This window comes from Manis pentadactyla (assembly GCF_030020395.1).
Source record: "Manis pentadactyla isolate mManPen7 chromosome 15 unlocalized genomic scaffold, mManPen7.hap1 SUPER_15_unloc_1, whole genome shotgun sequence".
Classification (NCBI taxonomy): domain Eukaryota; kingdom Metazoa; phylum Chordata; class Mammalia; order Pholidota; family Manidae; genus Manis; species Manis pentadactyla.
In genome coordinates, this window is record NW_026644588.1 from 5,110,991 (window position 1) to 5,232,886 (window position 121,896).

The 121,896-nt window shown below is 43.6% G+C and overlaps 5 protein-coding genes, 1 long non-coding RNA gene and 1 pseudogene across 8 annotated transcripts; 2 read left to right on the plus strand and 5 right to left on the minus strand.

The window, feature by feature from the left end:
• Window positions 1-1,196: 1,196 nt before the first annotated feature.
• Window positions 1,197-22,431, minus strand: LOC130682300 (zinc finger protein 350-like; annotated as a pseudogene).
• A 528-nt stretch (window positions 22,432-22,959) lies between these two features.
• Window positions 22,960-48,115, minus strand: LOC118912637 (zinc finger protein 350). Its single transcript, XM_036885989.2, has 10 exons — window positions 47,692-48,115; window positions 43,334-43,518; window positions 42,831-42,957; window positions 41,565-41,660; window positions 37,062-38,386; window positions 28,037-28,094; window positions 27,910-27,929; window positions 27,406-27,532; window positions 27,029-27,124; window positions 22,960-24,388 (listed from the first exon to the last, which is right to left on the minus strand). The coding sequence occupies exons 2-10, from the start codon at window positions 43,346-43,348 to the stop codon at window positions 23,157-23,159; spliced, it is 3,096 nt and encodes a 1,031-aa protein (XP_036741884.2). The 5' UTR covers window positions 43,349-43,518; window positions 47,692-48,115; the 3' UTR covers window positions 22,960-23,156.
• A 136-nt stretch (window positions 48,116-48,251) lies between these two features.
• On the plus strand, window positions 48,252-52,074 carry LOC118912625 (TATA element modulatory factor-like). Its single transcript, XM_036885952.2, is given in 5 exon segments — window positions 48,252-48,832; window positions 48,834-49,662; window positions 49,665-50,256; window positions 50,259-50,448; window positions 50,450-52,074. Coding segments are annotated over 5 exon segments (3,267 nt in total). The 5' UTR covers window positions 48,252-48,704; the 3' UTR covers window positions 51,978-52,074.
• Window positions 52,075-59,312: 7,238 nt separating this feature from the next.
• LOC118912630 (zinc finger protein 615-like) lies at window positions 59,313-70,395 on the minus strand. The gene is given in 9 exon segments (XM_036885972.2): window positions 59,313-60,774; window positions 60,777-60,850; window positions 60,852-60,999; window positions 61,002-61,256; window positions 61,259-61,821; window positions 61,823-61,895; window positions 66,543-66,638; window positions 66,901-67,027; window positions 70,084-70,395. Coding segments are annotated over 9 exon segments (2,232 nt in total). The 5' UTR covers window positions 70,162-70,395; the 3' UTR covers window positions 59,313-59,956.
• A 714-nt stretch (window positions 70,396-71,109) lies between these two features.
• Window positions 71,110-87,986, minus strand: ZNF432 (zinc finger protein 432). The gene is made up of 5 exons (XM_036885973.2): window positions 87,852-87,986; window positions 86,526-86,724; window positions 81,204-81,330; window positions 80,012-80,107; window positions 71,110-77,018 (listed from the first exon to the last, which is right to left on the minus strand). Exons 2-5 carry the CDS (start codon window positions 86,538-86,540, stop codon window positions 75,298-75,300), a joined length of 1,959 nt encoding a protein of 652 aa, XP_036741868.1. The 5' UTR covers window positions 86,541-86,724; window positions 87,852-87,986; the 3' UTR covers window positions 71,110-75,297.
• Window positions 87,987-93,252: 5,266 nt separating this feature from the next.
• LOC130682256 (uncharacterized) lies at window positions 93,253-101,765 on the minus strand. 3 transcript variants are annotated; one of them, XR_008995483.1, is made up of 3 exons: window positions 101,500-101,765; window positions 95,845-95,935; window positions 93,253-93,592 (listed from the first exon to the last, which is right to left on the minus strand). It is a non-coding gene; the product is annotated as an uncharacterized LOC130682256 (long non-coding RNA). The 3 variants fall into 3 exon arrangements; XR_008995482.1 differs by having other exon boundaries at window positions 93,253-93,595; window positions 95,841-95,935; XR_008995481.1 differs by having other exon boundaries at window positions 93,253-93,598; window positions 95,841-95,935.
• Window positions 101,766-101,900: 135 nt separating this feature from the next.
• Window positions 101,901-114,679, plus strand: LOC130682301 (uncharacterized). Its single transcript, XM_057496686.1, has 6 exons — window positions 101,901-102,159; window positions 106,208-106,425; window positions 110,716-110,746; window positions 112,003-112,179; window positions 112,753-112,875; window positions 113,383-114,679. The coding sequence occupies exons 1-6, from the start codon at window positions 101,941-101,943 to the stop codon at window positions 113,413-113,415; spliced, it is 801 nt and encodes a 266-aa protein (XP_057352669.1). The 5' UTR covers window positions 101,901-101,940; the 3' UTR covers window positions 113,416-114,679.
• The last annotated feature ends 7,217 nt before the right edge of the window (window positions 114,680-121,896 follow it).

Here is a 121,896-nt window from a genome sequence, read left to right on the forward strand (position 1 = left end):
TGGGCTTTGGGCCATGCCATACAGTTCATGTTAACAATGTGAATTTTGGTGAGCATGTTATTTGCTTGAGGCTCTGGGCCATGCTCTATCAGTCTGATCTCTGGGAACTGGCATGTGAGAAGTTACAGTCAGTCATGTAGCTACTCCATGCCTATTTAGCCCCCCAAAAAAACCCTGGGCACTAAGACTCAGGTGAGTTTCTCAGGTTGGAAATATTCCATACATGCTGTCACATCATTGCTGGAAGAGTTAAGCAATGTCCATACAACTCCACTGAGAGAGGACAATTGATAGTATGTGCCTGGTTTCTTCTGGATTCTGCCATGTGCACCTTTGATATTTGCTTATTTTACGACCTTTAAAAGCTTCTTGACATCTCCATTTTTAATGAAAAATAATGAGACAACCAAAACCAACCAAAACCTAAAACCAATAGTGTGATCATTAACTGTTTTTTCTGATGACTTTTCACATTTGCTAATTTTAATCTCTTCATCTCTTCATTATAATACACTGTAACATATGTATAGCAGCTTTTGAGTTTTGAAGCATTTTATTTTATCTTTTTTTTTTTGAAAATTTATGAACTGATTTTAATTCCTTACATTAGGAATTGAGGAAGGTTGTAGAAAAGAGGATACAGTAACATTAGATTTAGTCTTTCCCATGTGGCTGTTCTTTTTTTTAATGAGTTTTTTTTTATTAAGGTATTATTGATAAACACTCTTATGAGGGTTTCACATGAAAAAAACAATGTGGTTACTACATTGACCCATTACCGCGCCCCCCCATTACCTCACTGCAGACACTGCCCAACAGTGTAGTAAAATGCCAGAGTCACTATTTGCCTTCTCTGTGCTACACTGTCTTCCCCATGATTCCCCCGCACCATGTGTGCCAATCATAATACCCCTGAATCCCCTTCTCCCTCCCTCCCCACCTGCCCTCCCCAGCCCCTCCCCTTTGGTAACCACTAGTCCCTTCTTGGGGTCTGTGAGTCACTTGCTGTTTTATTCCTTCAGTTTTGCTTCGTTGTTATGCTCCACAAATGAGGAAAATCATTTGGTACTTGTCCTTTGCTGCCTGGGTTATTTCACGGAGCATAATATCCTCCAGCTCCATCCATGTTGCTGCAAATTGTAGAATTTGTTTATTTATTATGGCTAAATAGTATTCCATTGTGTACATGTGCCACATCTTCTTTATTCATTCATCTACTGATGGATACTTAGGTTGCTTTCATATCTTAGCTATTGTAAATATTGCTGCAAAAAACATAGGGGAGCATATGTCTTTTTGAATCTGAGAAATTCTTAGGGTAAATTCCTAGGAGTGGAATTCCCAGGTCAAATGGTATTTCTATTTTTAGTTTTTTGAGGAACCTCCATATTGTTTTCCACAATGGTTGAATTAGCTTACATTCCCACCAGCAGTATAGGAGAGTTCCCTCTTCTCCACATCCTCGCCAACATTTGTTGTTCTTAGTCTTTTTGAAACTGGTGTGAGGTGATATCTCATTGTGGTTTTTATTTGCACTTCCCTGATAATTAGAGAGGTGGAGCATCTTTTCATGTGCCTGCTGGTCATCTGAATTTCTCCTTTGGAGAACTGTCTGTTCATATCCTCTGCCCATTTTTTAATAGGGTTATTTGCTTTTTGGGTGTTGAGGTGTGTGAGTTTTTTATGTATTTTGGATGTTAACCCCTTGTCAGATATGTCATTTACAAATATATTCTCCCATACTGTGGGATGCCTTTTTGTTCTCTTTGCTGTACAGAAGCTTTTAAGTTTGATGTAGTCCCATGTGTTCATTTTTGCTTTCTTTCCCTTGCTCGAGATGCATTCAGAAAAAAAAGTTGCTCATGTTTATATTCAAGAGATTTTTGCCTATGTTTTCTTCTAATAGTTTTATGGTTTCATGACTTACATTCAGATCTTTGATCCATTTTGAGTTTACTTTTGTGTATGGGGTTAGACAATAATCCAGTTTCATTCTCTTACATGTAGCTGTCCAGTTTTGCCAACACCAGTTGTTGAAGAGACTGTCATTTCTCCATTGTATGTTCATGGCTCCTTTATCATATATTAATTGACCATATATGCTTGGGTTTATATCAGGGCTCTCTAGTCTGTTTCATTGGTCTATGGTTCTGTTTTTGTGCCAGTACCAAATTGTCTTGATTACTGTGGCTTTGTAGTAGAGCTTGAAGTTGGGGAGCATAATCCCCTTGAATCATTTTAGAGAATAAATCAACTTAGAGAGTAGTCTTAGGGGCCTGAACCAATTGCCTTCCTAAAAGCATCTTCCTAAGCAAATATATTGATGATTTTTAAGTCAAGCTCACTACAATTCAACCTACTAAGAGCCACTGATATTTAATGAGGTATATCTTTCCATTATGACTTCATTCATAAGGGTCTCTAAAAAGTTTTCAACTATCAAACAAGCTAAAGCTCTGATCAAGGCTTTTCTACAGAGTGTATCAAATTATCCCTGTATGTTTCCTGTGACATAAAAGAAGACATAACTGATTTCTGAAGGAACTACCACATTTATTGCATTGATTAGGTCTCTCTCATGTGCAAATTCTCTGGTATCTCCTGAGAGTGCACATCTGGTAACACACTGTCCAACAAAGACTACATTCCTCTCAGCTAGGAACCCACTAATGTTTGATGATGGCTGGATTACAAGAGAAGGCATTTCCACAGTCACTCTTTTAATATAATTTTTCTCCTGTATAGTAACTGTGGTACATAATGAAATGTGATTCCCAAAAGAATGATTTTCCAACTTGATGGAATCTACACATCTCTCTTATATGAGTTCTCTCGTGTTTAATGAGGCATGACTTGTGGGAGAAGCCTTTCTCACAATTGCTGCATCCATAAGGTCTCTCTCTGGTATGGATTCTCTGATGTCTACTAAGTATTGACTTGGTGGAATAAACTTTCCCATATTCACTGCATTCATAGGGTTTCTCTCCTGTATGAGTTCTTTGATGTTTAATGAGACCTGACTTCTGAAAGCAGGATTTCCCACATGCATTGCATACATAGGGAGCATTTCCAGTGTGAAATCCCTGATGTGCAATGAGACATGACTTATGATTGAAGGCTTTACCATATTCATTGCATCCATACGACTGCTCTCCAGTGTGAGTTCAGTGATGTATAAGCAGATTGCCCTTCTGGATGAAGGCTTTTCCACATTTGCTGAATTTATAGGATTTCTCTCCTGTGTGAATTTTCTGATGTACAATGACCTGAGACTTCCTAGAGAAAGCTTTTTCACACTCACTGCATCCATGGGGTTTTATTCCCCTTTCAGTTAGCTGACATACAGTGAGCTCTGCTTTCCTTCAGAAGGCTTTACCACATTTGAGGCATTGATATGTTTTCTCTCCTGTATGAGTTCTCTTATGTGCGGTAAGCTAAAACTTCCTGGAGAAATTTTTCCCACATATACTGCATCCATGGGGCTTTTTTCTTATGTGAGTTCTCTAATGTTCAGTAAGCAGAGACTTTCTCATAAAGCCTTCCCCACACTGAGTACATTCATGGGATTTCTCTCCTGTATGAGTTCTCTGATTTCAGTGAGCAGAGACTTTCTGATGAAGGTTCTACCACATTCAATACATTCATATTTCTTTCCTTTGTCACTTTGATATATAACAAGATGTGAATTAGTGCTGATGGTGTTTCCATATTTACTGAATTTAATTCTAGTGTAGTATTTTTCATGTTTAGTATGAAAAAAAGATTTCTCATATCTAGTAAACTTATCAAGATTTTTCAATGCACAGTTTTTATTTTGGTTCACCAAATCTAGAGTTTAGTTCATATTTATCATGGCTTTGTCTTAAAGTAACAAAATTTCTGAGCAGATGAAAAATATTTGGAGATGAAATGTGTTTATGACATCTTTCCATATTTTTAAGCTTGTCTGAATTCCCAAGGGCCACTGCATATGATGACCTCCAATTTTAGGAAAAATATTAATTCTTTCACAATCATGTTATGGAATAAAATTTCTAAAACATTGTTTTGACAAGCTCTTTGCAATAATTTTGCTATTATATGGAAGAAACTTTAAGTGCGAATTTATGTCTTGGGCATGAGAGGAAACAATGAAATAAAGCCAGAACATATAAAACATCAGATGATACAGAATCGATGGTAGATATTTCCCAATTAGTAAAGTTTTGGCTGCCCTCCAAATAGATCCTTGAAAAATGGGGAAAGAGGATGAAGCAGAAATGATGAGATAATATCTCTTAGGGAGAGTTAAAAACAAGAAACATCATGGCTCAGGTTCAAGTCTTTATGTATTCCAATATTTAGGGTCTTAGGTGGAAATTCACAGAGAAGGAAGGCCCTTCCAGAAGGAACAGACAGTACCACATGCACAGGGAAATAATATTGCCAAAGATATTTTCTTTGAACAAATTCTGGTAAAGACAGTTCAAAAGGCGAAATTTCTTTTGCTGGTCATCCTGCTCCTGAATCAAGTCTCTTTTATTAATTCAATATACTTCTACCAAATTAATTTTCCTAAAATGCCCTTCTTTTATGTGGGGAAAATTCCTGTAGTCAATGTTCCAACTTCTTATTGAACTGAGATTATTTTCATAAATGAGAAATAAGATCATCCATGTGGATTTTAAAATTAGGGCCAAGAACCATCTAAGCCATCTGTAAGTCCAGGGAGAGGAAATCCCAGGGCAAAATACCTCTAAAACCAAAATCAGTCAAAGGGAGAAATAAAGTTTAAAACCCGTTTATTGCTTACAAACTGCAGTCCGGGGCTGTCTCTCTCTCCTGCTCTGGCAGAAGCAAAACCAGCACTCTCCCCTGACCTCTCAGGTTCAGATAGGCCCTTTGTTGCCCAGGTATTACCCACTGATATGGAGATGATCTTCTTTCCACCCCTGAGGAATGATGAAAATGCACTAAAGCCATACTTATTTCCAGCTCTGAACACCTATTGATATGCAGATGTACTGAAGCCAGGCGAGATATTCTGGAAATATTACAATTTTACCCACACCAGCACCTATGGACAGAGTGCTGCCGAACTGTCACTTTCTCCAACCAGATCCAAAATAATGGAACTACACAGACTATAATAGCTGGGGTTTTTTTCCTGTTTCATTGCCCAAATCCTCTTCTTTCCAATGATACTTTCCTGAGTTCTTTATTTATGTCTTGGCTGCCACATACCTGGCATCCATCAATTAAGGGGTCCTCATCCTGGATCAAGAAACCTGGGTTTAATCTTCCATTTATTTTAGAACCATTGATGATATCAACTAGAACCATCCAGGTGAAAGTGGACAGGGACTGTGAGTATAGTCAGAATAGGGTGAGGGCCTCTGGAAAAAGCAAGGCAAGATAATTAGAGAAGTGTAACTACATGCAAGGAAACTCCCTACCAAAACTCCATGTTAAACATTAAGCTCTAAAGTCATTCTTCAGTGAGATCAGTTAATATTTCCCAGATAAAGTAAAGTATCTCAGCATAGCCCATGTTTTTGTTACGCTAATCATTTATAATCATGTGTAAGATTCACTTTAGCATGCTAAAAGGGACTTAGTGTCTCATCAAGGACGAACATTCTAAGACCACTTTTAACAAGTCCACACCCCTAAGCCCTTTTTCACGTTCCCAAAAATCCTCAACTGCCTATAAATCCCCTAGACAATGCACCACCTCGGGCTCTCCTGTCCCCTCCTGGTGTGAGCCAGCAGCTCTGTCTTCTCATTTTACCTTTAAATAAAAGCCTCTCCCTGGCTTTCCTACCTTAAGTGTTTGCTAAGTTCATTCTTTGACTCCGCAAACAAGAACCCTGGCATCAAAAGCAGGGTTGCCTAGAATGAGAGAAAAACCAAGCAAAACCAGCTATCTCTATCATTCAGAGTAATAAGCCTGGCCAAATGTTGGTACTTCAAGATATGCCCAGTTTCCATTCTACCAGGTTCTCAATAAATAACATCAATAATGGCCTTTGATAGTTTACTGCTTTGGACCAATCTATCAAATATTCTACTTTAAACTGTATATTCCCAAATCCACACAAAGTCTCTTGGACTCCATCATCTACTTTATTCAAAACAAGATAGGTTTCTTATTTTGGGCTATTAAATGTGCACACACGCATGCATGCACACACACGCACGTGCGCATGAACGCACACACACAAACACACACAGTCTCTCTCTCGTCCATTTGCTCTTCTGCCATTCATCTACCCCAGGTCAGTAAATGGTAACTCCATTCCATAATCTGCTTAGGCCATAAAACGTCATCTTCACTCTTCTTTCTTCTCATTGACGATACCCTATCTATTTGCTAATTCTGTCACCTTAGTCTTTTACACTCATCACAAGTCTGCCTTTTTCTTGTGAACCCTACTGCTTCCACCTAAGACCAAACTAACATCATCCCTTAACTGGAGTACTGCAGTAGCGTCCTAGCCAGCCAGCCATCTGCACCCATGCCATTTACATCTCTCCTTCAGCTTGTGATTTATAATGAGTTATAAGAAATACATATTTTGTCACTAATATGACAAAATATCTATTTCCCAGGTATGTTTTGTCTTCATCTATAGTTCCTGAAAACACTGCAGGGCTTAAAAGTGAAATGGGTGTCTTGTCATGTAAATGAGACTGTTGGACCCCCACCCAAGAGCAGGCACTGGAGGTTGAATCAGCCAATGGCCAATAATTTAGTCAATCATGACAATTCAATGAAGCCCTCACAAAACACCCTGAGAAGAGCTTATCTCTCACTTGGATCCTGCTTCTCCGTCAGAGAGAGAGAATACTCGCTTGGAGAACCAGAACACCTCCACGTGCCACCGAGCCAGGCCCCAAGTTCCCTGAGGATAGAAGCTCCTTTATTTGGGACCTTGCCCTGTGTCTCTCTTCATCCGGCTGTTAACTTGTGTCCTTTATTAAAATAGTAAAGCTAAGTGTTTTGCTGAGTTCTGGGAGCCACTCTAAAAAATTAACTGAACCTAAGGGGGAGGTCGTGGGAGCCTCCAATCCATAGCCGGTAGAGGTTAGAAGCTCAGGTAACAGCTGGGGGCTTGCGACCGGCATCTGGAGTGAACAGTGGAGGCCGGTCTTGTCAGATGGAACCCCTGACCTGGGGAATTGGCTTTGTCTCCAGGCAGGAAGTATCAGAATTGAGTTCTTGGGCACCCTGCTGGTGTTTGAGAACTGCTTGGTAGTATGTGTGGCAGGAACTCCTCTCACACACACACACAGATTGGAATCAGGTCTGGGAACCTGAACGCGGTTAAACTACTTTACTGCTATGTATTATAATACTATTACTGTTGTGTATAATAGTATTGTTGTATATGAAAAACACATCACACAGTCTAAGGCTAAGCATCTTTTAAAAACCTAAGCCAGATCATGTACCTCCTTGCCCCAAACCCTTAATAGCTCTCATGTCATTATGAAAAAAGTCCCAAGTCCTTAAGATGGCCTGCAGCACCCTGCATGTCCTTTCCCTTCCCCTGTTTCTCTATCCACAGAGGCCTCCTGGATAGCCCTAAACATGCCCAGCACACCTCTCTCTCAGGAACTGCCTCTGCTAGCATGCTCTTTGCAGACCCACGTGGGGGCCATCCCTCACTTCAGCCACCTTAGCAGAGCAGAGAAGCATTTTCTGCCCACTGTGCAATCTAACATCAGGCCCTGCCTGACACTTATCATCCCCCTTTATTGTTCTTTATTGTTCTAGTTAACCACCAGAAATTTTCATATTTGTGTACCTCCCAATTAGAATACAACCTCTATGAGAATTAGAACTTAATCTCTTTTACTCTCTGCTATAGGTACAGTAATATAAAGTATACTGCATAGAAGCTCATAGTAGGCACTACAAATACCTGTTGAATCAATGAAACAATCACAGTTTGGAGGAGTCCTGACTGGTTTAAATAAAGCTGACTTCGAATTTAGAGAATGGAGAGAAGGTGCTTCATAAGCAAGGTATTTTATCTTTGAGTCTCTTGATCACAGCGGAATTTATTATATAGTCGGTAATAGGGTAATACATAGGATCATTTAGACTAGAGAAATTAAACCAAGATAACATCTAAGATAAGTTAAGAAAAATATCTGATTTAGGAAATATATGTAAAGTCAGCAAAGTATGAGTGAGTTTTATGGTTTGATTTCAGGTGGGACCTATGATTGTGAATTTTTTGTTTCGAGTGAATTCCTTTATTTCCACATAATTCATTCTGAAAATTATACTACTTACAACTCTTCCCTTACCATTTTAAGAATTTTCAGACATATGGATGACAGGGAATTACACAGTGAACAGCTATTTATCTACTCTTGGATTCTACAGTTAACATTTTGCTACATTTGCTTTATCTCATATTTACACATCCAGAATGAGGAAACAAATACATGCATGTGAAGAGACCAGGTTACCATGGGGACACAGCATCCAAGGGGGGAGCTGGATGTTAGGAAGAGACATCAGTATTACCCAATGGGGCAGGAAGGTTCACTAGTTCACAGAAAACTGATGGATTCAAAGTTCTCTTTGCAGAGAGGCAAGGGGGACTGGATTCCCAAGCAAAGGAAGAGGAGGGAACATGTGATGGTACTATGGCAGGCAGTGAAGAGAAAGACTTGAAAATTCTAAGAGAAAAAAAATCTTAGCAGAACCATCAAGATCCTAGATGATGTAAATCAGGATCAAATCTAGAGGTGAGAACACAGAGCGTCTTCCTCTAAATGATTAAGCAGTTAATATTAACATAGGAAAGTAATAACCAGGAGCTCTGTTTAGGTATCTGTAGAGACCATCAAAACTCTAGAAACTCCAAGATGAGTCACTTCAGCACTACTCCAAAGGTATGAGGCCTTCGTAAATCTAGATACTTACTTCCGTTCCCTTCTACCTAGATGCTCCTCACTGATTCACCTGGAAAACTGGCCATGGATTTTTTCCTTTCCTATCCATGGCTTTTCTCCTTACTCCAATTTGAAGATATCAATTGGTTGGGTACTTTGATACCCTATTCATGAAAAATAACAGAATATTTGGAAAAATATACTTAGGCATGAGGTCTGAACATTGTTAAATGATATCTTTTACAGATTGTACAACTTACTTTGGAAAAGAGCCTTCCCTTAGAGGAGTATGGAAATACACCCTTTGTCTGGGACCAGAAAGGAAAATAAATATTGATCACTTACAAAATTTAAGTCTTAGGTAGGAGTCAGCAAACAATGTTCCACGGCAGTAAGTAAGTATAGTTTTTGCATTTTAAGAGAGTTATGAAGATGTTGCAGAGACAGCAGGCAGCCTGTAGAGCCTACAGTATTTTCTGTCTGGCCCTTTGCAGAAAATGTTTGACAGTCTCTCACATTATTCAGCACTTCAGATACCCCCAAAATCATTCCACAGTTGAGATAGGAAAGAATACAGTTTGGGCCCCCTGAGCGAACCAGGGACGCAATCCTTACTCAGCGACAGTAGGGTGCTGCAGTTCTCCAACATCACATCCCGGTCGAGGTCGTTCTGAGCGGAGCCCAGCAGCCTCCACTCCTCCCAGGGGAATTCCACAGCTACACTGTCAAATAACAATGGTCCCTGTAGTAGTAAGTTCTTTCATCTGAGGGGATTATTATTTTGGTTTGGAAGTGATATATAGAAACCTACTCTTACCACTTCTGTTGTATAGATCTACCTATATATGTAACTCCACCACATTATGTATTGTGGTAGAAAGGGAAGTCTTACATAGACATCTTGCTACTATTCAGTCATCCATTCACTTGATAATTCAGAACATTTTCTAAAATGTAGTCATTAAAATCTCATCAACCTGAATAGATTTGCTGTCTGTGTCTATATGTGCACTGAAATACACACAGGTGGTATCAAAATGAACACTCATATTCCTGCCCTCAAGGAGCCTTCACTGTGTGCAAGTTGAACAGAAATAATAAAAGCAGAATTAAACAAAAAGACCTAAAGATGCTGAAATTGTAATAAGGTATGGTTAATATGTGGAAAGGTATAAGAGAGACTTTTAAAAAGATTAGTGGCTAATTTGAAGAAACAAAGATGAATTCTCAAAATAAAAAAGACATGCTAATTGGAATTAGGAATTCAACCTATAGAATGACAAGTTTGATGCAAATGAGAGACAATTCATGAACCAGACAACAGATATGAAGTACAAAAGACAATAGTGGAAAATACAAAAGTGTGGTTGAGAAATATGAAGAAGTGTGAGAATGCTGAATTTACTCTAACTCTTGAGAGTTTGTGGGAAGAATAGAAAAATTGAAATAAGGTAACAACCAATGTTATAAGGGCAGAGATTTTTTTTTAGAACTGATAAATGACAACAAACCTCAGAATGAGGAAACCAAAAAATTCTAAGCAGGATAAAGGAGAAGAAATCTACTCTTAGACAAGCAGAAGTAAATATGCAGAACACCAAACTCAAAGAGAAAATTTATTATAGGCTTATTTTATGGAAGGCATCTTTCAAAATTATCCAAGACAGATACCTGACAACAGAATAATAAATACAATTTATTGACAGTAGAGTTCAATAGCCACAATGGAAGCCAGAAAAAGAATGAAACAATATTTTCAAAGTGTCAAGTGAAATAACTTTTAAGAATTTTATACAAGTATTATCTTAATATTATACATGGATATTTTCCCCTATTGTTTCTAGTAAGGTTGTGGTGATTCTTCTATATTTTTCCATGTATTTAAGCAAATTATCTTTAAGTATGGAAAAATTTACCTCCTCTTTTCCAAATTTATTTCTCTTTTATCTCTTTTTTTGGTTAGTATTTCCAAACAATGTCGTGTCACTAGACATCTTGGTCTTGTTCCAGACTTTAGGTGACATACCAAAGGGGGATATGGAAATGTGTAAGGATGTTTCATATGGGGGCCTTATGGTATTATATATCTGTACTTATATATATATATATATATATATATATACACCAGTGGCTCCCAAACAGGGACACAAGGTATTATGTATCCTATAAAGCATATGACAATCCTGCAACAGGAAGAAATGTTAAGCTCAAAATGTCAATAGTACCCATAGCCTCCCTTCCATTGAAAAACACTGGCATGGTAAATTATATTGTATCCAAGAACAAAACTCAAAAATACTTAAAGGAATAAAAAAAAAATCCATCATCCAACAGTGAGAAATTTATAATTCCTCATACACAGATATGTGATATGACCAGATCATATGAAATATAACCAGATATGTGAAAAGAAAATATGACCCATTCCCACAACAAAGAATTCTTTGTCAAAAAAGTCAATAGTGTGGAGGTTGAAGAGAGAGAATCAACAGAAACCAGAATGATATACATAACAAAATTAGTAGACAAGGCCATTAAATAAAAAACTATACACACATATGTTTAAGAAGGTAGAGAAAGCATGAACATGATGATGAATAATATGGAAAATATAAAATAATCCCAATTCCAACTCCAGAAATGAAAAAAAAGAAGTCTGGGGTAAACATATACTCATTGGATGTGATTAACAGCAGATTAGACACTGCAGATGAAAAGACCAGTGAACTTGAAGATACAACAATAGAAACTATTCATTAGGAAAGAGAAAAAAGACCAAAGAGCAAAATTTTTAAAAAGCCAGAGAAAAGATTCACTGTATGCTCAACAAATTGGACAACTGTAGACTTCTGTAAACAATACAAGTCAGAAGATAATGGAAAAACATCTTTACACAGCTGAAAAAAGAAAACTTCCAACCTAGAATTCTACACCCAATAAAAATATCTTTCAAAAATGAAGGCAAAACTGTATTTAATGTAAGTAAAAAAGGCAGAAAAAAAATTGAAGGCAAAACAAAACCTCTTTCAGATGCGCAAAAGCTAAAGGAATTCATCAGCAGCAGACATGTGCTAGCAAAATGTTAAAGGACATCCTTCAGATGGAAATCTAGATCTACCTGAATGAATGAAGGGCTGCAGAAATGAAAAATAGGATAAATATAAAATGTTTTATTTTTTATATACCATTAGATGACAACTGATTATTTAAAACAACAAGAATAATGTACTGTGGGATTTCTAAAATACGAAGAAGTAAAATGAAAATAATATATGTTGATATATATCCATAAATATATATATGTCTATAAAATATAGACAGAGAAGAAATTGAAGCACACTTTTGTAAAGTTCTTATACTATGAATGAAGTGGCATATTACTTGTAGACCATGATAAGTTAACTATAAAATCAACCACACAAAAAAACTAACATGTATCGCCAGTAAGCCAACAATGAAGATAAAAGAAAATAAAAATATTAATTAATACAAAAGAAGGCAGAAAAAGAGAAAGCAGGAAACAAAGATAGCTTTGACAAGTAGAAAGCAAATAGCAAGTTAGCAGATCTGAATCCCTTTATATTTATTGAGATTGGTTTTATGGCTCAGAAATGTGGTCTATCTTGGTAAATATTTTGTGCCCAGAAAAAAGAAGAACATGCAGAAACGAACAGCTTACGAGCACACTAATAATAACCACCTAGAAAATGTCTTACAAAAAACAGATAAAGATTAATATCCCTGAAACCTATATATATTTTTTGAGACTGGAAAAAAACAAATCAGCACAAAGGATTTGATTATTCAGAAAATGCAAACTGTTAATAAATACATTAAAGTATGTTCAACATCACCAGTAATAATGCAACTGAAAATAACAGTGTAGGTAAAATTGTAGTATTTCCAGAATATCTTGCCTGGCTTTAGTGCAAATGCGTATCAGTGGGCATTCAGGGGTGGAGAGAGGTATGGCTTTAGTGCATTTGCATCATTCCTTGGGAGGCGGGTAGAGAGAAGTTCATCTCCATATCGGTGGGTAATTACCTGGGCAACGGAGGGCTTATCTGCACCTGAGAGGGGAGGGGGAGGGGCTGGTTTTGTTTCTGCCGAGCAAGAGAGAAGGGCCTGGACTGCAGTTTTCCTCTCTCTGTACCTACTAATTAAAAGTAGTAAAACTAATTCTGACAGCACTTATAAAGTGACAGACACTATATTCTAAGATATATTTTATATATGTCTGTACTAATATATACATACCAGGGCTCTCAAACAGAGATGGCTTGACATATGGCAATGTCTGCAAACCTTTTCGGTGTCACAGCTGGTGGGAGGTGCTCCTGATAACTAATGTGTGGCGACCACAGACACTGCTCAACACCCTATGCTGCACAGGATGCCCACAGTGTCCACCAAAAGGACAACAAAGAATTCTTTTGTCAAAAGAGTCAATAGTGCTGATGTTGAAAAACTCTGATATGTATTACTTTATCTAATCTTCACAATAATCCTCTCATGTAAATTCTCCTGTAATCCCCATTTTTCATATTAAGACAGGACCACAGCAGGATTGACTAGAAGATCGAGTAGGTAACCATGGGCCAAGACAAAATATGAGTGAGGAAATATGGCCATACAGCTCAAACACTAGGTTCTACAACCTTCAAAATTGATAGCTTTTATCTTTCATATTTGTAAGATTTAAAAGCTAATATATTAAATAATGGCAAGGATGTAGGAAAAACAGGGACTTTCTTAAATCGGATGGAGTGTTGAAGACTTTTAGAAAGGCAATTATGTAGTGACCACAGCAAATTTAAGTCCAGGTATCATTTGACTCAGATTTCACTTTTAGGAATCTAACCTAAAAACCTTCACACATATTCAGAAATATGTATTTTAAAGAAATATCATGGCTTCATTGTTCACAACAGAAACAGGAAACTTAAACCATTAGAATGTACTTTTCCATAAATTAAGGCATATCCATGCTAAGAAATATCACACAATCCCTAAATGCAATGAAGTAGATCCATGTACATTCAATGGAAAGTTCTATAGGGCAGGTTGCTATAGAATAAACCAAGCAGTGATTATGTTTATTATGATCTTAATGGAAAAATATTTTCAGAGTGTGTGTGTGTGTAATGTGTATGTATAAACATGTGCATATAAATGTTAATAAAACCAGAGTAAACCATTAACAATTACTTTCTCTCCTAGGAGATGAGTACAGTGTGAAAGGGCAAATTTCTTCTTTTTTGCTCTGTTTATTTCTATTCTGTTTCTCTGTATTTCACAAATGGCTTGTATATTATTCATTTATAGGTTCAATAAATGGTTTATCTTGGCCTGTGTGGTAGTCATACAGGTATACAAATGTATAAAAATTCACTTTATATATGTTACACTCCAGTATGAAAGTATTAATGTGTGTGCAACACACACACACACATGAGCAGGAAAAAGAGAAACAGCCACAGGAAATTTCTTACATACACCAGAAAGCTGCTCTTAGGGCCACTGTCCACTGTAGGAAGGGCCATCAAGAATTTATTACAACTTCAGTGTCAGGAAATATTTACTTATCTGAGGAAATGATCTACTCTCTCTGTAAAAATAATGCAAATCATGAAACATTTTGTGTCTCTCTTGTTGGAACTGGCTGCCAAAAATATTGGATATAATCTGGTAGCTCAACCTGTCGGCCTCTTCCCTGTCTCCGACCCGCAGACAAAGGAGGCGACATGATGACATATCGAAGACCTGAGTGGGCCAGCCAGGGTACTCGAGGCACACCTGCTCAAGAGGGGTGCTGGAAAGGCACCTCTCATATTTATTGATCAGCCATCACGTTCCTGAGTGGGTTAACAAGTTTCTAGACACAATGATTAACATGCTTTACTCCAGGAACGTAATTGCCCCCAGGTCACTGGGGCAAGTCGTCCCTGGCACCAGGCAATGAGGGGGTAGAGATAACAAGAAACAGATCTCACTTTAGATTTAGCGAGCTGCGGCATGCACCACAGATAACAAGGAAGGCAAACAATTCCCATAGAAACAGAATCATCTATGGATGGCAACCCACACAACCTAAATTAACCATTTTACTATTCTGATTTTTAAAATTCTGAGCAGATTCTATGACCTGCACTTATTTCCAAATTTGCCTTGATTGTGACATTATGGTTATTTACTTTTCTTCAGATTCAGGCTTTTATCAATGTATATTTTTCCCAATGATCAAATAAATTTTTTAAGTCTCCACAAATACAGCAAGAAAAAAAGGGGGAAATAAATAAATATGTAAAGCTCACCTGGACCTTGTTGGTCATTTTCTTCTGTTCTTAGAAAATGGCCAGTTACTGGGATCATTCTTTTTACTCTTCTAGATTGTCACTCCAATTCTGGTCAAAGATCTCACATGTCAAATTAATAGTATCCCCACAAATGATGCTCTCCTGGTCCTGGAACTTCCTTCCCATGACCCTAAGGACTCGAAAACAAATTCACTTTAAATGATATATTCCTTTGGGCCACACACCTTGTCAATGTTGCTATAGGTGCTGGGATAGGCAGAATCATCCCCCTCCAACCCCCGCCGGTTGCCCCAAAGATACCTATATTCTAATCTCCAGAAAACGGAATAAATTACTCCCCTTGAGTGTGGATGGGATCTGTGCCTCACTTCTAGCTAGCAGAACACACCAGAGGTGAAGTGATCTCACTCCTGTAAGTATGCTGCATTATCTAAGATGATGTCTTAAGACCGCACTGTGATTCGCTCTTGCTGGACTTGGGGAAACAAACACCCATGATGGGAAGTTTATGGAGAAAGCAACACAGTCCTCCCACACACACTCCAACCAATTCTCGAACACCAGCAGGGCAGCCGAGAATTCAACTCAATTCTAACACTACCTGCCTGGAGACAGGCCCAGATTCCCCAGGTGAAGGTCTCAGTCTTACAAGACTGCCCTCCAACCTGCATTCCAGAAGCTGGTGGCAAGCCCCAGGCTGTTACCTGTGCCTCTGACCTACCGGCTACAGATTGGAGGTTCCCATGACCTCCCCCTTAGGTTTGATTAATTTGATACAGCGGCTCACAGAACTCAGGAAAACACATTTACCAGTTTAAGAAAGGATACATGTTAACAGCCAGATGAAGAGATACATAAGGCAAGATCCCAAATAAAGGTGCCTCTATCTTCGTGGAGCTTAGGGCCTGGCTCTGTGGCACGCAGAAACACTCTGGTTGCCAAAGCAGAGAAGGTCTCTCTGGCAGAGAAGCAGGATCCAAGAGAGCAATAACCTCTTCTCAGGGGGTTTTGTAAGGCTTCATTGCATAGTCATGATTGACTAAATTATTGGCTATTGGCTGATTCAACCTCAAGTCCCAGCCCTTGGGTGTCTCTTATTGACATGACAAAACACCTATTTCACCTTTAAGACTGCAGTGTTTCAGGAACTGTGGATGAAGACCAATATACCTGGGAAATGTATATATTTGGTCATATGATCAGATACATATTTCTTATGCCTCATTATACTGCAGTCCACCCCCTGGTCTTCAAGCACAGATTCCTTACAGCAAAATGATCATGCCCGCCACAACACTTACGTCTGGTATAGCATCTATACAACAGATAGAACAATAGTACCAAGGCAAATAGGCCTAACATTTGGAGAAGCCAGTAGGGGGTGGGGACAGATTTAAACACACAACTCATTTGTCCTATAAAGTCATCACAAACATTTTTTTTTTTTACAAACATTTTTATACTGGCCCAGTTTGTCAACATATCGTATGACCAGAGTTTCTCCCAGAGCGATGTAACTCCAGTTTGCAGGCTGTCATTCAACCTTGTCAGGTTCCAGAAGCAGAGGTGGTCTTGGCAAACATAGAGCTTCACCCTTCAGGGCATCTGGCATGCTTATGCTAAGGGATATTATTCTCTTGCTCTGAGCCTCCCTTGAGGTATTAATAAATGTTGGATTTATTTCATTGCATGATCCATTTATTCATCCGTTTACCCTCAACTATAATTTCTCCTTCCCTCCATGTGTCATTTATCTCTACCCAGACTTTTCCACTTGTGGAAGGGATATTAGGTTCAGCTACTTTGCTGGTCCAGATTGCTGGCAGCAATACTAGTCTAGCAAATGCCTCCCCCTCATATATACTTTTACATACATTAGTTAATTTCACGAACTCCTTTGGAAAGACTAGTTCAAGGTGTGCAGCGTTAGCTTTAGAGAAAGGGGTTCTCCGGCCGGGGCAAGTTTTCTATGCATTCGTGGAAACCGAATATAAAGGCAAGAAGTTGGCGAGAAAGGAGGTTACCACGTCTATTCTCACGGTGGTCACAGGCAGCTCAGTACACGCAGCCAGCTCAAATGCGCTCCCCAGGCCAGCTACGGGTTCTGCTCCCCAGCACGAGCGTCATCCTCTATGCAGCAGGTCTCAGTCTCTCCTTGCTCTCTGCTCCCACGTTCAGGCTTAATTCTCCAGGGGCATCGGGACTCCATGGCAGTCTCCTCACTCCCCCAGATCCCCCAATTCCCTGCTCCCATGCTCCGGGATCAACTCTGTGGGCGGGTCTCTGGTGACTGGGGGACACCAAGAACACACGCACAGCAGAGAATAGGTGTTTCCTCACTAACCCTCCCCTGGGCAGGTACTCCCATGACCAGCAGCTCTGTTGTGGTTAAACATCCCATAAATGTGCCATCAGCCTTATTATATACACAATGGGCACTATTAAGACCAGGCAGGAATCCTGGTCAGAAAGTTTCATTTCCTCCACAGCAACTAAGGGAAAAACGACTATTAAAAGGACAGGCTTGTTCATAACACTGGAATTATTTGTGATTAATAAAACTGGTCAACTAGAAAATGTAAAGGAATCCATTGAGACTTTGACTTTCAATAATACTAAGCAATCAAATTACTTTTCTGCAGTACAAAACTGAGAAGGTAATTTAAAAAAATACATATAATTGCAAAGAAGTATAAACTACCTAGGGATAAGAATAATCAGAAATGTCTGAGATGCATGAAAAAAGGCACAATAAATGTTGGAGGTGGCTGGAGACTGTGGAAAAGCAGAGAATTATAATGTTTCAGAAAAGTATAAATATATAAATCAAGCCTATCCAAATCAATGCATACATTCAATGCGACTCTAGTAACATTGCCACCGGTTCACCCGCTTGATGTAATGCTATGAAGAAAGTCCGTAATCATGTTAGACTGGGAAAATGTTTATAATTAGAAGTTGTGATAAAATCAAATGATATTGGTGTTATACAGAGCATTTTAAATGTGAACGTAGCACAAAATTAAACACAGACACAGGTTTAGGGCAATGGTGTTTTTACTTGTGTACAATGATCCCGAAAGGAAAGATCCAAGAACACCGTAAACTTGGAGGCAAGAAGAAAAAAACACATCTTTTATGACACATCACTAGATCACATGTAACTACTCTTAGATAATGACAAGAGTGTTTAGGTGGCAAGACAAGAGTTTTAAATTAGATTTTCAGGAAAGTAAGGAGTTGGAGGAAGGAACTGGATTTGGATCAGCTGCTGCAAATGTATCAAGTCCGCTCCCAGGAGTCAACTTAAAACAGCCTCTCCCTGCCTCCTCTGCAGCGACCCGTCTCCAAGGCCCCAGCCTCCGGCCTCTCCACAGACATGTACTGGCCTCCCTTCCCACCAAACAACAAACAAAACTGACCCCAGCATTAGCCTGAATTCAGAAGCAGAAGCCCTCGTTGGCCGACACGGCCCGCCCCAGGCGTCCTCACGTCCAGGCCCCACAGGGACCGCGAACCTGGACAAGACACGGCGCTCTGACGTCCACCCACCACCGCAGTTCTTATCGCTGGGCCACGCGCCCACTCACACCGACAGACCCTGACGGTCGGGCTGTCAGCCGTTAGTCTCTCCGTACGCTTGTAACGACACTGGCGGCCAAAGGGCCGATCACTGAAGACAAGACTCCGCGGTGACCGAACCGAAAGAAACCCCCAGAGCGGCGCCTCGCGGGCCTCACGGGCCCCGCTGACGCTGAGCTTCAAGGACCGCTGGGGCTGCCAGAGGCCGTACTCACTTCCAAAGCGACGCCCGGTCCGGGGCTCCCTGGCGGTCGCGAGGGACGCTCCGGGTGTGACCGGGAGCCCGCCTTACGCGCGCGGCGGGCCTGGCCGGGCTGTGACGCAACGTGGCCACGCCCCCTGGGCGACCCAGGCCTCGGCGGCCCGGATGGGGGCTGCGGCTCAGCTCGCGGAAGGGAAACCAGTCGCTCTCGCGCCCGTCCTTCCTTGCCCGCCAACGCCTCCTCGCCCTCGGCCAGCAGCGCTGTGCGGGACGCTCGGAGGCCCGAGCCTATCCGAGGCCTACGTGTTCGCGAGCCGTATTCGGCCTTCTGGGCAAGACGGGAAGATGGCAGCGCCCGCGGGCCTGTAGGGGGCGCACCCTGGGGGGCGGCCATCCTCCCGGGGGTACAGCGCGGGGAGACAGAGAGGTCCTCAGGGCGAAAGCCAGCAGGAGCCTCTGGATGGCCCAGGAAGTTCGTGCCGTCAGGCCCGGACACAACACGGGAGACCGCGTCCTGGAGAGATGTGGAGACGCGGAGGGCGGCTGGGAATGAGTAAGGCCGGTCGGCCTGCGGTTGGACACAGGCCTGTTAAAAGGACGGAGCTCTGTGAATCCGACGCCCAGGGGGGCCTGGAAGGTGGCTTCCTCCAGTCAGAAGGGGAGAGGAGTGAGGCTGCGAATGTATGAAGGTTTGCTGCCCAAAACAAAGGCCATTTCAGAGTGGTGAAATGAAGTATTTTATTATCTTGTCTGGCATCATTCCTAAATTAACACAAGAAATATTAGCTATTATTTTAGGCTAAGAAGGTGCGCTAGTAGAGAATAATGTGTTTTTTTTGGTATCATTAATATACAATTACATGAGCAACACTGTGGTTAATAGATTCCCCCCTTATCAAGTCCCCACCAGGTACCCCATTAGTCACTGCCCATCAGCATACCAAGATGTTATAAAGTCACTACTTGTCTTCTCCGTTATACTGCCTTCCCCGTGCCCCCCTACATTGTGTGCTAATTGTAATGCCCCGTTTTCCCCCTTATCCCGCCCTTCCCACCCACCCTCCCCAGTCCCTTTCCAACTGTTAGCCCATTCTTGGGTTCGGTGAGTCTGCTGCTGTTTTGTTCCTTCAGTTTTTGCTTTGTTCTTATACTCCACAGAGGAGTGAAATCTTTTGATACTTGTCTTTCTCTGCCTGGCTTATTTCACTGAGCATTATACCCTCTAGCTCCATCCATGTTGTTGCAAATGGTAGGATTTGTTTTCTTCTTGTGGCTGAATAATATTGCATTGTGTATATGTACCATATCTTCTCTATCCATTCATCTACTGATTAGGTTGCTTTCATTTCTTGGCTATTGTAAATAGTGCTGCAATAAAATAGGGGTGCATATATCTTTTTGAAACTGGGCTCCTGCATTCTTAGGGTAAATTCCTAGAAGTGAAATTCCTGCATCAAATGGTATTTCTATTTTTAGTTTTTTGAGGAAACTCCATACTGCTTTCCACAATGGTTGAACTATCTTACTTTCCCACCAGCAGTGTAGGAGGGTTCCCCTCTGTACATCCTTTTTAGAAGACAACTTAGATTATACAACTTCAAGTTTGCATTTTAGTTGATCTAGAAATTCCAATGCTAAGAATTTTTTAACTTTTAAAAAAGTCAAAAAATTTTTTTCATATTAACCACAGAAATTTTAGTAACTTTTTAAAAAATTGTGAATAACCTGAGTGTACATCAGCAGGTGAACAGTTTGGTAAATTAAACACACCCCTTCAACAGACTAGTCTTATAGTCATTAAGAGGTTTTACTGGTATTTTTTAAAAAATGACTTAAAGGATGAAATATTTATCACCAGAACACTATTTACAATATGATTCTCTTATGGCTAAAATTCATGAACATAGACATTTTAAGATTGGGGATGGATTACATAAAACCTATAATTTGATTGTATTTGGGGTCTCTACTTCAGTGTTGGCTCAAATTCCATCTACCCAGAAAAGCCTTACCTTGGGAAGGGGGAAATTGCCCTCATTACTACATACACATTACTGTAAATTACTAGGGCTTATTTATTTTTCTTTGGATTTACCATTCCCTGGTATTTTATAGTCCATTTACTGTCTCCATTACTAGATTAGTCTCCATTGCTAGATTATAAAGTCTATAAATGCTGCTCCTTTGGCTGTTTTGCTCACTGGTGTATCCTCAGTATGTAATACAGTGCCTTGCACAGTGACGGTGTTTTAAAATATATCTGGAGGAGTTAATTACCCAGACACAAGATTTCAACCAAGTTCTGAGAGAGCCACAGCATGGCAAATTTCCATTTCTCTTCCTATAATTAGGACTCACTGTTGGTAACCTGGATATTATATCCTCATGGAATAACAGGAAAGAACTAAAGGAGATAAAGGAGAAGGTGAACACCCCACTCGCAGGACAGTAGGAAGGAATGAAGGACACAGCAAAAGTCACGTGTCTCAATTCAGCAGGTCACCAAGGACCCAGGATCTTTAAATGGCAGACTCATTTAGGTAATAAGCCTGTGGACAAATTTAAGGATTCATCTCCAAAACATCCCAAAAAGATCTCGCCTCCTCCCGCTTCCTATACGGTCCACCATCTAGACTGAGGTTCTCATCTTGGTTTTTCCTCTGCTTGTTCCAGGAATGATTTTCCTTTTTTGCTTTGTCCCTTTATAATAAGTTACTAAGTCTCTATGATCCTAAATGAAAACAGTTTGAAGTAACAACTGGCTCTTTAGAACCGTTTCCCTTCAATGACAAAATATACTTTGATTAGCCCACTAGCTCATTTACTCACTCTCCAAATCTATATATAATTAGGGTTTTCCCTATGTACTGAACTTTTATAAAATCATGGAAACCAGCACTCTCCAAAATAACTTTCTGGTATAATGGAAATGATAGATTTCTCATTGTCTCACCACTTTGCTCAGTGTCTGTGCTGTCCACTTGTATAGTCACTAGTCACATATGACTGTTCAGCACTTGAAATGTGGCTAGTGCAGGCTAAGGAACTGATTTTCATTGTATTGGTCTTCAGTTTTTTTTCTACATTAAAATTTAAGTAAAGGCACTAAAAATTGAAAAAAAAATGTACAATTTTGTGGAGATGAGATGTTTTAAAAATACCTTATGTTCTATGGTGCTTAATTACCATTAAGAAGAGTCCTTCCCCAGTCCCCCCAAATAATATACTCATTCAATAATAAATTGCCATATTCCCTTGAACCAATTACTTCAAGTCCATTTCACATAAAACAGATATTTACATCCTCTCACTTTTTTGGAACCCTGGTCAGTGATGACCTGTGACTCTCTGAGGAAGGATTCTTGACTGAATGAAGTTTCTGGTGTTTCTTGAGGACTGACTTCCCTTGAAATGATTTCCCACACTCACTGCATCCATAGGTACTCTCTCCCTTATGAGTTTTCTGATGTGTAACTAGCTGTGCTTTCCAAATAAAGCTGAAATGTAGAGTCACCACTTAAAAGATAACTGGACTAACTCAATGCACTCTCCACATCACAGGCTTTTCCTGTTTTGATAACCAGTATATCCTCAGCTCATGGAACAGAACCAAGTGCAAAGTATCTGACAAATACTGAACAAATGAGTTGACATAATCCAGTGCTATTTCATTAAGTCCCTCTGCATAATACAATCTTCTAAAAGTTTATGGTAGGCATCCCAGTTTCCAATTAATCTGTCACCTGGACCTGGGGAAACTGAAGTAATTTATACATATTCCATATGGTACCAATCAGGTATTAGCCCATTCCTGGTTTTTTGATCAGAGTAACACTCCAGATACAACATATTTTATATATTGTAAAAATTCACTTATTTCCTCCACTTAATTGAACTCCAGGTTCCTTAATTTGTATTATTGACACAATAAATTGATGTAACTGTTAAGAGTTAACAGATTATGCCTCTCTTTCAATGCATTTATTTAATGGAATGAGGATTTACATAATCTCTTAGTATATGCTTTTCGCCCATAATATGAGCTACACATTTTTGGTTTAATCCTTTTCCACACAGAATGTCTCTTGAATTTTTCCCTACCTCTTTGAGACATATAAGATGTAATTGATCATTGAAGGCACAACCACACTCACTGCCATTCATTAGGTGTCTGTCTTGGCCAGATCCTCCTGAGAGTGCTCATCTGGCATGATTACATTCCTACTTGCTGGAAGCCCACTCATGTTTAGTGCTGGCTGAGCAACAACAGAAGGTACTTGCAGAGTCACCACATTAACAAGATTTTTCTTTTTTGGAACACTGGTCAGTGATGACCTGTGACTCTCTGAGGAAGGATTCTTGACTGAATGAAGTTTCTGGTGTTTCTTGAGGACTGACTTCCCTTGAAATGATTTCCCACACTCACTGCATCCATAGGTTCTCTCTCCCTTATGAGTTTTCTGATGTGTAACTAGCTGTGCTTTCCAAATAAAGGCCTCCCCACATTCACTGCATTTAAAGGGTTTATGTCCTATGTGAATTCTTTGATGTTTAATGAGGCTTGATTTCCGGGAATAGGGTTTTCCACATTCACTGCACAAAAAGGGAGTCTTTCCTGTGTGAAATCTCTGATGTGCCATGAGGTATGCCTTCTGGTTGAAGCCTTTCCCACATTCATTGCATACAAAAGGTTTCTCACTTGTATGAATCCTCAGATGTACCATGAGATGTCCCTTCTGGATGAAGGTTTTTCCACATTCATTGCATAAAAAAGGTTTCTCACCTGTATGAATCCTCATATGTACCATGAGACTTCCCTTCTGGCTGAAGGCTTTTCCACATTCACTGCACACGTATGATTTCTCCCCTGTATGTATTTTCTGATGTACTCTGAGCTGTGAGTTCTTGATGAAGGCTTTTCCACATTCAGTGCATTCAAGAGGTTTCCCTCCTGTATGTGTTTTCAGGTGTTCAGCGAGCCAAGACTTCTTGATGAAGGGTTTCCGACATTCAGTGCATACATGAATCTTCACTATTTTTTGAGACTTCTTATGTTTGATGACTCCATACTGAGTGCTAGGTTTTTGGCTTTCAGGAAATTGAATTTCACTCTGAAATTGTTCATGCTTAACATGGAGAAAGGATTTCCCATCTCCAGTAAACTCAACAGGATTATTTATTTCATAGCTTCCGCTCTGGTTAAGTAAAGTTAAATCTGATTTTATACTTTTTCCATGGAAGTCAAACATACCACGACTTTGCCTTAACACAGAGTGACTTCTATCCTGATGAACAAAATCTTTAAAGGTGTTATGTTTGAGCCACTGTACAAGGCTATTCTCCGTACTTCCTTTTTGTAGGTGTTCTGGTAGATGATCATCAGCTTTCCACATATCTAGGAAAGAAAACAATGGATCCTCCCATCACTTTGATTTGGAATAAAGACATTTAAAAAAAAAACCTTGATGCCAGGTATCTTTTTAGTGATGACTCTGTGTGATACAATGAGTTATAAGAAACAAATATATTTTGTCATATGTATTTCCCAGGTATTTTGGTCTTCATCCAAGGTTCCTGAAAACACTACAGAGTCATAAAGGTAAAATGGGTGTTCTGTCATGTTAATGAGATTTTTGGACGCCCAAACAAGGGCGGGGGCTGGAGGCTGGATCAGCCAGTGGCCAATAGTTTATGCAATGAAGCCCTTATAAAAACCTCTGAGAAGAGCTTTGTCCCCTCTGCTGTGTTCTACGCTCTGCCTGCTCTGCTCGTTGGGTCCTGCTTCTCGGTTAGAGAGCTTTATGCCTGGGGAATCAGATAGCCTCCAAGTGCCACTGCGCCAGGCCCCACGCTCAACAAGGATAGAAGCTCCTTTATTTGACACCGTGCTCTATGTCTCTCTTCATGGGGCTGTTAACTTGTATCCTTTATTAAACTGGTAAATGTGTGTTTTCCTGAGCTCTGTAAGCCACTCAAGCAAATTAATCAAACTTAAGGGGAGGTGGTCATGGGAAACTCCAATCTGTAGCCAGCAGGTCATAAGCACAGGGAACTGCCTGGGGCTTGTGAGCAGCATCTGGAGTTGGGGGTGCAGGGCAGTCTTCTAGGACGGAGCCCTTAACCTGGGAATCTGGTGCCATCTCTAGGCAAATTGCATCAGAACTGAGTTGAGTTCTCAGACACCCTGTTGGTGTTCGAGAATTGCTTGGTCTAAGTATGTGTGGGAAGACCCCCTCCCACATATTTAAACACATTGAAAATTGGTTCAGGTACCAAATGAAACTGCACTACTGCTACTGTTACGTATGATATTGTTACTGTTATACATATACACAGGGAAGAAATACACATCTCATTTGGTGTCAGAGATAACTGCACTCTATCACGAGTGTAAACATCATGTTTCTTATACAGTGCAAAAAACAGCAATGAATAAACACACATTTGGCTATTTTCTAAACACTGGCTTTACAAAACAAGTAGCAACTGTCAAATACAAGCAATTTACTGTGAGCAGTGGGCCACAGGTGGGAGCGACCTCATCCAAAGTAGAGAGGGACAGACTCACTCATGCCACCAACCCTTACTGATGAGTACTGTGTTTCTAGAATGGGGCCATGTTGGAGATACACAAGCATACTCTTCATGCACTGCAGACTGGGGAAACCACTTAAAGGGCAGAGACAGTGACGAGGGAAACAGGCTGTAAAAATTAGTGGGAAGGTGCAATGGACATGGAGACAGGTAGAATCAGGTCACATTTTGGAAAAAGCCAGCCCTCACAGGTGGATTCATGGTGGTGGTCTGCACTGGGGGGAGCAACAATGACAAAACAGAGGGCTTCAAGCATATCTAACTTACAGTCTACCCCTCAGAAAGGAGTTCCCGTCCCTAAAAAGGAGCCAACACCCAGCACTTACTGTATCATTGTGCTGACTTCATTTTATCACTGCAATTTTTACCCTCCACATATTATTTCTTTTTCATTTTGATTTTTATATCACCTCTTAGAATGAAAGCCCTTGGTCGACTTCAATAGAGAGACTACTGATATGCTATCATTTCTGTTGCCCTCCAGCAGATACCAGGCTATCAAAAAATATAAAGGAATGAATCAAGAAGCAATCACATGCACAGAACACACTGGGGTTTAGAAAGAAAATGGAAATTTCTGTTAGTAGGATAAACTATGTGTCAGATATCACTGAAAGGAGAATTTTATGTCATATGACAAATAATGCGGTTAACTGGGACTTAATGTCATCAGAATATAATGGGACAAAAACGAAGATTTCAAGTACTGCCTGGATGGTCACGATGGAGATGCACGGGAGAAAGGAGACCCAAACTCACATGGGTGTTCTTGGAGGGAAGGTGATTCTAGGTCCTGGCCATTACTGGAAACTCAGAGACACCGTGGAGGTGAGTAAATGATACAGCGCTAAAGCCTGTGGATCGCATGAGGGAGACGCCGATTTGAGAGTCCTCACCGGTGACTAGATTAGCCTATTTGACTGAAGAAAGCTTTGAAGGGCTGGATCGCATGACAGAATGGAAAAGAGAACCTTTGGAGAACCCGAGAGTGGGGAGAAAGGCACAGTGGAGACCAGTCCACTTTGGGGGCCCAGCTTCCAAGATGGGGCGGATGTCAGGACAGGGAATCAACATTCCAATGGGCAGGAAGAGACCTGAAGACAGCAAGGAACTCAAAGTTTCCTCTTCGGAGAGAGGCCTTGGGCGGTGGAATTTCACAGTGAGGGAGGCGAAGGAGTAAGAGGAAGGGAAAGATTCGAGAACCTAGGAAGAGGCCAACTATGCAAACAAAAATCTAGATGTAGATAAAATGAAGATCAAACCCCAGAAAGAGAGAAAGGGATGTATTTTTCTTCAAACTCCTACAAAAAGAGTTCTCCCATGGGCGAGAGCTGCAGCAGGCAGTGCTCACCGAGCCTGACCCTCACACGGTCGTGACCCTTCGCCGGGCGATGAGCACGTGGGCCCGCAGCCTGCCCCTTGTGCGGGTCGCCTCACCCACCTGGATGGGCCCCACCTCGGATCCCGTCTTCCCCTGCCCTCGGCCGTTCCCCCGGCTCCAACCTGGAGAGGGCGTTCGGGCTCTTCGGTGGATAGCCTGCCGTGGGAGACGACACAAGACTCAGACCCACTGAATTAGGCGTGGGGTCTGTGAAGACCACAGAATGTGACATTCAAGGACAAAATGACTTCCACACCTAAAAGTAAAGGCTTTTCTCTCAGGAAGGGGATATGACACCCTCTACTCCAGGACCCGAGTGGGGCTGAGAATCAACCACTTCAGAGAACCTAGGACACACCAGAACGTTCAGAAGCTGAGAGAGGTGAGGTCACGGATGGGCAAGCACCCTCTGGGCGACACAGGGGCGCCGTCCTCACCCACTGACACCAGGTTCCTGTAGTTCTCCAACATCACATCCCGGTACAGGTCCTTCTGAGCGGGGGTCAGGAGCTGCCACTCCTCCCGGGTGAAGTCCACGGCCACATCGTCAAATGTCAGGGATTCCTGTCATAACACAGTGCTGTTTAATGAAGTCATGTTTTCAATGATATGGAAGAAATGTAAAAGTTTTTCTGCTTATATCTACTCTATAGGCTATAGCTAGATATCTAGTGGGGTTATTTTCATATGTTGTTGAAGCAAATGTCTAATAAAATATTCTGCAATTATGCATTCACTCATCAATCCACTTCCCTATTAGGACTTTCTATAATGTGTACAAGTTAGATTTTCTTGTTAACCTACAAACACCACACTCATGCGTGTGTGACAGACAGAAGACATATGTATGTGTACTTTTGAGATTAATGGGCCTGGTTTTCTATAGGCCTCTCCAAGTCCACTAGGAAACAAAGGCGGGGCTAAAAGGAGCCTGAAGTCACCTGGGCCTGGATCATCTCTCCTGCCTCTCAACAGCTGGCAAGGGGGCTCTTCGTGATCTGGATCTGCTCAGATCTCTGGTCAGCGATCTCAGGCTTCCGTCACGTGTATCAGCAGAAATGCTGGTACCAGATCCTGTCACTTCTTCCTCCTTCACAGGGTTCTCCTGCTCCTGGGGACTCAGGACCTGTGCGTCAAGGAGAAACTGAATTTGAGGGGTACAGTCCTCTGTGCCCAGGCGCTGTCACGGCTCCTGGGCACTCACCTGGACACAGTGGCGGCAGTACTGCCGAGTGTCCCTTTATTTGGTGTCCCCAGAGGACCTTACTCTTCTGGCCAAGAAAGCCTTAGCCTCTGAGTGTGGTGGAGGTGAAGTTAAAGTGGGGTGACTGTCAAAGGAGAAGGGGGAAGTGAGATCCATCCTGGCCCCCCGGCCCCCAGAGCAGAGGAACCGCAGGCAGATCACTTATACAGACAGACCCTGGGGAGGAGAGGGTCTGGGCACAGCTTTCCTTAAACCATGTGAGCTCAGGTACCTCTTCAAATGTCCCGTACACCCCAGGACGACTCACACTGCAGTGTGAACACCAATGTACTGGGAGGATCCAGAAGCACTCTTTTCAGCAATAATGAGAACACCTTAGGTGGTTTTAAATACATGAAGAATTAAAATACATGATAACAGTAAAGAATCAGAAGGTGGAAAACAAAGCCTAAGCTGCTTTTAATGTTGGAGAAGAATGTGAAGGAACTAATAAGCATAAGAATTTGAGAAAGAAAGGGTCCATGCTGTATGTCATCTCTAGTGTCATGAGGAAACCACTGATTTTCTTAAAGCACATAATTTGCAGTACTACCAGAAGAGGGAAATGTTAAAAAAAATAAAAAATTCATCCAAAAGAAGGTTTCTAATACGGAAGAGATGGCCAGGACAGGATGCGTGGGAAAGGGCGAGGAGTCTCCACACCCTCGGCAGGCGTGCACTCTCTCTCTGCATCTGCCTGTGCTCACCAGCCCGGAAGCCAATTCACTCTGAATTTTACATCCATCAAGTCCTCCGAAAATAAGGGCATATTGGAACCAGAAGACATGACAAGAATTTTCATAGCAGCATTATTCATGATAAACCAAAATGCAAACATTACTAATTGAATAAATAGTAGAAAAATGGCCATATACTCAAATGGATAGCTATGCAGACAGTACAGTATTTGCCCAACTTGAAAGCTAAGAATTCTTTTTATATTCTTCAAGGACTGTAAAACAAAAATGAGCATATATGAGAGACCTGTGGCGTGCAAATTCTGAAAAGGTTACTGTGTGGATATCTATATAATACAGTTGCCTGAGCATTCTTACAGAGCAAAAGGAAAAAAGAAAAAATTCACCTATGTGGAAAAACATGAATGATTCTCATAAATATTGAGCAAAAGAAGCCTGACATTTAAAAAATGCTTGACGTATGATGATGTATAATAAAATAAATAATGTTAGGAATGAGTACTTGTATTATAAAACTATAAAGAAAATACTGAAAGTGCTTGCTATACAGACAGATGGTAATGACCCCTGGGTGTGAGGATGTAATATAATTGGAAAGAGGCTCTCAGAACACCACTGGGGTGTTTGGCAATGTTGTGTTTCTTAATATGGGCAATGTCTTTTATATTGATTAACTTGCAAATCTTTTAAATTAGCAAAGAAATGGGAGTGTTCAGAAACACCAAAGGCTTGTTACCTGAAGAGAAAAACAACAATAAAATACATATCACAGTATGTATAGGGTCAAAAGACAAAATGCAAATAAAGAATATAAGGAATAAATGGGAGATATGACTCAGATACATTATGCATATATATTTTTGTCTAAAAGACTATTATGAATATCTTTACGTCATTAAATTTGAAATCCTAGATTAACCCTCCTGGAAACATGTTAACTCTGGAGATTATAGCAGATGAAGTTTGTGGGTAGGCAACACAATAATAAAATGTCCACTTTCTCACCACTTTTCAACTTCACATTGTGGAGCTGACCCAATGCATTGAGATAAGAATGTTATAAACATTAGAAGGCAGGACAGAAATTAAGGTTATCTTCATTATTATCAGCATTGAAAAAGAGATGCAAAAAAAGGCATTTAAAAAGGATCATGCTCCCCCAGAAACTCCCAGCAGATTTTCACATATATAGCCAGCTAGAACTGTATCATATACCTAAGAACATTTTGTAGTAATTCAATCATTAGCAGTAAGAACTGGAACCAGCACGATTGGCTAAGACCAACCAGGACTTACTAATCAACTGAGATATGGATCACCACCTTGTGTGTCTTTATTTCTACACAACAATAATATATAGCAGTAATAGTGTAACTCTTTTCAGGTTTCTGGACCCAATTCAAATGTGTGTGTTGCGGGAGGGAGTCTTCCCACACACAGTCAAGGAATTCTCAAACACCAGCAGGGTGTAGGAGAACACAACTCAATTCTCACATCTGCCTGAAAACAGCATCAGATTCTCCACGTTAAGGGCTCGGTCCTACAAGACTGCTCCCCTACCCCCAACTCCAGTCACAAATTGCAAGCAGTTCCCTGTGCTTCTGACCAACTGGCTACAGATTGGAGGTTCCTATGGCCTCCCACTTAGGTTCAATTTAATTTGCTAGATCGGCTCACAAAGCTCAGGAAGATACTTAGGTTTAACAGTTTAATAAAGGATACAGCTAAATGAAGAGATACATCTAGGGCAAAGTCCCAAATAAAGGAGCTTCTCTCCCCGTGGAGCTTGGGGCCTGGCTCAGTGGCACAGGCAAGCTTTCTGGTTCCCCAAGCATGGAAGCTCTCTCCACCAGAGAAGCAGGATCCCAGAAGTGATATGCTCCTCCAAATGATTTTTGTGAGGGTTTCACTGAATAGTCCTGATTGACCAAATCACTGGTCACTGGCTGATTCAACCTCCAGCCCCTTCCTGCCTTTGGGTCTCTCATTAACCTGACAAGGTACCCATTGCACCTTTAAGGTTCTGCAGTGTTTTCAGGAACTGTGGAAGAAGACTATATATATACCTGGGAAATAAATATTTGGTCACATTATTGACCAAATATGTATTTTTTGTGACTCATTACATTGCACTTGCCAGAGGGATGGGTACTTAATAGACTGCTAGAAAAAAAAATGTGTGACTGTATGTCAGGCAAATAAGCAACAGTGTCTACTGTTACCTATTAAGAGGCCAGTGCCGGCAGTTGGCAAACATTTTCTACAAAGACACAGAAATACATTTTCAACGTTAAGGGCCAAAATTATCTCTATCACAAGGACTCAAAATTCTTTGCAGGGCAATGACAGCCACAGATGATACATAACAAACGGGCGTTGCTGGGTTAGTCCCTCAGTCTACAGTTAGTCAAGACCTTAGTAAAAGGCTGAAAAACAAATGCTTTCCAATTGCTGCCCTGGGCCGCTCGCCTCTGTTCCAGCAGCCGAGGTTGGAACCTCAACCCAATCACCAGCCAGGGGTCCCACGGGTCTGTCCCAGACGGATCACACAGGCTATTAATCCGAAGGCCAGACCAGACACCCCGCGACGACGACTCCGCACCCCCAGCCCCACAACCGAGCTGCACATTAAATCCCCAGCCAGAACCAGACACTGCGATCGTCGCAAATACCACCTGCACCACCTGCAAGCGGAGGGACCTGACACCCCAAACACAGACGCGGCTGGTTCCCCTCAAGACACCTCAAACCAGTGCCCCTCCCGCTTCCCCATAAACACGCTCCATCTCCGCGCCGGCAGTGATTCCAAGGGTTCACACTGCACGTCCACACGTCACCCTGCGAGAAACGACACTCCTGCTGTGACGAGAAAACTTCCAAGGGGAAAAAACACACACTGACCTGGTTCTCCCCGGACCAGGAGAGCCTAAGTCTTACTTCCGGGAACTGCTCCCACCGCGCGACTCCCGGCTCCGCCTACGGCGGCCGCGGAGGCCCCGGAAGGGCGGGTGACCGCGCGTCTCCCGTGTTGCCCCGCGAAGCAGTACGTCTGGGCCCCGCTCGCCGCCCTGTTGAGGGGCGGACGTGCAGACGGCGGGGCAGGCCCGGCGGGGCCCAGAAGCCCCGGAATTGATCTCCTTTGACTCCTTCGGGAAATGAGGTTTTCAAAGACTGGAGCTTCCAGAGGCAAACATGGAGCAGGCTAAGTTGCTTTATGAAGTTGGGCAATGACAAACAATGACGAGTACTCTGATTCGTCCGCTGGCTCATTCACTCACGTTCAAAATCAATACAAAAACGTTCCAATACAACCTTCCGGAAATGACAGGTTTTTCTCAGTACGTGCTTCCCGCCACAGCTGAAAATTCTGCTCATAGTCTTACGCTGTCCAACAAGGAAGCCACTAGTCACATATAGCTACTGAGCAACTGAAATGTGCTGTAGTGCAACTGAGGGACCGTTTCATTTTGTTTTTAAAACTCTAAAATTTAAATGCAAAAAAAACTAGTGTTATTTTTAATCGACATGAGATAAAACATGGGCATTAAAAAAAAAACTTGCACCCTAAGGTGCTTAAAAACCATTAGGAGGAGTCCTTGCCCTCCCTCAAAATAATATACCCCTCTGACAAATTATCACAAATCCTTGAACCAATTACAGTAGTCCTGTTAGGCAGGAAAATAGATATGAACAGGGTGGAAAGAGAACAAGGTCAGTAAAGCCCCCTAAAAAGGACTCAGTTAAGCAGTTAAAACTATAAATCCAGAAAAGACTCACCTGCTTCTGACCCGCAGATAAGGGAGAAGACACGATGAGAAATCAAAGATCTGAGAGGACCAGCCAGAGTACTCGAGGCTTAACTGCGCAAGAGTAATGCCGAAAGGGCACTTCTCATATTTATTGAGCAAATGAACTTAAAATGTACTTTAAACATCATTATCTGGCCTTGAGTCTAGCCCAAGGTCGCGACGCTTCTCAAGTGTTAGGAAAGAGTATAAAACCTAAATGTGATTTATTCCCACTAGGATGTTTAAACATTTTAACAGTAAGGTATTAACAAAGGGCCACGTGGTGGCAGCTGCTCGGGCTGAGGGGGGGGGTTGGGGAATTGATAAGGGCCTGGCGATACCTGTTTGAGTTTTTTAAACCTACCAATAAGATCAAGACAAATGTAAAGGAACGATATAATTGACTTAGGCGACGGCCGGGGAAGAATGTGAACTCTGTAGTACTCAGCCAATGAGGAACCAGGGGAGGGACTCGCGCACTAGGAGATAAATTATTGGCGCCAAACTCCCCAGGTGTGCCCGCCCACCAGACACCCGATCTTGCAAGACGGTCATTAAAGCCTCCCTCAGCTGTTCTCTTTGCCTCCATATCCACTTACTGAATATGGACCAGTGAGTGTTTCTCACATCAAGGATACTGAAACCATGTGAAGGCGGCCCTGAGCAGTGGGAACTGTTTTGGTTCTCATTCTGTTTTTGATTACACATCAAGAGTTGTAGGAAAAACAAGTCATGTGTATTTGTACATTTGATTTCTATATTACTTGATTTATGTAATAATCCCATTAATCCCACACAGAGTTAATGAGTTAATCAAATAAAGCTCAAAGGTCAAGAGCAACTTGGCCTTAAATGTTTGAATATTCCCCAGCTAAAGAGAAGTACCTGAGCACAGCCCATGTCTTCATTGTGCCATTGTAAGCCTGCTAAAAGGCCCACGTATAAACAGCATAATAAAGACAGGGAGATCCCACCTTAAAGCCAAAATTGCATTTTGAAAAAAAACCCAGTTAGTTTAAGAAGATTCTTTACATACTCTTTAGCTTGACTGATATGCTCCGAAACCAGGAAGCTGCTATCCTGGGAGGGAACCAGAACAGTAAATTTCTTGCGTTAAGCTAATTTTGCAATTATCTAGAGGACTGATAAGAAACATTCAAGATACTTGACACCACTTAACAAGTCCACACCCCTAGCCCTTTGTCACATTCCTAAAAAAATCATTAAAAGGGGGAACCCTCAACCTGTCAGTACGCTCCTGAGGTCGCCCACACTTTCTAAGTGTGAAATCTCTTAATCTTAAACTCTCTCCAACCTTTCAGGGCACTCCTCTCTCTCTGAGGTCACCTGCATTTTCTAAGTAACTTTAAATAAAACTTTTACTTCGCTTCACTACTGTCTCTGCCCTTCAATTCTTGCGGTGGGGACAAGGACAGAGGAAATACACAGCGCCTCTCCCCCAACAGTTCCTCTTTACAGTAGTTTTGATAGGGAAAAACTTATAAGGGCAGCAGTATGTATGGCCCAGGTGGCTCCCTTCTGCTGCTCCTCTTCGCAAAGACAACAAACTCCCGTCACTTCCCCCGCCCTTCACTCCCCCTTGCCTGCTCGTTTGCTGTGCACATAGAAATGTTGCAGATACAAAAGCAGAAAGATATGTATTGCCCCCCTTTGCCTTTGTTCGGGGCTCAGACCTTGGGAGATAACTCCCCTCTGAGCCGCTGGTGTAAAATTAAAACCTCAACACTCCAAGACTTCCTAGGGCCGCTTGGTTCTTCGGCCAGTGATCCTGTCCAGGTTTTTCCAGTATTTTCCGTAACAGTTTCAGCTACTACAGTTGTAACACAGTATATATACACTAGTATAGCTTTGGGACAGGGACTGTGGGTGTAGTCAGAGTAGGGTGAGGGCCTCCGGAAAAAGCAAGGCAGTATATTTGCAGTCAGAGCAATGTACCTACATGTAAGGAAACCCCCTACCAAAACTCTGTGTTAAACATTCAGCTCTAGAGTCATTCTTCAGCGAGATCAGATCATATTTTAATGCTTATGCTAATCATTTGTAATCTTAAGATTCATTTTAGCATGCTAAAAGGCCCAGGCCTATGTGCTGTCTTTCCTCCTTAAGACCTGGTGAGGTGATTTGCAAACTGGGCAACTAATTTAGCACGCAAGCCCAGACATAAACAACATAGTACAAGGCAGGAAGGATCCCACCTTAAAGATAAGATTGCATTTTAATACCCAGGGAGTTGAGAAAATTCTTACTCTTTAGCAAACAATACCTCAGTCCACCTTGCAGTCTGGACAGGCGGCCTATTTTGATAAAGCTCCCAGACCAAGATGCTGGTATCTCAGGGAGAAATCATCAGAGCAGGAAGTTGCTTGTATTAGTTTTAAATATTCAGGGCCCACTTACTAAGTCCACACCCCTCAGCCTTTTTTAAAATTCCCCAAAATCCTCAACTGCCTATAAAACCCCCAGACAACGCACAACTATGGATCTCTTGTCCCCTCCTGGCCTGAGCCAGGAGCTCTGTCCTCTCACTGTCTCTCTCAATAAAAGCCTCTCCCTGGCTCTCCTACCTTGGGTGTTTGGGAAGCTCACTCTTCGGCTCTGTGAACAAGAACCCCGGCATCCGCTTCAGTTAGCACAGATCAACAGCAGGCTGGAAGCAGAGGATCCTTCTGACCTATCATCGAAGGTCAATAGTAGCCTGTAAGTCTGGGGAGAGGAAGTCCTGGGGCAAAATACCTCTAAAAGCCGATATCAGTCAAAGGGAGAAATATTTTTAAAAACTTAAAACCCGTTTATTGCTTACAAACTGCGGTCCAGGGCTGCCTTTCTCCTCAGCTCCAGAAGCCACTAAGCCAGCCAGACCCTCCCCTTAACCTCCCAGGTTCAGACACGCCCTGGGTCGCCCAGGTAATTACCCATGGATATGGAGATGGACTTCTCTCCACCCCTGAGGATATGCAAATGCACTGAAGCCAGGGGAGATACTCTGGAAATACTACACTTTTACCCACATAACCTAAGGCTACGTCACTGTGCCTACATCCTTCACTTCAATTCACCTCACCACAGGGACATTTTATCTTCTTACATCAACACAAAGATGAGTATGGTGCACTAAGATTTGGAGAGACCACATTCACATAACTTTTATTATAGCACATTGTTATAACTGTTTTATTACTACTTATTGTTAATCTCTTATTGTGCCTCATTTATAAACTTTTGTCATAGGTACGTATAGGACAAAAATTATACATAGGGTTTAATATCCGTAGTTTCAAGCATCCACTGGGAGTCTTGGAATGGATTGGAGGAACGACTGTACTCGATACCTGCTACGGACTGGATGTTTGTGTCCCCCCAAAATTCATACATTGATGCCTAATCCCACATTAGTGATAGTATTAAGTGGGGCCTCTGAGAGGTGATTAGGTCATGAGGGTGGAGCTGTCATAAATGGGATTAGTGCCCTTAGAAAGACATCCAAGAGAGCTCCATTCCCTTTCCCCTATGTGAGGACACAAATGACTATCTTCTGTGAACCATGAAGCAGGTGCTCAATAAACAGAGTCTGCCAGCACTCTGATCTTGGACTTTGAAGCCTGCAGAAATGTGAGAAATAAATTTCTCTAAAAGCCACCCAGGCTATGGTATTGTCTTGTAGCAACCAGAATGTAGTTAAGATGGCGTCTATTTCACCTAGAGAGTGACACCCCCTTACTCGGTGACCTGCAAAGGTACCACTAAAGACAGTCCAATTACCTCAGTGCCTCCTCTTAGAGACTACAGGCTTTTTCTGTTTTGATCACCAGTGTATCCTCAGCTCCTGAACAGGGACAGTACACAGGGAGTATTTGACAAACAGTAAATGAAACAAATAGGCTCAATCGTAGGTTGTTGTTTCATGACTCTATATAATATAAACTTCTAAAAGTTTATGGTAGACATCCCAGTTTTCAATTAATCCTTCACCTTGACCTGGACCTGGACCGACTGAACTGATTGTATACATTCCCATCTCTCACCAATCCAGTATTAGCCCTTCATTCATAACATCCAGATACAAATTACCTTGTTTTAAAACTTCACCTGCTCATTTCCACCACTTAGTTGAACTCAAGCTGCCTTCATTTGTTTAATTGACCCAACAGAGCAATTGATGTTGTATGTGTTTGAGTCACATCCGGTGATGCCCCTGTATCGATGCATATACATAATAGGAGGCTATCAGGCTTTCCCAGTCTCAGCATTTACAGTTTTTCTCAATATATACTCTTCAGCCATAGAATGAGCTGGAAACTTTAGCTCCAACCTTTTACACATGAAATACCTTGAGTTTTTTCCTACTGGTTCTCTGTGACATAAAATAAGACATAATTGACCACTGAAGGCGTAACCACATTCACTGCATTCATAAGGTGTCTCTCCTGGCAAAGTCCTCCTGAGGGTGCACACCTGGCAACAGGCTGCCCCACTATGACTACATTCCTATTTGTTAGGAGCCCACTCATGTTTAGCGATGTCTGAAGGGACACGGAAGGCACTTGCAGAGTCACTGTATTATCAGAGCCCTCCTCTTGCATGGCAGCACTAGTCTGTGACAAACTGAGATTCTCTTTGAGGGGACTTTCCACCTTGACTGAATCTCCGCGTTTCTCCCTTGTGTGTATTCTCTTATGTTTAACAAGGCAAGACATGTATGCAAAAGCTTTCCCACACTCACTGCAGACATAAGGTCTCTCTCCCGTGTGAGTTCTTTGATGGACAAGGAGTTTTTGCCTTGTGGTAAAGGCTTTCCCACATTCACTGCATTCAAAGGGCTTCTCTCCTGTGTGGATCCTTTGATGTTTAATGAGGCCTGATTTCTGGGAACACGATTTTCCACACTCACTGCACACAAAGGGGGTCTTTCCTGTGTGAAATCTCTGATGTGCTATGAGGCACGTCTTCTGGATGAAGCCTTTTCCACATTCATTGCATATATACGGTTTCTCACCTGTATGAATCCGCTGATGTACAATGAGATTTCCCTTCTGGATGAAGCCTTTTCCACAGTCACTGCATATATATGGTTTCTCTCCTGTATGTGTTTTCTGATGTATATTGAGCCGTGATTTCTTGAGGAAGGCTTTGCCACACTCAGTGCATTCGTAAGGTTTCTCTCCTGTATGAGTTCTCTGGTGCTCGGTGAGCATGAACTTTCTGGAGAAGGCTTTCCCACATAGACTACATCGATGGGGTTTCTCTCCTGTATGAATGATCTGATGATCACTAAGCCAAGACTTCTTGATGAAGGCTTTCCCACATTCACTGCACACATGCGGCTTCTCTATTTTTTTAGTTTTCTGATGCTTGATGACTTGGCACTTAGTGCTGAGTTTTTGGCTGTCAGGGAATTGAATTTCAGTCTGAAATCGTTCACTATTATAACAGAGAAAGGATTTCCCATCTCCAGTAAGCTCAGCAGCATTATTTATTTCAAAGCTTCTGCTCTGGTTAAGTAAAGTTAAATTTGATTTCATATTTTTTCCATGTAAGTCAAGCATATCATGATTTTTCCTTAATAGAAAATGAATTCCACTCTGATGAACAGTATTGTTAAATGTGCTAAATCTATGCCATTGTTCTAAGCTATTGTCCATGCTTTCATGATCATCGACTCTCCAGATTTCTAGGAAAGAAAAGAAAAATGAATTCATCCATCGGCTTGATTTGGAAGAAAACTAATTTAAAAAATACCTTAGTAAATTTTTAGTGAGGACCCTTTTAGTATAAATAAAACTCCATGTTTAATGTTCCTTATATATTTCAAAAAACAACAATGATAAATAAACACATTATCTGGCTTTCTAAATACTGGCCTTGCAGAAAAGCAGAAGCTGTCAAATACAAGCAATTTACTGTGAGCACTGTGCCACACATTAAAGCACCACCTCATTCAAATTGGAGAGACACAGACTCACTCGTATCACAAATCCTTACTGATGATTACTGTGTACTAGAATGGTGCTAGTGTTGGGGATACATAAACATATTCTTCATGTTCATGCTGTCTGCACTGCAAATTGGGGAAAACACTTAAGGGGCAAAAGACAGAGACAAGGAAAACAGGTTGTGAAAACTGGTGCGAAGGTGCAATGGTAATGGAGGGAGGCGCAATCAGGTTGTATTTTGGAAAAATCCAGCCCTCACTGGTGGACTCATGGTGGTGGTGCACACTGCAGGGAATAACAATGACACGGCAGAGGGCTTCACGCACATCTAACTTGCAGTCTCAAAAACAGAACTCCTTATTTCCCAAGCCAAATCCCTGCCTCCCTCCATCACAGTAAGTGGCAACTCCACTCTTCTCTTCAACAGTGACAATCTCACGGTCGCCCTTGATTTGTTCCTGTCACTCACACACAGCATCTATCTCAGTGATAGATAAAATATCTACAGAATGGACTAACGGCCACGCCACCTCCCCACGTCAGAGCCAAGCGCTGTCTTGGGTACTCCCGCAGCAACCTCCTGCCTGGCTTTCCCGTTGCTCCCCTTCCAGCTCCTGTCTGTTTTCTGAGCAAGAGACAGAGTGATCTTTTCAACACAAATCATATGATAACAGGCCACCTCTACTCAAACTCTCTGACATTTTCTCATATACTAAGGGATATACTTAAGGTCTTGAAATGTCCTTGACAGGCCCCGTGTGACCTACTGCCCCAGTCCCCAGACACTACCCCACTGACCTTACTGCTGTCTTGCACGCCATCCAAACAGGTCTCCTGATGTTCCTCAGACACACTCCTGCCTCCAGCCTTTGAACTTTCCAGTTTTGTTTCGGGACGCTTGATGCCCAGAGAGCCTACTCACATCCCTCTCACATCTCAAATGCACTTTAATAGACTTCCTGTTGCTAGAATCACAGAGCTGAGGTCAAGGTCCCCTTTATTCAGTTATGCCACTTTGATGTTCCTTACAACAGCTGTCACCTCAAGAACGTGACCATCAACTTTCATCCGCTTTCTGTCAGTGCCCTGACTGACTTGAAGGTCAGCTCCCACCTGCCCGCTATAACGAGCCCATGCTGAAGTCAACCACTCCCTCTCGTGTTCTGCAGTTGCCTTTCACATGACTTTCCTGCTTGCACCCCTGCTCGCTGTCTGCTTTCTACACAGCAGGCAAAGAAATTCTTTGAAAACATTAAGAATTTCATGTCATTGTGGCACTCAAGAACTCGTTTTCTCATCTTATTAGGATAAAATCATGATTCCTTGAAATGGACTACTTGACCAATCTTACTCACCCTCACCTCCCTCTGATACTGGCCCTTTGGCCACGCCTCCATCATGTGCCTGACAGCACAGACTGCTCTGTCCACGCAGACTCCGGAATATTTCTCAAATGCTTTCCTGTCTTGGGCTTTTATACTTTTGTACTTGCTGTCCTCTTCACACGGAACACTCCTAACCCAGGGCCTACAAATTTCCTTCATCTCTTGGCTCAAAGGCACCTCATCGAAGCAGCATTCCCTTCCTAGCCCCAGCCCCGACTCAATTTTTATCACAGTACTTTTCATCCCCTAGACATATTATTTACTTATTTTGGTTAACTCTTTGCCATCTGATCTTAGAATGAAAGAAAGCTCTGCTCTATCTCTATGTTTTTTTCTCATTGTTCTTACCCTCCACCATACTCTAGGCTGTCAAAAACTAATTTATACATGAATGAATCAAGAAAGTGATCATGTATGGAACACACTAGGGAGAGTTTTGAACAGAAGATAGAAATCTCTTTGTGATTAAGATGACATATCATGGAGATCATGCAAAGAAGATTAATGTCATATGATAGATAATGCAGGTAAGTGGGACAATGTCATCAGAACATAATGGGAAGAAAAATGAAAGTTTTGGGGAAATGAAATCAATGGTAACATCTACGATGAATGAGAAGAAAGTTAAAAATTAGAAAATATACAGAGGAATTAAATCAAAGTTAGCAAGTTATGATCTGGTTTAGGCTGTAACTGAATATGTAGGTTGTTAAAATATGTTTTCTAGTTAAAAATTCATCATGAATGGGAGACCACTGCAGGGAGGGGGCTCTGCAGGGAGGGAAGATTTCAAGTACTGCTTGGATGGCCACGACGGAGATGCACGGGAGAAAGGAGACCCAAACTCACACGGGTGTTCTTGGAGGGAAGGTGATTCTAGGTCCTGGCCATTACTGGAAACTCAGAGACACCGTGGAGGTGAGTAAATGATACAGAGCTAAAGCCTGTGGATCACATGAGGGAGACGCCGATTTGAGAGTCCTCACCGGTGACTAGATTAGCCTATTCGACTGAAGAAAGCTTTGAAGGGCTGGATCACATGACAGAATGGAAAAGAGAACCTTTGGAGAACCCGAGAGTGGGGAGAAAGGCACAGTGGAGACCAGTTCACTTTGGGGGCCCAGCTTCCAAGATGGGGCGGATGTCAGGACAGGAAATCAACATTCCCAATGGGCAGGAAGAGGCCTGAAGACAGCAAGGAACTCAACGTTTCCTCTTCGGAGAGAGGCCTTGGGCGGTGGAATTTCACAGTGAGGGAGGTGAAGGAGTAAGAGGAAGGGAAAGATTCGAGAACCTAGGAAGAGGCCAACTATGCAAACAAAAATCTGGATGTAGATAAAATGAAGATCAAACCCCAGAAGAGAGAAAGGGACGTATTTTTCTTCAAACTCCTACAAAAAGAGTTCTCCCATGGGCAAGAGCTGCAGCAGGCAGTGCTCACCGAGCCTGACCCTCACACGGTCGTGACCCTTCGCCGGGCGATGAGCACGTGGGCCCGCAGCCTGCCCCTTGTGCGGGTCGCCTCACCCACCTGGATGGGCCCCACCTCGGATCCCGTCTTCCCCTGCCCTCGGCCGTTCCCCCCGCTCCAACCTGGAGAGGGCGTTCGGGCTCTTCGGTGGATAGCCTGCCGTGGGAGACGACACAAGACTCAGACCCACTGAATTAGGCGTGGGGTCTGTGAAGACCACAGAATGTGACATTCAAGGACAAAATGACTTTCACATTATAAAGGAAAAACCCACTCCTCCGTGTCTCCTGCCAATACTCTAGTACACTACTTCACTCTGACACCAGATATGTGATTTGCCACCCATTAGGGATGGATGCTAATGGGTATCGCACAATTTAGCTCAGTTCTGACATTATCCTTCTGGCCAAAGTGTCAGGTGCCCCAGGTTAGGGGTTTGCTCAACAAGACTGCCCACCCACCTACCCTCCAATGCTGCCTGCAGGTCCAGGTTGTCTCCTGGGTTTCTGATCCCACGGATAAGAATGGAAGTTCCCATGACTCCCTTCTCAGGTAAAATTAATTTGCTAGAGTGACTCACAGAACTCAGGAAAACGGTTTACTTACTAGATGACCAGTTTATTATAAAAGGAGACAACTCAGGAACAGCCAGATGAAAACGATACACACGTATGTAAGGGCTGTGGGAAGGGACGCGGAGCTCCATGTCTTCTCCGAGTGCCCCACTTTCCCTGCACCTCCACCCGTTTACCCGTTCGAAAGCTCTCTGAACCCACCCTTTTGGGTTTTCATGGAGGCTTCATTAAGTACACGACTGATCCTTAACATCTGGGGACTGATTTAACCTCCAGCCCCTGGGTCCTCTCCAGAGGTGGGGTGGGGGTGGGACGGAAAGTTCTCATCTGCTAATCATGGTTGGTTCCCTTGGCTACCAGCCCCTGCGCTTAGATTATCTTGTAGCCTTTCAAATACCACTTCATTAACATAAACTTGGATGTGGTAAAAAGGGTCTTGCTATAAGAAAAACCAAAAGACATCCATTTTAAGTTCACCCTCTTATGCTTAAGAGATTCTAAGAGTTTTAGGAGCTCTGTGCCACAACTAGAGACAAAGGTGAAATATATACATTTCTTAATGTAAATCAAAATGTCACATGTATCTACAAGGCTTCTCTCTCTGGTGAACGCAGAATATGCCAATTTCTCTGGGGCCAGAGAATCTACCACTTCAGAGAACCTGGGACACACCAGAACGTTCAGAAGCTGAGAGAGGTGAGGTCACGGATGGGCAAGCACCCTCTGGGTGACACAGGGGCGCCGTCCTCACCCAGTGACACCAGGTTCCTGTAGTTCTCCAGCATCACGTCCCGGTACAGGTCCTTCTGAGCGGGGGTCAGGAGCTGCCACTCCTCCCGGGTGAAGTCCACAGCCACATCGTCAAATGTCAGGGATTCCTGTCATAACACAGTGCTGTTTAATGAAGTCATGTTTTCAATGATATGGAAGAAATGTAAAGTTTTTCTGCTTATATCTACTCTATAGGCTATAGCTAGATATCTAGTGGGGTTATTTTCATATGTTGTTGAAGCAAATGTCTAATAAAATATTCTGCAATTATGCATTCACTCATCAATCCACTTCCCTATTAGGACTTTCTATAATGTGTACAAGATAGATTTTCTTGTTAACCTACAAACACCACACTCATGCGTGTGTGACAGACAGAAGACATATGTATGTGTACTTTTGAGATTAATGGGCCTGGTTTTCTATAGGCCTCTCCAAGTCCACTAGGAAACAAAGGCGGGGCTAAAAGGAGCCTGAAGTCACCTGGGCCTGGATCATCTCTCCTGCCTCTCAACAGCTGGCAAGGGGGCTCTTCGTGATCTGGATCTGCTCAGATCTCTGGTCAGCGATCTCAGGCTTCCGTCACGTGTATCAGCAGAAATGCTGGTACCAGATCCTGTCACTTCTTCCTCCTTCACAGGGTTCTCCTGCTCCTGGGGACTCAGGACCTGTGCGTCAAGGAGAAACTGAATTTGAGGGGTACAGTCCTCTGTGCCCAGGCGCTGTCACGGCTCCTGGGCACTCACCTGGACACAGTGGCGGCAGTACTGCCGAGTGTCCCTTTATTTGGTGTCCCCAGAGGACCTTACTCTTCTGGCCAAGAAAGCCTTAGCCTCTGAGTGTGGTGGAGGTGAAGTTAAAGTAGGGCGATTGTCAAAGGAGAAGGGGGACGTGAGATCCATCCTGGCCCCCCAGTCCCCAGAGTAGGGGAACCACAGGCAGATCACTTATACAGACAGACCCTGGGGAGGAGAGGGTCTGGGCACAGCTTTCCTTAAACCATGTGAGCTCAGGTACCTCTTCAAACGTTCTGTACACCCCAGGAGGACTCACACTTCAGTGTGAACACCAATGTACTGGGAGAATCCAGAAGCACTCTTTTCAGCAATAATGAGAACACCTTAGGTGGTTTTAAATACATGAAGAATTAAAATACATACTGGTATAAAATTAGAAGGTGGAATAAACATAAGAATTTGGAAAAGGAAAGGGCCCACGCTGTAGGTCATCTCTAGTGTCATGATGAAACTGAGAACTGTCCTAAAGTATGTAATTTCCAAACTAACTGAAGGGGGAAATATAATAAGAAATTCATCGAAAACAAGGCAAAAAAAAAAAAAAGGTGGTGGGGGAGATAAGGAACAAAGAACAAGTAGGGAAAATGTACAATATACTTAGATAACTGTCTTAAAATAAAACATGGTAAGCATTATATTATCTATAAACAGAACAAGGATTCCAGTTAATTACATTAGATTCAAATATCTCAAATCTGTCAGACTGGATTAAACTTAACCCTCAGTAACGTGCTATTGTAGGTGACATGTCTGAAAATAATATTATGGAAATCTTGAGAACAAAAGATTAGAAAAGATAACGATGGAAAGAGTGACCATGGATAATCTAGCGTAAGTATATTCTCAGGCAAAATGGACCACAAAGCCCAAAATCTGCTACAGAGAAAGAAAAAAATGCTCACTGGCAAGAGTTTCAATTTACAGCATTATAAAATTTTTCAATTTCTCTCCACTTAACAATACAGCCTTAAATGTATACATCAAAAATAGCCCAAAAAACATGAAGAAACAAATCCCTACTAATTTGTAGAAGACTTCAAGAAACACACCTTTCCCAGTAACTGACAGAAAAAACAAGTCATTGGCAAAATAACATTTATAAACAATATCATCTGAATGCCATGAAAAATGTTTGATAAGTTAAAGGAAATATTGAGAGAAATTTTAACAGACTGAAATAAATTGAAATGGGTTATAAAGATGACTTAGGAAACTAAACATTTAAAATATATCATATCTCCCAAATATGTCTATAAATTCAAGGAAATCTGGTTGAAATCCTAAACTGACAGCTACAGACACTCTTAAAAAGAGCTGGGAGATTTTCTCGATCACTTTAAGTTACTTATAAAAACACAGTATTAGTACAATAACAGACAAATAGGATAAAGCAAGAAAATTAAATGCCTATAAAGACTCCTACATATACAGAGAACTAGGTAAGAAGGGTGGCACTGCACAGAAGTGGGAAGGATGTCTTTTAAAAAAAATGGTACTGGGACAATCAGATATCCGTGTTGGGGAGTAGCCAGGGAGAATATGGAACCCCACTTTATAACATACACACACAAAAAATAATTTTTTAACAGGGGCCAGCTGTCAATCGCAATGGGAGAGGAAAATTAGTAAAACTAAGAAGATAACATAGCAGAATCTCTCAATGATATCAGGGTATATGGAAAGATATTCTAAACAGGCCACATAAATCACACTATAAAGCAAATGATATTCTGTTGGGGGAACTGTAAATAGTACAACCACTTTGGAAGACATTTCAGCATCGTTTCTCTATTGAAGTTTTACACACCTTAACATACAGCAATTTCATTCTGAGGTGTACAGCTAAGGTCTATATTACACCCTCCAACCAGCCCCAAGTAGGGGTACATTGGAACCAGAAGACACTGACAAGAAGTCACATAGCAGCATTATTCAAAACAATCGGAATTGCAACCAATACAAGTTTAATTAACAGTAGGAAACTGCCCTATACTCAAACAATGGGAAGATAGGGAGGAACTATAATCTTTGTCTAGCTTGCAAACTAAAAATGGTTTCTACAGTTTTTTGTAAAGACTCTAAAAATACAAAAAGGCATATCTGAGAGACTGTTTGTGGCCTGCAACTCCTAAAATATTTACTGTGTACGTATTTATAGAATGTTTGCCTGAACTCTGTTGCACAGCAAAATAAATAAGAAAAATACACTTATGTGCAAAAATATGAATGATTCTTACAATTATTGGGCAAAAGAAGACTGGGATTTAAAAATGTGTGGTTTATGATTACACTGACCCACTGTTAAAAATAGGCACAAGTAACTCAAATTAATGGTTCATATGTAAAATAAAAATTTTTTTAATATGATAAAACTGTAAAGAAAAGTCTGAAAAAGCTTGCTATACAGATAGGATGGTAGTGACCTTTGGGTGTGAGGACGTAATATAATTGGGAAGAGGCTCACCACTGGGGTGCTGGCTGTGTTCTCCTTCTTGACCTAGGTACCAACTGTTTCATATATTTATATTCCTTTTATACTAATTACTTTATGGATATTTTAAATCAACAAATAAATGGAAAAGCTCAATAATACCCAATTTTTTTTTAAAGAGACCAATAAAACATTTGCAGTGGGAGGGATCAGAGAAAGAGAAGTGGTACAAATAAAGATCGTTAGGAATTAATAAAAGACAAAGCTTTAATAAAGTTTTTTTATTAATAAAGACATAACTCAGATTATACTGTAAACATTTTTTATGTCTTTCAATGGGAAATCCTGGATGAATTTATAATTCAATGATCCTACTCTCTTAGAAACATGTTAACTCCAGACCACGCAGTGGGTGAATTTTTTGGGTAGGCAACAGAACCAAGATGCCCACTACCATCCTACCTGCCTTCCTACTCGGCATCAGAGAACAGCCAAATGCACTGAGACAGGAATAGGTTACAAACATTAGAAACTGGACAGAAAATTATGGTTATATTCAGACAAAATCATCACTGACATGGAAAGATTCAAGGTATTACTTATTTAAAAAAGAAAATGCTCCCTGAGGCAGGTTTTCACATGTAAGGCTGCTTAGAGCTGCCCCATGTATCTAAGTTCATTTCACAGAAATTCAACACTAGCAACCGGAACTGGAGCCACCATAATTGACTAAGACCAACCAGGACTTACAATGGATTAATTACCTAAAAGGATGGATACTATAAACCAAATGGAGATCTGTCAGCAAAGAAAAGGTGTGACTGCATGTCAGGCAAATAAGCAACAGTGTCTGCTGCCACGAAACATTTTCTGCAAAGGCACAAAAACACATTTTCGACTTTGCGGGCCAAAATGTATGTCACAAGAACTCGATTCTGCCTTTGCAGGGCGACAGCAGCCACAGACATACATAAGAGATCAGCATTGCTGGCTTAGTCCCTCGGTCTGCAGTTAGTCAAGTCCTGAATAAAAGGCTGAAAAACATGGTTTCCAACTGCTGCTCTGGGCCGCTCGCCTCTGTCCCAGCAGACGAGGTTGGAATCTCAACCCAAACACCAGCCAAGGGTCCCATGCGTCCAAAGCGTCAGCCCTCATTGCTTCTCTGTACCGGGCTCTGCTCACACAGCCATGAATCAGAAAGCCGGAGCAGTCAGAGCCCCTCTGTGATGACCGCCCACCCCAGACCCCCATCACTGAGCCGCACATTAAATCCCCAACCTGAACCAGACTGCGGTCGTCGCAAATACCTGCACCACCTGCCAGCAGAAGGACCCTGAGGAACCCTCTACCCCGACGGCCGGGACACGCTCGAGGATCTCTGCAGATCCATAGTCGTTTTAAGTACCCCAGGTACCACGAGCGCACGCCGGCGCGTCAGACTCCCACCGGGTTCCGCCCACACACCTCCACCTCGGCGCGCCCTACTCGCCCGCCAACAGCCCCCCAGGTCCACCCGCTCCGCTTCCACTCCGTGGACGTCACGTCCTTCTGTGCGAGACAAACCTCCCACGGATTTGTCAAGAGAAAACCACAAGGGACAACAGCGCGCTGACCTGGTTTACCCAGACCACAACCGGAGTCCAAACGTCACACTTCCGCGAATTGCGGCTGCCTCCGGGAACGTCGCCCAGATTTTTCGTCGGCCTACGGCGGCCGAGGAGGCTCTGCGGCGGAAGAAGGCGGGCAGCGCGTTTCCGGGGCTGCCCGGGTAGGCAGCACGTCGGGAGCCGGCTCGCCGCGCCGGGGGGCCGTGTTGGGAGGGCGGGCGGAGCCGGGAGGCCCCGAGGTTACTTTCTTACGCCGCGGTTTCGGCGCCTGCGGAAAATGAGGTTTTTAGAGACTGAGCTTTGCGAGGCAAACATGGAGCGGGCGGGTTATGTTGCTTTCGGCAGGTTGGACAGAAAGGTAATGTCGCGGCATTTTACGCTTTGTAGAAAAAAAATTTAAAAAAAAAGGTTTCAATATGGACAAGGAATTCAGGTGTCCGTACAGCTGCAGAGAACTAACTTCTGAAAAGAGAAACAGCAATACATGATTTTACCGATGGGTAAATGAACAGCCACGGAGACTACTGGCGGAAAATTGCTTGCTGGAAGCGGTTTGTAAGAATGAAAAACGATTTCAAGAAGCTGGTACAGCGCAAGCCCCGACGTCACCTTCGAGGGGAAAAGAGCAGCGGGGACTCTGGAAAAGGCCACTAAAAACGAGGCTTGTAAAGGTCTGGAGTCAATTGGAAAGACACAATTGGAATTCAGAATCCACAAATATCAAGGGCAATAGCGTTTTGACCAAGGTTTCAAGTCAGTGGGGTTAGTCTTCTCAACAAACGATGCTGGGATAAAGATCTAGTGCAGAAAATAAGACGCTTAACTCTAGCCATATATAAAAATAAAAATAGGGGTCGGGGGAGACCGTTGGGGTCATGGCCACTCGCTGACGGGGCCCCCGCCGGCTGAAGATGGGGGTGAGGCTGTTCCGCTGCACCTCCCTGGGCCTGAGGCTGGTCGGCCCGGCCCCCGGCCTTCCCTCTTCGTGCTGCTGCGGCACTGCCGGCTGAGGTGGAGAGATGAGTTGGTTCAACGCCTCCCAGCTCTCCAGCTTCGCAAAGCAGGCCCTGTCCCAGGCCCAGAAGTCCATCGACAGGGTCCTGGACATCCAGGAAGAGGAGCCGAGTGCCTGGGCCGAGACCATTCCAAATAAGTCCTGTCAGCGGAGGATGGGATACATCAACCTGGGGGTTAAAGTCCATCACTGAACCTCAGAGTCAACCAATAGCCTCTCCAAAAGCAATTACGAAGCCAGTTGGGAGTACTGTGGTAGATGAATCTGAAAATTTCTTCGGTGCCTTTCTGTCTCCAGCAGATGTTCAGACCATTCAGAAGAGTCCAGTGGTATCAACACCACCAGCAAAATCACAACGGCCAGAAGAAGTGAAAAACACCTTACAGGAATCATTGCACACTGGGCAGTCAAGAACAAGCGAAACAACCGAGTCAAAAGTAAAAGACCCTTCTCCATGTGTGTCCGGGGAAGGTCTGGCATTAGAGAGTCTGTCACCTAAAACTGAAGGCAGGCATGAAGAAACTGTTAATAAAGAATCTGATATGCAGGTGTCAGTCATGCCTCTGAAAGTATCTGAAAGTGCAATTAATGTGAAAACAACCAGGAAAAACATATCTAATAATATGTCTACATCTAATATGTCTACACAGTCTCTCACAACAGAAACAAAGGACATGGCTTTGGAACCTAAGGAGCAAAAACATGAAGACAGACAGAGTAATACACCTCCTCCCCCTGTTAGCACCTTCTCATCAGGTACTTCTACTACCAGTGATACTGAAGTTTTAGATCATGAGAGTGTAGTAAGCGAGAGCTCAGCAAGTTCAAGACAAGAGATGACAGATTCAAAATCAAGTCTTCACTTGATGCAAACATCTTTTCAGCTTCTCTCAGCATCTGCTTGTCCTGAGTATAATCGTTTAGATGATTTCCAAAAACTCACTGAGAGCTGTTGCTCATCTTGAAAGATGCTTTTGAAAGAACAGACTCCTTTAGTGTACAGTCATTAGATAGCCGTAGTGTAAGTGAAATCAATTCAGATGATGAATTGTCAGGCAAAGGATATGCTTTAGTACCTATTGTAGTTAACCCTTCAACTCCAAAGACTAAAATAGTTGAATCTGTTGAAGGAAAATCTGAAGAAGCAGATGAAACATTAATTATACCCACTGAAGAAACAGAAATGGAAGAAAGTAGACAAAGTGCAACCCCTGTTAACTGTGAACAGCCTGATACCTTGGTTTCTTCACCAATAAATGAAGGACATACTGTCTTAGACAAGGAGACCAAGCAGTGTGAAGGTGCTGAAAGTCAGCCAGAGGCACTTTCTGAGAAGGAAGATGTTTGCAAGAAAGTTGAATTTCTGAATGAGAAACTGGTTAAAAGGGAGGCTCAGTTATGATCTCTTAGTAAAGAAAAAGCACTTCTAGAAGAAGCCTATGATAATCTGAAAGATGAAATGTTCAGAGTGAAAGAAGAAAGCATCAGCATTTCTTCCTTGAAAGATGAGTTTACTCAAAGGATTGCAGAAGCAGAAAAGAAAGTTCAGCTGGCCTGCAGAGAGACGCTCCTAAAAAGGAAATCAAAAGTATAAAAGAAGAACTTGCCACTAGATTAAACAGTAGTGAAACTGGAGACCTTTTGAAAGAGAAAGATGAACAGATCTGAGGATTGATGGAAGAAGGAGAAAAACTTTCAAAACAGCAACTGCATAATTCTAACATCATTAAGAAATTAAGAGCTAAAGACAGAGAATGAAAATATTATTATGAAGCTGAACAAAAAAGTAAAAGAGCTAGAAGAAGAATTGCAGCATTTAAAACAGGTCCTCGATGGCAAAGAAGAGGTTGAGAAACAACATAGAGAAAATATTAAAAAACTAAATTCTGTGGTTGAACGCCAAGAGAAGGATCTTGGCCGACTTCAAGCAGACATGGATGAACTTGAAGAAAAGAACCGAAGTATACAGGCTGCTCTTGATAGTGCATACAAAGAACTTACTGATCTCAACAAAGCCAATACCACAAAGGAGAGTGAGGCACAGGAGGCTGCCCGGAGTCGTGAAATGAAGGCTAAGGAAGAGCTGGCTGCCACCCTAGAGAAGGCCCAAGAGGCCGCCCGTCAGCAGCAAGAAATGTTAGCAATTCAAGTGGGGGACCTTCGGCTGGCACTACAACGTGCAGAACAAGCACCTGCCAGAAAAGAGGATTATTTACGCCATGAGATCAGCGAACTTCAGCAGAGACTCCAGGAAGCAGAGAATCGAAACCAAGAACTGAGTCAAAGTGTTTCGTCAACAACAAGACCATTGCTTCGACAGATAGAAAATTTGCAAGGAACTCTAGGGTCTCAGACATCGTCATGGGAGAAGTTAGAGAAGAATCTTTCTGAGAGGCTTGGTGAATCCCAGACCTTGCTGGCAGCAGCAGTTGAAAGAGAATGTGCAGCCACAGAACTCCTTGCCAACAAAATTCAGATGTCCTCCATGGAGTCACAGAATTCTCTCTTAAGACAGGAAAACAGTAGATTTCAGGCCCACCTAGAATCAGAGAAAAATAAGCTAAGAAAACTGGAGGATGAAAATAATAGGTACCAGGTTGAATTAGAAAACCTAAAAGATGAATATGTAAGAACACTTGAAGAGACAAAGAAAGAAAAGACACTATTGAACAGTCAGTCAGAAATGGAGAAAATGAAAGTTGAACAAGAAAGGAAGAAAGCAATCTTCACTCAAGAAGCAATGAAAGAGAAGGAACGGAAGCCATTTTCTCTCTCTAGCGCTCCCACAATTTCACGCTCAAGCTCCGTAAGTGGAGTTGACATGGCAGGAGTACAAACATCTTTTCTATCTCAGGGTGAGCCTCATGATCACTCATTTGGACCAATGTCTGTCTCAGCAAATGGAAGCAATCTTTATGATGCTGTAAGGATGGGAGCAGGGTCAAGCATTGTTGAAAATCTACAGTCTCAGCTAAAGCTAAGGGAAGGAGAAATTACTCATTTACAGGTAGAAATTGGCAGTCTAGAAAAAACATGTTCAATAATGGCTGAAGAGCTAGTTAAATTAACAAATCAAAATGATGACCTTGAAGAGAAAGTAAAGGAAGTACCCAAACTTAGAACTCAGCTAAGAGATTTGGATCAGAGGTACGACACCATTCTGCAGATGTATGGGGAAAAGGCAGAAGAAGCCGAAGAACTCCGATTAGATCTTGAAGATGTAAAAAATATGTATAAGACCCAAATAGACGAACTTCTACGACAAAGGCTCAGTTAACTTCTAAAAATTACATTCCCATCAATCTGAATGTAAACATTTCGTATTTACATGCAGACTTCCAATAAATTCTTTTATAGAAAAAAGTAAAAAATAATAAAAAAATAAATAAAAATAGATCAGACCTAAATATAAGAGGTGTAAGAATAAACTTAGAGAAGCAAATGGGATATAATTCTCATGAACCTAAATTAACCAGAGTTCTGAGACAAGACAGTACACGCTGAACCATTAAAGAAAAACTAATAAATTGAACTTAATTAAAAAACTTTTGTACTCACTCACAGCATTTGAGAAAGTGAAGAGTGGAGCCAGATATTGGGGGAAAATATTTCCATGTTAAAATTCAGCAATAACAAAACAACCATCCATTTACTTTTTGGGGTAATGAAAACTTCTAAAAATTGGATTGCAGTGATGGTGGCACAACTCTATAAACTTACTAAATGTCTTTGAATCGTACACTTACTACTGGTAAATGTGTTATGTAAATTAAGACCGTAAAGCTATTAAATGATTTGCTGTTCTATATTACAAAATTTATGTTACAAATTTTAAAAAACAAACTATAATTGCAAAATTATAAACTACCTAGGATTAAAGTTAATGGAGATATGTGAGACAAGAAAAAAGGTACAACAAATCTTCAAGTGACAATGTAAGAATCTGGGTAATGAGAGGGTTATAATATAAACAATTGAATATATTGTTTTTCGAGTATACCGCATGTCTTTCCAATGGGTTTCAGCCCCAGGCAAGTTCACTATGGATTCAGTGTGACCAAAGAAATGACAGTAGAACGTTTTTGGGGTGAAAGGGTTTATAACCAACTTTATTTCCATGGAGGCGGGTCAGTCACTAGAATCCTGTCCACTCAGAGCAAGTCTGCATGCAGCAAGCCGGTCTCTGCCTCTGGGCCTCTCTACCTGCGCAGCCATTTCAGTCTCTGTCCTTGGTGCTGCCACCACTCCAGTCTCATCTCTGCTCTCCTGCAGCCCTGCAGCTGTGCCACCATGTCGCCCAGAGCACTGGGCAGGGCTCTTTATTACAGAGTCAATAATGACATATTGCCCACATGTGTAGTGAGCTAGCCAACCAGGAACCTTCACTTTTTCCACATCACACTTTAATGCATACCTTTTATGTGACAAGCTATCATCCTGTTAGGCAGGAAAAAAGATACAAGGGGGGTGGAAAGAGAAGGCCAGTAAAGTGCACTAGAAGGGACTAAAAAAGTTAACCAGTTAAAAATAGAAAGCTCAGAAAGCCAGGAGCAACTTGACCTAGAATGTTTGAATAGTTAACAACCTTTTGCCTGGCATTCTTTAGCCTGGTCTTTACACAGAAGAGGAAATGGTTTCTTTCCCACATAGTATCTTTGTCATTAAAATCCCAACTAGGGTTTACAGAGGGAACAGCAATCTTACCAATGGCATAGTCAGTGTCTGACAAATGGAGGCTATCAGCAAATTTACGGGCCTCTTTAACAACTCTCTTCTGTTCAGCGTCAGACAGTCTGCCCCAGGATTATCTTAATGTCTTTTCAGGTGAGTTCATAAGCTACGCTGATATACTGGAATTAATCAATGTAGTTTTCTGGATTGGTTGTACAGTTACCGAAGTCAGCCTTAAGCTGTTTTAATTTAGTTAGTGAAAAAGACTTGTGGACTAGCACTGTGCCAAGTTCACCTCCAGCTGTATCCGCTCATGGGAGAATGTTAGGTGTTTTGGGGAGTGGTTCTGAGCACTTGGTTCTTTATGTTCCTGTGGGGTTCACTGCGGGGCTTTGTCTTCGGATAGCCCTGGGTACTGGGGCAGGGTAAGGCAGGGAGAAGAGTGGAGCGAGGGCCAGGTGGACTATCTAACTTACAAGTCTGGCAGAGATCCTCCCTGCTTTTAAGACAGAAGAAAGCCTGAACATAAGGGATCTCTGCCCATTTACCCAGCTGTTTACAGAAGAGATCAAGCTACATGAGTACTAGGGTTAAGAGTTACGTTAAGCAGCCACTGCTTCTGGTCCTCTAGCTGATATTGGGGCCAGGCTGTGTTGTAAAAGAATATTAGCCATCTCCTTTTAAGTGTCCCTGGCTCTATTTGGGACCAATGAGAAAGGATACAGCCCAATGGCATTGTAGTTGGGATGGACTCCTGGTTGCCCATCTAGGAAGAAACAAATGGGTTGGAGACCCTAGAGTCGCAGGGTCTATCCCAGAGGTCTCAGCATCCCAAGACCTGGAAATCTATTCCTGTTTTTGGATGTGTCCAAAACGAGAGTCCTGTTGCAGCTTCCTAGTTTAGGGCTTAGGGGGTGTGGATAAAGTGAAGGTTCCTGTGGCCAGGATCCTCACCTGGTCCTGGTTGGCTAGCTCACTACACATGTGTGGGCAATACATTATTACTGTCTCTATATAAAGAGCCCCGCCCAGCACTCTGGGCAACACCATGGCAAGGCTGCAAGGCTGCAGGGGAGCAGAGACGGAAGAGGTGGCAGCACCGAGAACAGAGACTAGACGGCTGTGCAGGCAGAGAGGCCCAGAGGCAGAGACTGACTTGCTGCGTGCAGACTTGCTCTTGAGTGGACAGGATTCTAGTGACTGACCTGCCACCAGGGAAATAAAGTTGGGCATAGCCGTTTCATCCCAAGAACGTTCTACTGTCATTTCTTTGGTCTCACTGAATCCATAGTGATCTTGTCTGGGGCTGAAACCCATTGGCAAGACGGGGCTTACGGTGATCTGAGTTGATCCCAAGAGATGGAGACAATGGAAATCAAGGCCGGCAGATCTTTTGTGGGAGCCAGAGGAAGGCTCAGCCAAATGGGAACACACACACATGCTGGAAAAGAAAGGCTGTCGGGCAGCCTGAAGGCTCGGCTAATTGAAAACTGGAAAACCAGAGGGCTGCTTGGCCTGTCGGATACTGAAAAGGAAAATGTGTTGGGCAGCAAAAAATTCTATTTGGGAGGTGGCTAGGGGTTGGACTTGGGTGTGATTTACTGTGTGCCTGGCTGTGCAAATGTCTTGTGGGTGGCAGGGACAAAACGTTATAAGTTGAGTAGTGAGAAGTTTGTTTAGAGCAAAAGGTGCACACTCAAAGGGGAGCGTGGGCTGCCTCAGGGAAGAGGCGCTGGAAGATTGGGAAAAGGCTACGCACTTGGAAAGTGCGGGCGACATCAGAAGTGCACCCTAAGGGGTTAGGGTCTGGGTTTTATAGGCAGTTGAGGATTTTCAGGAAAGCCACAAAGGGCTAGGGGTGTGGACTTGTTAAGGGGTCCCCAAATGTTCATCTTTGATAAGACATTAAGTTTCTTCTTTTAACACAAGACATTTTCTGCTGTGATTCCTTTCCAGGATAAAAGTTTCTGTCTGGAAGCAGATCAATCAAGACTGTCCGTCCTGCCTCCAAGGTGGGCTGTTATTGTCTGTCTGATTAAAATGGAATCTTAGCTGTAATATGGAATTCTTCCTGAATAAGCTGAGCCTTTGAGCAGGCTAAAGGAAATCTTACAATGGTATGTACTAATTGACACAATGAAAGCACAGGCTATGCTGGGATACTTTTCTTTATCTGGGGAGTATGCAAACATTCTAGGTCAAGTTGCTCCTGGCCTTCTGACCTTTCAATTTTTAACTGGTTAACCTTTTGAGTCCCTTCTAGTGGGATTTACTGGCCTTATTCTCTTCCCACCCTGCTTATATCTCTTTTCCTGCCTAACAATCCTACTAGTTCACCCATATTACTACAGCCCTGAATAGTAATTTTTATAGAGACATTTATAATATAAAAATGTTTATAATGATAAATTAAGTGATAAAATGAGATTACACCTACTCTAGTTTTGAGATATAATTGACATAGGCTATACCTACTTTTATAAAAATTTTAGAAAATTTTAGATTTTCACGAAACAAGGCACTTACAGAGGGTTCACATATACTGTCATTTGACTTCCCCTCATGTGAACATTTTATATAACGGTGGTACATTTGTCAAATTGAGAAATTAACAGTATAATATTCAACTAAACTACAGATTCTATTCAGATTTCAGGTTTTCCCACTACTGTCTTTTTTCTATGCCAGGATTCAGCTCAGAATACGGTATTGCATTTAGACATCATGCTTCTTTGACTTTCTCTGCTTTCTGACCACTCCTTAGTCTTTTCTCTTTTTCATGTCCTCAGTTATTTTGAGAAGTCCTGATCAGGCATTTTACACAGTCTCCGTCTTTTGGGTTGGTCTAAACTTTCCTCATTAAACAGGTCATTGTGGAAAAGACACCTCAGAATTCAAGTCCCTTTCTCATCACACCATATCTAAGGGTGCAAAATCTCAAAATGCCTTAATGTTGATCTCCTGGTAAAGGTAACATTTGCCAGGTTTCTCCACTGAAAACTGCAAAGATGATTCTGACCAAAAAGAACTGTCATTACAGGGCTCACATCAAAAGATTTAAAAAAGTATTGGTATTAATAGTATTGCTGAAAGGATACACATATAGACCAGTAGAACAGAAGAGGGAGTCCAGAAGACAACCCACACACGTCAAATATACTGTTTGACCAAGGTACAAAGTATACTCAATAGTATGACCACGGTACGAAGGCTGTCGAGTGGCGGAAGGATGGGCTTTTCAACAAATGATGCTGGAACACTTAGAGGTCCACAGGCCAAAAAAACCAAACAAACATACAAAGGATCCCACATTCATCACACAAGTCATATCATATAAAGGACTGGTACCCAGAACATAGAAATAACTCTAAAAGTCAACAGTAAGAAAATCCAGTTTTAAAAATGGGCAAAGACCTTGAATACACTCTTGAAGATAAACAGATGGCAAAGAAGCATGTGAAGAGATGGCCCACATCGTTTTTTGCTAGGAACTGCAAATTAAAATTGCAGTATACCACAAGTACCAGGCTATTAGGCGTGCTGAAATCCAAAAAACCCTGAAAATATGAAATGCTGGTGATAAGGTGGAATAACAGGAACTCTTATTTGCCAGAGACAATGCAAAAAATGATATCCATCTTGGAAGACAGGCAGATTCTTGAATGTATATTTTACGGTGATCCCAATTTTTAGAAAGGTAGTCTAAAAAAATTTTTTTATTAAAATGCTTCTCACTGACAAGAATTTAGGAAAATGGTTTTGTGTCAGACCTGAAAAGAAATATCCAAGTTTATTTTTGTGGGGACAATGAGAAGAGTGGATGTGGGAGACAACTTTTTAATAGGGGCCTTCAGAAGGAACTTTAACTTGAAAGAGGTAAGTTTTCCCAGTATCCAAAGGTTGGGCCTCAAAACACCGACTGGCCTCCCGCCTCTCAAACACAGACAAACCCTGCACTCCCAAAACAACACTGACCAAATTCAATCTGAAATTTACTGTAGAAACTCTTGCGCACTGAGGCTCCTCCCTCTACTGCAGGCTTGTGTCATGTGCCCTGTATTAAGTCACTGAGTGAGAGGCAGTGCTCATGGGACACAGTTCACCTCGTTTTCAAATACCCTTCTTTCAGTTCACAGACTCTAAGCCCTGACCACAGGCCCTTCAGCCCATAATCTCAGACTAAGCCTTAACCGAAGGCCCCACACTCACACCAGATTCCACGTGACTGACCCCAGATACACCCCTACATGGATGTTCACACACGTCCCCGCTTCCTGGGCACAGCAGGCCCCTCACTCGGACCCCACGACCAGAATCAGGTTTCCCGGACCCTGAGCCTCTGAAGACCCCATCTGGACCAGTGCCACTTCCAGTTCTGGTGCCCTCACCCCACAGTCCCTCCTCAGCTCTCGCTTAGGGCCACCGTGGGCTGGGTGGAGTGGGTTTTGTGAGAGTGCAAGGTTACTTCCGGAAGTCCAAGCTCTGGCCTGGCAAGGTTGCAAGAGTCAGTGCTGGGGCCCCCGGGGCTGCTCTGACCCCGACAAGCAGGGAGGAATGAAATGTCTATGGACACCCCCATGCAGTCCTCTTTGCAGGAGGCGCTCAATGCTGCAGAGCTATCTACTTGTTCTCAGAGGTGGGAATCTACCCAAGGCCAAGTGACACTCTTGCGATTCCCACTCTTCTGACACCAAAAGCTATGCTGTACTTTTTTCCCTACATTATGTGTAGCAGTAACATTATTATACACATCAGTAATAGTGTAACTTCATTCAGGTAACTGGACCCAACTCCATTTTGTGTAAATATGTGGGAGGGGGTCTCCCAAGACATACGAAGCAATTCTTGAACATCAGCAGGGTGTCTGAGAACTCAATTCTGACGCAATCTGCCCGGAGACAGCACCGGATTCCCAGGTTAAGGGCTCTGTCCTACAAGACTTCCCTCCATTCCCTGACTCCAGATGCCAGTCACAAGCCCCAGGCAATTAACTGTGCTCCTGACCTACTGGCTACAGACTGGAGGTTCCCATGAGCTCCCCGTTCTGTTCCATTAATTTGCTAGAGTAGCTCACAGAACCCAGTAAAACACTTAGACTCAGCAGTTTAATAAAGGATACTCTAAAGGATTAAGTTAACAGCCAGATGAAGAGAGACGCAGGGCAAGGTCCCAAATAAAGGAGCTTCTATCCTCTTAGAACTTGGGGCCTGGCACGGTGGCATGTGGAGGCGGTCTGGTTCCCCAAGCTTAGAAGCTCTCTCCAACCAAGAAGCAGGATCCAACTAAGCAGAGCAAGCAAAGCAGAAAGAGGGCAATAAGCTCTCCTCAAAGTTTTTTGTGAAGGATTCACTGCATAGTCATGATTGACTAAATTAGGGCCACTGGCTGATTCAGCCTCTAGTAACCAATACATGTATTTTCTATTATCTCACAAAGTCAAATAGCCAATCTTAAAAGGGTACATGCTAAGTGATTCAATTTTTCTAACATTCTATAAATGACAAAATAATAGATACACAGATTTGTGATGCCAAGGGTGAGGGTCGATGAAAGGATGTGATTAGGAGGGGGTAGCATGAGGGAGTTTGTGTTGAGAAAACATTCTGAAGTTTTACTGTGGTGTCAGTCACACAAACGTGATTAACATTTCTTAAAACATAAAAATCAATGAGTACATAGTAAAACTAGTGAGATCCAAATAAATTCTATAGCTATCAGCACAATAACAATTCCACTTTCCTCCTATTTGATACAATGAACTAAGGTTATGTAAGGTTTTACTTGGGGGAATAACTGGCTGCGGGCATTTAGGGTATCTCTGGAGAATTTGTTTTTGTCATTCTAAACTTTCTTCAATATTAAAAATTATATACTGAAGTTAACACTTAAATTTGAGACAAAAAAATTGTGTCTGTTACATAACAGGCATAGAACACTCCACTGTATATATAAAATTTAATCAGTGATAAGAGTAACTAGCACTATTTAAAATTTATACAATGAGAAGGCAACTAGAAATATGGCTGAAGTATCCTTTCCCCAATGTCTGATGTGTTATCTGTTCAGGCTTGTGACAGAATGCTCTCATTCATCATTTCCCCAAGGCTTCTTTCCTTCTGTAAATTGTCTGATATTTAGCTTAAGTCCACCACATTGAATGTGTTGATGTCATTTCTGTATGGATTCCTGGCAAGTGATGATGCAATATACATGACTGAAACTCCATTGCTGTATCTCTACTGTGAACCAAAAACCACCGAGGTCTTGAGCAAAGGCTTTCCCACAGCTGTATTTTACCAACTAGAAATATTCACTCATGGTTATGATGACCACATATGACAGGGTCTAGTTCCCACCGAAGGCCTTCCCAGTCCATCACATTCACAGGGTTTATCTCAGTATACACTTTTTAGACATATAATGTAAAGAAATATTTTCAAGGCTGACTGTATGAGTTGTTTGTAAATTCTGTCAACAAAATATGACGCAATTGCTCACTAAAGACAATACCAACCTTTGCATTGTTATTCTTCATTACGTATTATCTTGAGGGCTCACAACTGGCAAAAGCCTTTCCCAAAGTGACTACCTGTGAATTCTCTTTTGTTTAACTAGGATTGACAAGTGGGCAAAAGCCTTCCCACAATTGCTGCACCCACAGGGCCTCTCTCCTGTATGTTTTCTTTGATGGACATTGAGCCCTGACTTTGTAGTGAGAGCTTTTCCACATTCACTGCATCCTTATGGCTTCTCTCCTGTGTGAATTCTCTGATGGGTAATGAGATCATTTTTACGCAAAGAAAATTTTCCACATTCAGCACATGCAAAGGAAGTCTTTGCTGTGTGAAACCGCTGATGTTGTATGAGGCATGTCTTCTTCCTGAAGGCTTTCCCACATTCATTGCATCTGTGTGGTTTCTCTCCAGTGTGAGTTTGCTGATGTACACCAAGAGTGCTCTTCATGGTGAAGCCCTTTCCACATTCATTGCATATATACGGCTTCTCCCCAGTATGCGTTCACAGATGTGCAATGAGCATGCTTTTTCCAGTTAAGCCTTTACCACACTCATTGCATATGTAGGGCTTCTCTCCCGTATGAGTGTGCCTATATACACTGAGATGACTCTTTTCTGTGAAGCCTTTGCCACATTCGCTGCATAAATAGGGTTTCTCTCCTGTATGAGTCTGCTGGTGTCCAATCAGCCGGATCTTTGCTGGGAAGCCTTTTCCAAATTCACTGCACACATAGGGTTTCTCTCCTGTATGAGTTCGCTGATGCACAATTAGGCGGCTTTTCACAGTGAAACCTTTTCCACAGTCACTGCATATGTAGGGTTTCTCCGCAGTGTGAGTTTGCTGATGCACAACGGGATCACTTTTCATGGTGAAGCCTTTCCCACAGTGCACACATAGGATTTCTCTCCTGTATGTGTTCGTTGATGTCTGATCAGAGGGCTCTTCAAGGTGAAGCCTTTTCCACTCACTGCAAGTATAGGGTTTCTCTCCAGTATGAGTCCGCTGATGTACAATAAGACAGTGCTTCATTGAAAAGGCTTTTCCACATTCATTGCATGTATACAATTTCTCTTCTGTATGAGTTTGCTGATGTGTAATAAGACTATTCTTCAGGTGAAACCTTTCCCACATTGATTGCATATAAAGGGTTTCTCACCAGTATGAGTTCGATGATGTGCAGTAAGACGCCTCTTTTCAATGAAGCCTTTTCCACATTGGCTGCATGTATAAGGTTTTTCTCCTGTATGAGTTTTCTGATGTGTATTGAGACTAAACTTTGTAGAGAAGGCTTTCCCACATAGACTGCATCCATGGGGTTTCTCTCCTGTATGAGTTTGTTGATGATAAATGAGCTGACAATTTTTGATGCTTTCCCACATTCAGTACATGTGTAAGGTTTCTCTCCCATAGGAGTTTTCTGATGTATATTGAACTGCGATTTCTTGAGGAAGGCTTTGTCACATTTAGGACATTCATAATGTTTCAGCCCTGTGTGAACTCGCTGATGTTCAGTTAACCTGGATTTTCTGGAGAAGGCTTTCCCACACATACTGCATCCATGAGGTTTCTCTCTAGTATGAACTCTCTGATGACCAGTGAACTGAGAAATCTTGATGAAGGCTTTCCCACTTTTGCTGCATATATAGGCTTTCTCTATGTTGTGAGTTCCCTGTTGCTTAGTAACCTGGGATGTATTGTGTTTTGCACTTACAGAGCATTTAATTTCAGTATAAAATTGTTCATGGTTAGCATGGAGAAGAGGTTTCCCATGTCCATTAAATTCAGCAGACTTCTCTAAGTTACAGCTTCTGTTCTGGTTTTCAAAACTTAAATCTGATTTCAAAGGTTTTTCACATGAGTCAAGCATATCACAATTTTGCTTTAACAGGAAATGACTTTTGCTGTGATTAACAATATTTGCAAACATATTCACAGCATTCTTCCACACTCTTCTGAATGCTTTGATTTTGCAAGTGACATTGCAGAGGATCACCAAATTTCCTCATTTCTAGGAAAGAAGAGGATAATGAATCATTCTATAATCTTAGTTTGGAACAAAACTGTTTTTGAAAATGCCTTCATGTGAAGTAACTATTTAGTAATAATCCTGTGTATGGTATAATAAAGAATATATTTGTTCTTCCTCCATAAGGGTTCTTGGCACAGAGCTAAAACCCTTTTAATTTCCTAAGTGATAAGAGAATCTTTTGTTACTCAAAACAAGCCCTTTCAGTCACACCTGAGTTTATGCCAATCATGACTTAGCACTGGGTTCCTAACACAGCCTCATGATGGGGCTGGTCACCAGAAAGACCAAGTGACTAGAAGGTTAGAACTTTCAGTCCCACCCACCAACCTCTGGGAAAGAAGATATATATATATGTGTGTGTATATGTATTAAAGAATATGTGTATGTGAATAAAAGCTCCTGAACAAGATCTGATCAGCTTCTGGACTGGTGAGTACATCCCTGGGTCTGGAGTGTGCTACACCCAAGTTCCATGGGGACAGAAGCCCCTGTGTTTGGATTCCTTCAGACTTTGCCCTATGTGCTTCTTCATTTGGGTATGCATCTATAACCTTCATAATAAATTTGTAAACATAGGTAAATGTTTTTCTGAGTTCTGTGAGTCACTCTAGCAAATTAATTGAACCCAAGGAGGGGGTCATGGGAACCACTGATTTAGCCTGTTGGCAATCTGGACTTGCAACTACTGACATCTGAAGTGAGGGCAGTCTTATGAGACTGAACCCTAAATGTGTAGGATGTGCCACTGTTTCCAGGTAGATGTGTCAGAGGTGAGTTTAATTTGTAGAACACCCAGGTTTAATTACAGATGTAGATAACTGAAGCAAAGGAATAAAGACAGTGACTGCAGTCCATGAACACACTTAAAGGTGCAATGGAAATGTAAAAGTTGGAGGAAATCCAGATATTTAAAGAAAAAACAACTGATGGCCTCAATGCAAGAAGTGGGAAGAGGTTAACGAACCTGGGGAATCAAGGATTATTCCAGGGATTATGTGGCTTGAGCCAGTGGCTAGGTGGAATGCCTCTGGATGAAATGAGGAATACTATTCAAGTCCAAAATGAGGGGAGACTCTACTGTGCACTGTGAAATATGAAGTTTAAGACAATGATTACATATCCAAGCACAAACATGAAGAAACTGAATATATAAGTCTTTATAAAAGACCTGAAAATTGCAATATGGATATCATCAACATATACAAATTATTCAAACAAAGAGTACTGGATGAGACTGTGTTTGGAAACGTAGAATAGAAGGTGAAGGCACAGGCCAAGGCTTTAGTCATTCCAACAGGTAAAGTTTTGGAATTCAGTAAGCCCACCCAAGGGAACCAACCACTGATAATTGTGCTCAAGTGCACATGTGTAGACCCAGGTGTACATAACAAATATAGTGGCGAGTAGGAATGTGGATCCTCAGCATCTGATTTCAAGGTAAGTATGACAGACTATTGAGGGTTATCATATTCTAAAAATTTGCCATTCTTCATTCTGCAGACAGACCACTATTAACCTAACTCTCCCAACAAACTGATCTCTAATTGAGATAAAAGCTTCTGTAATCAAGACTCCAAGTAATGGTCTAGCCGGAACATCCTCTGCTCTGTTTCCACATAAAGAGCAAGTGATGACATGCAGTAAAGTGTTAACTCAGCAGGCGTGGGTGACTCCGTCCCTACACATTCCAAAGGACTGGCCCCGACTGATTACTGGGAGTTAGCCTCTGACTCCCTGGAATATCCTGCTTGGCAAGAGTATCTTTTTATGCCTCGGGTCTTAGGCCATGCCAGGTAGTTCACACCAACGATGTGATTGGTGGTGGATACCTTCTGTACGCCTGACGCTTACAACACTAACATTTTGACTGGGAGGCCAGAGACACCAGGCTCGGGTGAGCTTCCCCGGTTGGCAACACTTTACACACGGCAAATCACTACTGCCGGGAAATTCAGCACTGCTCACGTGACTCCACAGGCAGAGGAGAACTGGAAGTTTGTGTTGAGTTTCTCTTGAAGTCTTTTCTATGCACCTTTAATCTCTAATTTTAGTCTGAATTGTTTTACTGTTACAGACTGTTAACTAAGCAGTACACTCTCCTCTTACGAATGCCTACCTTCTATATAGTAGTAGGCAAGGTGATCCATTTTAAAAATTAATTATATAGTGCCACTCCTCTACTCAAACTCCCTGCTGGTTTATCAAATAATCTGGAATGAAATCAAGGTTTGAATGCCCTTGGCAGGCAACATGTGACCTATGTATGAGACCCTCCGGCTACTACTCCACTGTCTCTATCTTGTCGTTTTCCCACTTGCTCATTACTCTCCAAACTTCCTCAAACACATTCCAGAGTCACGTCTTTGAACTTCCCGTTGTCTCACATTTGGCAAACTCCAGGGAGCTTACTCACATCCCTCATCTATGTGCCCAAAGGCACCTTATCAAAGAGCCATGCCCATCCCTTAAACTGCAGCTCCAGAAACTAACACACACCGTTCCATTCGCTGCTTTAACGTTCTTTACAACAATTGTATTTGACACATTGTTTAGTTATGCTTATTATTGTTTATATAGTACTTTCACTGAGAACAAAAACCATGTGAAGAGTAGGAGCAAGGTTTATTTTTTCTTTTTTTCTTGTACTGCTGTTAGCTTCAAAAATATTAGCCTATTAGACTACCAAAACACAAGTTCTAAAGGAATGAGGTTATCACATTAAGTGCAGGAGGAAACCACATGTATGAAGACATTAAAGTGTTTAGAAGGAGACAAAAACTTTATAATCAAGATGATGTCATCTGATGGAGATCACTGAATGAGAAACTGTAATCTCACATGGCAGGAAACGTGGTTAACTGGGACTAAGGGTCATCAAGTAGGAAAATAATTGTATTTCTCTATTCCAGCAATAAATAATCTGAAAAGCAAGAAAGCAATCGAGAAAGTAATTCCATTTACTACATAATAAAAAGAACACCATACTTTGAGAGTAAAAGTAAATTAAAAAAGGAGATGCAAAACATTCTGAAAGTTACAAAATGCTGTTGGAAGAAATTAAAGACCTAATTAGATAGAAAAACATCCAATGATCATGGATCAGAATGTTTAATATGGTCGAGATGTAATTACTCCCCAAACAGACATACAGATTCAATGTTATCTCTATCAACATCTTAGCTGGCTTTTTCACAAAAATTCACAAGGTGTTTCTAAAGTTCAAATGGAAATTCAAAGGATTCAAAATAGTCAAAATAGTCTCAAAGTTGGAGAATTCACATTTTCAAATTCAAAAAACTTACTCCAAAGCTGTAGTAATCAAGGCTACTATGAGGATATATACATATAAAATGTCCCCAAATTGATCATGGTGACAGCTGTTCAACTATGTGAATACACTAAAAATGACTGAATTATATACTTTAAGTGGCTAAATTGTATGGTATGTTGAGTTTAATCTAAAAAATGCCATTAAAACGTAAGTGAAAACAAAAGCTCTAGGAAAATAAATGCAGCAATAACATCTAAGAACTAAAGAAATATCTGAATTAGCATAACTATGAAGGAAGTCATTGAAGAAGACATAAGTTATGATCTAGTTTGGGCTGGAAATCATGTAGCATGTTACAAAGATTTTTTCCAGTTAATCCAATGAAACAGTAGAGACCTGTAAGAGGGCTCAGCATGCAGGGGACATTCAAGGTAATGCCAGGATGGACAGAATTCCAATGTGTAGTGTTGAAAAAGAATCTAAATTTTAAAAAGACTGGAGGGAAGGTGATTCCTGTTCCCACACACAAAACAGAAGTCACAGGCCAGTTGCCATGAAGAGTATAAAACATAGAAAGCAAGCATACATGTGACAGTATTAAGGCAGAAGTCAATTTGGGAGTCTTTTTCAAAGAGTGATTAACTCATGGGAATGGAGACTTAAGAGATGACCACTGAAAAGAATGAAAACAAAAGTATGGAGAACCCTGAGGTGGGGTGGGAGCCAGAGGAGGACAGGCCCAGTGAAAACCAGGTCCCCGCGGGGATGCATCCGAGGTGAGGCTGGGCGTTGTGGAGGGGAATCATTGTTTCCTAATAAGGCAGGAAGGGTTGGCAGTAAGAAAAAAGTGATGAACTCTAAGTTCTGTTTCCGGAGAGGCCTGGAAAGTGGAATTTCATAATAAGAGAGGTGGCAACACAGGGAGGGACATAGTGACAGTGGACAAAAGAGGAAGATTTGAAAATCCTACGAATAGCAGGGATGAGGATTTAATACACTGGGTAACTGTTGAACCACTGTGCACTGTCCCAAAACCAATATAAGACTATCAACTATACTTCAATTAAAAAAAAAAATCCTAGGAAGAAGGTAATCATGCAAGCAAAAAAACCCAAGATATATCTAAGATAAAAAAATCTTAAGAAGGTAATTATGCAAACAAAAACAAGACATATGTAAGATATATATATAGGATCAGACATCAGAAGAGAAGAAAAGGGGGTAAATTTCCGTCCAAACTTCTACAGAGAAAGAGTTCTCACATGGCAAGAGACACGTGCAGGGTCTCTCTACATTTCCCCAGGTGTCCTCTCTGACCTCTGCAGTGCCCAGCTTGCTGGCTGTGACCCACTCACCTGGACAGATTTGACTGTGAATTTCATCTTCTAATGTCCAAAGTTCCTCTCTGCATTCCAACTTGGAGAGTGCATCTGGCTTGGAGGCTGGACACCCTACCTGTGAAAAGTGCAGAGGGCTTACGCGCCTGGATCGTGCTGGGGTATGCCACGAAGGCATGACAGCATCATTCAGGGACCCGACGGGTTTCCCGTCTGTAACATCAAGGCTTTTCTCTCAGGAGAGGGGACATGTACCAGAGAAGATCTGAGAATCTGCAGTTTCAGAGCACTGCAGTTATTCTGAAGAGCTAAGCAGCTGAGAAAGAAAAGGTCACTGATGGGGGCCCTCTGGACAACACAGGGGCGCCGTCCTCACCCACTGACACCAGGTTCCTGTAGTTCACCAGCATCACGTCCCGGTACAGGCCCTTCTGAGCGGGGGCCAGGAGCTGCCACTCCTCCCGGGTGAAGCCCACGGCCACATCGCCGAATGTCAGGGATTCCTACTGTAACATAGTGCTGTTTAATGGTGATACGGAAACAGGGTAAAGGAAATGATTCTGCTCATTTTTGCAATATAGGAAATTGGTGGGTTTTTTTTAACACACTGTGACAGAATAAGAATCCTAGTAAAATATTATGTCACTGTGCAGTCTTCCATTTATCCAGCAAAGTTGAAAATCCAGTTTCTGTAATATGTACCACTAAATCCTCTTGCTAATGTAGGAACATGTGCGATCACTATATAAATTTGAGCACCTATTTGCCAATACTGAACTATATGCTACTTATAAGTAGATCAATAACACAGAATCCTAAATTTGTCATGATCGTTTGAGCCAATACCAAAACCCGTAATGAAGAGACTCCAGATGCTAGAATCGCAAGACAATACAAACTAATTTCAGTGGCTAATATATTAGGCAAAAGTAAAAAAAACAGTGTAAAACATGTATAAAGCACAAAAGATGGCTAAACGAATATGTAAAAAAAAATCTATTCTTTACAGAATATACTTGTGGGCACATAAATGTCCATATAGACAAATACATATGTATGTGTGTATATCATTAGGCAGAGTTAATCCCATATTGAGTCAATGAAGAAATAGCTATAGGAAAGATAGTTTTACATTTATGAGAAATGAGGGCAGTTAAGGACACCACCCACCACGTCTCCTCTATGAAGAATCATCAGAGACCAGTGTGAACTGCACACCTGTGTGCCGTGGAACATTAACATTCCTCAAGGAACTGGTCTTTCTCCTCCCAGTTAATGCCTGAGAAATCATGATATAAGAAATAGTTGGTCTTGCTGATTCCTGGCACAAGAGTCCTAAAGCCCTTGGAATTTCCTAAGTGATAAAGGTGAGAGGGGCATCCTACGGTATTCATAGCAAGATCCTTTCAACTGCACCTGAGTTTCTATTAGGAGGTGACTCTTCATGGGCCCTTAGATATCCTAAGGATGGGGGCTGGTTGCTCGGGAACCAACCTTGTGATTGTTTTGTTTACATGTGGGCTGATAAAATAAAACATTTAGGATGTTTGGGAAGCACACCTTTCTTTTGTAAAGTGGAAGCAATTACGATGGTGGGAGGCAGTGTGGGAGGGGAACCAGCATAGCGTGATGGCTCAGTGGCAAGGGAACTCTCAGACCAATTTCAGGAAAGAAGACACACAGACAGGATAGACACATTGTTGTGTCCATGAACCTCAAGTCTTTTTACATCCCAGGGTGCAAACACTTCAGTATGAAGAACACTGAGCTAAGCAAATAATAAGCACTGTTATAGTTAATTCTCATAACCATCCACCTCTTGATACTCTGTAAGAATACCGTAAGTATAAACCTATAAAGGATTCTCAGCAAAAATATTCTTTAGGAATAAAACTGAAGCAAAACATTTTCAAGCAAAACCAGAGAGAGTTCTAAATGAAAAGACCTGTGCAAAAGGAAAGGATCCTCCCATGCAAGCAGAGGGGCAAAGAGTGAAGAGGAAAAAAACTGGCAGATAAAAGGTCAAGTCTAAATCAGTACCAACTGGAAAAAAAATAATGATCCTATTTCTGGAGATGTTAAAAACATAAACCATTAAAATACACCATGACAGCATATAAATTAGGAGTGGGTAAATTTAGAGGTGTTCGAAGGTCTCTGTATAGAGAAGCACACAAAAGTACTGATTACCATAATACTTTGACAAATTAAGTCTGTATGTTATTTGTAATCTCTAGCGTGGGAATAAAACTAACATGTTTTAAAAACATACATAATTTCCAAGTTAGAAGACAGGGAAAATGTTATGCATATGACTTATGTGGCAACTGCTCACCTCTACCACTGTACCTCAGAAGCAGCCATATTAGGAAAACAAGTAGGGGTGGTTGGGTTCCAGTGAAACTGCATTAGCAAAAACAGGCACCGGGCCAGAGTGAGTTGCAGTGCAGCTGGTGCTGGCAGCAAGATGTTATTCTGATGGCCAAACCTCGGCTTCAGTGATTCTTCCTTGGTTTGTACTTGCAGTTGTACAGGGGGTATGACCTTATTCAGTTCTCTGTAATCCACAGTCATACGCCAGGAGTCATCTGGCTTTTTTACTGGCCACACTGGGGAATTGAAAGGACTATGGGTGGGCTTTGTAATACCCACCTTTTCCAGCTCCTGGAGAGTTTCTCCAATCTCTTTATGCCGTCTATATAGCACAGTAATAGCTTATTGCCTAAAGGTGTGGAAGCGGTAGCCTAGCAACAGGCCAGTTACATCATCAGATGGTTTAAGTTCAGTGAGGATCCTGGCCATAGGAACCCCAACTTCCCCACACCGATACAGATTCAATGCAACCACTATCAAAGGTACACAAAGAATTTTATAAATATTAAGAAGCTAATTCTAAAATTTACATTAAAAGGGCAAAGAACCCACACTAGCCAACCAATTGTAAAATACAATTATAAAGTTGGGAATGCTTACACTAACCTATTTTAAGATGTACTATGAAGCCACAGTAAACAGGACGGGTTCTGAATGACATGATACATACATAAATCAGAGCGCAACAGAATTAAAAGTTGAGAAATAAATACACACATGGCCAGCTGATTTTCAACAAAGTTTCAAGACAGTGCAATGCAGGAAAGGATGGTCTATTCAACAAATGGTACTGGGGCAACTGGGATATCCATTTCCCACAAAATAAACCTACACCCTTACCTCATACCATAGGCTAAAAAAAAGTTAAAATAGATAATAAATTTAATTGTAACAGCTAAAAACATATCATCTATTTCAAGGGAATGAGAAGACAAGTCATAGATCGTAAGCCTGGACGAGACAGGCGATCACTCACAGAAGCTTTTCACCGCAGTTCTCAACCGAGTCCCACAAACAGGATCCAAGAGGACCTCAAACCCTGGCCGAGTCGGCCTCTCGGTGGTTGATGTTTTCAGACTCAGCCACGGACTCCCAAAGGCCCCCTCACCCACGCTCAGTGACCTACACCCACCCTTCGTCTCACGCATTCCACAGGCCGAGTATTCAAGCCCGGAACCCGACTCACCTGACCCCATTCCTCTCCAGACACCGCCGGCAGCGACAAAAGGCGGAGCCCACAACCGAAGCCGCTTCCCATCCGCATTCCCGCCTTCGCGATCGCGAGAGAAGCCGACGGGTAGGAACCCGGGAGACCGGCGAGGACCTCCGTTCGCCGCGGGACTTCCGAGTTCCGACCGCCGGCCCCGCTCTATAACGTATACGGCCCGTCGGCCCCCCTCTATGACGCAGCACGGCCACGCCCACCCCAGCGATTCCGACGCGAGGGGCCGTAATGGCTGCGGGGAGAAACGGAAGTCCTCCTGGGCCCCTGCGGTGCTTTTACCTCCTCACAAGGGACGGTCCATAATGATGAGCTAACCGCGTAAGACTGCGGAGGATGGTGCTTCTTCAGCGCCACCATACTGCGTCCAGCCGGCGGCGCGACAAGGAAGCATGGTGGCGCCCGTCGTGAACTGTCGCGCTGAGACTAGGCTGCCGTACCGTGGGTGCCGCCATCGTAGGGCAAGGCAGGTGTCCGTACGACAGAGATGGGCTCGGACCCCGGGCGACTTGGGAAGATAACGTCACTGCAGAGGCCACGGCCAGAGAAGTGAACAAAAGCAGTGATCACTTGAAATGTTAGGTTTGGGGAGGGGGCAGTTCCGTGTGAAGTTATGAAGGAAGTAAGACAACCATTTAAGGGGAGAAGCTCCATTAAAAACGCTGATACCCACATGGATGTGGGTACAGCGCTCCCTCTAGTGGCGAGGGAGCTGAAGTGAAGGTGCAAATATAGGTACCGGTTTCCTCCCGAAAATAAATGAAGATGACCGAGAGTCATTTGAGAATATGAAATTTTGAGATAATGCAATGATCATACTTGGCATAGTTTCCACCCACCCAAAACCAATTTAAAAATGTTTTTATACAGGCATGGGAGTTTTAATCGCAGAGGATTTAAATAGATAGTCCCGTTTTAGAAGGCAACCTAGATCCAGGCAACCTGGATCCAATTTAAAGATTCCATTCTCTTTGATCCAGAAATTCTAATTTCAAGTTTATTTGGTAAAAAGTTTTCTTAAAATTAACCACAGCGGCTTTTGTAATTTTAAAAACCAAAGAAGGAAAAACCTACAAGTACAATGATACCTGGTAAATTAATGTAACATCAGCTTGGCAGGATTGTATAGAGCATTTAAAAAGAATAAACTCCAACTTCAGTATGAGATAATCATATCCTTTAGAGGGAAAAAAAAACAGATCTGCAGGACAGTAGAAATATAATGGGAACAAATCATAAACATTTGTCTTTTCGAAAATTGTTACTGGTTAAATAAAACATTTAGTTTGGATCACGTTAGGATCTGTGCTTATAGGTAAGAGAATATCAGAAGTTTTCACACTGCCGATTTTTGCAGTTCTCCATTGTTAGTATATGTTTGTATTATAAATATGTATTACTTCGGTGTATAAAAATGTCAATTTAGAAAGGTTTTAGAAGAATAATGTAGATGGTTATATAGTAAATATATAATAGATTAGTTTCACTGTTCTTTCATAAAAGATGTATGTACATACGTTTGAAAATTTGGGGAGATGAACACTGCTTGGCTTTCAGGTACAATTACAAGTGTTTTAAGATTTCTGTATTTGTTATATTTTTCTAATTTCTATACATTGAAAACTTATTTGCATAATTTTTTTTAGAAAAAACAAATCTGTATTTTATCTCCTTGTAAAAATATTTACACATGCAGACAAACCAGTGTCGAGAAAGTATTCACCATCATTTAAACAAATAACCACTTAAATAGAACAATGTCTGCAATTTTATATGTATAAAAATAAGATACATTTTTACAGAATTCACACGCCATTTCTTAGAGCAATAAACAATACACAACTATAATAAGCACAATTGAACCTGCCCATGGTTTTCAGTTACATACTACAAGGGCATCATAATTTCTTACAGTAAGAATATTATATCCCCTCTAGGGATTAAATTTCAGCCCCATCGACACCTGGGATGTCAGACTCTGAAAGGTGAGTTCAGCATCTGGTCCAGTGAGCTCGGGGCAGCCGAGCAGCCCATCCTGATCGGGGAGTTTCGAGAGTGAGTTGATCTGACCTCGCCAGGGCAGGGTGTGGAGATTCGCAAGAGGACAAGAACAGGGATCTGCGGGCCTGGCTGGTGGAACACTCATGTCCGATTTTTTGCTGTAGAGTATGTACCCAGGATGCATCCTGTTACAGTGTGCAGATGGTGAAAGGAGCACTAAATCAGGATTTAGGGCAGAGACGTTCATATTTAAGAATAGATCATAAAGGTCCGGGGTTCCAGTACCAGAAGTAACCAGAGAAAACACTTAGGAACAGGTCTGGAGTGTTCTTGGCTTACAAATATTATGCTGGCTAGCTCCCCTCAGTACACTTAGGTATTGGTTCAAATTAACATCAGTCTGGCACAGCCTTCCTTGAAAACCCTTCCTAAAACAGCTCCTCCATTACAGCCTATGCACTAGGCTCCCTATTTCTTCACAGCACTCATCAGAACTTCTGCTATGTATTTATTTTACTCACCCCTTCACTATGCTGTATGCTCCACAAAGGACCTGGCTTTGCCTATTTTGCTCATGGATGTGTCCCTAGGGGCTGCAACAGTGCCTGGCACAGTGTAGATGCTCAAAAAAATACTTTTACCAGAAGGAATTGTTCAACACGGCAATTGTACAACGTGACGCTGTATGGCAAATGTCCTCTCTTTTGCCAAAAGCAGGACTTAGCATTTGTAAACCAAACTGAATATTACATCGGGGGAAATGTACAAAGAAAAGAGAACAAGAGCCCTATTGCTAGCAAAACTCAGAATGGGTTGCCTGCAGACCTGCTCAAAAACAATTGATAAAAAGAAAACATGGTGCAATGAAGGAAAAAGAATAGTGTAAACATATCAAATATACTCGAGTTTTTCAAACTGATGGTTGAATGCAAAAATGACAACTGTACCCAATAAGGTTCTCAGTGTATGTAGAGATACTGAACATCATTCGCTGTTAGGGAAATGTGAGTTAAGGCCATCATCATATACCGCCACACACCGACAGGATGGCTAGAATCATGTATGACTGTGCCAAGGGCTACAAAGGACACAGACAGCTGGAGCGGCCATAGGCCGCTAGTGGGAATGTAAATTAGTAAAGCTGCCTGGAAAAGTTTGGCAGTTTCTTATAAACACAGACTTAACATGTGATTCCTCGATATTTATCCCAGAGAAACAAAAACTATATTTACACAAAATTGGGTACACAAATGTTCACAGCATTTTTATTCTTAACAGCGAAATACTGGCAACAACCCAGTCATCAGTGAACAGATGGTACATCCATACAAAAAAATACTAAGTAACAGGAGCTACTCATAAAGCCAGCAAATTGGATGGATCTTAGGACAATTTGCTGAGTGAAGAAAAGCCTGTGTCAAAGGTTACACACTGTAATGTTCCATTGCAGTGGCATTCCTGGAATGACAAAATTTGCTGGAGTACCGACCAGCGGTTGCCGTGGGTCAGAGTTGGGAGGAGTGTGTGACTGTAAGCGGGTAGCATGAGGCTGTGGCTTTGATTTGGTGCAACAATCCTGCGTCTGGATTGTGCTGGGATTAAAGGAATCTAGATATGTGATAAAATTTCTTAGAATTTTACACCAAAAAAACCCCCAAAACCTCACGCAAATTAGTGCATGCAAAAACTAGTGAAATCCAAGGTCTACAGTTACTTACAGCGTCATACCAATGTTACTTTATTGGTTTTGATTGTGTATTATAGTCATGTAAGATGATTTCACTGAAAAACCTAGAAAAAGGTACTAAGAACCTTGTATATTTTATAATTTCTTGTGAATCTAAAATTATTTCCAAACATTTTAGAAAAATCACATATAAAGTGTTTTTGTCAGCTAAACTTGGATTAACACATCCAAATATTTTGAATTATATTTATGAATATATTCCTTTTTCTTTTGAAGTACATAATAGGCTGAAAAAGATGAATTTAGAGCCTAAGAAATGTAAGGGCTAATCATATAATGATACAAGATGGGCACAGTACACCCTTGCACTGTATTTACCATCAAAATTTAACCAGTGTTGAAATAGCCTACTTTAAAATTATGGAATCATTGAGAATATGGTTCAAGGTATCCTGTCCTAAAATAGACACCAGGTGCATAAGTTTAGTTTTGTGAGAGAAAATTCAAATATACACCATTTTCACAAGGCTTCTTTCCTTGAGAATGCTCTGATATTTTGCTAATGTTACTCCCATTTAGCGTGTTCCTGTTTCTGTATGAACTAATGAGAAATGATGAGGCAGAATGTAGCACTGAAATCCTGTCATCTGGAAACTTTTCTCCAACATGAATATCAGGCAACTGTTGAGGTTTTATTTCTAGACAAAGGCTTCGCCATGATGATCATGTTGCTACTGCGTATGATGTCACTCATGACCTATTATGACCTCCAATGAGCCAGGATCTTTATTCCCATAGGCTTTCCTAATCTCTCCTCTCATAAGATTTATCTTAGTATATACTTTTCAGACATTTAATTACCTAAAAATGTTTCCTCAGACTTTTGTGCATTGAGTGTACCAGACTTTTTTTTCCCTTATGTGTTAATTTGGACATACAATGTGAGGTAATTGATCACTGAAGGCGCTAGCACATTCTCTGCATTCACTAAATTTCGCTCTTATGAAAACTGTAATTTCCCAAGGTGAAAATCTAACAACAGACTACATTGACTATATTCAAGTATGCTTGGAGCGCTCTTGATGTTCAGACTGTTCACCAAACTATCATGGTTTGTCCCCTGCACAAGTTCACTTGTATGTACTGAGTTTAGATCCTCTTCAAGGGATTATGTGCCTTGATTTATACATTTCTTGTGTGTATTAACAAGGCTTGACAAATAAGAGAAAGGTTTTCCTCAGTGACTGAATCCACAGGGCCTCTCTTTTATGAGTTACTTGATGTACAGTGGGTGCTGAATTCATGTTGAAGGCTTTCTCTCCTTAATTGCATATGTAATGTTTGAATTCTCTGTGAATTCCCTGGAGGTAATGAGACTAATACTGACTGAAGAGAATTTTCCACAGTACATATACAGGATATCTGTGTGAAATCTGATGTTGTACAAGTCCTGTTTTCTTTCTGAAGATGTAACCATATTTGTTGTCTTATTAGGCTTTGTGTCCATTATGAGTTCTCTGATGTACAATGAGATTTCTCTTTGAGGAGAAGCGCTTTCCACATTCACCACATACAAAAGGTTTCTCTCCTGTATGAGTGCGCTGATGAACAATAAGACGGCTTTTCACGGTGAAACCTTTCCCACACTCATTGCACGCATAAGGTTTCTCTCCAGTATGAATTTGCTGATGTAAAACTAGCTCAGTTTCCATGGCAAAGGCTTTACCACATTCCCTGCATATGTAGGATTTCTCTCCTGTGTGAATCTGCTGATGTACGATGAGATAGCGTTTCATGGTGAAGCCTTTCCCACATTCCTTGCACATAAAGGGTTTCTCTCCAGTATGAGTGCGCTGATGTACCACAAGATTGCTCTTGAAGGCAAAACCTTTTCCACATTTAATGCATATGTAGGGCTTCTCTCCGGTATGGGTTCGCTGGTGTAATACCAGTCCACTATTCACAATAAAGCCTTTCCCACATTCCCTGCATCTGTAGGGTTTCTCCCCAGTATGCGTTCGCTGATGCACGACCAGCCGACTCTTCAAGGGAAAGCCTTTCCCACACTCACTGCAGATGTAGGGCTTCTCTCCAGTGTGGGTTCGCTGGTGGATGATGAGCATGCTCTTCACAGTGAAGCCTTTTCCACATTCGCTACATATGTAGGATTTCTCTACTGTATGATTTCTCTGATGTACAATGAGATTACTCTTTCTGGGAAAGCCTTTTCCACATTCATCACACACATAGGGTTTCTCTCCAGTGTGAGTTCGCTGATGTTCAACCAGACGAGATTTCATCGTGAAACCTTTTCCACATTCATTGCACATATATGGTTTCTCTCCTGTATGATTTCGCTGATGAATGATGACATAGTGCTTTGTGGTAAAGCCTTTCCCACACTCACTGCAGATGTAGGGCTTCTCTCCAGTGTGAGTTCGCTGATGAATGATGAGCATGCTCTTCCCAGTGAAGCCTTTTCCACATTCACTACATATGTAGCATTTCTCTCCAGTATGATTTCGCTGATGTACAATGAGATTACGCTTCCCTGGGAAACCTTTTCCACATTCGCTGCACACGTAGGGTTTCTCTCCAGTGTGAGTTCGCTGGTGTTCAATCAGACGGCTCTTCATGGTGAAGATTTTTCCACAGTCATTGCATATAAAGGATTTTTCTCTTTTATGAATTCGCTGATGTTCATTGAGCCTGGACTTTCTGGAGAATACTTTTGCACACATGTTGCATCCATAAGGTTTCTCTCCTGTGTGAACTCTCTGATGATCAGTGAGTTGAGACTTCTTAATAAAGGCCTTCCCACATTCACTGCATACATGGGCTTTCTCTGTGTTGTGAGTTCTCTGTTGCTTAATGATGTGTGACTTATTGCTAACGGGCTTTGCACTTATAGGGAATTTAACTGCAGAATGAAAATCTTCAAGCTTACCATGCAGAAGTGACTTCCTATCTCCATTAAATTTAGCAGAGTTCTTAACTTCATAGCTTGTGGGCTTGTTAACTAAACTTAAATTTGATCTCAAAGTTTTTATATAGATCTCAAATATATCATTATTTTTCCCAAAAGGGAAATGACTTTTGCTTTGAGAAACAATATTTCCAACTACATTGTGTTGGTGGTATTGTTCCAGACATTTCGGTGGTCTTTGATTTTCCCAGTGATCCTGCAGACGATTATCAACTTTGCCAGTTTCTAGGAAAGAAAAGAACAATGAATCCTTACATAACCTTGTTTGGAATAAAACTGTTTTAAAAAATTCCTTGGTGTTTTTTAAAAAATGGCACTTCAGTGATGACCCTATCATAGTGCAAAAGAAATGTCATGTATAAATGCTCTTTATTTATTACACAAAGGTTAAAACACAATAATACAAACAAACCAAAAGGAAAAAGCAGTGTACCGATAAGGGTATGCAGTTGCCAATCTATGTAGATTTCACTGCTTTATAAATAGGACCTTGCAAAACATGCACAGACAAAATACAGGCAAGTCATTGTTAGCAGCAAAAGACAGGGTTTGGAGGAATACCTCTCTACTTGGGGAGACACCAGGTGACAGAGGTGGAAAAGACAACTGATCCAAATGATGAGGGTTGCATTCGTTCACCCCAAAGCATTTCCTGAATAGCTGCCGTGTGCAAGAAACTGTGCTGGTGTTTGGAATTTATAAAACATGTCTTGCTTTCCCCGATCTTAAATCTAGTTAGGGAAAGCCAAATAAAAAAGGAGAGAAAAAAAGATGGAGTTGGAGATTGTTAAATGTGATTTGAAGGGAAGTGGTGAAATCAGGAAAAAGAAAAGACCAGATTAAATAATGGGTTCAACCAGGAGAGTGGGTTAATGCAAGTGGGGACAGAGGATCACTCTGCCGACTGTGGCCTGAGCCACTGGGTAGGTGGAAGTATTACAAATTGAGATGAGGATCATCACTGAAATCCAGAACGTGCAGAAAAAAGCATTGCACTTATCCGTGTTTCCACACTGCCACTTCTCCTGCAGAAACCTTCTGACACTGGCTTTCACTTGGTCGGCTTCAGGTCACTCTTTTGAGAGCCAGCCCCGTGGCCTTCCACATTTCCTGTTTCATGCCTTCCTTCCTGATTCGTGGCATCACCTTCCTGACTCAGAACATAGGTGTCTTCACCTCATACATATCATGCTGTCATTCCTATTCTGAATGTACTACCGTAAGCTTTATTTTTTCTATATTTCCAAGTTAATCCCTTTATTGTTCATTTTTACAGTTACTTCAGTAAAGATTTAACCTCACCCAAAGAGAGGTCTGGCCTTTTCCCTTGGCTATGAGGGAAGTGATTTCTAGGCCCCTGGAAGGTCCGGCCTGATCAGAGTGTCTTTGTTTGCCTAGAGGCTTTGGCTATTGGACATTCTAGCAATGTGACTTATGACGGGCCATGCCATATGAGGTCCGACCTGCAGACTTCAGAGGAACTCGAGACTGTAGGTATTAGCCGAACTTCCAGAGGGATCAGAGACTATAAAGGTCAGCCATGCAGGCAATATGTGACTGCACCCCAGTAAACACTCTCTACATGCCAAAGGCTCAAGTGAGCCTCTGTGGCTGGCAATACTCTGTGCCTCCTGTGAGACGTTGCGGCCAGGGGAGGTGATGCTGACCGTGATTCATGGAGGCACCACGTTTAGACCCTTCAACTCTATACGGCCCAAGAATTCTACTCCTAGATATATATCCAAGAAAAATGAAAACATATATTCTCAAAAATGCTGTGCATGACCGTTCATAGCAGCATAATTCACAAAGCCAAAGAGTGGAAATAACTCAAACGTCCATCAATAGACAGAAGTGTAAATAAAACGTGGGACATCCATGCAATGGAGTATTATTTGACAATAAAAAAGAATGAAGCACTGATACAAAAACATTATACTAATTGGAAGAAGCCAGTCACAGAAGATCACATATTTTATGAAATATCTGGAAAAGGCAAATCTACAAAGATAGAAAGCAGATCAGGGGTTGCCTAGAGATGGGGGCTGGGGAGGAAACATTTTTTTTTAAGAGATGAAAATCTTCCAAAATTGCTTGTGGTGATGGTTGTATAACTCTATCAATGTACTACGGGGCACTGAAGTGTATGCTTTAGGTTGGGAAATTGTTAGGTATGTGAATTATCTCAATAAAACTGTAAAAAAAAGAAGAAGAAAATATAATGGGAAAAACAAATGACTTAGTGAAATGAATACAATGCTAAGGCCTAGGATAAACCGGCAGAAAGTCAGAAAAATCAAATGTATGAAAGAAGAAAACTGGAGTAGACAGAAGCTAGGACTTAGGCTAGAACTGATTTGGGATGTAAAAGAGTCTTTTCTAGTTAAACAGTCAACAGAAAGAGCAGAGACCTTTAAGATGAGGACTTCGCAGACACCACCAGCCGGGACAGAATAAGATGTACGGTACTAACGGAGACTCTTCTGCTAAAATCGGATGGTGGAAAGGCTTTCTGGGGAGGGCAGATAATTCCTGCTCCTCGCACACGAACTGGAAATCTTAGTTCACTGAAATATCTAGAACTGAAAGCGGATGCTAGACAATACTAAGGGAGATACCAATTTGGAGTCTCTTCCAGAGAACAAAAAGAGCTTAATTCATAAGACCGAAAACGTTCAGGATGAGGAATACAGCAAAGAAATGTAAAACAGAACCCTGAAGAGCTTCATAAGCGGGAGCCAGTGGGGGTGGGGGCTGTAAAAAAGAAACAAAGGAAGTGGACAGATGCCCAGTAGGAGACCAGGTTACTGAGAGGACCCAACACACAAGGTAGTACTGGAAGTCAGGGCAGAGTTGGAGGGGAATCAGGACTCCAGCAAGGGCCACAGTCAGAAAATTCTGTGAATTCAAAGATCTCTCTTGGGAGTGAGGCCTGGAAGGCGGAACTTCAAAGCCAGGGCAGTAGAAAGAACAGGGACAGACACCGTGACAGGTCCAAAGAAGGGGTAGATTACGGAATCCAAGGAGGAAGAAAAGCCGGCAAACAAACAAAAATCAGGATGTGAAATAAAACAAGCCAGGCTGAGGTCTCAGAAGAGCAAAAAGGTGTGTATTTCCCTCTGAAGACATGAAAGGAAATTTCTTTCCTCCCAGCCTCCCCTCACTGACGCCCGTCCGGCTGCTGCAGTTAACCACCTGGCTGGTGCTGACCTGCTTACCTGGACGGACCCGGCTGTGAGCTTCGTCCTGTACCGTCCACAGTTCTTCCCCTCGTTCCAACTTGGAAAGTGCCTCTGGTTTGCTGGCTTGGTACCCTGTTCACGGGAAATGACAGCAGACTTAGGCCCACTGGATTGCGCGGGGATGTCAGCATGGGAGAGAGAGTCATTTGAAGACTAGACTGTTCGCATCGGCAAACTGAGGCTTTTCACTCAGGAGAGGATGCACGTGATACGGTGATATACTAACAGATACTTGCTCTTTGTCCCAATTCCTGGCACCGAGCTCCTAAACCCTTGTAATTTCCTGGCTGATGGGCACGAGAGGGGCATCTTTGGTTACAGTGTTTGGTTCAAGTGCCAGGTCCTGACACAAGAACTTCTTAACACCCCAAGTCTCTCTGGAATGAGGAGTGCCTTTTTGTAAGCTAATGAGACGACTGGTGGCTGCAGTTGCTTCGGAAGCTTCAGGAGGGGGACTGGGCACCAGAAAGGCCGAGGCAGCTTAGAGGGTTGGACCCTTCAGCTCCAACCCCCACAGATGGAAACAGTTATTCACCAATGGCCAGGGATTTAAGCAATCACGCCTACATAATGAAATATCCATAAAAACCCCTAAGCCACTGGGCTGGGAGAGCCTCCGGGCCGGTGAACACATCGTGGTGCTGGGAGGGGACACACCAGGAGAGAGCGGGGCAGGCCCTCCCACTCCCCCCGTGCCTGGCCCTATGCAGCTCTTCTGTCTGGCTGTTCCTGCATTGTAGCCCGTGTAATAAAATGGTAAGTAAAACACTTGTCTGGGTTCTGTGAGCTGTTCCGGCAAATCGTCAAAGCTGTGGCTGGCATCCGAAGAGAGGGCAGTCCTGGGGAACAGAGCCCTTAGGCCTGGGGAGCCTGCTGCTGACTCAGGGCACCAGCTGAGAGGCTGAGAACTGAACTGGACCGCACGATACCCACTTGGTACCCGGGGAGCTGGAGACTGGTTTTTGGTGTAGGAAACCCCCACACATGTGGGGTCAGCTGTGTTGGCAGTAAAAACAGTTGAGAGGACATTACGGCCTTTTGTCAGGAGCCAGAGGAGGGGCTGAGCACCTGCCGTTCACAGCGCGGCAGTGACTCGGAAGTATGAGCGGCTGAGAGAGGACAGGCCACTGACGGGGGCCCTCTGGGCGACACGGGGGCCCGTCCTCACCCACTGACACCAGGTGGCCGTAGTTCTCCAGCATCACGTCCCGGTACAGGCCCTTCTGAGCGGGGGTCAGGAGCTGCCACTCCTCCCGGCTGAAGTCCACGGCCACATCCCCGAATGACAGGGTGTCCTGCAATAGCAGAGTGCAATTTAACGAGTGTTTCTTTTTTATTGGTTAAGAAGAATATGAAGGAGGTCGTCCAGTTTATACCAGCTACACTTCGAGCACCACGGCTGCTGTGTGATTGCTCCCCTGCACCGCATCAGCCGCGTGTCCGCCAGTTCAACTCGATTCTGACACCATCTACCCGGAGGCCGCGTCAGATCCCACAGGTGATGGGCTCAGTCCCACAAAACTGCCCCCATGCCCCCTGCAGATGCCAACCCCAAGTCTAGGTTGTCACTTGTGCTTCTGACCAACGAGCTGTAGACAGGAGGTTCCCAAGACCCTCTCCTCGGGTTTGAGGAATTTGCTAGAGTGGCTCAGAGAGCTCAGGAAAACAGTTTAGTTACTGACTGCCAGTTTATTATAAAAGGATATGATAAAGGATACAGATGTGATCCAGGTGGGAGAGGTGCATACAGTGAGGTATACGGGGAGGGCAGCGCCACTGGCCAGGCACCTACACGTGGTCACCAACCCACAGGCCCTTGGAACCCCCCGGCTTGGGGATCATACAGAGGCTTCGTCACGTGGGCCTGATCACTCACTCACTCCACTTCCAGCCCCCTCCTCTACCTGGAAGATGGGGGCAGGGCTGGAAATCCCAAGCTTCTCCTCACGGCTGGGTCTTCCTGGTGACCAGCCCCCATCCAGGAGCCCACACAGCATTGTCTCATTAGAGCAAGAGACAATGCTCTCACCCAGGACAACCCAAGGGACTTAGGAACTTTGTGTCAGGGACAGAGGCAAAGATCAAATAGTAGAAAAGAAGATGCCCTAGATGGTGCTGGTAAAACTGGACAGCTACATGTCAGAGAATGAAACTGGATCACTGTCTAACACCATACACAAAAGTAAATTCGAAATGGATCAAAGACTTGAATATAAGTCATGAAACCACAAAACTCTTAGAAAAAAACATAGGCAAAAATCTCTTAGACATAAACATGAGTGACCTCTTCTTGAACATATCTCCCCGGGCAAGGGAAACAAAAGCAAAAATGAACAAATGGGACTATATCAAGCTGAAAAGCTTCTGTACAGCAAAGGACACCATCAATAGAACAAAAAGGAACCCTACAGTATGGGAGAATATATTCGTAAATGACAGATCCGATAAAGGGTTGACATCCAAAATATATAAAGAGCTCACACACCTCAACAAACAAAAAGCAAATAATCCAATTAAAAAATGGGCAGAGGAGCTGAATAGACAGTTCTCTAAAGAAGAAATTCAGATGGGCAACAGACACATGAAAAGATGCTCCACACTGCTAGTCATCAGAGAAATGCAAATTAACACCACAATGAGATATCACCTCACACCAGTAAGGATGGCTACCATCCAAAAGACAAACAACAACAAATGTTGGTGAGGATGTGGTGAAAGGGGAACCCTCCTACACTGTGGGTGGGAATGTAAACTAGTTCAACCATTGTGGAAAGCAGTATGGAGGTTCCTCAAAATGCTCAAAATAGAAATACCATTTGACCCAGGAATTCCACTTCTAGGAATTTACCCCAAGAATGCAGCACTCCAGTTTGAAAAAGACAGATGCACCCCTATGTTTATCGCTGCACTATTTACAATAGCCAGGATATGGAAGCAACCTAAATGTCCATCAGTAGATGAATGGATAAAGAAGATGTGGTACATATACACAATGGAATATTACTCAGCCATAAGAAAAAAACAGATCCTACCATTTGGAACAACATGGATGGAGCTAGAGGGTATTATGCTCGGTGAAATAAGCCAGGCGGAGAAAGACAAGTACCAAATGATTTCACTCATATGTGGAGTATAAGAACAAAGGAAAACTGAAGGAACAAAACAGTAGCAGAATCACAGAACCCATGAATGAACTAACAGTTACCAAAGGGAAAGGGACTGGAGAGAATGGGTGGGAAGGGAGGGATAAGGGTGGGAAGAAAAGAAAGGGGGCCTTACGATTAGCATGTATAGTGTGGGGGGAGCACGGGGAGGGCTGTGCAACACAGAGAAGACAAGTAGTGATTTTACAGCATCTTATTACGCTGATGGACAGTGACTGTGAAGGGGTATGTGGGGGGGACTTGGTGAAGGGGGGAACCTAGTAAACATAATGTCCTTCATGTAACTGTAGATTAATGATACCAAAATAAAATTTTTAAAAAAATGTATGCAGGTAGAGAATGAGCCTTCCTGCTTTTTATCTTTAACACCAGACGGAGCAATAGAAGGGAACTTTAACAACAGAACTGAAGTGGAAGGTGTCTTACACGTTCGTGATGGACTATGGTTTTAAGGAGTTGGTTTTCTTTGATGAACAAATAATTGTACCCCGAAAAAAAGAAAAGAAAAGAAGATGCCCTAGTGCTCTTATCACTTAGGAAATTATAAGCATTTTAAGAGCTCTGTGCAGGAACTGCGGGCAGAGACCAGCAGACTCTAGCACCCCTACTTAGAAGCGTTTTAGGAGCCCTGTGCCAGAAACTGGGGTCAAAGACCAATGCAGTCTCACTCGCTCTCAAAAAGTTAATATCATATTAGGCTCACTGAACAGGTAACTGAACTGGAATATGCATTTTAAAAAATAACTGGAAAATGAAGCAGACACACCGAGATGGAAAATACAAAGGAGAGTGTAATGAACATGAAGGCCAGAGTGAGGTCTAACTTGTGCCTACACTTTGTTTTTGAAACAGAGAAACAGTCTGAAGGTCTCAGGAATGAGAACATTCCAGAACTGATCAAGTGCCCTGCAACTCAGACTTAGTGAGCCAGCAAAGCCGAGCAGGGACTCTGCACCTGGAGACGCCAGGCCGAGGCCACAGAGACTGGTCCGGAGGTCACAAGGATGCTCCAGAAAGAAAAGGCTCCTCACCGTCAGAAGACAAAGCTTACTGAACACTGGTCGTTGTCCCTGGTGCCTGGCACACAGTTCCTAAAACCCTTTGAATCTCGGGAGCGATAAGGGTGTCTTCTGTGTACTAATGAGATGACTGGTGCCTGGGGGTCCCTAGATGGTCTCCAGAAAGACCCCCAGCCTCCGGGGAGGGAAGAGGGACCGGAGGCTGAGCACAGTCACCACAGGCCAGTGATTTAATCAGTTGCGCCTACATAATAAAGCCACCATACGCCCCTAAACAGCAGCTTTGAGAGCTCCCGGGTTGGGGAACGCCTTGAGGCGCTGGCAGAGGCGGCTGGGGGAGGACCTCCCCTGCTCTCCAGCACCGCCCCGTGCATCTCGTTCATTTGGCTACTCCTGAGACGCAGCCTTTCCAATAAACAGTGAATGTAAGTAGAGCGGTTTCCTGAGCTCTGTGAGTCATCCTAGCAAGTTCCCAAACCTGAGAAGGGGGTTGGAGGAGCCCCCACACTTAGAGCAACTTTGTGTTCAGAAGCACAGGTGACACCCTGGGACTTTTGACAGGCACCTAAAATGCGATCCATCTTATGGGACTGAGCTCTTAATATGTGGCACTGGACACTTCCTGCAGGTCCTTAGCGTCAGAATGGAGTTGAACTGTAGGCCGCTCAGCTGGTGTCCAGAGAGTCAGAGGATCGGCAGCTGTATACATATGCTAACAGAAAAGTGCCAAGTTGGGAAAGTATTTTGAATAAACAAAAGAAAGGATTAATAGATAGTAGATATAAACAACTATTAATCAGGAAGAAAAAATTTAAAAAAATTTTTCAATGTGAGAATGATAAGGCCAAGCATTTCACAAGAGAAAATATCCAACTGGCCAACAAATACAGAAGAAGCATCTCAACCTCACCTGTGATGAGGAAAATGCAAAATAAGGCAAAAGATTATTGACCATTCTGAGAGCTGAAAATCAGGCAATCTGATAATGTTCTATTATTACGTACCAGCAGAGATTTAAGGCACGGATGATCCCACATATCATTTACTCTGTAGCAGGCACTCATCCATAGTTTAGCTCATTTTACATAGTTTAACTCATTTTGTGGAGAATGAGTATAGACAGACAAATGGAATTTCATATAGTTAATATCCATCAATCAATTGCAGTCCTTATTCCTTTAGATGCTGAAATTACACCATCTTGGGCAACAGGTCATGTTCTTTGGCATGTGATCCCACTGATACACAAAATGTCCTAACAGATGTGTTTATGTACATAGTTACGTACGTAAGTCCACATGCATTTGTAAACAGGTGCCCGTACACGGGAGCACTCCCAGGGTCAGTGACCGCAAGGACACACTACCAAACATGTGTTAAAGCAGTATGAGCTGGCGGGGAAGGATGTCACGAAGAAGCAATTTACTTTTTGCCCATGTGTGCTTTGCCATTGGAAAATTTTTCTTTAAAATGTATCCATGAGTAACTTGCATAATTATAGAAAGGCAGTAAAAAGAAGATTAGGAGAGAACTGAGTTTGAAAGTGGGGAAGGATTCTGCATTTCCGGAGATGATGTGAAATTATAAAGCCAACACCGTGGAACCTGATAACTCAGCCCTTATCAGACAAAATTCCTTGCAACTCTAATGCCCAGTCTGTACTTTAATGCCAGTTCATCCACCTGTTCACGGAGGACCTTTGGAAGGCCACACAATCCTTCCATTTCCCTAGGCCATTTAGGCTTTATTTCTGGATAAACTGAGGCAGACATCAGGCCGAGTCCTTTCAGTGACCTTGCATTGGTTCCCTGAGAAAACTGTGTTCACTGAGTTTTTGTGGTCTAATTCCTACAAGGGTGTCTCATAATAAATAATAATAAATAGCAGTTGGAAATCTGCCTTTATTAGAAGACTATTATTCAAAACACTGTCCACTCCATGACCTCCAGGAAGAATATAAAGTTTTTCCTGAAACCTAAGGGCCATGAAATATTGACATTCCCTGAGGGACCTTCCTGCCTTCTCCTCACAGTCCTGCACATCATGTAACAGCATGGTTCTCCCGCTGTGCTGGGTGTCACACGTGTCAGATGCAAGACGACAGCTAATATAACCCAGAAGATCCTTCAGTTACGCATTATGTTCCAACATTAGTCATTTACCAAGAATCATACAAACACTGTATTTTTTATTCTACTTTCTCATGCGTTGGAACTAGATTCAAAGTTGGATTTCTCTCTAGATACTGAACTGATTGTTTACAAGCCTCTATAAACCCATCAGAGAGTAAAACAAGAGAAAAGTCACCTGAGCATGGATCATTTTCTTCGGTTTTGGGAAATGGCCAGCAACCGGGATACTCTGTCTTTGTCCCTTCTGGATATGCTCTAAATTTCTAGTTAGAAATCTTAGTCGCCAGTCAAAAGTGGCCCCAGAATGACAACATCTAGATGCTGGAACCTCCTTCTCCTTCCTTCATTTCTTGGTTCTTGTCAGGACCTGTGGGCTGAAGAGCAAAGTTACTTTCAGGGTTACGCTCCCTTTTTCTGTGCTCTCACCTTAACACATGGTCCCCAGGGTTTGTGTCTCTTTGATTCCCCAGAGGATCAAAGGCATAAGACCCTGAATGTGTGGCAGAAGCATGGACGCGAAAAGGGAGGTAGCAAAGGAGAATCAGAACAGAAGTACCCCTCTGCGGCATATAATTTTCAGATCAGTTTTAGAAATGAGGCCTTATGGACGGGGAGGAACAATGGGTTTTCCCTTTAAGCTATGTTGCCTTCATATCACTTTACAAGTTTTTATAAGCCCTGTTTATATACACACTTCAATATGAAGAGCAATGAGCACAACAGTGAAGAGAGAGAAGGAATAAAGCTATAAAAAACAATTTAAATAGATAAATATTGGGGAAACAGCAGCCTTTCTATACTCACATATAGAACCTGAAAGGAAATATCCAAAAGAAATATACAGGAAGTTTGCAGGAAGGAGGACACACAAAGAATCTTAAAAGGGCATAATTTTAAGTATGCTGAATCTTACTCTCTCCCCCGAAACTTTCATTTCTGTGGGTTCACAGGTAGTGGGTGATGCGGGGAGCCAAAAGAAACTAGAAAATTAGTGGAGGAGGAAGGACTTGGCCCTGAAATTTTTGGGAAATGTTAACTTCTAGCAAGTCTGTTCCAGCAGCCCAAGTCTAAGCTCGACACAAGAACCAGCCAGGGCTCCCGGGTCTCTAAGCCTTCTGCTGCCACGCATATCTGCACAAAAGACGGTGGCCACCAGCCCACCAGATGAATCCCAAACCCAGACCAGGTGCACAGGTACCCTGACCTCCCTCAATGGTTCCTCGATCACTGAGCTCCAAATTACCCCAGAATCCGAACCACACGCCGCATTCACTGATAAACACCACCCCACCAGCTGTCAATCACCTACAGGCAGAGTGACCCCAGAGGACCCTAAACCCTGACCTCGGGACTCCCGGCGGTTGATCCGTTCAGTCCTTTAACCACTGACCACCAGAGGCCCGTATGACTGACGCCAAAGACACCCCGATCACAGACACCCATTACAGGTTCCTCCTCCAAAATCAACTACCTTCTTCGACTCGCAGGAGCCAAAACCTACCTGGAGGCCGACAGACCGGCCCCGCTCCCCGCGGCTTCCACAGACAGACCCACACGCCGACCCGAGTGTCTCCCGAACCTGCGGCGACCTGGGCCTGGCGTACTCCCCTAACCTTCTTTCCCCTGCCGTCCCCAGAACCTCGGACCAGGGCCGGGGGCGTTGCCGCCGCGTTTCTATGGGAATCGGGATCCAGGATTCCGGCTTTGCTTTATGAGGTCATACTTCCGCGCCGCCGCCGCCGCCTCGGTGCCCGGGGGCCGCCATCTTTGCGTCAGCGGCGCGACGCTACGCTGAGTGCAGTGCGGAGCCGCTCGGGTTCCCCAGCACCAGAGCCGGGAAAGGAGAGGTATTTTCTGAGGCTGGAGCCCACGCACGGCAAACGCGCCACGGGGATGAACTTTGGACAGACAGGGGCCCGTAGTTGTGGGGGAAGGACAACGGCGCGATTCAAAGGCCAGAGCCCGTCACATTCTGAGCGCGCCTTCTAAGCGGCGCGTACTGCCGTGGCGTCTCCGCTCTCTGGGAAATAAGAATCATCTCTGGGCGCCCCGTCACTCTGCGAACAGGGTTAGGGACCGTATACAAACTGGGACATGCTTGCCAAGGGCTGGCGGCGCGCTGCGGCCGCGCCGGGCTAGGCGGGCTCTCCAGGGCGCGGCCGTCTGGAGGAGGGTGTGTCCCTCGGCAGAGCGAAAGCTCGCTGGGGAGGAGGGCGGGGGTGCTTGGGGAAGACCGGCAAGGTTTGGGAAGGTGAGATGGTGTGGCGGATGCAGCGATCCGGGAGCAGACGCGATGGAAGTAGTGAACCTCAAACCAGCCATGCCCCGACCCGGCCCAAAGACAAAACACGGTACATCCCGGGCAGCCACTGTTCCGCCTTCTGCCACTGTGGATCAGCCTGCACCGTATCCATAAAATCTGTCCCGCAAGTACTCTTTTTATCCGACTTTTTCCACACAGCATAATTATTTAAAAATTCATCCCTGATTTTAAGTATAGTTCTTTCCTTTGCATTCCACTGTATGGGTATTCCAAAGTGTGTTCAATTGTTTGCCAGTTGGTGGACCTTTGGGTTGTTTTTTGGATATTGCAACTGTTGTGGACGTTCGTGTGCAAAATAAAATGACTACAAAGAACTGGACTTCCGTAGTGCCATGCATCGGCACCAGGAGGTCCTCGCCAGCCATTTGCGGACCTGCTACCCATGTCTAGCCCTATTCTCCCCCCAGCCCAGTCCTGAGCTCGAAGGCTCACTCACCCTGCGCAACCACAGATCTTGAGCACACAGGCTGGGGCACAGAAGCCAGGTTCACCTTGCTCATTTTCAACCATATACGCCATTATAATTCTCAGAATACACCTCATAGCGCCACGTAACCACAGGTCAAAGCCGGAAGCCAGTTCCATCTTCTTGCACTCCTCCATCATTACTACGCTGCCTCAGTCTCTCACCTGGGATACTACAATTGTCCCTGTTTGTGCCCTTGGCCTGTACTTCCTTGTTTCCATAGAGCAGGGAAGGGGGTCCTTGTAAAGCCCAAATCAATCATGAAATTTTCCTGTTCTCAATTCTAGTGACTGCACTACAGAATAAAATCTCATGTACTTAGATGGCCAAGTTTAGATGCTTAAAAATACATGGAGTGAATTTACCCTTTAATCCAGGGTTTGTGATGAAAATACAACAGCTATTGCAGAGCAAATTTCCATTTCTTCTCTAAAAAGGCCTCAAGGTGTTTTTGGCAGGATTATCCTTATTGGATCAAGAGAAAGACTGGATAGAAGAGAGGACGGGGTCCCATTCGTAGGAGTAAGGAATGGAAAAAGAAAAACCACGTGCACTTTAGCAGGTCGCCGAGATGGCAACTTTGATATGGTGACTCTCAAAGGTGACTGGTCTGTGAAATAAATATAAGGGTTCTTCTCTAATACCAGAGAGGAATTTTGCCCTTCTCCCATATCCTTTGCTTTCCTCCATCTTAGACCAAGGAAAGTAAGTTTTTATTCTACTTATTCCAGGTGTCTTGTACCTTTTTCTGCTCTCCCCATTTCACAGTCAGACAGACATTGAGTCTAGTAATTCACACATACACAAAACTTATTTTGAACTTCATTCTTTACAGCTATTTTAGACAAAAATACATTTTCCTTTAGTCTATTCAACACATCTCCCAAAACGACCATATAAATTTTCCTGTCACAAGGAATGTCTGACTGTAAAGCAGCACCCTTCAACCAACAATCTGGTGGTGGTGGAGACACCCCACCTCTGTACTGTCCACGACGGTGGTCCCCAGCCACACACGACGACTGAGCTCTTGCATTGTGGCCAGCGATCCTGAGGAACTAAGGTTTTAATGCAATTTTAGTTAATTTACATTTAAATAGCCACATGTGGCTAGTGGCTACTGAATTAGTGTAAAACTGTCAAGGAATGTATAATGAGTGAGGGGAGATTTAGACATGGGCATTTATAAAAACGTTATTTGTATCCTGGGGTATTTATACATTGTTAATATAAGCCCTTCCCCCCTCTCCCATTCAAATAATCCTCTTCTTGGGGAAAGTTTTTTCAGGATTTTTCTAACACCCCGTCATCTGAAAATACAAACTCCTTGATCCAGTTACTCCTTGCCCATTTCACCTGGCGTCGAGTTTACATACTATGAGTATGTTAGATGGGAGTGTGGACATGCCACTTACATATAATTCAGCTAACTCAGTGCTCATTCCAGGAGGGCAAAGACTCTTCTGTTTTGTTCACCTCTCTGTCCTCAGCTGGTAGAATAATAACTGGTTACAGAAAAGGTACTTCATAAATATTCACTGAATGAACATAGATTCAATGTCAGGCTGTTTCTTAGGTGCTCTGTGTAGATACCCGAGCAGTTAACCTTGCTGTAATTTAGTTCCTGCTGAATCTATAGCCGAAACTAATCAGAGAAAAGAATAGGTGCTGCCTCTTGGAATCTGGTGTGAGTCATGAGTGGTGTGACAAGGGCTGCAAACAGTTCTCGCGATCCTTCTGAGGCAAACCCAGATGAGGAACACGCTGAGACTCACGTGCCAGATGCCTCGACGAGACAAGAGGCTGTTCCAATAGGACCAAAGTTCCTGTTTGCTGGGAGCCCACTGATATTTAACGATGTCTGAGGAATGGCAGAAGCCACGTGCACAGTCACCAAATGAACAGCATTTTGCTTGTATGTAAAGAGCTGTGACTCTCTGTGGAAGGATTTTCCGCCTTTGCTGAATCTGCATACTTCCCCCTTGCATGTATTTTCTTATGTTTAATAAGGCAAAACTTGTAAGCAAAGGTTTCCCACACTCAGTGCATTCATGGGCTCTCCCTCCTGGATGAGTTCTTTGATGGACAACAAGCCACTGAGGTTTCTCTCCTGTGCAGATGTCCTGGTGTTTAATGAGACATGTCCTCTGAGAACAGACTTTCCAGTCACTACTGACAAAGGGAGTGCTGTGTGCCTGAGCTCCCTGGTGCGGTCTGAGGCCTGCCTCCGGATGAGGCTGTGTCCACATTCCCTGCATATTCTCCAATGTACAGTGAAACTGACCTGGGTGAAGCCTTCCCCACGACCAACACATGTGGAGGGGTTCTCTCCAGAAAGTTTTCCGGTATAAAATGAGACATCATTTATGCCACATTCAGTGCATCAGTGGGGTTTCCCCTCACCCCTTCATTTCTCATTATTTTTTCGTATAATGACTTCTGACTTCCTGGAAAAGGCTTTACCACATTCAGCACATAAATAAGGCTCTCTCCTGTCTGAATTTTCTGGTGTTGAGTCTGAACTTTGTGGTATATGCTGTTCCACACACACTGCTGTCACGGGGCTCCCCCCTTGAGGGGAACTCTGATGCTCACTGAGCGGGGACTCCCGATGAAGGCCCCTCCAGTCATTGCACCCCTGGGTCTTTGTTCCATGAGCTCACTGGTGCTTCCCAAGTGAGCCTTGGTGCTGAGCTTTCCGGCAACTCTAGTATGAACCTGCTCCGGCTCTGTCAGGAGAAAGGATTTCTATCTCCACCACACTAACAGGGTTCTAATTTCACAGCTTCCATTCTGACTGACTAAACTTAATTGCACAGTTTTTCCATGATTTTGCCTTAAAGGAAAAAAAATTATGCTGGCCCGGATGAACAGTATTTTGAAAGGCATCACGTTTGTGGCATTGTTCCATTCTCCTTAGACACCTTTGCTGTACAAGTGTCAGCGTCTGCTCTGCAGACAATCACCAACTTCCTCAACTTCCAGGAAAGGAAAGACCAGTGAATGCCCAGGGGCGCAGTGGCTCTTTAGTGTTGACTGCGTGATCTCCGTGCAAACAATCTTCAATAATGTTCCTTTATTTCTTGGACATTGGTAAAAACATGATACACAAAAATCAACTGGCAGAAATAGTACAGACAAGCTTGAATAATCCACAATGAAAAAAAATACAGACTGGCTGCTTTCTAAATGGTGCCTTGCAGAACATACAGGGTAAAAAGCAAGAAAGAGAACCTCGTTGTTGGAAGAGAAAATAGAGATGGAAGGGACACCTCATCTAAATCTATAAGGACAGCAGTCGCTCCACAAACCCTCCTAAAATGCCCATTATGTGGGGGCTAGAGTGCTGGTGTTGGGGACATGAACATTTCCCTTATTCTCACTGAGCTTACATTCTAGTTAGGGAAAATAAAATAAAGTAAAAAAACTGGGAGAGGTGGTTGGAAGGAGAAAAGGAGTCAGAAAGCAGTGGAGGAAATGAGGATATATCATGGTGAGCTCAAAGAGGCGGGGATTAAAGAGAGTGAAGAATTCAGGTTTGTTCCTCAGTTATTTCGCTTGAGTCAGGCGGTACGTGGGAGCTGCCTTTGAGAAGGTGGATATTACTGAAGCCCAGAATGGGAGGAAATGAGTGGACTTTTGAAGCATATAAGCACTGAGATTTTTATTAGCTATCCAAGTGCCAAGTACCCAGGTGGATTTACATATGTTGAGACTGGGCTTCAGAGGACAGAGCATGTGGGAAGTGTCAGCATATAAAGGATAAAAGACTGGCTAAGATCACGTTCAGAGAAGGCAAGAACTGAAAGAAAGTGAAGGCATAGGACCAAGATTTTAGTCATTCAAATAGTCAGACTTCCAGTTTGGAAAATTCCACTAAGGGGAAATTAACTGACTACACTGATTAAGAATATATTTAAATACTGGTTTGGAACAAATATCTCAGAGAGGCAATTCAGAATATTATTGTACCCTCAGTATTTGATTTCAGCATATCTGTGATACTCCTGTGTGGTCAGTCTGTTTCTACGAGGTATCCTTTTTCTACAATCTGTACAGCACCCACACTAGCTTTCCCAAAGCACTGATTACACGATTAGAGAGAAACTCTTATTCTCAATATGACCAGCTTTTGTCTAGCTGGGTGCATGTTCTCGTTCGTTCCTAGAGAAATAGGGAAAGATGAGAAACAACAATCATTCAAGAATTTTCAATAGGGCAGTGGCCCTCGCAGAGTTCTCCAGAAGCACATGTGCCTCTAATGGAATAAAAAAAACTATCACCTTTTTCAGGCGCATTCTGTGTGCTGCACCTATACAGACATCGCACTGGACATGTTCCCTTTCAGTCCTAACACCCTGACCCCTCATCTCGTAACCCACAGCATCTTCTCCCATGACTACGTTCAGGCCTCCGTGGTGGCACCAGTGAAGCAGCCTGAAGGACCACCTTCCTCCTGCTGGACAAGGACTCACGTCAGCTCCACCCTCAGTTTTTCCTTATTATTATTATTACACAGCTGCCACCAGATCAAAATTAAGACTACCCAGAGATAGGAAACAGAACAGTGATGAAAACCCCCTAACCATTCACCACAGCCCTACAAAGACTTCAATCACTAATGCATAAAACCCAGCCAGCCTGGTGATAAAAGCTAATGTTGCCTTAATTACCCCATGTGCCTGTTTCCACACCACTAGTTCCTGAAAACACCTTCTGATGTTGGCCTTCATGTAAAGGCTTCAGGCCAATACCTCGGCCGTCTCACTCGGCCCTGCACAGGTCCTACCATTCATGCCCCCATTCTTTGCCCTTTGTTATCTTCTTTAATTAAAAATCTAAACACACCTCCTACATATCATGCCACCATTCCCCATGCTCCCTGTGTAATTATAGGCACTAAAGAGTCACCACATGCCATCTACACTAATCATTTTGACATATAAATTCCCCCAGTTCTAGCAGCAATACCCTGTGTTCAAAACCTGTATTTGCCATACATTTGTCACAAGAATCTTTGCTACTAGGCAGTATTTCTTCGCCTCTCCTGAAATTCAGTGTTTCAGCTGTGAGTCACCAAGTACACTGCACAACAGTGTATCCTCTAGAGAACTTTATCAGCACGCCTAGACTTGAACCCTAAGTCTACAAACCAGACTCTGAGAGGACCAGGTCTTGATGCATGCGCTACACACACACACTGCAACAAAAGCCTTGGGTTCAAGAAATGTTTGATAAATAGATGGACACAGTGTTTTCAAAGCTGAGTTTCAACAGTCTGGTCTTGAGCAAACGAGAATTAAGAGAAAGAAGGCGCTAGGACCTTCTGGGGCGGTCAGAACCATGTCGTGGAAGAGAACTCAAGATGAAAAAAAACCACACGTTATATATACATATAACACATAAATGGGAAGAAAACACTAAAATCACACACCTGTTCCTAAATTCCTATCTTACTTGATGAATGAGCAGCTGTAGAGAGCTTGATCTTTCTGGAAGGATGTTCTCTTTCTGCTTCTGGGGACCCAGCCTCTCTTGGACCTTCCGACCTCACCATCCTTCTCACTTCACCACTGCTCTATCTTAACCTACTTTATTACATACTAATGGTTGGAAACTGTTAGAAGAATCTAAACTTAAAAAAAAAAAAAAGGAAGGTGGAGGTAATTTTCTTACAGGGAAAGTGATTTTAGCTCCTCGAACAGAAAGTCAGAATTCATTTGGGAGTTTCTGTGGAGACAGAAAAATATATAGCATAAGTCCATAGGTCAGAAAATATTCAGGAAGAAGCAAATGTGGTAGTCTTGATAAAAAATAAAAGTTTAACTCACCAGAAGGAAGGGAAGATTTAAGGATTATGAGAACAGAGCAAGATACAGAAAACAGAACCTTTGGACAATTCCAGAGCAAAGAGAAATGTCTTAGTCTATTCATACTGCCATAACAAAATAAACAACAGAAATTTCTCCTATTTCTGGAGGCAAGTCAGTCCAAGATCAAGGCGCCAGCAGACGTGGTGTTTGGCGAGAGGCTGATTCCTCAGCCGGAGCCTCACATGGCATTAGGGCTGAGGCGTCTCTTTGGGCCCTGATGGGCTAATTACTTCTCAAAGGCTCTGCCTCCTAATACTAATACCTTGGAGTTTACGATTTCAACATACAAATTTTCAGTGGAACACAAGACATTCATAGCAAGAAGCTATGAAACCATATAAACACAGAGATAAGCTAATGGTGTGGGCACAACATCCAATGGCGGGTTGAGAGTTAGGAAGGGAAGTCACTCTTTCCTCAGGGAGCAGGAATATGACCAGTTAGAAGACTGTTCTGAATTCTAAGACCTGCTTGGAGTGAGGAGTGGAGATGGAATTTCACAGCAAGGGAGGTGAAAAAAATAGGCAGAGACACTGTGACAATGGACAAAAAGGAGATTTGAGAAATGTAGGATGAAGAGAACTGGGTGAAAAACAACAACAAAATCAAGATGTACCTAAAATAAACAGGGATCTGGTGGGATCAGCTCTCAGAATACCAAGGGGTGTATTCCCCCCTAGACTCCTCCCAAGAGAAGGCTCTCTCATGGGAAGCATTCAAGGAGCAGCCGTCTACACATCCTCAGACACGCATAGTTGGGGAGGCTTCTCTGACCGACCCGACTATGCCTTTCTCAGCTGCCCAGCTGGCTGGTTCTGCCCCGCTCACCCACACAGATCCGACTGTGGGCTTCATCTTCTACCATCCACGGCTCTTCCCTCGTTCCAACTTGAAGAGTGTGTTTGGCTTGCTGGCTTCATACCCTGTTGGTGGGAAATAACGAGAGACTTAGACCTGCGGGATTGGGCTGGGATGTCAAGATGGGAGAATACTACATTTAGGGACTAGACAGTGTTCACATCAGCAAAGCAGAGACTTCTGTCAAGAGGGGGAACATTATGTATGCTTGTCTGACGCCAGAGGATCTGAGGAGCCACTGCTGAGAGCACTGTGGACATGCCAGAGATTTCAGCAGCTGGGAGAAAAGGCCACCGAAGGGGGCCCCCTGGTGACACAGGGGAGCTGTCCTCACCCACTGACACCAGGTCGCTGTAGTTCTCCAACATCACGTCCCGGTATAACATCACACCCTTCTGAGTGGGGGCCAGGAGCTGCCCTCCCCCCCAGGGGAAGTCCACGGCCACATCGTTGATTAACAGGGTTTCCTGTGATATCCTGCTGCTGTCCACTATAGGTGTTTGTCCACTCGTTGCTCCAGAAGGGACATAAAGGAGGGCAGTTTGCTTATTTTCACCACATAGGCTGCGTCAACACAGGCAGTTTTCAAAAACAACATGCTAAAGAAGGAAAATACTATTGGAATAGTCTGCAATTTTACATTCAGTATGCCATTTATCCCACAAAGCAGAAGTCTCTGTAATAAGTAGCCATTAAATCCTCTTGCTAATCAAAAATCATACATACACCAACATTTGTTTGCCAAACACTATTCACAGGTGGGGTAACATCAGGATTAATAAAACATTATTCATCAAGGGCCTTCCCAGACTTGGTGAATCAGAATCAACCATGCAGACACAACAGATGCTAGAATTACAAGGGATAGCACATTTAATAGTGTATTTGAAATATTTTAAGGAATAAAGTATTTTAAAATGTCTAAAAAACTAGGATCTATAAAGAAACAAGCAGGCACATTTGGAAAAAAGTCTATCTGAAGAAACACACACACTTGTACATTAAAAGCACATCAGAGAAAAAAGGGGAGTCTACACACATAAACAGAATCAGAAATAAGAAAAAATCACTACAAACACAAGAGAAATACAAAGAATTATGAGAGAATACTACGAAAAATTATATGCTAACAAATTGGATAACCTAGAAGAAATGGACAACTTTCTAGAAAAATACAACCTTCTAAGGCTGACCCCGGAAGAAACAGAAAATCTGAACACACCAATTACCAGCAACGAAATTGAATTGGTAATCAAAAAAACCCTAAAAAGTCCACTCCAGAACTACTAGAACTAATAACTGACCAGCAAAGTTGCAGGACACAAAACCAATACACAGAAATTTGCTGCATTCCTATATAGTAATGATTAACTAGCAGAAAGAGAAATCAGGAAAACCATTCCATTCACAATTGCATCAAAAATAAAATACCTAGGAATAAACCTAACCAACGAAGTGAAAGACCTACCCTGAAAACTACAAGACACTCATGAGAGAAATTAAATAGGACAACAATAAATGGAAACACATCCCATGCTCATGGATAGGAAGAATTAATATTGTCAGAATGGCCATCCTGCCTAAAACAATCTACAGATTCAATGCGATCCCTATCGAAATACCAACAGCATTCTTCAACAAACTAGATCAAATAGTTCTAAAATTCATATGGAACCACCAAAGACCCCGAACAGCCAAAGCAGTCCTGAGAAGGAAGAATAAAGCATAAAGCAGGGGGAATTACACTTCCTGACTTCAAGGTCTACTACAAAGTCACAATAATCAAGACAATTTGGTGATGGCACAAGAATAGACCCACAGACCAATGGAATAGACTAGAGAGCCCAGATATCAAACCAAGCATATATGGTCAATTAATATACAATAAAGGAGCCATGGACATACAATGGGGAAATGACACCCTCTTCAACAACTGGTGTTGGAAAAATTGAACAGCTACATGCAAGAGAATGAAACTGGATTATTGTGTAACCCCATACACAAAAGTACACTCAAAATGGATCAAAGACCTGAATGTAAGTGATCAAACCATAAAGCTCTTAGAAGACAACATAGGCAAAAATCTCCTGAATATTAACATGAGCAACTTTTTCCTGAACGCATCTCCTCGGGCAAGGGAAACAAAAGCAAAATTGAACACATGGGACTACATCAAACTTAAAAGCTTCTGTACAGCAAACAACACCATCAGCAGAACAAAAAGGCATCCTATAGTATGGGAGAATATATTTGTAAATGACATATCTGACAAGAGGTTAACATCCAAAATATATAAAGAACACACATACGTCAACACCCAAAAAGCAAATAACCCTATTAAAAAATGGGCAGAGGATATGAATAGACGGTTCTCCAAAGAAGAAATTCAGATGGCCAATAGGCATGTGAAAAGATGCTCCACATCGCTAATTATCACGGAAATGCAAAGTAAAGCCACAATGAGATATCACCTCACACCAGTTAGGATGGCCAACATTGAAAAGACTAGGAACAACAAATGCTGGTGAGAATGCAGAGAAAGGAGACCCCTTCTACACTGCTGGTGGGAATGTAAATTAGTTCAACCATTGTGGAAAGCAATATACAGGTTCCTCAAAAAACTAAAAATAGAAATACCATTTGACCCGGGAATTCCACTCCTAGGAATTTACTCAAAGAATACAAGTTCTCAGATTCAAAAAGGCATATGCACCCCTATGTTTATTGCAGCACTTTTTACAATAGCCAAGATACGGAAGCAACCTAGGTGTCCATCAGTAGATGAATGGATAAAGAAGATGTGGTACATATACACAATGGAATACTATTCAGCCATAAGAAAGAAACAAATCCTACCATTTGCAACAACACGATGGAGCTAGAGGGTATTATGCTCAGTGAAATAAGCCAGGCGGAGAAAGACAAGTACCAAATGATTTCCCTCATTTGTGGAGTATAATGATGAAGCAAAATTGAAGGAACAAAACAGCCACAGATTCACAGCCTCCAAGAAGGGACTAGTGGTTACAAGGGGGAGGGGTGGGGGAGGGTGGGTGGGGAGGGAGGGAGAAGGGGACTGAGGGGTGTTATGATTAGTACACATGGTGTGGGGTGGTCACGGGGAAGACAGTGTAGCACAGAGAAGACAAGTACTAACTCCGTGGCATCTTACTACACTGATGGACAATGGCTGCAATGGGATATGGGGGGGACCTGATAATATGGGTGAATGTAGTAACCACATTGTTTTTCATGTGAAACCTTCATAAGAGTATATATCAATGACACCTTAATAAAAAAAAGAAAGCCCATCAAAGGTATTAAAGGCATAACTGGTGAACGAGAAATTACCCAAAAGGCAGCACAGAGCTCCTGTGGTCAGGCAGAATATTCCCTAAGACTAGGTAACTCGCAGAGGGACTGAGAAGCCACTGAGCCCAGTTCTGCTGTTATGGTTTATTAGTTCATGGATACAGATTGACACCAGCCAAGGCAACCAGCACAAAAGTCAGAGTCCAGGAAAGTTCCAGACGTGGAATCCCAGCTGCCCCTGACAATGGAGTCATGTGGGCAGTGTTGCTTTGTGGCATCAACATGACAGGAGGCAGGGGGCACTGGCACCCGGGCAGGGTCACCTGAGCCTGGGCATCCAGTCTTCACTGCGCTTGACCCCTACAGCCTGGTAGGACAGGTAGGACGCCTTTGTGCATGTTCCCTCCCCAGCCACTCCCGACGCCACGTGACCCACAGCGCCCACCCTGAGTCACACTGAGTGACGCTCCACCCGTCTCCTTCGCCTGATCTCTATCCTTTTAACAGTAAGTGTGACCTGACTGCGACAGAGTTCTGTTCTTATTATGTCACACTCAGGCTTTGCGATTAAATATCAAAGCTCTGTGTCTGAGCTAGTTTGAACCGAGATCTGCCTGGCACAAGTACATGACCTTACAGTGGCTGTATTCCCTTACCAGATCCCCCCTTAACCTCCTAAGAACACAGCTCTCTTGCTACTTCCTTTAAGGAGTTTACTACCCAGAGGCCCCTTGGAGGAGCGCCAATCAGACATACAACTTGAATTTCTGAAATTACCTAACATTCAATGGCACACAAAACCACTTTTTCCCATGAAGACAGAAACACACAAACTACAGGCTCCACGCTTTGCCCCCAAAGGAGCAGACCCGACGCCGGGACTCCTGGCTCTGCAGCCCAAACTCTGGAGCTTGGGGGAAAGACTCCAAGGGCAGATCAGCACTTCCTGGCCATCACCTCGTTCCCATTTGCCACCACATGGCCACATGTCATGCTGATGAGCTCCCTGTGACTCCACATCCTCCAAGTTCACAGGAGGACGGACCTCACCACCCAAGCTGCCTCTGCCATCACGACGATCTGGTCAGGGCCCTCATTCCACGACACCACACAGGAAAAGGCGCGCAGCTACCTGCGGTGACACCCATGGGCAGAAATCGGTGAGGGCAACTTCTGAGAGACGCCGGGATCCACTCCTGTAAAAGTCAACTGTCCCTTCCCCGCAGGCCTCTGCGGTCCTGAGGCACAGCTGCTGAGCTTCCGCTTTGCTTTTAAGTCTCAAGTACTTTCAGTACAATGAATCTCCTCTCTTACCTACAGTGGCTACATCTTAACCACTGTCCCCAAAGGCACCAACTGCTTTTCCAGAAAATCCATGCGTCTCTGTGTGTGCTTGTGAGATATATGCATGGAGATATACATGTATAATACTTACACATCTAAAACCAGTCCTTGAAGAGAGATTTAAGCTTATTTGAAGGACTGAAGGGAAAGTAATGTTCACCAGGTGTGTCCAGCCACCGAGGGGTCCTGGGCCTCCTTAAAACTTCAGCCTCTCAACCACAGACACACATGGGCCTCCCCAGAGAATGACCACACGGACCTGTACAAATCCTCAAACCTGGAAAAGACATCACCATTCATGGTGACCTGCCCACTCCATCAGTTAGCCGATATAAATTTCCAAATTTGAATGGTATTCATTAACAAATACACTGTGGGCTGAACTCTTCTCCCAAAATCTCTATGTTTAAATATATACTTCAGCACATTGTTTCTTTGGAGGTAGGGTCATTAAAAAGGGTAGTTAAGATAAAAGTGAGATCATCAGGGTTGGCCCTAATCCAATATGACTGCTGTCCTTCAAGAAGAAATATGGACATAGAGAGGGTAGACCATGTGAAGACACAGGGAGAAGAAAGCCATCTGTGAGCCAAGGAGAGATTCTCAGAAGAAACCAACCCTGCTGACACCTTGATCTCAGATTCTAGCCTCAAAAATCGTGAGGGAAAAAATCTGCTCCTTAAGTCCCTCAGTCGTGGCACTTTATGATAGCCCTAGCGAACTAATACAACACCCTCAACTCCAGTTCTCCATCACTGAGCCATACAAAGCAGAGTGACCCGCTGAGACCCCCAAACCCTGACCTCTAACCCAGCACACCAAATTATGCAGTTACTGCTTGGCAAACAGCACACTTAATACTGTTAAGTACAATTTTTATGAAGGCAAGAGTGTATAGCAATCTACGATATAAATTGGTTTGGCCTTATTCAAGAGGGCAACCTGGAATTACCTATCCATTAACATTTTTTACCTGGGATGCCAGCCTCTGAAAGGTGAGTTCAGCACCTGATCTTCAGGGGTCAGGGCAAGCCTGGGCAGCCCATTTAGGGGCCCTGACTGCTTATTTCAGTGCGAAAGATGCCATGACTGCCACGATAGAATGTGAAGATTGACAAGAAGTAGAGAGATCTGAAGTCTGAGTTGAAGACAAATCCATTCCTGGTTCTTTGCTTTACAGTATCTGTCCTGAATCCATCCTGTTAGACGCCATTACTTGGCATGTTTTATTCATCAGTATATCCCGGTGGGTACCTGCGTACGAAACGGGTCTCCTGCGGCAGCCGCAGGAGACGCAGCCGCCATATTGAAGAGTCAGTAGGTTCGCGAGCGCCGCTAGGAGGAGCTGCTCCCGCGTCTCAGTCCTTGCTCCGGCCCGCATTCCCGTCCCCGCACGGAGCGCGGCGGAGCCCAGATGGTGGACCGGCGCTGTGTTCGGCTGCGCCTTCCTCCCGGCGCGCAGGCCCTGGCGGCCCCGGCGATCGGCCCGGACTTCGAGCCGCCGCCCCGGCCGGACCTGCGCTCGTCCAGCTCTGCCGCCTCCAGCCTTGCACCGTCGTACCTGCTGCGGAGCGTCCAGAGCGGGCCCCGCTTCAGGGGTGAAGGCGACAGCGACGGCTCTGCGGGCCGGAAGGTACGTGGCCGCCGGGCCTGGAGGGGGCGCGTGGACCCCTGCCTCCGCCTGCGGGCGCGGCGGACCGGTGAGGGGGCGGGCGTGCGAGGGGCTCGGCCGCGTTCCCGGGGCCGGGGGGCGGCTGACGCGGGTGGGGGATTCGCGGGGCCCGGCCTGGGGCCGCGCCGCCGACCTGCCACTGCCGCGCGGGCCGGCGTCGCAGGCGAAGGGGGCGGGCCGTGCCGCGCAGACGGGGAGGCCGGCGGGCGTCTTGCCGTGTGCGCCGTTTTCCGTCGGCGGCCTCGGGAGCCAGGGCCGGGCGAGCCGAGGGTCGGGTGGGACCCGCGGAGGGGCGGCGGGGGAGAGGCCGCCGGAGGCAGCGCCTCCAGGGTTCACAACTGTTTCCTGAGGCTCCTGTCGGCCTTGTCATTTGGGATTACCGGTTCCGTTTCCTTGCTGGTCATTGGTCTGTTCACATTTTCTGTTTCTTCCTGGGTCACCCTTGGAAGGTTGCATTTTCCTAGAAAGGTGACCATTTCTTCTAGGTTATCCTGTTCGTTACTATATAATTTTTCATAGTATTCTCTAATCTTCATATTTCAGTGGTGTCACTAGTGATTTTTCCTTTCTCATTTCCGATTCTGTTCATGTGCGTAGGCTCTTTTTTTCTTGATAAGTCTGGCTAGGAGTTTATCTGTTTTGTTAATTTTCTCGAAGAACCAGCTCCTGCTTTCATTCATTCTGTTGTTTTATTCTTCTCTATTTTATTTATTTCTGCTCTAGTCATTATTATGTCCCTCCTTCTCCTGAGTTTGGGCCTCATTTGTTCTTCTTTTTCTAGTTCAGTTAAATGTGAGTTTAGACTGTTCATATGGGATTGTTGTTCTTCCCTGAGGTAGGCCTGTGGTGCAATATACTTCCTTCTTACCACCGCCTTCGCTGAGTCCCACAGATTTTGCGTTGTTGAATTATTGTGATTATTTGTTTCCATGTATTGCTTCATCTCTGTTTTTATTTGGTCATTGACCTACTGGTTATTTAGGAGCATGTTGTTAAGCCTCCATGTGATTGTAGGCCATTTTGTCGTCTTTGTGTAATTTATTTATAGTTTCATACCCTTGTGGTCTGAGAAGCTGGTTGGTACAATTTCAGTCTTTTCGAATTTTCTGAGGCTCTTTTTCTGGCCCAGTATATGATCTATTCTTGAAAATCTTCCATGTGCACTTGAGAAGAATGTGTATCCTGCTGCTTTTGAGTGGAGAGTTCTGTAGATGTGTAAGGTCCATCTGTTCTAATGTGTTGTTCAATGCCTCTGTCTCCTTACTTATTTTCTGTCTGGTTGATCTGTTCTTTGGAGTGAGTGGAGTGTTGAAGTCTCCTAGAATGAATGCATTGCATTCTGTTTCCCCTTTCAATTCTGTTAGTATTTGTTTCACATGTGTAGGTGCTCCTGTGTTGGGCGCATAGATATTTATAATGGTTATATCCTCTTGTTGGATTGACCCTTTTATCATTATGTAATGCCCGTCCTTGTCTCTTGTGACTTTCTTTGTTTTAAAGTCTATTTTGCTCAATACAAGTACTGCAACACCTGCTGTTTTCTCCCTATTAGTTGCATGAAATATCTTTTTCCATCCCTTCACTCTTAGTCTGAGTATGTCTTCGGGTTTGAAGTGAGTCTCTTGTAGACAGTATATACATGGGTCTTGTTTTTTTATCCATTCAGTGACTCTGTGTGTTTTGATTGGTGCATTCAGACCATTTACATTTAGGGTGATTATCAATAGGTATGTACTTACTGCCATTGCAGGCTTTAGGTTCGTGGTTACCAAAAGGTAAAGGGTACCTTCTTTACTACCTAAGAATCTAGCTTAACTCACTTAAGTATGCTATTACAAACACAACCTAAAGGTTGTTTTTTTTTTTCCCCTCCTCATTCTTTGTATATTAGGTATGGTGTTCTGTACTCTTTGTATGCCCCTTTTTATTACCTCTGGTGACAGCTATTTAACCTTAGGAATGCTTCCATCTATAGCAGTCCCTCCAAAATACACTGTAGAGATGGGTGGTGTGAGCTAAATTTTCTCAGCTTTTGCTTATCTGGAAATTGTTTAATCCCTCCTTCAAATTTAAATGATAATCGTTTCTATTTTTATCTTTTATTCAGTTGTTATAATTTTTTGTATGATTAATCTACAATTTCATGAGCAACATTATGTTTACTAGACTCCCTCGATCGTCAAGTCACCCCCACATACCGTTTACAGTCAGTGTCCATCAGTGTAGTAAGATGCTAGAGAATCACTACTTGTCTTGTCTGTGTTGTACAGCCCACCTGGTGCCCCCCCCCACATTATGTCTGCTAATAGCAATGCCCCTTTTTTTCTGCTTATCACTCCCTTCCCACACCCATCCTCCCCAGTCCCTTTCCCTTTCGTAACTGTTAGTCCATTCTTGGGTTCTGTGATTCTGCTGCTGTTTTCTTCCTTCAGTTTTTCTTTTGCTCTTATACTCCACATATGAGTGAAATCATTTGGTGCTTGTCTCTCTCTGACTGGCTTATTTTACTGAGCATAATACCCTCTAGATCCATCCATGTTGTTACAAATGGTAGGATATGTTTTCTTCTTAATGGCTGGACAATATTCCATTGTGTATATGTACCACATGTTCTTTAGCCATTCATCTACTGATGGACACGTAGGTTGCTTCCATTTCTTAGCTATTGTAAATAGTGCGGCGCTAAACATAGAGGTGCATCTGTCTTTTTCAAACCGGGCTGCTGCATTCTTTGGGTAAATTCCTAGAAGTGGATTGTTGAGTATTTTTGCATGTATGTTTGTCAGCGATATTGGTCTGTAACTTTCTTTTTTTGTGGTGTCTTTGCCTGGTTTTGGTATTAAGGTGATGCTGGCCTCGTAGAATGAGTTTGGAAGTATTCCTTCTTCTTCTACTTTTTGGAAAAGTTTAAGGAGGATGACTATTAGATATTCGGTACATGTTTGATTAAAGTCAGCGGTGCAGCCATCTGGTACAGGTGTTTTGTTCGTAGGTAGTTTTTTGATTACCAGTTCAATTTTGTTCCTAGTAATTGGTCTGTTCAGATTTTCTGTTCTTTCTCGGTTAGCCTTGGAGGGTTGCATTTTTCTAGAAAGTTGTCCATTTCTTGTAGGTTATCCAGTGTGTTGGCATATAATTTTTCATGGTATTCTCTCCTAATTCTTTGTGTTTCCGTAGTGATTTTTCCTTTCTCACTTCTGATTCTGTTTGTGCGTGCAGGCTCTCTTTTTTTCTTGATTAGTCTGGCTAGGGGTTTATCCATTTTGTTTATTTTCTCGAAGAATCAGCTCCTGCTTTCATCGATTCTTTGTATTGTTTCATTCTTCTCGGTTTTATTTATTTATGCTCCAATCTTTATTGTGTTCCCCCTCCTGCTGACTATGGGCCCCATTTGTTCTTCTTTCTCTTGTTGTGATAGTTTTCAGCTTAGACTGTTCATATGGGATTGTTCTTCTCTCCTGAGGGAGGCCTGTATTGCAATATACTCCCTCTTAGCACCGCCTTGACTGTGTCCCACAGATTTTTGCCTTGTTCAATTTTTTTTTTTTGTGAGGGCATCTCTCATATTTAGTGATCAAATGGTTGTTAACAACAATAAAATTCTGTATAGGGGGGTCAGTACTCATTGCACAATCATTAATCCACCCCAAGCCTAATTTTCGTCAGTCTCCAATCTTCTGATGCATAACGAACAAGTTCTTACATGGAGTACAAATTCTTACATAGTGAATAAGTTACATGGTGACTTGTTCAATTTTTATTGTTGTCATTTGTCTCCGTATATTGCTCGATCTCTGTTTTTATTCGGTCATTGATCTGTTGGTTGTTTAGGAGCATGTTGTTAATCCGCCACGCGGTGGTAGGCTTTTTCATTTTATTTGCGTAATTTATTTCTAGTTTCATACCCTTGTGGTGTGAGAAGCTGCATCGTTTTTGGGGGCTCGTCCGGGATAACTTCGGAGGTGAGTATAGGCATCCGAGCCTGCCTTTTCCTTCACTGTCCTTATAGAAGGAAGCCGTCTATGGCACACAACATCGGGCGCTCGTCAGCCACTTAAATGGGACTAGCCCGGCTGCCGATCTCAAAGTCTCGAGCGCCAGGTTCCCCTGCGTCTCCCTCAGTGGATCCCCCGTCTCCCTTGGGAGCCGGGAAAGTCACCTGAGTGGAGGCCAGGATTCCCCTTCAGAGGCATCTCCTTGGACGCCAGGGACTGAGGAAGGCCGTGGGCACCTGCGAGAGCCTAGGCTGAGGATGCGCTTCAGCGGCTTCCCAAAGGCCCGCGTGTCTGGGATCAGAGCCCGAGAGCCCGACTGGGTATCCATGAGGAGTGTCTCTCTTTCTGTCTGCCTGACTTCCAGCCTGCTTCTCCGGGCCGCCCCAGCCTCTGGGTGAGGCAAGGGTGCTCTTTACTTCCTTTACTCGCTCGATGTGTGCCTCTGACTTCGTCAGTGCCACGGACCCCGATGCTCAGCACCGCAAGGTAGGAGATCCATGCTTCACTCTTATTCCTGACGAAATGCTGTACTTTTTATCTCATAAACATGTGTCTGGTTCGTTGAAGAATGCTGTTGGTATTTTGATGGGGATTGCATCGAATCTGTAGATTGCTTTAGGCAGGATGGCCATTTTGATAATATTAATTCCTTTTAGCCAGGAGCATGGGATGAGTTTCCGTTTGTTAGTGTCCTCTTTACCTTCTGTTAAGAGTGTCTTGTAGTTTTCAGGGTATGGTAGGTCTTTCGGTTCCTTGGTTAGGTTTATTCCTAGGTATTTTATTCTTGTTGATGCAATTGTGAATGGAATTGTTTTCCTGATTTCTGTTTCTGCTAGTTCATCATTAGTGTATAGGAAAGCAACAGGTGTCTGTGTATTAATTTTGTATCCTGCAACTCCGCTGAATTCAGATATCAGTTCTAGTAGTTTTGGAGTGGAGTCTTTAGGGTTTTTTAATGCACAATATCATGTCATCTGCAAATAGTGATGGTTTGACTTGTTCTTTACCAATCTGGATGCCTTGTATTTCTTTGTTTTGTCTGATTGCCGTGGCTAGGACCTCCAGTACTATGTTAAATAACAGTGGGGAGAGTGGGCATCCCTGTCTCGTTCCTGATGTCATAGGAAAACCTTTCAGCTTCTCGCTGTTAAGTATGATGTCTGTGGGCTTGTCGTATATGGCCTTTATTATGTTGAGGTACTTGCCCTGTATACCCATTTTGTTGAGAGTTTTTATCATGTATGGATGTTGAATTTTTTCAACTGTTTTTTCAGCATCTGTTAACGTGATCATGTGGTTTTTTTCCTCCTTTTTGCTGAGTTGGTGGATGATGATCATGGATTTTCTAATACTGTGCCATCCTTGCATCCCTGGAATAAATCTACTTGATCGTGATGGATGATCTTTTTTATGTACTTTTGAATTTGGTGTGCTAATATGTTGTTCAGTATTTTTTTTTTTTTGCTCAGAACTACTTTTATTTTTTGTCTTTTCAATATACAAAGTGTTTTCCACACTATACATGCAGCACACACACGCACGCACACACACACATACATATATGTATGCATAAAGATAGAATTTTCCTTTAAAGAACACAGGAAAACTAAAAATTGCCATTGCAAATCTGAACTGTTAGCATCTGGAGCATATAAAATGTGTGTTCATCTGGTTTTTTTTTTCACAAGGCTCCCCTGGTCTCAGTGAAGTGGCCAATTGGAGTTTGTCTCCTCTTCTCTCTGGTCCATTGATTTCAGCCTGTCCGTACTGATTCTAGACTTTCTAGGTGGTTCACAAACAGCTCAGGTTAAATTAACTTGAGGACAGTGTTTGAAAATGCAGAATTACTCACGCTTCTTTGTGCCTGTTCTTAAGCATTGTTTCCAGAAGATGGATCTTTTTAATTCCAGTGAGCTAATCTGCTGATGGCTCTCAGTAACAAGAAGTGTATTGTGTGAGCTGACTGGAAAAATAAAGAGAAGGAAGAAAATTCTTTGTAGCACGTTGCCTTTGCAAAAGTAACATCTCTGGGGCATTGAGTAAGAGTCTGGTCTTCACCAGTCTATCTAAGGTTGGTCCTATAACCTCCATTGAAAACTTACCTTCATGAGTTCATGTTTGATAGGAAGAACTTATGATAGATACATGCTAATAATGCTTGTTGTGTATTTGCTGTGCAATGGGAATTGTGCTAATCATGTTAAATTGTATACTATGAGGTTGGCTCAGTTATCCTTCCCTATTTTAGAAGTGAAGAAACTAAGGCTATTCAACAGTTAATCTGTGGCCTTATAACAGTAAGTGGAGCACTTATGTTAAATTTAGCTGTATCTTACCACAAAGGTAATGGTATTAACTCTGATGCTCTTCCTTCCTTCCTTCATTTATTTATTCATTTTTAATTGTTATCATTAATCTGCGATTACATGAAGAACATTATGTTTACTACCCTCCCCCCTTCACCAAGTCCCCCCTGCAAACCACATTACAGTCACTGTCCATCAGCATTGGAAGATGTTGTAGAATATCACTACTTGTCTTCTCTGTGTTGCCCAGCCCTTCCCATGTCGTCCCCCCCACATTATACATGCTAATCGTAATGCCCCCTTTCTTTTACCCCCTTATCCCTCCCTTCCCACCCATCCTCCCTAGTCCATTTTCCTTTGGTAACTGTTAGTCCATTCTTGGGTTCTGTGATTGTGCTGCTGTTTTGTTCCTTCAGTTTTTCTTTGTTCTCATACTCCACATGTGAGTGAAATCATTTGGTGCTTGTCTCTCTCCGACTGGCTTATTTCACTGAGCATAATACCCTCTAGCTCCATGCATGTTGTTGCAAATGGCAGGATTTCTTTTCTTCTCATGGCTGGATAATATTCCATTGTGTATATGTACCACATGTTCTTTAGCCATTCATCTACTGATGGACACTTAGGTTGCTTCCATTTCTTGGCTATTATAAATAGTGCTGCGATAAACATAGAGGTGCATCTGTCTTTTTCAAACCGGGCTGCTGCATTCTTTGGGTAAATTCCTAGAAGTGGATTGTTGAGTATTTCTGCATGTATGTTTCTCAGCGATATTGGTCTGTAACTTTCTTTTTTTGTGGTGTCTTTGCCTGGTTTTGGTATTAAGGTGATGCTGGCCTCGTAGAATGAGTTTGGAAGTATTCCTTCTTCTTCTACTTTTTGGAAAAGTTTAAGGAGGATGACTATTAGGTCTTCAGTACATGTTTAATTAAAGTCAGTGGTGCAGCCATCTGGTTCAGGTGTTTTGTTCTTAGGTAGTTTTTTGATTACCAGTTCAATTTTGTTCCTAGTAATTGGTCTGTTCAGATTTTCTGTTCTTTCTCGGTTAGCCTTGGAGGGTTGCATTTTTCTAGAAAGTTGTCCATTTCTTGTAGGTTATCCAGTGTGTTGGCATATAATTTTTCATGGTATTCTCTCCTAATTCTTTGTGTTTCCGTAGTGATTTTTCCTTTCTCATTTCTGATTCTGTTTGTGTGTGCAGGCTCTCTTTTTCTCTTGATTAGTCTGGCTAGGGGTTTATCCATTTTGTTTGTTTTCTCGAAGAATCAGCTCCTGCTTTCATCGATTCTTTGTATTGTTTCATTCTTCTCGGTTTTATTTATTTCTGCTCCAATCTTTATTGTGTTCCTCCTCCTGCTGACTATGGGCCGCATTTGTTCTTCTTTCTCTTGTGATAGTTTTCAGCTTAGACTGTTCATATGGGATTGTTCTTCTCTCCTGAGGGAGGCCTGTATTGCGATATACTTCCCTCTTAGCACCGCCTTGTCTGTGTCCCACAGATTTTTGCCTTGTTCAATTTTTATTGTAGTCATTTGTCTCCATATATTGCTTGCTTGATCTCTGCTTTTATTTGGTCATTGAATCGTTGGTTGTTTAGGAGCATGTTGTTAATCCGCCACGCGGTGGTAGGCTTTTTCATTTTATTTGCGTAATTTATTTCTAGTTTCATACCCTTGTGGTGTGAGAAGCTGCATCGTTTTTGGGGGCTCGTCCGGGATAACTTCGGAGGTGAGTATAGGCATCCGAGCCTGCCTTTTCCTTCACTGTCCTTATAGAAGGAAGCTGTCTATGGCACACAACATCGGGCGCTCGTCAGCCACTTAAATGGGACTAGCCCGGCTGCCGATCTCAAAGTCTCGAGCGCCAGGTTCCCCTGCGTCTCCCTCAGTGGATCCCCCGTCTCCCTTGGGAGCCGGGAAAGTCACCTGAGTGGAGGCCAGGATTCCCCTTCAGAGGCATCTCCTTGGACGCCAGGGACTGAGGAAGGCCATGGGCACCTGCGAGAGTCTAGGCTGAGGATGCGCTTCAGCGGCTTCCCAAAGGCCCGCGTGTCTGGAATCAGAGCCCGAGAGCCCGACTGGGTATCCATGAGGAGTGTCTCTCTTTCTGTCTGCCTGACTTCCAGCCTGCTTCTCCGGGCCGCCCCAGCCTCTGGGTGAGGCAAGGGTGCTCTTTACTTCCTTTACTCGCTCGATGTGTGCCTCTGACTTCGTCAGTGCCACGGACCCCGATGCTCAGCACTGCAAGGTAGGAGATCCATGCTTCACTCTTATTCCTGACGAAATGCTGTACTTTTTATCTCATAAACATGTGTCTGGTTCGTTGAAGAATGCTGTTGGTATTTTGATGGGGATTGCATCGAATCTGTAGATTGCTTTAGGCAGGATGGCCATTTTGATAATATTAATTCCTTTTAGCCAGGAGCATGGGATGAGTTTCCGTTTGTTAGTGTCCTCTTTACCTTCTGTTAAGAGTGTCTTGTAGTTTTCAGGGTATGGTAGGTCTTTCGGTTCCTTGGTTAGGTTTATTCCTAGGTATTTTATTCTTGTTGATGCAATTGTGAATGGAATTGTTTTCCTGATTTCTGTTTCTGCTAGTTCATCATTAGGGTATAGGAAAGCAACAGGTGTCTGTGTATTAATTTTGTATCCTGCAACTCCGCTGAATTCAGATATCAGTTCTAGTAGTTTTGGAGTGGAGTCTTTAGGGTTTTTTAATGCACAATATCATGTCATCTGCAAATAGTGATGGTTTGACTTGTTCTTTACCAATCTGGATGCCTTGTATTTCTTTGTTTTGTCTGATTGCCGTGGCCAGGACCTCTAGTACTATGTTGAATAACAGTGGGGAGAGTGGGTATCCCTCTCTTGTTCCCGATCTGAGAGGAAAAGCTTACCGCTTCTCGCTGTGAAGTATGATGTTGTCTGTGGGCTTGTCATATATGGCCTTTATTATGTTGAGGTACTTGCCCTGTATACCCATTTTGTTGAGAGTTTTTATCATGAATGGATGTTGAATTTTGTCAAATGTTTTTTCAGCATCTGTGGACGTGATCATGTGGTTTTTTTCCTCCTTTTTGCTGAGTTGGTGGATGATGTTCATGGATTTTCTAATACTGTACCTTCTTTGCAATCCTACTTGATCATGAGCTCTTGAACCTGCCCCTTGATCCCCAATTCCACCTTCTAGTTCTGAGGCCTTGCCCCAAGCAAGCATCTTTCCGGGTATGTGACTGATCCTGGGGAGACCAGGCCCCAGAACTGTCCACTGCTCTTTGGTGCTCTGCCCACATCCCCATCACTGGAAGGACCCAGTGGGAGTTCGTGACTCCATCCCCCGAACTCCTTTTCCCCTGTCTCCCTTTCCTGGAGTCCCTGGCCTCAGCCTCCCGCTCCAGCGTCATTCCTGGGGAATCGGCCACTCCCCCTAACCATGAACGCAGTGTCCACTCGGGTTTGGCAGCTGCACCACCCCATGAGCCCTCACCGGTCTGGCTCCCACAGATGTACTTGACACTCATGTTCCGTGTGAAGGGTTCCTGCCTGGTCAAACCCTCAGTCTGCCTGGCCCTGCTATGCCCTGCCTTCCTGGTGGTCGTGGTCCGCGTGGCTGAGTACCGCAACCACTTGTCGGACGTTCTGGCTGGCTTTCTTACCGGGGCAGCCATCGCCACCTTTCTGGTGAGCCACCTTCCCATCCATCCCTGTATGGCAGACCCTTCATCAGCTCCATGACCCAAGAGGCAGGCCTGCGTGATGGTGGAGAGTATGGACCTGGGGCGAGTCTCTCAACCTTTCGCTGCCTGGAGGTTTTCGTCTGTGAAACGGGATGATAGGAAGAGGGCCAAGCAAGTGAAGCACTCGCTTTGAGCACAGAATTGAAGGAGGCGCAAACCCACTCAGTAATCAAGATAAATAATATTGTAATGAAACCGTTTTAAAAATCAAAATTAATGTGAACAACTCCATGTCCAAAAATACTGAAATTTTAAATGCAGACAGTATCCGATCCTGCTCTTGCACAACTTGGCCTTACTTGCCTTCCCCTTGTTCCCACCCTTTGGACTAAATAACAGTACCTACCTCTTGGTAAAATGGAAAGAACAGTGGTGCCATATAGGAAGCGCCATAAAAATGTTAGCTGCTTTTGGAAACCTGAGCCTCAGTTTCCTTATCCGAAAAATGGGGATGGTATTTATACAACTCCTACTTATTGGCCTCAGGCCTCAACATGCAAAATGCTCTCTGCCCCAGGTCACCTGTGTCGTGCACAACTCCCAGAGCCGGCTGCCTTCTGGCCGAAGGCTCTCCCCCTGGGAGGACTTGGGCCAAGCCCCCACCATGGAGAGCCCCCTCGAAAAGTTTAGTGTGGCCCAGGTAAGGGGGGCTGGGGGCCGCTCCCCGCTGGAGAGGGTGGTAGGTGGAGGGGGACCAGGGAGGCAGGAAGTTAGGCAAGAGATGGGGATCTCAGGGCCATGGGGGGGGGTGGGCAATGACTCATCTCTGCAGGCCTAGGTCCTGGGGGACAGTCCCAGAAACAAGTGCCCGTCTCCTCTCTCCCTCCCAAGGGGACATGATTAATCCTGAGAATCCTGGTTGATGTTTCCATTGGGCTTTCTTCCCAATACGCCCCCTCGTGGTTGTGGCCGGCAGGGCCTGGGGGGCCGCTAGCCCCTTCCCTCTGCCTCTTTGTCTCAGAAACCCGAGGCCTGCAGGCCGCATTGGACACCGGCATGGCTCACCCCACCCAGTGAGTGTCGAAGGAGTGGGGGGTAACCAGGGGGGACTTTCAGATGGCAGTCACTGCCGCAGAGGTCTCCCCTGTGTTCTCGTGGTCCCTTCCCAAGCTTTCTGATGCCCTGATCTCTGCTCCCTGACCCTCAGAGCCGCAGAAGTGCACCCGCCATGGCCACCTGATCCCCAGCTGCGTGTCCTCCAGGGCTCCAGCCATGTGTTCGTCGCCCTGTGTGCCCCACCCTCGGTTGAGGTCTGAGCCGACACCGCTGCCCCTGCCTGTGCCTGCACCAGCTCCCAGCCAGGGCCCCTCACCCTCCTCCCCGGGGCCTGGGGGGCCAGGTGGGGGAGGCGGACGTGGTCGGAAGCTGCTGCTGCCCACACCTCTACTGCGGGACCTGTACACCCTGAGCGGACTCTACCCCTCCCCTTTTCACCGGGACAGCTTCAGCCCTTACCTATTTGCCAGCAGTGACCACCTGCTGTGAGGCCCCACCACCCACCCAGAACCTACCCGCTCCCCGTTTTTCCCCTGCTATGCGTGTGTGTGCGTGTGCCGTGTGAGTGCCAAAGCCCCCTGTCCCCAAACCAGCCAGGCAAAAGGTATCAGTGACTGGCTGGAAGGACATTAGGGGGACCCTCCGCCTCTCTTGTCCTCCGGGACCATCCAAGGGGCATAACTAGGAGGTGGGCTTCTAGGGTGGCTCCTTTAAGGGCCAAAACCTGACCCTATTGGCAACTGCCAGCCAGTGGGAACCCCCAGTTCTCAGAATTCTAACCAAAAGGACTTTACTTCAGCCAATGGGAACCTGCCCCGTCAATTCTTAGAATCTCAGGCAGAGGGCAACTCCAGGCAGTGTTCAGCGTCTGAACAACCAGTAGGAGTCCTTGGTTTTCAGAATTTCTAAGGTGGGTGGGTATGATTCCAGTCAATGGGGGACCGCCAACGTCGTAGCACGTGCCAAGGAGAGGAGGAAGGTGGGGTCATCCTTTGTCACTGGGTCTTCTCAGAATGAGAATGCTCAGCAGGAGGGTGGGGGCAGGCTCCCCCGCGGCAGGGTCCTTGGGGCACCTATTCCTGTCTCAGCCCCGCCCCCATGTGCAACCTCTCACTGAGTCCCTCCTAACTCCCTACTTACGCAGGGCTAGCCCCAGTTCAGAGGTTTTTGGGGTTCAGGGTGCTGTGCTTCCCCTTGCCTGAGCCCGGGTCACTGTAAACCCTTCTGTTAGTTATTAGGGCTGTGGGAAGGGGCCTCTTTTTCCTGGAACCCACCCCTGTTCTCCACACCGTTCCCCATGCCTCAGCCTCATGCAGATGTGCCATTATAGAGGACATGGGTGGAGCAGAGAGGGCTCCCCCTCCTCGGGCAGCCAAAGGCACTGGGCAGAGGAGACACTGCCCCCGCTTTCCTGCTCCCTCCTCATCTTTAATAAAGACTTGTTTGTAACAGAAGTTTGGCCACCTGCCTTCCTTCCCTTGCAGGGTAGAAGGGTTGCAGGGTAAGAAGAACTTTAATCATGGATCTAGGTGTTGGTGAGTCTGGGTGTGGGTGTGTCTGAGGGCAACTGTGGAAAGGCATTGTGGGACCAAGGAGCTAACGACTTGGTTTTAAATCCTGACTCAGTATTTTCTGGTTGTGTGGCCTCTGGAAAGTTACTTAAATTCTCTGCTGGTTTCTTTTTTTTAATTTTTTAAATTTTGGTATCACTAATATATAATCACATGAGCAACATTCTGGTTACTAGATTCCCCCCATTATCAAGGCCCCACCACACACCCCATTACAGTCACTGTCGATCAGCGTAGTGAGATGCTATAGAGTCACCACTTGCCTTCTCTGGGCTATACTGCCTTCCCTGTGTCCCCCCTACATTATGTATGTGAATCGTAATGCCCCTTATTCCCCTTCTCCCTCCATTCCCACCCACCCTCCCCAGTCCCTTTTCCTTTGGCAACTGTTAGTCCATTCTTGGGTTCTGTGAGTCTGCTGCTGTTTTGTTCCTTCAGTTTTTGCTTCGTTCTTATGCTCCACAGATCTGTTCTTTTCTTTAACTGTCAAATGTGGACATCCCCACACAAACACACAAACATGTGGTGAGGGGCCTCACATGACTGTCTTTTCCAGGCATCTGGCCTCCTTCTGACCATGGCCATGGTGCAGAGGGCAGAGGGAATAGGGCCAGGGCACTAAGAATCTCCAAACCAAACCCCTAGCTGCATGGATGCAAGCAGGGGTTCTGATAGTGTTGTTGTGCTGAGACCCAACCTCTGAGGACCCAGTGGAGACCAGGGAGGGTAGGAGCAGGCAGGCAGCCACACAACAACACCCACCCCTACACCGTGCCTCTGCGGTGCTTCAAGATAGGCCACTCAGGACTCCGCGTCATCCAGGAACTAGGAAAGGGGAGTCGGCTTCCCTCCCTTCCTCCTTCATCCATTCAGCACTCTGGAGCAGCTACTGTGTGCCAGGTGCTGTTTAGTTAGGCACAGGGGCCACAGCAGTGAACAGAACAGATGCCAGTCCCTGCCCTCTGGGAGCCCACCTTCTACTAGGGAGAGACAGAGAATAAGCAAGGGAAGTATGATAGGTACAAAGCCACAATTCCAGATTTCAACAAGGTCTATAAACCAAGATCTCTTTCATAATTCATTTGTGGCAAATCCTGACCTGGACTGACATGTAGTTATTAAAGCTTTTATTAACTTGATGTGGATATCTTTATGTTTTGTTACAGACAAAGTGGTTGATTTTGAGATATTATCCCAGGTCCCACTAGGTGTATTATACAATATGTAGTATTTATACCATAGTACCACTCACAATTCTGAAAAATTCTGAATTCCAAACTCTAGGTTCAAGGATTTAGGTCAAGGATTGGGATATTTGATATATCAGACCTTGATAATGATAAGAACACTTAGCTGGAGAAGACAATGGGATAACTGGAATAGGGACACAGTTTGCACTTTAAAGAGGGTAGTCAGGGGAATTCCAGGCAGAGGGAACAACAAGCGTGAAGGCTCTGAGGTGGTAATGTACCTGATGTGTTCAGGGAACAGAGAGGTGTGTGGCTGGAACTGAGCAAGTGGAAGGGCAGGGAGAGGGAGAGGAGATGGAGGAGGTGCTGGGGCTGAATAAATGAAATGGGAGTAGGAGAGGGCTGAAGGCAGAGGAGGGGCAGCGTCCTGCTGCACCGACCAGACCGCCTGTTTCCAGGGTTTGCACACCTAAGACCTGCGGTCCCTCCTGTTGCACAGCTTCTGTGTGCGACAAAGAAGCAAAACTTCAGCACAGAGGATAGCACCCAGAACCGCCCGTCTGGCTCCGTCCATGGTCCTGATGTTAAGCGCGGGCCAAGAAAGAGTAAAGTGGGGGCTGCTGGACACACAAGTGTTTGGCCCTGCTAGAGAGGGTGGAGACAGCAACCCTTGCCTTGCCGACAACCCCACCCCAAAATGGATAGGTAGCAAACCCAGACTAAGGTTACACACTTACTCAAGTCTTCTTGACGTGCCCCTGGGGTCTCACAGCATCTCAAAGTCATTAAAACCGAGCTCTGGTTTTAATATAAATCAGACCATGGCCCCTGTCTGCTCAAACCTTCTTGAGGTTCCTCACAGCATTCTGTGTAAAAAGCCAATGCCTCAGGGCGCCTTCCCTTAGAAGGCTCTTCCCCCACGTATCTGCATGGTTCAATCCCCTCAGCTCCTTCAAGCCTTTCCCCAAATGTTACCTTCTCAGTGAGGTCTGCCCCTACCACCCTATTCAAAATTGCAAAAAGAAAACAAGTGGCCCTTCCAACTTTCCTTCCCTGTACAAACTTTTTCTGCATACACTTATCATGTGCTTATAGACTATTTAAATCCCTCGTTATGCTCAGTGGTCATTATCTTCTTCCTCGCTAGGATGTAAGCTCCACCAGGACAGAGACTTGTCTGTTCTCTGCTCACACCCACATGCCTAGGACAGGGCCCAGCACACAGTAGGTTCTCAATAAATGTTCATTGAATGAACTAATTACTTGAGCTGCTAAAAATGAAGGAGAAGCACAGATTGTCCCTGAGCTATCCTTCCTCTAGGGAGCCCCTCTAAGGTAAGCATCCTTCCAATAGGACATGAAGAGGGGATTCTGAGGAGTGAAAGAAGTACTGCGTGCACAAGAAATATGCCAAATATATGCATCTCTGCCAATGTATTCAGCCTATATTTATGAGCACCTCCTGTGTGCCAGGTGTAGTTCTAGGTGGGAACCCAGCAGGGAACAAAATAATGACTGCCGTGGTGGAGCTGAAATTTAGCCAGCAGAGAAGCTATAAAATAAATTCATAGCATTGGAAGTGATGTTATCTGAAGAGATACAAAGGTGGATAAACAGTTAAAGAGTGAAGGGTGTGTGATTTTACACAGGTGGTCAGGGAAAGTCTCTCTGAGTAGGTGATATTTGAGCAGAGACCTGAATAGGAGCAGGAAAATGAGCCACAGGGATGTCTTGGAGCTAAGTGCTCTGGGCTGTGATCATCACGCTCCTGTGCATGTAACTGTGCATGTAATGTTGCAAAGTGAGTTGAATGATGGTTGGGAAGCATTTGACAAGGCAGTGTAACAGTGCGCAGGTTATGTGTGTAGTAGCAATGGTATGGTTGTATCAGTGTATTCTGGTGTTTCACAAAGGAAAGTTTATGGGAACGTGAATGTGGAAGAGACTGTGTATGGGATTCTTTGTGTCAAGATAAGGAAGGGCTGTGAGCTTGTGGGTGATGGGTATTCTGGAAGTGCAGTACATGCAGAGTCCTACTGTGTGTGTGTGTGTGTGTGTGTGTGTGTAGGGGTTTGAGGCTGCCCAGCTGTGTGGGTGGGTGTATTGGAGCATGTTGTGAGCCATTTCTTGGCCTCAGAGGGAGAGAGAAAGCCCAGAAAAATCTCAGTTCCGCCCTGTCCCTGGGTCTCCTGGCAACGCACCACTTTGAAGTTATCAGAAAACAGAGTTGCCAGGGTAACCGGGTGAGTGGCAGCTCTGGGGCGGAGCCAGATTTCGCTGGAGCATTCACCTTTATCCTTCCTCTCCCAGTTTCTCATCACCCTACCTTCCTTTCTTCATTCATTCATTTAACGAGCACATACTGAAAATCTACAATGAGCTGACTCAAAGAACCCAAGAATGGACTGACAATTACCAAACGAAAAGGGACTGGGGAGGTGGGTGGGAAGGGAGGGATAAGGGGGAAAAGGGGCATTACGATTAGCACACATAATATAGCGGGGGGACACGAGAAAGGCAGTAAATACAGGGAAGACAAGTAATGATTCTACAACATCTTACTACGCTGATGGACGGTGACTGTAATGGGGTGTGTGGGGAGACTTGATAATGGGGGGAATCTAGTAAGCATATTGTTGCTCATGTGACTGTGTATTAATGACACCAAAATGAATAAATAAATAAATACAAATAACACGTGGGTTATGTCATGAAAACTTAGAAAGTACTTTGAAAGAAATGAAAGTCCCGCCTGACAGCCTTCGCGGCCAATGAGCGTGCAGCGTCCCGCGCAGGCCCGCCCCCGTATGAAGGCCGTTGGGGCCAATGAGCGTGGGGCGTCCGGATCTGGCCCTCCCCCGACTGACGGTACTCCAGGCCAATGAGGGAGCGGCTCCGCGGAGCGGGTAGCCATTGGGCGCGCGCGCAGAAAACGTATCTCCGGCGGCTGCGTAGTAGCTGCAGGCGTCGCAGCCCCTACATTGAAGAGTCAGTAGGTTCGCCTGCACCGCCAGGAGGAACTGCTCCCGCGGCTCAGTCCGTGCTCCGGTCCGCCGTCCGTGTCCGGGCCCTCCGGCCCTCCCGCGCTGCGAACCCGGCGGAGCCCAGATGGTGGACCCGCGCTGTGCTCGGCTACGCCTCCCTCCCGGCGCCGAGGCGCCAGCGGCGCCTACCTCGTCCGCTGGGCCCCCGGCGCCGCACTCGCCGCTTCGCGACTCTCCCGCGGCGGACGGAGGGCGGCGATCGACTCGCACGTAGAGCCGCCGCCACGGCCGTACCTGCGCCCGTCCAGGTCGGCCGCCTCCAGCCTGGCGCCGTCGCGCGGCGCGACCAGGAACCCCGATGCGGCCGCGGCGCGTGCGGCCGCCTGTCCCCGGCCGACCGCTTCGCCAAGGCCGCCGAGAGCCCGGCCGGGAAGCGGCTCCGGCCGCCGGGGACCTGCGGCGGAGCGTCCAGAGCGGGCCCCGCTTCAGGGGTGAAGGCGACAGCGACGGCTCTGTGTGCCCCAAGGTACGTGGCGGCGGGGACCCTTGCCTCCGCCTGCGGGCGCGGTGGTGCCGGTGAGGGGGCGCTCGTGCGAGGGCTCGGCGGGCAGCGCGGGGCCCGCGGGGCCGTGGGGCGGCCGACGCGCGTGCTGGGTCCTCGCTGGGCCTGGCTCGGGGCCGCTCCGCCGACCTGCCGCCGCCGCCCGGGACGGGGCCGCAGGCGGAGGGGCGGGGGCCGCGCAGGCGGGGAGGCCGGCGGGCGTCTTGCCGCGTGTGGAGGTTTTCGGCGGCGGCCTCGAGGGCGAGGGCCGGGCGAGCAGAGGGTGAGGCGGGACCCGCGGCGGGGCGACGGGGGAGAGGCCCCCGGAGGCCGCGCCTTCAGAATTAAGTGTTTTCCTGAGGTGCCTGTCGTCCTTGCCATTTGGGATTACCGATTCCATTTCCTTGCTGGTCATTGGTCTGTTCAGGTTTTGTTTCTTCCTGGGTCAGCCGTGGAAGGTTGCATTTTCCTAGAAAGCTGACCATCTTCTAAGTTCTCCACTTTGTTACCATATAATTTTTCATAGTATTCTTTCATAATTCTTCATATTTCTGTGGTGTCAGTAGTGATTTTTCCTTTCTCATTTCTGATTCTGTTCATGTGTGTAGACTCTCTTTTTTTATCGGTAAGTCTGGCTAGGGGTTTACTATTTTGTTTATTTTCTCAAAGAACCAGCTCCTGCTTTCATTGATTCTCTCTATTGTTTAATTCTTCTCTAATTTATTTATTTCTGCTCTAGTCATTATTATGTCCCTCCTTCTCCTGAGTTTGGGCCTCATTTGTTCTTCTTTTTCTAGTTCAGTTAAATGTGAGTTTAGACTGTTCATATGGGATTGTTGTTCTTCCCTGAGGTAGGCCTGTGGTGCAATATACTTCCTTCTTACCACCGCCTTCGCTGAGTCCCACAGATTTTGCGTTGTTGAATTATTGTTATTTGTTTCCATGTATTGCTTGATCTCTGTTTTTATTTGGTCATTGATCTACTGGTTATTTAGGAGCATGTTGTTAAGCCTCCATGTGATTGTAGGCCATTTCGTCGTCTTTGTGTATTTTATTTCTAGTTTCATACCCTTGTGTTCTGAGAAGCTGGTTGGTACAATTTCAATCTTTTCGAATTTTCTGAGGCTCTTTTTGTGGCCTAGTATATAATCTATTCTTGAAAATCTTCTGTGTGCACTTGAGAAGAATGTGTATCCTGCTGCTTTTGAGTGGAGAGTTCTGTAGATGTGTAAGGTCCATCTGTTCTAATGTGTTGTTCAATGCCTCTGTCTCCTTACTTATTTTCTGTCTGGTTGATCTGTTCTTTCGAGTGAGTGAAGTGTTGAAGTCTCCTAGAATGAATGCATTGCATTCTATTTCCCCTTTCAATTCTGTTAGTATTTGTTTCACATATGTAGGTGCTCCTGTGTTGGGTGCATAGATATTTATAATGGTTATATCCTCTTGTTGGATTGACCCCTTTATCATTATGTAATGCCCGTCCTTGTCTCTTGTGACTTTCTTTGTTTTAAAGTCTATTTTGCTCAATACAAGTACTGCAACACCTGCTGTTTTCTCCCTATTAGTTGCATGAAATATCTTTTTCCATCCCTTCACTCTTAGTCTGAGTATGTCTTCGGGTTTGAAGCGAGTCTCTTGTAGACAGCATATACATGGGTCTTGTTTTTTTAATCCATTCAGTGACTGTGTGTTTTGATTGGTGCATTCAGATCATTTACATTTAGGGTGATTATCGATAGGTATGTACTTACTGCCATTGCAGGCTTTAGGTACCTGGTTACCAAAAGGTAAAGGGTACCTTCTTTACTACCTAAGAATCTAGCTTAACTCACTTAAGTATGCTATTACAAACACAATCTAAAGGTTGTTTTTTTTTTCCCCTCCTCATTCTTTGTATACTAGGTATGGTGTTCTGTACTGTTTGTCTGTCCCTTTTTATTACTTCTGGTGACAGCTATTTAACCTTAGGAACACTTCCATCTATAGCAGTCCCTCCAAAATACCCTGTAGAGATGGGTGGTGCAAGCTAAATGCTCTCAGCTTTTGCTTATCTGGAAATTGTTTAATCCCTCCTTCAAATTTAAATGATAATCTTTTTTATTTTTTATCCAGTTGTTATAATTTTTTGTATGATTAATCTACAATAGACTCCCCCCATCGTCAAGTCCCCCCAACATACCCTTTACAGTCAGTGTCCATCAGCGTAGTAAGATGCTATAGAATCACTACTTGTCTTCTCTGTGTTGTACAGCCCTCCTGGTGCCCCCCCTACATTATGTTTGCTAATAGCAATGCCCCTTTTTTTCTGCTTATCCCTCCCTTCCCACACCCATCCTCCCCAGTCCCTTTCCCTTTGATAACTGTTAGTGCATTCTTGGG

Coding starts and splice junctions, on each gene's coding strand:
- LOC118912637 (XM_036885989.2), bottom strand. Junction 41,661..42,830: donor CAGGAACCTGGTGTCACTGG/GTGAGGACGGCG, acceptor CTCCCACGGCAG/GCTATCCACCGAAGAGCCCG. Junction 24,389..27,028: donor CCGAGGTGGGGCCCATCCAG/GTGGGTGAGGCG, acceptor TTTCTTTCCTAG/ATATGTGGAAAGCTGATGAT.
- ZNF432 (XM_036885973.2), bottom strand. Junction 80,108..81,203: donor CGGCCACCTGGTGTCAGTGG/GTGAGGACGGGC, acceptor TCCCGTGAACAG/GGTACCAAGCCAGCAAACCA. Junction 77,019..80,011: donor TCACAGCCGGGTCCGTCCAG/GTAAGCAGGTCA, acceptor TTTCTTTCCTAG/AAACTGGCAAAGTTGATAAT.
- LOC130682301 (XM_057496686.1), top strand. CDS start 101,941: ATGGTGGACCGGCGCTGTGTTCGGCTGCGCCTTCCTCCCGGCGCGCAG. Junction 106,426..110,715: donor GGGACTGAGGAAGGCCGTGG/GCACCTGCGAGA, acceptor TGACTTCGTCAG/TGCCACGGACCCCGATGCTC. Junction 112,180..112,752: donor CAGCCATCGCCACCTTTCTG/GTGAGCCACCTT, acceptor TCTCTGCCCCAG/GTCACCTGTGTCGTGCACAA.